The sequence below is a fragment of the Aotus nancymaae genome, unplaced genomic scaffold (assembly GCF_030222135.1).
Source record: "Aotus nancymaae isolate 86718 unplaced genomic scaffold, 86718_ANA_hifiasm-v0.15.2.pri h1tg000267l, whole genome shotgun sequence".
In the NCBI taxonomy this organism is placed as follows: Eukaryota; Metazoa; Chordata; class Mammalia; order Primates; family Aotidae; genus Aotus; species Aotus nancymaae.
Window position 1 is genome coordinate 303,102 of NW_026988682.1, and position 144,179 is coordinate 447,280.

Sequence of the window (144,179 nt, forward strand, 5' to 3'; positions counted from 1 at the left end):
CTTTACTATTCTCCTATAGTCGAACTTTAAGTATAAGAAGGTTCACTTCATTGTGTTTCTAAGGCTGTGTTTATTGCACTAGGCACATGTGCCTTTTTAACCTATGCAAAATTTTGTGTTTTTTTTAACTACAATGTTTCTAAGAAAGAGAAAACATGAATCATGCTTTATTTATTGTGTGTGTGCATATATATGTAAACATATATATAATCCTATGTACATACGCATGAGTAGACAAGAGCACTTAAAAAACACTTTGCTTTATTGCCATTAGCTGAAATGTAGAAACGAAGTCTTATACAGTTCCATTTACCAAGAGTTATATATTTGATAACAGGAAGGTGAGCTAATGAGGGCCCAGGGTGATGATGCTTCAGTAGCTGAGCCACAGACAGAACCTTAAAAGCTCCTGAATTGGAGACCAGAGTGCTCAATTTCTTCAGTGCTGACAAGAGAGTGACCTGGAATTTGGTTCATAAATGTCTTTGTCCTTGGGATTGTGTAAGGAGCACATGAAGCTTGGGTTAGCTGAACTCTGACAAGGGCAGAGAAAACATCTTTGTCCTCCCTCAAGTAGTTTGTTCCTTCCTTTCGGCACAATGTATATTCTGCTTATGCTTTGAAATGCACTGGTTACAAAACTCTGGGACTCTTCAGATGTTTTTGTGCAATGCAAATTCCTCTTAGTCTTTCTCCAGTTACCTTTATCTTGTTGGATGTGGGTGATCTGTGTGACACACATTCCCATTTCCTCTTATCTCCCTTCATTAACAAAATTCCTAAAACTATTTGCTTTTTGTACTTACTCCTTGCATGCCATATTGAATTTGTGAGATTTTTTAATTGCTTTTTTATATTCAACATTTTAGAATACATTTCTTTCCTTCAATCAGATTTTATGATTGTTTTATTTCCAATTTTTTTTTTTTTTTTTTTTTTTTTTTTTTTTTTTTTTTTTGAGATGGAGTTTCGCTCTTGTTACCCAGGCTGGAGTGCAATGGCGCGATCTCGGCTCACCGCAACCTCCGCCTCCTGGGTTCAGGCAATTCTCCTGCCTCAGCCTCCTGTGTAACTGGGATTACAGGCGTGAGCCACTGCGCCTGGCTTATTTCCAGATTTTTTAAGAGCAATTGAGGTAGTGTGAGAGGTGCAGCTGATTTCTCTTGAAATGAAAATAAAACCACATCTCCAGCTACTGAAGGAGTTCCCAGAGGTTATCTAACAACCAACATCAGGGATAGTCACATCCTAGACATTGCATCCAAAGTCTTCATAGAATTCAGCCTAGCCACCTGGCCTCCAACATCATCCCTCACTAACACCCCAATGATAATTTTAAAACCTCATTTCAACCTACATTCTCCAAGATGAGACACTGCATGACTACATTTGGTCCTACTTCTTTACTTTTACTTTTTTTCCAACACAAATACAAAATTCTCTCCAAAAAGAAATATTATGGGCCTCTGATGTCATTATGGACAGTGCATGTGTATCAGAGTGATGTGGATGGTGATGCATTTGCTTACAAAAGTTGGGAGGACAAGGGGTGTGTATGCCAGTTAGTCAACACAAGGTGAAAAAGCTGGTGGAAAAATCCAGCCACCTGATGACTAAAATTTCTTTAAATATAGTATCCATGACCCATGCTTCCCGGGAATTTAAAACAGTGGTTTCCATTGACCGCACAATTCAAATTTCAAAGAATCACATACTTAAGTATGTTTTCACAGACTTGATATGAGAAGAGGGACAGAGAGAAGGGACTAACACAGTTCAGAATGATATATAAATAGCCCAGGCACATGGGGTGTGTGTGTGTGTGTGTGTGTGTGTGTGTGTGTGTGTGTGCATGCGCATGCACACATGCATGCACTCTAAAACTTCTTGGCCTCAAGGAGAATATAAAATACTTAGGGCCTGCCAAGGTATATGGTTTCTTTTACACTACTTTATCATGTTCGGAAATCTCTCTGCCTCTTCCAGCATTCAAGACACAAAGGGTTCAAAACTCAAGTTTGCCAAGAAAAACTACCACTTCCAATCTCACTCCTGTGGGGCCAGATCAACACTACTTGTCCAAGTAGCTTCTCATACCCATTGCTCACCAAATATCCTTTGCTTCTGTAACATGTATAGATCACAGTTTTGGAAGCCAACATTTTCTAACTGTGGCTTTCTGTTGATGCTGGAGGGGAAAAGGGAAACACAAGCATAGATTTTCTGAATGATTCTGAAGTTTTAGTCTGTACTTGTTACAAAACCTTGGAACTCTTGAGCTGTTTCTGTGCAATGCAAATTCCTCTTAGTCTTTCTCCAGTTATCTTTATCTTGTTGGATGTGGGTGATCTGTATGATATATTTCCCATTTCCTCTTAGCTCCCTTCATTGATGAACATCTTAAAACGATTTGCTTTTGTGCTTACTCCTTATACGCCATATTGAATTCGTGAGATTTTTCTTATGACTGTTTTATATTCAACATTTTAGAATATATTTCTTTCTTTCAATCAGATTTTACAATTGTTTTATTTCCAGAGTTTTTAAGAGCAATTGAAGTGGTGTGGGAGGTGCAGTTTATCTCTCTGAAAAACAAAGTCAGACTGTCCTGGTCTATAAATTTCCATTTTCCAATCTTTTTTCTGTTTTGATCAATTCTTTTCAGGAAGTTGATCCTTGATATTTTTACCCTTACTTTAACCATAATTTAAATAAATATGTAAAGTTTATGGATTCATTCATTTATGGAGTCCAATTATGAGTTTAATTGTTATTTTCTCCTCCCCAACATTCTGCTTTGAAAAATTTTATCTCTGAAACCTACTACATCTAACAAATAAAAATTATTTATTATGCAGATAGTCCACATCACTTCAATTCGTTTATATGATTCTTTTCTAGCTACACAAACGTTACATTTTGCTTAGTCTTTATGACATGCTAGGAATGAATGCCTTATTTCACAGGGCATTTTAGAACAACAAACGTAGTTGGTAGCTCCTGTATAACTTTCGGTGATGTCCCAAGAGGTTCAGAGATAACCTATTATAACATTCATGTATTCAGTTATATCACAAAAAAAGTTTTGAATATCTGAAGCCAAATTAACTTTAATGAGTCTTTGAATCATTTTCACATTTAAATTTCTCACCCTGTTCTTTTTCATGAGTTCCATAACAACATATTCAACTGCTTATTAGACAGCTCTTAGATTCCCACCAGAATCTCTAACTTGGCATGTCTGAAACTGAGCTCATTTTATTTCCCTTCTAGTCCCCATCTCAATGAATTATCCAATCATCTATGAACCACTTAATCAGAATCCAGGAAGTTATTCTCAACATACCTTTGTTCCTTTGCCCTCACGTCCTGTCATTTCCAGAATCCTAGTAAGACTACGTCTTCAATCTTCCTCATATATGACATGCCCATTCCACTCTGCCTAAGTTAGGCCTTTTGTACCACTGATCTCAATTGCAATGACCTTTAACTCCTCTCTGTATTTACAATTCTGCCTCTTCTGCTCTACATAGTAACCAGCATATTTCTTCATCACTTACTTTACTCTAACATTTTACAGCTTCAAACTCTTCACTGAGAAATTCCTCATTGCTCTCAAGTGAATTTCAAGCAATTCTTTTTATAAGATTCAGGCCCATCTATCTTTGGCCTCATTGCCTCCCATAAGCACCCTCTGCTACAAACATAGTATAAACCTCTTTTAATGTTTCATACCAGGCCTACTCTCTCACTCAAAGGTATCCAACCCTTTATATACACTGCTTCTTTTGCCTTGGGCACTCTCCTGGTGCACAAAATTTGTTACATTTTTAATACCTACTGCCTCTATGCATTTATTAAATAATGATTAAGTCCTTTCTCCTCCATGTCAAGCACTGTGCTAGGAAGTTGGGATAAAGAATCAGACACCAGCTGCATTAGTCCATTCTCAAAGTGCTGTAAAGACACACCCAAGACTGGGTAGTTTATAAAGAAAGGAAGTTTATTGGCTCACAGTTCCACATGGCTGGGGAGACCTCAGGAAACTTACAATTAAGGTGTAAGGCAAGAGAGAAGAAAAGGCACATTTTACATGGTGGCAGGCATGAGGGAGTGAATGAGCAAAAGGGGAAGAACCCCTTGTTATACCATCAGATCTCATGAAAATGCACTCACTAGTACAAGAACAGCATGGGGGAACTGCCCCCATGATCCCATCACCTCCCACCAGTTCCCACCCTTGACATGTGGGGATTATGGGATTACAATTCCAGATGAGATTTACATGGGGATACAGAGCCAAACCTCATCACCATGCTTTGGCTTCAAGCATCAGAGTATAGAGAAGTGATGAGAGCAAAGTATAAATAACTATGACAGACACTAAGCAGGAACAAAGAACATAACATAAAGGAAAATTGTATGGTGGATAAAGAAATTTGGCTTTATAAATAAACAAAGCTAAGAGACACAGAGATAGGAACTGGGTGTCAAAGGTTTTACAAGTCTGGATAAATATTGCTCTTACCTGCCAAAGATTAGTGCATCCTTGCTTAGGTGACAACTGGGAAAGTTGGTTCATAATCACAGTATAAGCAGTTATAGCAAATTCTGTGAAGGGTTTCTTTCTTCTTTCTTTCTTTCTTTCTTTCTTCTTTTTCTTTCTTTCTGTCTCTCTCTCTCCCCCACCCCCATCCCTCCCTCTCTCCTTCCATCCCTCCCTCCCTCCCTTCCTTCCTTCCCTCCCTCCACAATTACAGTAATAGATAATCTTGGAATTAGACCAGAACTTGAGGTTATTCTATTTTTTAACAAGTGCTTTCATCTTAATGATATTCTCAACATGTGGTCTTCCAATCTCTGCCTGAATATCTCCTATGATAAGGATCTCTTTCAACTTTGAAGAAACAAAGAATGCTGAGTTTAGAATTAGATAATATGAGTTCAAATCCTGGTTTAGTCACGGATTGATATACAGAATGCAGCCACTTTAATTTCGCTTTCGAATTGCTCTTCATCTATATTTTAGAAATGAACCCTAGATTGCAGGTCTACTGTTGGAAAGTAGAGAGATAAAGTATGTAAAAATTCTCAGCACCATAACTGACCATAGTAGGTGCACAACAAACAGTAGTTCCTTGAACTTTATGATGCTCTCCTCTTTTGCAAAATACCTGCTATGATTTTACCCTTGCATGATATTTCTTCTTTCATACATAGCTAGTAGCTATAAAGTTTGCCACCTTGCTCATTAAATCTAATACATACACACCCCTAGAGATTCATGAATGCATGATTTTGGTGTATGAAATAAAATACAGCAAATGTTATTGTTATGATTATTCAGCTGCCAAAATGTTTTATAATGGTACTCAGATAATAAGTGACAGAGGAAGCTCTGAGGTAAATAAAATGAGATTTTGCAAATCTCAATTTATAACTTTGCAAATTATAAATATATATAATTATATTTTATATATTATTAATATATTATATATAATTTAATGTATATTATATTATCTTATTTATATATATGTATATATTCTAGCCCCTGGATACATCAGAGAGATAGGATAAAAAACTATTTGAGTAATTGTATTGTCTTTTACAAGTCTTTACTCTTACTTGAAACTTTTATAAAGATGAGAACTTTATGTGTATTCTTCAACGTGGCATCAGCAGCAACCTGAACAGTGCTCTGCCTAGAGTAGTTGCTTGAGAAATATTTACTAAAATAATTCTTGTAAAATAGGCTGATATTCAAAACATTCTTTTCTTTTATTGTACTTTAGGTACAAATCATGCAGGATTGTTGCATAGGTACATAGATGGCAAGGTGGTTTACTGCATCCATCCCCCCATCACCTATATCTGGTATTTCTCCCCACAATATCCCTCCCCACCCCTGCTGTCCCTCCCTTAGCCCCTCCAACTGACCCCAGGGTGTGATGCTCCCCTCCCTGTGTCCACGTGTTCTCATTGTTCAACACCCGCCTATGAGTGAGAACATGCGGTGTTTGATTTTCTGTTCTTCTGTCAGTTTGCTGAGAATGATGGTTTTCAAATTCATCCCTGTCCCTACAAAGGACACGAACTCATCATTTTTTATGGCTGTGTACTATGCCATGGTGTATATGTGCCACATTTTCCCTGTCCAGTCTATCATTGATGGGCATTTGGGTTGGTTCCAGGTCTTTGTTATTGTAAACAGTGCTGCAATGAACATTCATGTGCATGTGTCTTTATAATAGAACAATTTATAATCCTTTGGGTCTATACCCAGTAATGGGATTTCTGGGTCAAATGGTATTTCTAGGTCTAGATCCTTGAGGAATCACCACACTGTCTTCCACAACGGTTGAACTAATTTACACTCCCACCAACAATGTAAAAGCATTCCTATTTCTCCACATCTTCTCCAGCATCTGTTGTCTCCAGATTTTTTAATGACCACCATTCTAACTGGCATGAGATGGTATCTCAATGTAGTTTTGATTTGCATTTCTCTAATGACCAGTGATGATGAGCATTTTTTCGTATGTTTGTTGGCCTCATATATGTCAAAACATTCTTATAATGAAGTGTACCTTGTTAAAGTACGATGCCAAAAATTAATGCATCCTTGCTTAGGTGACGTACTTTAACAAGATAGCGTTCAGTCTAAGAATGTTTTGTATAGGGTTGTGGCTTGAAACAGGACAAGAAGGGTAGTGTTCAGACATACATGTATGTGGCTTGCACCACAGTATATTGTAATATATATATTCAAAATAAGACCACATGAAATAATGTGGAAAATACATTTTTGATTGAGGAAGGTGTTAATATAATGACATGTCACATTTTTTGTCTTGAGATAAAGGATTTTGTATAGTTTTATTTCCTTCCCTTTGATTTTCCTATGTTTATAAAGATCGTTGTTTTTAAAAAGTATTCTTTCTTACATGATGTCAATTAGAGAAGTCTTTCTCATCAGAAGAAAAATGTTCTGTCTTTTCAATTTGTCATAAGTGTATTTGCAAATGGCATTGCCCCACTTCAATTTTTCCCCAAAACATTTTATTGACATATACCTTTGCTAAAATAGTTAATTTGGCCCCAGCTATCCTAGTAACTTCTGAATATTTAGCTTTAAATAATCATTTTTATTGGGTGTGTGTAATATAGTTGTCCTTGGAAAACTTGATTTAAGCACATGTTAAGAAATGGTCTTGCATTGCCCTATATAAACAATAAAATTATCTAATTCTTTCTTGCACCCAAGCCACCCCCATTCTTTAGAGTAGTGTTGAAATAAAATCCACATTGCTTCTAGGAAGAAAAAGTGGGGGTGAGGGGGTAGAGTATCAAATATTTCTTATTAGAAAAAAACAACATACTACAAAAATATCTTAAATTGTGATTTCATTATCCAAAGATACAAAAACAATTCTGGTTGTAGTAATAAAATGTGATGTTTGTTGTTGATTATGTTAATTTAAAAAATCAATTCAACAAACATTGAATGCCAGTGTTTGTAGGCATATTGAGACAAATATATCATTATTCTCATTTTTTCCATAGTCTTCAAATAGCATACTAAAGACAGAGCTATAGACAAGCTTCATCTGGTACAAAATTGAGTATATTAAGACCAATAGCATAAATACACAAAAGGCTGAGGAAGGAGGCTTGCCATCAGCTAAGAGCAATTCCAGGATGGTTTAAAACAAAATGGTAGTTGCAGTGAATCTTGAAGGCTGAGTTTGTTTTAGAAATACAAAACTAGTGAGGGATATATATGAGCTGAAATAACATGAGTGAAGATATGAGTGCAGAAATGGTCTGGACTTGTTTGAGATTACGGGGGAGTTGTTTTCAGTGGGTATAAAGTTTTAGTTATCCTAGATAACTGAATTCTGGAGATTTTCTGTAAAATATCGTTCCTATAGTTAACAATACTGTGTTGTACATTTCAAAACTTATAAAGAGAGTAAATCTCACGTTGTGTTCTTACCACCAAAGCAACAACTACAAAGACAAAAACAAACAAAAACAAAGGGATACAAGGAAACTTTATAAGGTCTTGGATATCTCTATTGCTTCGATTTTGGTAATGGTATCATGGGTGTTTGCATAGGTCCAAATGTATCAAGCTACACATATTATATATGTGAAGTTCTTTGTATATCAATTATACTTCAATAAAGCTCTTAGAAACAGGACCTTGATAGAATCTAGCATGGCATGTGGAGGACAGAGGAATATAGTGTGGAATGAAGCTGAAGGCACAGGTTCAAATGGGACTCTGGAGTCTCTACGCTCTTGGTAAACTTTGGACTTAATCATGTAGACAATAATGCACTTTGAAAGAAGTACATGCCGGAGATTTCAGAAGAAAGAGAGTTTAGAGGTAGGACAGCCATCTAGCAGGCAATTTCAACAGTGCACACAGGATGACGAAAATTTGGACTGCAGCACATTCAATGAAGGAGGGAGGAGATAACAGAAAATGAGAACTGTGGAGTGGAGGAATCAGGGAAACATCAGCAGGACTCAACCACATATTACCTTGTGTTGTGGGTTGAATTGTTTCCCCAAAAAAGATATATTGAGATTTTAACTTTTGGTAAATCTAAAGGTTAAGTAGACTTTGAATTTTATTAATGTTTTAAATTTGTGTAAGGTTTATCTCTGAACTATATGAAGGACACGATAGGCTTTGTTTTATTATGTCTGGGAATAGCCTAATGTGGTCTTTTTAAGAGCCTTTGCAGACATAATCAAATTAAAATTAGATCATTAGAGTAACCTAAATCCAGTAACCAATATCCTTATAAGGGACAGATAAGGATATTGTCTTCCTTATCTGTCACAGATAAGACACAGAGACACACAAAGAGGAAGTCCACTTAAAGACGGATGCAGATACTGGAGTGATGCATCTACAAGCCAAGGAACACCAAGGAGTGCCAGCAGCTACCAGAAGCTAGGAGAGAAGCATGGAATAGATTATGTCTCAGAGCCTCCAGAGTGAAGCAACTCTGCTGACACTTTGATTTTGGACTTCTGGATTCTACTATAAGAGAGTAAATTGCTGTTGTCAAAGTCACCTGGTTCATCATACAGCAGCACTACCAAATTAGTACAAACTAATATACTTTGATATAAATTTTTTATCTTTATACTCTGTCATTTGGGTTCTTTAATTTTTTCCTCAGGGCCAGACTTCCATACTTCCCTCATACCACAAAAGGAATAAAGACACAGAGTATAGTATGTTGTTAGGTTATCTAGTACCTTATAATACTTGCAGTCAAAGCCCCATTTGCTCCCCGCACAGCACAAGTCTGATTCAAGCCTCTGAATGGTGTCTTCCTATTGCACAAGGATGCTCAGATCCCTTTCAGAACTAAAGGACTTTTTACCAAGCTGTTAAAAATGCTGCTGATTGACAGCCCGAACTGTCAGCTTCCTTCAAGAATTGCACTTAGATGAAGAGGGTTGCAAAGCAACCTTTCAAGGGAGTCCCCCTTCCTAGCCTGCATCCAGTTATTAGTCTATGTAAGAGCATAAATGCTCAAGCTTCAGCCACAGCTCAGGACAATTCTGAAGGGCCACCTCAGCTTCAGAGCTATCTGTGGGGTCAGCTGAGGCCTTGTCATGACAGCATAATTGCCCAACTTCTCTCTCTTCCCAACTCGGCTTTCTTCTCTTATCCTACTTGTACTGATCCCAAGAAACTCCCTAATAAATTTGCAGCACACTAGTCCTCATCTTAGTATCACCTTTCTGGAGACCACGTCTGCCATAGAACTTGTGTTATACATAAAGCTCAAAGGGTCAGTATGCAATGATGAAATGTTTTGAAAGTATGGACATTCTCAAGATATTTTAATTCAGCCACAGAGAATCAGCATATTCTCTCTGATGAATCTTCATAATCATGCTTTCAGTCAATGAATGTTAACTGAGTGATTTTTTTGTGGTTGATCACATGTAGGCCCCTGGGACTTTTGGTATAATTAAGAAGGGGTCTTTGCCATGCAGTAGACCTCTGTTCAGTTTTTGATCATCCTTTTCTTTGAGAACTGTCCACCTAGCCCACAGTGTTGAAAGTTCCAATGAGGGATGCTGTTTCCTGGCCATAGCTGATTGCTTCCCTGCTAGACACTTCACCTACATTGGACCAATCAGATTTTCCTTCGCCAGTATTTGGAATTTTGGATTAAATTGCATAGAGATTACAAGGTTTGATTGATATTCTAAACAGATTACTATTTTGCCAGGATCATTTTATTTGCCCAGAACCACAAAATGTCATTATAATCTTCAGGCTTCACTTTGATTTCCTTTGTACCCTTGGATATATCAAATGTCTTCTCCATACCAGTTTACAAAGGTACAAAGAACGTATTCAGAATATTCATAAAATGAACTAAAGTGTCCTAACTGGTAAGATCTTAGAAATGACTTAGTCCAAGAAATTTCCTTTCTTGTTTTTGTTTGGCTGTAAAGTTTCTCTTTCCACATCTCTATCAGACCCACTCCCTATCAACATGCACACACACACACACACATGTACAATTTTACACGGACCTTCATCTCTATAATAGATAATAATGAATAAGGGGTCAGGCCCAGGATTCTTCAGGAACCTCTCATCTCCTAATGGACACGTCTGTAAAAGCTCTTTGGAATATACTTTGAAAAGCGAGAATATCGTACATTCTTTCACTTTTGCAAATAAGGACAAAACTTTCCAGGAAGAAATGATGCCACAATACTTTAGTGCTGCAGGCCAGACTAGAACCTAGTCTCCTCATTCATCATACCAAAATTCATTTTCCTTTTATCCTTTATTAGGCTATTCCCAGACATAATAAAACAAAGCCTATTGTGTCCTTCATATAGGTCAGAGATAAACGTTACACAAATTTAAAACATTAATAAAATTCAAAGTCTATTTAACCTTTAATAAAGCTTGCAAATATGTCTGTGTTTCTTCCTTTTGTAGAATATTCAATAAATCTGCTAGAGTGAAACTCAGCCAGCAGAAGAGGAAAAGCAAACATATTTTAAACAAACAAACAAAAAAAAAATGGAAAATTGCCAACTGTTTCCTCTCCAAAAATAAAATAGAAACAATCCTATAACCTAGAGTAATCCCAAGTATATAGGAATATGTATGTATTGCATGGAAAGAAGATGATGCTGGTAACAATAATGAAAATGGTGGTGATGACAATGATAACAATGATTATAGTGGCATTTTTCAAAAGGGTGGCTGAAGTGAAAATCAAGCTTGTGTTGCCAAAGTGCTATTTGGGCTCTCAACTTATTAGCTTATGTTTCAATCACTAGCATCTGGTCTCTGGCACCTATAATGAGATTACCAGTGCAACCGGAAAGGCTTTAAAACATTAACTAAGTACCACCTCTGTTTAGTATGTAGCCCAGCCATATGAATGTGGCAACTATTTTTTGAGGCAGGTTGAAATGAGGTAGCTACATCAAAGTACCAGAATTTTATAAACAAGATGTGTTGGAGCGTAGGGGAGCTTGAGGAGCATCTTTTCCCAGGATGAAAAATATGTTAAAATCATTACTAGGATACAATAAAAAATTGTTGTGAAAGATACCATTTTTCAAGGAAAGGCTAAGAGTTGAGGAGTATGTGAGATAGGACATGAGGTTTGGAGAATTAACCAAAGTTCAATTTCTGCTTTTTTTTTTTTAACCTATGAAATCCTATGCAATTACTGAGGAGTGATTTACTTCCAATTATGTAGTCACTTTTGGAATAGGCGTGATATGGTACTGATAAGAATGTATGTTTTGTGTATTTGAAGTGGAGAGTTCTATAAATGTTTATTAAGTTTACTTGTTCCGGGTCTGAGTTCAAGTCCTGGATATCCTTGTTAATTTTCTGTCTCGTTGATCAGTCTAATATTGACAATGTGATGTTACAGTCTCCCACTATTATTGTGTGGGAGTCTAAGTCTCTTTATAAGTCATTAATAACTTGTCTTATGTATCTGGGTGCTCCTGTATTGGGTACGTATATATTCAGGATCATTAGCTCTTCTTGTTGCATTGATCCTTTTACCATTATGTAATGTCCTTCTTTGCCTCTTTTGATCTTTGTGGCTTTAAAGTCTATTTTATCAGAGGAGAGAATTGCAACTCCTGCTTTTTATTTATTTATTTTTGCTCTCTGTTTAGTTGGTAAATCTTCCTCCATCCCTTTGTTTTGAGTGTTTGTGTATCGTTACATGTGAGATGGGTCTGGATGCAGCATACCAATGGGTTTTGGCTTTTTATCCAGTTTGATTCATAGTAATATATGTGAGTTTAATACTGCCATTTGATGCTAGCTGACTGTTTTGCCCATTAGTTGATGTAAATTCTTCATTATGTTAATGCTCTTTACTTTTTGATATATTTTTGGAAAGGTTGATACTGGTTGTTCCTTTATATGTGTAGTGCTTATTTCAGAAGCTCTTGTAAAGCAGGCCTGGTGGTGGTGAAATCTCTAAGTACTTGCTGGTTCACAAAAAAATTTATTTTTCCTTTGCTTGTGAAGTTTAGTTTGGCTGGATATGAAATTCTGAGTTGAAAGTTCTTTTCTTTAAGGATGTTGAATATTGGCCCCCACTCTTTTCTGGCTTGTAGTGTTTCTGCTGAGAGATCTGCTGTAAGTCTAATAGGCTTCCCTTTGTGGGTAACCTGACCTTTCTCTCTGGCTGCCCTTAGTATTTTCTCCTTCATTTCATCCCTAATTAATCTTATGATTATGTGCCTTGGGGTTGGTCTTCTTGAGGAATATCTTTGTGGTGTTCTCTGTATTACCTGGAGTTGAATATTGTCGTGCCTTACTAGGTTGGGAAAGTTTTCCTGAATAATCTCCTGAAGAGTATTTTCCAACTTGGATTCATTCTCTTCATCACATTCAGGTACACCTATCAAACATAGATTAGGTCTTTTCACATAGTCCCATATTTCTTGGAGACTTTGCTCATTCCTTTTTATCCTTTTTTCTCTAATCTTGTCTTCCCATTTTATTTCATTGAGTTGGTCTTCGACCTCTGATATCCTTTCTTCTGCTTGATCAATTTGACTGTTAAAACCTGTGCATACTTCATGAAGTTCTTGTGTTGTGTTTTTCTGCTTAATAGCTGAATGACCACCCCTTTTCCTGCCTTCTTTTCTCCCTCTGTCTCTTCATTTGCAAATATGATATTTACTGCACAAGAGGGCCTTGAGAGTTAAGCTAAAAGAAGTGCCACTTTTAGGTTGATCAAACAGACGCTAGGAGGTCTCTTACAGATAGGGCAACCACCCATCCAAGCTTGCTGATACAGTTTCAGTTTGTCGTTATACTAATTTAATTATTAACAGTTCCTCTTCCACTATCAAAAGCACCCCAGTTTGGATGATAAGTTATATTTTCATCCTATTTATAGGGGACGTTGAAGAAAGGATTTATAGGTAATGAGACAAGTAATGTTATGAAACTAGAATTTCAGATGTGTTGGATAAAGGAAGCCAGGGAAGAATGGTCTTTGCAAGAAAAGCAGTTAAGGAACAAAGGAGATTGTATATCCTGGGATCTTTATAGCAGGACAACATGGGTCAAAATCATTGGGCAGAACAGAAAGAAGACATAGAAAGGACTGCTGCAGGATAATGATGTGGGTTAGCAGGAAAGAGTAAAGAGACATGTATTGGAAAAAAGCTAACTTCTCTGTGATATGGAGACAAAGATAGGTTGGGAATTTTTGTTGTTTGTTCTATGAAATAATTTCTCCTTTATAGGTTCATCAATCCAATTAAGAGAATGATCAACCCTCCTCTGTAAAGCTTTTGGAGACAGAATTTTCCTTTAGATGCAATGAAATTCTTAGACTTTCTCCTAAAGTTGTCCATTGTATTCAGATGACTTAGGCCTCAGAAAGAGAAATGGAACAGAGGGGTTTTTGTCAGTGCTGGGACTCACAGAAAAGGCCTAGTGATTTATAATCATGGAGAATGGAACTGTCTCTAGAATTCCATTTGGGATTTGGTGTTTCTCATATGTTCTAGCAGACAAAGCAAAGGCCAATCATGTATTTGAAGAGGTTCAAAACAAGACAGATTTTACCTAAACAGGAAAACCTTGAAGGGTAAAGGTTTAAAAGGCAGCTAACATTTTATGAACCTGCCATATGCAAGATACTATTTTAACAATCTTTATGTACATGCATAGGGAGTACATGTACTCCTCCCAATAGCCTTATGATATTAGGATCTAGATGCCATTACTAATTCTAAGTGAGGATAAGAAAACAGGCCAGAGAAGAGGAATAATTTGCCAAAGTTTACATGGTTAATAAAGTTAAATCAGTATTTGAATTCAGGGATTCTGGCTCAAAACACCAGCTTCTGTCTCTTTGTTATATTTCCTCTTGATAGAGTCTACAACAGGAATGACTGCAAGAATCAGGACTACCTAGACTGAATAAGAGAAGATTCAGGACAGACATAAGCCTTGTCTTTCAACCTCAGAAGAATTGCCATGGGAAGAAAGAACTACTCAGGACAAAGACAAATAGAAAGCCATAGAAGCATTGTTATTCAATATGGGAAGCTCTTCCAGCTATTGAAGCTGTGGGAAGAGTCATCCAGGGAGTCTCCACAGGCCGACACTGAATGCGAATCATTGCTTGTCAAGGGTGCAGAGACAAGTATTTTTCACTGAAAGAAAGAATGTTCATTTTCCACCCCCAAATTCACAACTTTTAAAAAATCCCGGAATGCTATGATTTCTATAGATCCCTATGATGTCTTCAGTAGAGAAAAAACAAAACAAAACAAAAAATGAAGAAACAAACTGGCATATAGTAAACAAAATATATAATCAACCAGTCAAATGCAGTATTGACACTGAATCTGATTGCACAAAATGGTTCATTTTGTGATTTCCCCTGATTTTGGTTTCTGTCACCTTCTGGCACAATGTATTCTAACCCTAGATTCTTGCAGGAACTAAAATTAAGTCATTTCAGGAAGAGAGCTCTATATGTTTAGTTAATAATCTCTTTGGAGAAAAAACTCACAAATTTCCACGGATTCCTTTGGCAGCACAATTTGGAATTATGTACCCTTTACAGTAACGTTGTTACTTAATGTATGGCTGGATTTAACCAAACTCACTCTGTGTCCTAGGATTGCATGTCTTCTACGTGCTGAAATTGGAAGTAGAGATATTAATGTGGGGAGTTTCCTTAAGGAGCTCACAGTTTCCTGAGGAAGAAGGGCAAGTTAACAGGCCCCCAAAACACATGTAATAAAGGTTGAAAAACAGTAAATACAAAGGCCTGTAAAATATCATCTCAGAGGCCTAACAAGAGCATGCTGCTATTACTATGGTGAGAAAAAAAAAATTGTGTTATAAAGATCAAGATACCGTAGTGAAGAATCTAAACCTGAGTCCAAGGACCACATCACAAAGAGGCAGGCAGTGACTCAAACTTGGCTAACAACATAGGGTCAAACAGGCTCTAGTCCTGTCCTGCTCCTTATTAGTGGGTGATTGGACAGAGTATTGGCTTGAAAGGACTTGCTGTTCTTTCAGTTTCGGAAAGAAATGGAGTGTCTTTCTGCCCAACACCTCAAAACAGATGCAAACAGCATCCACACCAAACAAATAACTATATGGAACGTTTCCAGAATATTTGTTTCCTTCCTTACTTACAGTGGTGATGTGGAATTCACACCACATTGTGATAACAGTAAAATAATAATAATAATAACAAACTCCTGGATTTGATCCCAGTTCTGTCTTTAGTGGGTGATTGACAGTAAGCATGACAATGAAACACCATAAGCCTTTGTTTCCACACCTAGAAAATGGGAATTGCTATCTGACCCACATTTCTCAGGGATGTTGGTAGGATTTAGTGAGCTGCTATCCATAAAACTACTTTCTAAACTTGGAAATATTATCCCAGCAGTGAGACGGTATAGTTGATACAAAACTAAACTGTTGGCTTTGTTCAAAGAAAAAGTCTAGTTTGAAATTGCAGTTAATTGCTGTTAATGAGGAGCATATTCATAACAAGTTTTAAAATTCTTTTAATTTTTTTTATTATTATACTTTAAGTTCTGGGGTACATGTGCAGATCTTGCAGGATTATTGCATAGGTATACACTTGCCATGATGGTTTGCTGCCTTCACGCCTCCATCATCTACATTAGGTATTTCTCCCAATGTTATCCCTCCCCAATCTCCCCACCCCCCAACTATTCCTCCCCTAGTGCCCCATCCCCCAACAGACCCCAGTGTGTAATATTCCTCTCCCTGTGTCCATGTGTTCTCATTGTTCAGCACCCACCTATGAGTGAGAACATGCGGTGTTTGGTTTTCTGTTTTTGTGTCAGTTTGCTGAGAATAATGGTTTCTAGATTCATCCATGTCCCTGCAAAGGACGTGAACTCATCATTTTTTGTGGCTGCATAGTATTGCATGGTGTAAATGTGCCACATTTTCTTTATCTAGTCTATCATTGATGGGCATTTGGGTTGGTTCCAAGTCTTTGCTATTGTAAACAGTGCCACAATGAACATACATATACATGTGTCTTTATAATAGAAAGATTTATAATCCTTTGGGTATATACCCATTAATGGGATTGCTGAATCAAATGGAATTTCTATTTCTAGATCTTCGAGGAATCGCCACACTGTCTTCCACAATGGTTGAACTAATTTACACTCCCACCAACAGCGTAAAACCGTTCCTATTTCTCCACATCCTCTTCAGCATCTGTTGTCTCCAGATTTTTTAATGATTGCCAGTCTAACTGGCATGAGATGGTATCTCAATGTAGTTTTGATTTGCATTTCTCTAATGACCAATGATGATGAGCATTTTTTCATGTTTTTTGGCCGCATAAATGTCTTCTTTTGAAAAGTGTCTGTTCATATCCTTTGCCCACTTTTTGATGGGGTTTTTTTTCTTGTAAATTTGTTTTAGTTCTTTGTAGATTCTGGATATTAACCCTTTGTCAGATGGGTAGCTTGCAAAAATTTTTTCTCATTCTGTTGGTTGCCGGTTCACTCTAATGATTGTTTCTTTTGCTGTGCAGAAGCTCTTAAGTTTGATTAGATCCCATTTGTCTATTTTGGTTTTTGTTGCCATTGCTTTTTAACAGAATCAAATTAGTCACCAATCTCAAGATGTCCCCCTTGGCACACCCTATCACATCAGTCCTTGATGTCTGTGGTCACACTTTTTACTACTTGAAGTTTCTTGTTTATTATTTTGCTGTTTGTTTGCCTGCATTAGAACATGACTGCCTCGTAAGTGCTGACCTTTTCATAGTCAGTGCTCCATTCCCAGTGCCTGCAATAGTCATGGTCATGGAGTCGGTACCTCATGTGTGATTACAGAGTAAATATGTAGGCGCATTCATAAACAGACTGCATAGGAAAGTCAGTTGGAATTAGTCACTTTCACATGTTAGGGTCTGATTTTCCTTTTTAGAAAATGAGATCATTGGACTCAATGCTTTTTAAGAACCCTTTAAATTAGGTTAATAACACACCTAAAAGTCAGATAAGAAAATAAAATCAGATTTTTTCTCTAGAAAGAGTATATCAAAAAGTCCAAAATAAGTTAAGCCCATATTTTAACTAAGAAACTAAAACAATACCAGAGGCCTCTTACATTACATTCTTTGTCCTCCCATTTACCTCTTCCACTTCTGCCTGGGTCTTCAAGATTTAGAGTAGAGGCTGCATCTGGAACAAGCCTCACTGGAACCAGGACCTGTAATAAGCTTCTTTTCTTCACAATAGCTCTTACGAGCCATCTCATTTCCTTCTCCATTCTTAGTTATCTGCTAAATTCCCAAGATGTGGAGAAGAAAGCACTATCACTGGCTTGAAAGATCTCAGGATCTAGGATGGAAGACAAGAATGGAAGAGATAAATACAACAGAAGACATACATGTGGCACCAAGGAGGAACAGAGAAGGGTCAGGAGGAATCCAACAAGGTTCTCCAATAGAGATGACCCCTGAAAATAGAAACTACATGAGCAAAGCACAAAAGCTTGAAGCGGCATGGTGGATTCCACAGCATGATGAATTCAAGCAGGTGCCTATGAAAAGAGGACCCAGTCAGAGGTGAGATGTGGTAAAACAGAAAAAGGGAATAATCACTTCTACCCCACCATTTGAGATGTTCTGACAACTTTCACTATCTGATCCAGTTCTAAGTATTTTGCTTTGTCAGTTCTACCCATTCTACTATCTTTATTTATGAACTTGCTATATGACCACAGATTCTCCTCATTCAATTTACAGTCCAGTTCCCTACACCATTAATGAAGAAACTAAGTAATTGTTGTCAGGATAGAAAACCAACTTGAATTAGCCTAGGCAAAAAGAGAAAGTTGCTTGTTTTTATCTTATGTAACTGAGAAGGATAGGAATTGAACTGGGATAACTGTAAAAATTGTTTTCCCATGAAGCCACTATCAGCTTTCAGTATTAAATCTTGCCTGATTTAACACCAAGGAAAGAAAAGAGAATTTCTTTTCCTCTTAGTTTCAGGTTTGTTTGTTGATTGTTTGTTTGCTTTTAAGGCACCGTCAAGAGTCCTGGTTGGTTCAGTTTAAGTTACATACTCACCCTCTAAACCAAATGCTTGCTGAGTGAGATTCTGGTTTTAGTCCAAATTGTTTTGGGTACCCAACTTTGGAGGATTCGCTGTGTTCCATAACATTTCCCCTAGAGGAAGGGAAGGGAAGGGAAGGGAGGGTGGGAGTTGAAGCAGAAGAGAAATGGTTGAATGGTTGCTCAAAGAAGAAAGGAGAACAGCAGACGTGGACACTGTTAGGTTGTCCTGAGCTAGGAAACCATCCTATCCTGTGTCACTACACTGTCCCTTCCAACTCTCATTAACAGTTATCGTCTCTCTTTACTTTTCTTATAGTGTGATCTGTGCCTCACAGACTTTAAACCCTGGACATCCTCAACATTTACAATTATGAACATTTACCTTGAAACTGAGTATAAATATAGCTGGAACTCTGGAAGAAAAAAGACTTTAGAATGTACAAAAGGAACATCAGAAGCCCATGCAAATGTTAATATTGTGGGTCCTCACAGAACCTATTGCTGAGACTCAGAAACTTTACTAAGTCTTAATTAGCATATATCACTGACTGTGCCCCACAATGAATGAAAACAACCATAACTGTGGATGGGGAAGCACAAAGGGACATTCCTTGGAGGCAGGCACAGACATTGAAAGAGAGGAAGAAACCACTTGCAAAAGTAGAAGCATCTGATCCCCTTAGTGGAAAAGTGAATAAATCTAGACCCCTTAGGAAGACTCTGAGAGTACCACTATGGGTCCAGGACACTGCTACTCTCACTGCAAGACTGAACACTCAGAGAGATTAAGCTCTTGGATCCAGAAGGAGCACCTGGAGCATCTCTTTTTCCAGATCGTAGCATCTCTGGTGGCCCTGATGATACTCCCCCATACATGGCAGAGAATGTATGTCAGGGAAGCCTTCTCTATAGGGCAACATAGGGTCAGACTGGCTTATACTTGAGTTCAGGTCAGGTTTTTGGAGTCAGGTGGGTGTGTGTAGATATTTTTAAGCTACAAGACTCAGTGTCACCAAAAGAGCCAAACAGCTAGCCTTTCTTCTAGCTTCCAGAAGACACGTCAGTGTACAGGTTTGAGTGAGGAGTATGTTCCCTTGGCCATGATCCCGGGCCCCTCTATGGCTCTGCCAGTGTTGGTATGCGTGGGAGGACACAGCTCATTGTGGCAAACCTCAGCTCCCGGCATGTCTGGCTCTGGCAACCACCAAAGGTTAAAATAATTTTAATAAAGTCTTAATGAACAGCTCAAAGCCTCAGAGTTATTCCTGGGTCAATGGAGTTTAAGGCAAAATTCTGGCATCATTCCATTTTGTTAGAACCATTTGCCATCATGGTTCATGCTATCCACTCATCTATGAAATATTTGCAGAGCACTAAAATGAGTATTTATAGTAAGTATACCAAGGCTCACCATGTGCTAAGAACTGTGCTAAGCACTTTGCTGACATTATTTCATTTAGTCCTCCAAATAAAGGTATGAGGGGGCTCTTATTATTACTTCTATTTTACAGATGAACAAACTGAGGCTTAGTAAAGTGAAGTAATTCTTCAACAGTTATCTGGAGAATAAACGCCAGTGAATAGATTCAAATCCAAATCTAAACAACTCCTTTTCAGGGAAAGGGCTTAGGAGATAAAAATAAAAATAAAAATAAAATAATAATAAGAAGAAAATCTGACCAACTCTAAGTCTGTGTACTGTTATTGCTTCGTATGTAATACAAAGTCCTCACATATGAGTCAGGCCCCATGTTAATTATGGGGACATAGAGATAAATAAAATAATATTTCTATCCTCAACCTTCTTATAGTCTAATAACATAAACAAATAAGTAAATAATTACAATACAATAGCATATGAATAATGCCCTATGCAAACCTTGGGAGGCTATGAAAATACTGAGGAAAGGCAATTAATCTGGTTTAGAAGATCAGAGAAGATTTCCTGCCAGGGGTTATTTAGAATGGGGTTTAGAAGAATGGGTAGGATTTAGTCATTTGGACAAAGCAAGAATGGAGTGATCAAGACATGAAGAATCAAGAATTTGGTATAGTTAGGAGACTTCTGAGTAGTGCAGTAATGCTCGGATTTACATTAAGCAACAGGAAACCAGCAAAGGCGTTTATTTGGGGAGATCCGATAGCTGCATATTCAAAAGCTCTCTCTAGAAGCACCTTGGGCCTTGGGTTGGCAGTGGAGATTCAAGGGCTGGAACCCCAGTGAAGAGCTAAGCAGGCATGTGGACTCTGTCTCTTTTGGCATTGATGGGCACATTGTCTGAGAACTGGCGCGCATGGCCATTTGCTTTCTATTTGTTCCTTTGGCACCTTAGAGGTCCTAACTAGTCCCTGTAGGTCCCTGCAAAGCTATTCAGGCATGGAAACTGAAAAAAATATCCTAAACCTTTTTTGTGGTTGCAGCTGATTAAAACCACATTTGACAAAGCGTAAGGAAGAAAATACCCTGTACTTGACGGCAGCAGTCAGAAGGGACATGAACGATTAGGTGCGGTCCTCTGCATGACAGTATCCAGTGCTGATCCAGAAACTGGCCTGCTGGAATTCCTTCTGATGCTGGACTATAAGGAAAGATCATCATGAGTCACAGAAAGCCTCTACCTCAACCCCTTCCCATTCTGTTGGGACAGTTAAGCAATCCATATGTTTTGGTGAGGCGATGTCTTTCTTCTCCCGTAACTGCTATGAGTGTGGCAAAGTTTCACATCCTGTTTTGCCTCCAATAGGGGAAGAAATATAGTAAATCACTCTGTAGATTTAAAAAGGGCTGTTGTGATTGATTTACAGGAAAAGAAAATTTAAGGAACAATGCAGTTCATGGTTGGTCAAAGTCTTAAAGAAAACAACAACAAAGTTTGCAGATTTAGGGAACAGACCTAGGGCGATATTGAGGAAAGTGGTACAGATGATCGGAGATAGTATTCACAGAGAAAATAATGAGAGAAACTGATAGGTACTGTCTGTCTATAGATGAGGATTGTATATATATTGATTTTCTTATTCCTCATAGTAGTATTGTGAGGGAAGTATCATTAAACTCCTTTATGGGGAAAAACACTAAGAGGCATTAAATTATTAGTCCAAAAAACATGCAGCTGTTAAATAATGCAAGTGGGACTTGAACTCAGGTCTGTTAGACTCCTGACCCCTTGTTTCTGAACTTACCACAGAAGTGAATGAAGTATATTTTTGTGATTGGTTAATCAGAAGTAGATCCTACAATTTGATTAGTCTGATTTCAATACTTTAGTACTGTGCTAATTGTGGAAGCAGAATTTTAGACCTTACTCTGTAACTCAACTACGTAAAAAAGAAATATCATTAGGAGATTGACTCAACAAGGAAGTCAAATCATACTTCCAAAGACACTTTACTCAAAAACCATAAAAAGCAGCCTAATAATGATCCATCTCATCTTTTGAAAAAGTGTGATAAAGATAAAAAATGTCATATAGTCCTGAGTTTAAATTTTATCTCTTTCATTTTCAAGCTGAGTGATCTTGATCATGTTACATTTTGTTTTCCCACTTAACTCAGTTATTTCATCTATAAAATTAAGATATTTTATACTTCACAAGTCAGTCATCAGAATTAAATGGGATAATTGTATTAGAAAGAAATGCCTAGCATAGGGTCTGGCATACAGTAGGTAGTCAATAAATTCCTTGTGACTTTAATGGTTGTTAACAGGATTAAATGATGATTATGTTACTGCAATTCTATTAACACTATTTCCACTGCTACTATACTTATTTCTGTGTCTAAAGTCATTTTCCTCAAATAAAGAAATTCTGTTAGTTACTTCTAATGAAAATTGAATATCTAACTCTTTCTTTGATTCTCCCCTCTCCCTACACTCCTTTGGCATTTTTCCATGGAAACAGAAGGAGACTGCTGAAAAAGAAACACACACACACACACACACACACACACACACACACACGCTTGACAGCCAAAATGGTGGAATGCATCTGCCAAAAATCCACAACTTTATGCCAGGGGCAAACATGTGACTTTATTTTTCCCCACCAGAATGGACTTGTGCTGTCACAGCAAAAATTGATCTTCTGTTTGTGGGAAATTATACACAGTTTGTTCTTGTCTGTGCTGGGGAAAATTCAAATCCAAATCCTTGCTTGAAAATTCTGGCAAATGCTTCCTTCTTTATATTTGTGGACTTTTTTGCCCACAAATGTTTATTGAACAACTACTGTATGTCAGGCATGGGTCTAGTCATCAGAAACATAACATTGAGCAGAAGCATACCTAACCCTCATCTTTGCAAAGCTTATGGCTCAGGGAGATTGGTGTGGGGATAAATATGAATCAAATACTCATTTGAATACATGATTAGAGCTAGAATGAGAAGCACAAGTAGGACTTAAATAGATGAAGAGAGAGGGAAGAATGTCTTCATCATAGTAACAAAAGCTAATCTATTCTCTTCCCTACTGGTAAGAAATGCTATAAATTATAGAGAATAAAAGGTTGACAAACTAAGGAGGACTAATACGAGTTAGAAAGGGAGTGGAGCTCTGATGTATGACCTGGGAGCCCATCCCAACATAGTCATTTATACCTTAATTCAATCTCTCTGAACTTCAGTTTTCTGATCTCTGAAATAAAAATCATCCCTTGAGTCCCCAAATCACTCATAGGCATGTATATAAATCTTCTCTTTCTATCTACACAGCTCTCCACATCTCTGCTGCTTTGTTAACTCCCATACAATGGTAAGGTTTTCTTCTAAATGACTCTTCCTCCAGAAAGTTTTCTTTGACCTTCCCAGACTAAGGTAGATCCTTCTGCTATATACCCTGACAGCACCATGAACTTTTCCTTCTGGTACTTACTACACCGAGAATAAAACATGGTGAAACCCCATCTCCACTAAAATTCAAAAATTAGCTGGGCATTCTGGCATATACCTGTAATCCCAGCTACTTGGGAGGCTGAGGCAGGAGAATCACTTAAACCTGGGAGGCAGAGGTTGCACTGAGCCGAGATCGTGCCACTGCACTCCAGCCTGATGACAGAGCAAGACTCAGACTTAAAAAAATTAATTAATTAATTAATTAAAATAAAATGCCATCTTTATGATGACTCCTAGATTTTACCTATAGCCTGGCAATATTGCACCTGAACATCAGACTTTTGTAACAATTGCCAACCCAACAGCTGCATAGAGATGTCTCATTTTGCATTTAAAAATAACTTTTGAGAACTGAACTAATAATATTTCCCCACTGCCCTTTCACTAAAACTGCCCTATCCATAATTTCCACATTGTAGCCAATGAAAACTCCATCCTTTTATTTCCTAAAGTCAAAAAAGTGCAATATGACAATATGAATAACATCACCTTCATTATCTCATGTAAAAAAAAAAGGAGTCTATATCAATTAATCAGTCTCACATGACCCCTTAGTATCTCAAGAGAAGGTGGTCATTTTCTCCAAGGCCAAGTCTCCTACTTGTGCTCTACTTTCCTGTCCTTACCATTTGTCCCAATACTGTCTTCCATCATCTAGTTTATCAGTCCACCCATCAACAGGATCTAATATAAACATGATCAAATCACTGCAATATTGACAGAGATTCTTATCTATGTTCCATAGGGCTAAAGCTATCTGTTTCCCTTCATGATAAAGCTCCCAATGTGAAAACAGAGGTTGATATGGTTTAGATCTGTGTCCTCACCCAACTCTCATGTCAAATTGTAACCACCAATATCAAAGGTGGAGGCCGGTGGGAGTTGATTGAATCATAGGGCGATTCCCCCTCAGTTCTGCTCTCCTAATAGTGAGTGAGTGCTTATCAGATCTGGTTGCTTAAAAGCATGTAGCACCTGGCCTCTCTCTCTCTTCCTCCTGCTCTGGCCATGTGAAGATGTGCCTGCTTTTACTTTATCTTCCACTATGATTGTAAGTTTCCTGAGGCCTTCCTAGGCGTTCTTGCTGTACAACCTGTGAAGCCATTAGCCAGTTAAACCACTTTTTCTTATAAATGATCCATTCTCGGGTATTTCTATATAACAGTGTGAAAATAGACTAATTCAGAAGTTTTAATTTTGCTATTGCCATTCATAGATTATCATTCCACTGCCATCTGTCTTCCAACGCACTAGCTCACTGAATTCACTAACTGGAGTCATCAAGCATTTCTTTCTTTTCTTTTCTTTTCTTTTTTTTTTTGAGACAGAGTTTCGCTCTTGTTACCCAGGCTGGAGTGCAATGGCGCGATCTCAGCTCACCGTAACCTCCACCTCCTGGGTTCCAGCAAGTCTCCTGCCTCAGCCTCTCGAGTAGCTGGGACCACAGGTGTGTACCACCATGCCCAGCTAATTTTTGTACTTTTAGTAGAGACGGGGTTTCACCACGTTGACCAGGATGGTCTTGATCTCTTGACCTCATGATCCACCCGCCTTGGCCTCCCAAAGTGCTGGGATTATAGGCGTGAGCCACCATGCCCGTACAACAATTTTTAAAAAAGGACCATATGACTGGGTGCGGTGGCTCACTCCTGTAATCCCAGAATTTTGGGACGCGAGGCAGGTGGATTACCTGAGATCAGGAGTTTGAGACCAGCCTGGCCAACATGGCAAAACCCCGTCTCTACTAAAAATACAGCCAGGCGTGGTGCTGTGCACCTGTAATCTCAGCTGCTTGGGAGGCTGAGGCAGTGGAATCACTGGGAGTGACTGCTGCAGAGGGTACCAGAGTGGGTCCACGAAGGCCGCTGGTATCAGGGCAGGGGCCGGAATGGGAGGCAGCAGAGGTCTGGACATCCTCACAAGGCAGACCTCGGGAAGAGCTCTGGGTGGGCTCAGTAAAAATGGTGGGGTTGCGGGGAGCCATTGCGTGCGTGGCGGTTGGTGGGGTATGGGCGACTCCACTGACCAGACTCGCCCGCTGACCGGTCGGCGGGCGCAGCCAAGGCAAACACATCCTTCCGCCTTCAGTCGCGCCTCCCGAGGCGCTCCAGCGGACCAAGCCCTCACGCGCGTCAAGTCGCCCCCGCGCAGGCGCGTTTAACTCCTGCGCGCCTCCCGCCCCTTAGCAACCCTCCGGCATCGTTAGGCCCGGCAATAGCCAATGAGACAGGAGCCGCGAGCACACGGGCCAATCGGCGGCGGCGACAGTGCGGAATGAGGTTGCCAGGAGACGGGACGCCGCGGCGAGCCAGCCTCGCCACTCTAGCGATGGCGCCGAAGAGTGTGTAGGTCGTGGTGGGCGCTTCTTCAAGGCAGGCATGGAGTCTTCCAGCGACGACAGGTCAGATAGGGCCGTGGCAGGTCTCCTCCTGAGTGAGGCAGAGGGGTGAAGCCAGAAGGCGGAGGGGCGAAGCCAGAAGGCTGAGGTCCTCTCCGGGAGTCCTGCGGGGAGAGGGCGGGACTCGGGACTTGGCGACCCAGGGAGGGACTGGGTTCAACTGACCCCTCGCCCCACTCGCATGTGGGGACCCCTTTCTTAAGTGGAGCCGCATCTCTACATCTCGCGCCGTGGGCAGAGATCTTGGTTCAGGTCCCTACTCAGGAAGTTCTGTAGTTTTCGTGTCGGGCTCCCTCGGCCCCTCTGGGCCTCGGGTTTCTCTCGGAGGAGACGCGCTGGCCCCACTCCACTTATACGCCCAATGGTGTCACAGCCGAGAGGGGTACCCAGCCCTTCCGGGGAGTCGGAGCGGGAGATTGCGGGTGACTTTTAGTAACTTGTTCTGACGCCGCTGCTTTGGACGGGTAACGCTGAATTTTATTTTTATTAGAGACCGTTTCACCATGTTGACCAGGATGGTTTCGATCTCTTGATCTCGTGATCCACCCGCTTCGGCCTCCCAAAGTGCTGGGATTATAGGCGTGAGCCACCGCGCCCGGCCCCCACCCCCTATTTCTAACAACAACAACAAAAAAATTGGCTATGCACGGTGCTGTAATCCCAGCACTTTGGTAGGCTGAGATGGGCTGATTGCCTGAGCTCAGGAGCTCGAGACCAGCCTGGGCAACACGGTGAAACCCCGTCTCTACTAAAGTACAAAAAAAATTAGCCGGGCGTGGTGGTGCGTGCCTGTTGTCCCAGCTACTCGGGAGGCTGAGGCAGGAGAATTGCTTGAAACCGGAAAAAGGAAGTTGCAGTGAGCCGGGATTGTGCCACTGCACTCCAGCCTGGCGACACAGAGCGAGACTCTATCTCAAAAAAAAAAAAAAAAAAATTCCTGTGATGTGTAGAAAATAAAGCTCTAACAAGAAAACAAGAAATATTTATTTATTTATTTTTATTTTTATAGAGACTGAGTTTCTTCATGTTGGTCAGGCCGGGCTCCAACTCCTGATTTCAGATGATCTGCCTGCCTCGGCCTCCCAAAGGGCTAGGAATTACAGGCGTGAACCGTAACACCTGGCCCGAAATATTTTTGAAATATGCTTCTGGAAAAATAAAGTTATTACTATTTAGCTTTGCAGGAAGAAACTTCAATAAATCTGCAAGGTAGGTATTATAATCTCATTTTACAGCGAGATATGAAACTCATATGAAAGGAGTTCACCTCCTTTCTCCCCAAATTCATTTAGAGCATCTGTGAGTTTCATATCTCGCTGTAAAATGAGATTATAGTGCCTACTTTGTAAAGATTATTGTGAGAATTAAATAATAGATATTTAATGTAATTTCTGGCATGCAGTATTAAGTATTCACTAAGTGGAACTGTACTTAAGTGCAACTAGCAGAGTGACAACATATTTTAACAGTGTTTCAGTAACAATACAACTTTTGACTTTCAAAGATTTTTTTTTTTTTTGAAACGGAGTCTTGCTCTGTTGCCAGGCTGGAGTGCAGTGGCACATTTTCAGCTCATGGCAACCTCCACTTCCCGGGTTCAAGCAATTCTCCCTGCCTCAGCCTCCCAAGTAGCCGGGATTACAGATGCCTGCCACTATGCCTGGCTAATTTTTGTATTTTTAGTAGAGATGGGTTTTCGCCATGTTAGCGAGAAAAGCAAGTTTGATTGGTGTACAGAAAAGCCCATTTGTTTATGGATTGTCTGTGGCAGCTTTTGTGCTGCTGAGTTGAGTTGTGACAGATCCGCATGGGCTGTTAAGCCTAAAATATGTGCCATCTGCCTCTTTACAGAAAAAACGTGTTGACCTCTGTTCTGAAGTGTTGGACAACTACACTGTTTACTCATTTGTTATTCTACTATTTGTTTTCTGGGGGTTTTCTGTTAAGTTTGTTTGTTTTGAGACAGGGTCTTCTCTGTCATCAGGCTGGAGTGCAGTGGTGTAATCTCAGCTCACTGCAGCCTCGACCTCCTGGGCTCTAGTGATCCTCCCACCTCAGCCTCCGGAGTACCTAGGACTACAGGTGCACACCACCACATCTGGCTGATTTTTGTGGGTTTTTTTCCTCTTTTCTTTTCTTTTTTTTTTTTTTTGTGGAGACAGAGTTTCCCCATGTTGCCCAGACTGGTTTCAAACACCTAGGCTCAAGCTCCTGCCTTGGCCTCCCAAAGTGCTGGGATTACAGGTGGGAGCCACCAGACCCATCCTATTCTGGTATTTGTATTACGTATCTTTAAAAGATTTTTTAAGACTTTAAGTCACAAGTGTTCTTTGCAGAAAAAGGAAAATACATGGAAAAGTATAAAAAAGAGGCCGGACACGGTGGCTCACGCCTGTAATCCCAGCACTTAGGGAGGCTGAGGCAGGTGGACCACTAGGTCAGGAGTTTGAGACCAGAGTGGTCAAGATGGTGAAACCCCATCTTTACTGAAAATACAAAAATTAGCTAGACATGGTGGCATATGCCTGTAATCCCAGCTACTTGGGAGGCTGAAGCAGAGAATTGCTTGAACCTGGTATGTGGAGGTTGCAGTGAGCCAAGATCATGCCACTCCACTCCAGCCTGGGCAACAGAGTGAGACTCCATCTCAAAAAAACAAATCAAAACAAAAAGAAAAAAAAGTATAAAAAGAAAATGGAAATTGCTCATAGCCTCACCAGCTAGAGACCACTGCTGATACCTTAGCATGTTTCCTTCAAGTCTTTTTTCTGTAAGATAGCATTTCTCATAGTCACAATTATATGCTACAGAGCATTCTGTATCCTGATTTTTTTACTTGACATTACAATAGGTATTTGATGATGCTGTGACAGACTCTTTGGCACAATCTTTTAAATGCATGAAATACTCCACTGCACAGATGCTCCCTTTAGGCTTAACTGTTCTTTTATTACACATGTGCTGGTTACAGCCGGGCACAATGGCTCATGCCTGTAATCCCAACACTTTGGGAGGCTGAGGCAGGAGGATCACTTGAGCCCAGGAGTTTGAGACCAGCCTGGGCAACATAGTGAGACCCCATCTCTACAAAAAACTTTTTAAAAGTTGGATGTAGTGGTGCACAGCTGTAGTCCCAGCTGCTAAGGAGGCTGAGTTGGGAGGATCACTTGAGCCCCAGGAGGCTGATGCTGCAGTGAGCTGAGATTACACCACTCCACTCTGACCTGGGCAATAGAGTGAGACCTGTCTGGGGGGAAAAAATGGTATATATAATCTCCAAGTTGCTTTTTCCAAAAAGATATCTTACTACATTTAAAAACTTGAATGTGGCTGGGTGCAGTGGCTCATGCCTGTAATCCCAGCACTTTGGGAGGCCAAGGCAGGTGTATCAAGAGGTCAAGAGTTCAAGACCCTCCTGGCCAATATGTTGAAACCCCATCTCTACTAAAAATAACAAAAATTAACGCCTGTAATCCCAGCTACTCAGGAGGCTGAGGCAGGAGAATCACTTGAACCCAGGAGGTGTAGGTTCCAGTGAGCCAAAATTGTGCCACTGCACTCTAGCCTGGGTGACAGAACAAGATGCCGTCTCAAAAAAAACTTGAATGTTGGTGATCTGGTCCAGAATGTGGTCAGTAGCTGCTCCAGGTGGCCAGGCATCTCAGTGAGATGTCTACAAACGACACTCATTCCTAAAATGCCCTTTTCATGCTCCCCTGCTGCCAGACTATCAGTCGTGCCTTCCTGAACAGGAGCTCGGTGGAACATGTGGTGGAGTTTGGCCTTGACTACCCCGAGGGCATGGCCATTGACTGGATGGCAAGAACCTCTATTCAGCCGACACTGGGACCAACAGGATCGAAATGGCTTGGCTGGACAGGCAGTTCCAGCAGGTCCTCATGTGGAGGGACCTGGACAACCTGCGGTCGCTGGCCCTGGATCCCACCGAGGGGTAAGAGTTTGCCTGTCTGGGGCGTCCTCGTGTCTGCCTCTCTGTGTGAGACGGTGTAGGAGTGCCAGCTGGGAAGGTGGCAGGCTGCCCATGTGGCCCTCGGTGATCACAGCTGTACCAATGTCATTCACCCTGATGGTGGCCAGGACTAGTAGGCCCCTCGGAAGTCATGGAGTTCCTTCATGGGGCAGGTGCTGAGGCTGTGTCAGGCACAGTGCTGGCTGCTTTCACCTGGGCCATCTCACCAAAGCATCCACGGGGCCTGCATCGGGCAGCATCTGTGTCGATTTTACAGATGCAGAAACAGGCTCAGAGAAACTGAGGGACATATCTAAGACACATACCCAGTTAGAGTGGAGCTGGGCCAGGAAGTGCTATCTCAGGCTCCCAACCAGGCCTCGTGGCTTTGCACCGTTTTGCCAAAACCAGGATCCAGAACTGGCTTTGAGGTCCCTGGACTTCAGGCCACTCTGAAATGGCCTCCTGGAGGCTGCTGAGCCACAGCTTAGGACCAACATTGAGAAGTAAGTGTGCTTTTAGCTGCCGGGCATCCTAGGGGCCCTGCCTTGGGCACTGGGGTCAGACAGGCCCCAGATGTGTGTGAGTGTGGGGTGTCTCTCTGGACTTGAGTTTTGTTTTCTGTGCAGTGGACCCAGTGCCCACCCCAGGAAGCATCTGTGTGTGTGTGGCAGCCCAATCCCTACCTGCTGCACATTCTATCAGGGAAGGAAAGAAGATGTCAGGATGGCAGGACATCAGAAAGAGGTCTGGTTTTAGAGCAAGGGCAGGTCAAACTTAGAATCTGGAATGAGGATCTGCATTTCCTCTTGTGGATCTGCTGAAGGAAGGGACAGAGGGGCTGCTGGGGAGGAGCCCAGAGCTGAGTTTATATCCTGATCCTGCAAGGCCTCCCCTGCTCTGATGTCTTGTTTTCTTCTATGCTTGTGTTCATCCTGGTTTCTGCCGTGTCCCCGGCATCCGGCAAAGCTTAGGGGGGTATTCTAGCACACACTTGGCCTGGCTGTGTGCCTGTTTTTGTGTCTGTAAATGGGTGTTTCCTCACCTTACGAGTGAGCCACTGTGGGAATTCAGGGAGGTGGTACAGTGACTGCCCTGGAGGGATGTTTGTGTGGCAGGGGGAAAGGGTCTCGCCCTTCCCTGCTTCCTGCACGTGGCTTTCTCCAGGATGGGAAGGGCCGAGCTGAGGTGACAGGGAAGGTGCAGCCCCTCCCCACTCTCTGTTCTGTGGTGAGAGTGGACTCACTGAGCCTGCCCTTCTCCCTCATGCCTTCCAGCTACATCTACTGGATCAAGTGAGGCGGCAAGCCAAGGATTGTGGGGGCTTTCATGGACGGGACCAACTGCTTGATGCTGGTGGACAAGGTGGGCCAGGCCAACGACCTCACCATTGACTACACTGACCAGCGCCTCTACTGGACTGACCTGGACACCAACATGATCGAGTCATCCAACATGCTGGGTGAGGGCCAGGCTGGGGCCTGCTGGGCATGGAGGGTGGGGCAGCTGGGCACTGGCAACCTCCCAGCCCCACCACATGTGCCTTGTCGCTTGCAAGTCCCCAACCTGGCAGGAGCTGTGGCCACTTCCACAACTTCCCAGCAGCCTCACCCTCTGCTGTGGAGGTTGCCTCTGCCCACACCTGGGTGCCATTGCTGCAGTGGTGTCAGGAGAGGCTCTGGTGATGGCTGTTTCCTGTGCACCTGCTGGACACCAAGTCCAGCTAATCCCTGTGCCAGGAGTCTCATTTGACCCTACCACATGCAGTGGAGGTTTCCATTGCTGGGGAACTTGAGGCCCAAGGAAGTCACATGATTTGCTAAGGTTACAGAGATGCTGAGTTCTGGATCCCCCCGGGGCACCAGCACTCAATCCCCACCCAACCCTGAGCCCCACCATGTGCTGGGATTGTGCTGAGAGTGTCCACAGGCTGGGGACCCTGGGACTGGTGCTCTCACCTCCTTTCTCTAGATCCTGAGAATGAGGCTTAGGGAAGTTTGAAAAAAACCTGTTCCAAGTCACGCAGCAGCAGGAGCAGGATTTGAATCCAGGATAGGGGACCGCACACTCTGTCCTGCTAGAGTAGTTATGTAGCCATCCTGGGTGATATGACAGGGGCCACTGTGCTCAGCAAAGGAGCCCCCCCTACCCCCTGCCAAGTTGGGAGAGTGGAAGGTTGCGGGCAGAAGCTCTGAGGGGCCAGGTGCAGTGACTCACACCTGTAATCCCAGCCCTTTGTGAGGCCAAGACAGGTAGATGGTTTGAGCCCAGGAGTTCAAGACCAGCCCAGGTACATAGTGAGACCCCATCTCGACAAAAAATTTTTAAAAAAGTAACCAGCCATGGTGGTGCATGCCTGTAGTCCTAGCTACTTGGGAGGCTTAGGTGGGAGGACTGCTTGAGCCTAGGAGGTTGAGGCTGTGATGTTGCGTGATCGTGCCACTGCACTCCAGCCTGGGCAATCAAATAATTAAAAGCAGCCAGAGATAGGGGAAAGCACATTATCTTAAACATTGACAACTGTTCTGACAGAATGACAGAAGCCAATAGACAAGAATGGACTCTTGACAAGGTGTCCCTGGAAGAGACAGCCCAACTCCCCAGTGCTCCACAGGGCTCCAGAGCAGCCCCCACAGCTGCATCTGACCAGCCTGACTCAGCTGCCATCACTGAGAAAGCCAAGAAGATAAAGAACCTAAAGAAAAAGCTCCGGCAGGTGGAAGAGCTGCAGCAGCGGATCCAGGCTGGGGAAGTCAGCCAGCCCAGCAAAGAGCAGCTGGAAAAGCTAGCAAGGAGGAGGGCACTAGAAGAGGAGTTAGAGGACTTGGAATTAGGTCTCTGAGGCTTTTAGGTAATAGGGAATGGACTGCAGAACAAACCATGGGGCCATCTGGGGTCCGGGGGAATATGGGCAACAGCAGTCAGGAGGGGGACCCCCATACTGCCTTACTTCCACTTCTTGTAGCCCAGCTCTGTCCTCCAGAGCCTAGCATCTCCCTCGATCCTTCCCTTGTCTTCCCAACTTCTACTTTTTGGACGTTCCCCCTCTTTTTCCCGGTGTTCAAAATCTCAGTGACTACCCAAAGTACCTTTGCTGCTGATTTGGGTGTCTTGTTTAAAAGAAAATCAGGTGGGTGAGAATCTCTTGGAGAACTGAGGCTGAGGGTAGAGGTAGTATGCTCAAGTCTTGGAGTCTTGGTTCCTGTTTGCATTGTTTATGGGTTATTTCCCTCTCCGTCCCTCATCTTTTTTTTAAAAAAAAAACAAAAAACAAAAATAAGAATAAACACAAGTAAACATGTCAAAAAAAAAAAGCAGCCAGCCGCTTACTTTTGACTTCAGGTGATCCGCCCACCTCAGCCTCCCGAAGTGCTGGAATTACAGGCATGAGCCACTGCGCCCAGCCTTTTCTTTTCTTTTAAAACCAGTCCTTTATTCATGGACATTCAGGTTGTTTCCAATGTTTTGCCACCACGAACAATGCTGTGATAATAACAGCCAGCATGTCCTGAATGCTTACCGTGTGCCAGGCCCTTGTTAAAATCCTTCCTATATATCATATTTAATTCTCACTATAACTGTGACAAAAGCACAGGGAGGTGAATGTCTCAAACCACATCTGTTTTTATCCACAGCTGGGAATGTGTCCGTAAGATAACTTTCCAGATAAAGATTGCTGCTACCAAAAGGTATGTCCATTTTATTTATTTATTTATTTTTATTTTTGAGATGGAGTCTTGCTGTGTTGCCCAGGCTGGAGTGCAGTGGCGCAATCTCGACTTACCACAACCTCTGCCTACCAGGTTCAAGTGATTCTCATGCCTCAGCTTCCCGAGTAGCTAGGACTACAGTCACCATGCCTGGCTAATTTTTGTATTTTTTTGGTAGATATGAGTTTTACCATGTTGGCCAGGCTGGTCACGAACTCCTGGCCTCAAGTGATCTATCTGCTTCCACTCCCCAAAGTGCTGGGATTACAGATGTGAGCCACCATGCCAGGCCAGGTATGTCCATTTTAAAGTTATATAAATACTGCCAAACTGGCCTCATCAAGGATGTGCCCATCTGCATCTCACTGGCAAGTAGATATATGAGGGCCCATTGCCTTCCTCTCTCATTGTTGAAAAATTTCTTGATATCTGCTAACCTGAAAGGTGAAAAATAGTATTTCATTGTGACTCTGATGTGCTTTCTTTTCCTTTAAGTGAATGAGGTTGAGCATGTTTTCAAATGTTTAGTCCATTTGTTTTATAATGGGGTTTTAAAAACTTAATAAATGCTTCCACTGTTGACCTAGAATAGTCAATGGACAAGGCAGTCTGGATTCCTTTACATTTTAATTTTACTTATAGATTTTTAAAATAGTTAATACAGTTACAAGATTCAAAATTTGAAAGGAGTACAAGAGTAGAGACAAACCCCCATCCGTGTGTCTCCCCAGTGCCCAATTCCTGTCCCCAAACACAATCAGGCCTCCATTTGCCTCAGTTTCTCCCTCCTGTGTCCATGGTCAAAACCTGGGCCACACCATTATCCTTAGCTGCTCCATCTCTGAAATATTAAATTCAAACATTCCACTCCGATCTCGCCACTGTCCTCTTAACCACCCAGCACCTGACCTTCAACCTCATCATGACTCCTCTCTTGACATCCCACCTGCCCTTTACCTTACCTTCCTTTCCCATCCAGCTGAGGTTCTCTGCTCTCCAGAGGCTCCATGTTGGGCCCCACTGGCCTCCAGCCACACCTGTCTGGAAAGCCTTACTTTCTGTTTCACAATACCTAGTTCAGAGTCAGCCTACTCAGGGGATTACTCTCATTTAAAAGTCTTGGCTGGGCATGGTAGCTCATGCCTGTAATCCCAGCACTTTGGGAGGCCAAGGCAGGTGGATCACGAGGTCAGGAGTTGGAGAGCAGCTTGACCAACATGGGGAAACCCCATCTCCACTAAAAGTAGAAAAATTAGCTGGGCATGGTAGGGTACACCTGTGATCCCAGCTACTCAGGAGGCTGAGGCAGGAGAATCACTTGAACCCAGGAGGGGGAGTTTGCAGTGAGCCGAGATCATGCCACTGCACTACAGCCTGGGTGACAGAGTGAGACTCCATCTCAAAAAAAAAAAAAAAAAAGAAATATTAAGCAGAGTAACCATATAATTTACTGTTCAAACTAGGACCCTTTTAAGAATGAAAGGAACACTATTAATTATGAAGCCAAGACAATATAGGGAGATGGCTACTGTCCAAGGCAGATCAGGATGCAAATTCAAGTTCAGTCTTAAGGAATATAGTAATAATTTAGGAAGTCAGTACGTAGCAGCCAATCAATTTTGACTCAAGCAGAACACATATGTTGAATAGAATCCTCAAGCTGTGGTGAAAGTCAGTAGGAGCCAGGGTTTCTAGCCTGGGGTGGTTGCAGGGGGGATGTGTTTTCTGGCTGTGAGAACCTCTTGAGAGGCCATGAGGAGAAAGAGGATTAGAAGCAGCTTTAGACATATGGTTGCACTTCCACTTTTCTAGGCTGTTAATAAGAACTGGAGCCAAGATTTAAGAGAAAAAAGGTCAGCCAAGCCCAACCGGAGTGTGTAGACCCTGGAATTTCAGTATTCTCATCTGGAGAGTCAAAGATTGTTGTAGGGTGGCCAATTGTCTCAATCTGCCCAGGACTGAGATGTGTCCCAGAATGAGGGAGGCAGGACTTTCAGTGCTTAAACCAGGTCAGTCCTAGGCAAACTGCATGGTTGTTCATGCCAAATTGCTATGAGTTGTTAAACGAGAGAGATACAGATATTAGATATTTTGCATGGTGTGTGGTGAGTGGTAGGCACTTAACATCTAGTTGGTTCATTTTATACACATTAACCCAATTTAAGAGCACAGCATCAAATCGTTTTCCTCTACAAGTGGGCATTTGTTTGGTTTGGCTGCCCTCATTGGTACTGAGAAGCTTATGAGATCCTTCTGATGGGAGGAGCGTGAAAAATATTCAAGCCTTCATCTACCTGCCAGATATTAAGCAACCCTGGGGTCACCAAAAGATCAGAGTTACCCCAAGGTGAGAAGTAAAGGAGAGAAAGGCTTTCTATTCAGACACTAGAACCTCACAAGGTTCTGAGGCCTCAGGACCAAAGACATGTTTCATGTTATCTGTATTTCTGATAAGGAAGGAGCAAGGGTTAGAAAAGAAAATAAGTTTCTCTCTAAAACATCTCCTGCACTAAGGAGTTCCTGAGGCAAGCTACATTTCAAACATAGGAGCAAAGATAATTGGCTTATTTTTTATTTTTTTGAGGCAAAGTCTTGCTCCGTCTCCCAGGCTGGAGTGCAGTGTCATGATCTTGGCTCACTGCAACCTATGTTTCTGGGTTCAAGTGATACTCCTGCCTCAGCCTCCCAAGTAGCTGGGATTATAGACACCCACCACCACACCCAGCTAATTTGTGTGTGGTGTGTGTGTGTGTGTGTGTGTGTGTGTGTGTGTATTGTTAGTAGAGACAGGGTTTCACCATGTTGGCCAGGCTGGTTTCAAACTCCTGACCTCAAGTGATCCACCTGCCTTGGCCTCCCAAAGTGCTAGTATTACAGGTGTGAGCTACTGTGCCTGGCTTTCAATTGGCTTTCTCGTATAGCGTTTGAAACTTTAAAATAGGCATGGCTTCCTCACCTTTATCTACTTAATTTGGATCTTGAAGAGAGTGGTGAAGAGGGGAGAAGTGAGAAAAGAGGAAAGGAGGAAGGATAATGCTCATTCTAGACCTTTTAAGCTCCCCCACAACCTCAGGGCTGGGGGAGGGAGACAAAATTACCCCCAAGGAAGCCTGTATTTATCCCTCTCTCTTCTTGCCCTTTAACACCTTAAAACCAAGATCTCTCCAAATTATCAACATATACTGCATTCCCTCCCTAGCCATGACGGCTGTTCTCCTAAAAAACAAAAACAAAACAGAATCAAAAAGCCCTATCAGGAGAGGATCTTGAGTTAGTGACCTTGAGACCTTAAGGGGAAATGGATTGAGAGCCTGAATTTGCAAGTGAGCCAATGAAAATCCCAATACAAAGTTTTTATAACCTTATTCCGTAACAGTTAATTAAAATAGACTCCAACCTCCTTGCCACATTCTAGAGGAGGCCTACACCTTTGCTTAAATGTCTGTGAATTTCCAGAGGCTTCTAGTCTCAGTGTTGCTCTGGTTCCAGGTCCCTGCCTGGTGGGACTCGGTCTCGCTGTGCTTCACCTTCAGTGTCTGTTCTTTGCTTTCACCTCCAGGACAGCCCAGGCATGGAATTCTGCCCTTCTGTGGTTTCCTCAAAATTGGTCATTTAAGGCATATATGTGAGCAGCAGGCTTTGTTGAAGGTTCAGAACCAGACTAGTCACCCATGAAACTCTGAGAGTAATACAAGGGCATATACCATTGTCCCTCCGTATCCACAGGGCATTGGTTCCAGGAGCCCCTGCTAATGGCAAAGTCCATACATATTCAAGTCTCCCAGTAGGCCCTGTGGAACTGTCCATATGAAAACTTGGCCCATATATGCAGGTTTTGCATCCCATAAATACTGTATTTTTTACCCCATTTGTTGAAAAACATCTGTGTATAAGTAGACCCATGCAGTTCAAAACCCATGTTGTTCAGGGGTCAACTGCATTCTTGTTGTTGTTACCGTTGCTGTTTTGCCAGAAACAGGGTCTCATTCTGTCACCCAGGCTTCAGTGCAGTAGGGTAATCATAGCTCATTGCACACAGGCTCGAACTCCTGGGCTCAAGCAATCCTCCCACTTCAACCTCCCAAGTAGCTTGGACTTCAGGCAAGCTACTTGGATAGCAAACCAAGGTGAAGGGGAGCAACTTTGCCCAGGTCTGTCTCTGCATGGGGGCCACCATGACACCCTGAGCCTGACAGCTGCCCCCAACATACCACTGCATCCAACTAATTATTTTTATTTTTTGTAGTGATGAAGTCTCACTTTGTTACCCAGGATGTTCTTTAACATGAAGTGGTTTAAGCTAAATGCTGTAGAAGGGAAGTACAAAGCAGGCTGGGGTAGACAGTGAGGGCTTTCTGGAGGAAGGAGAAGGTGCGCCAGACATATTGAGTCTGAACGGTGGGAAAAATCCAGATGGTGAGGGCTAGTGGGCCACCAAAGAAAAGGGATCTGGCAGAGTTTGGGGCTGCAAAGTTGGAGCCATGGAGGAAAGCATGGGGAGCAGAGAGTGCTCCATATATAGGGAGAGCAGAAGCTGGAGGGGAACCACACAGAGAAGTCACAGGAGCCAAGGGAGGGGCAGGGTAAGAGTGGTTGGCACTGCTCATATCCCTAATGCCTGGGACAGAGGGGCCTTGGGACTGAATTGAATTGTTCAGCATTGCCCAATGCTCCCAAAAGCCCAAGGGGAAGGAAGGCTGTGGTAAGAGGCAGCAGGAGGGACCTTCGGACAGTAAGACAGACTATGCCAATGTTTCCCTACCTTCTTTACATGATGCCACTCTGCCCCCAGGAGAAAAAATTTAATCTTATTTAAATCAATTTTATTAAATTAAAATTTAATCTCTTTCATTAGAAGTAAGGAATAAGGCCGGGCACGGTGGCTCACACCTATAATCCCAGCACTTTGGGAGGCCGAGGCGGGTGGATCACGAGGTCAAGAGATCGAGACCATCCTGGTCAGCAAGGTGAAACCCTGTCTCTACTAAAAAATACAAAAATTAGCTGGGCATGGTGGCACGCACCTGTAGTCCCAGCTACTTGGGAGGCTGAGGCAGGAGAATTGCTTGAACCCAGGAGGCGGAGGTTGCGATGAGCCGAGATCCTGCCATTGCACTCCAGCCTGGGTAACAAGGGCTAAACTCCGTCTCAAAAAAAAAAAAAAGAAAGAAATAAGGAATAAGGGCCAGGCACAGTGGCTCATACCTGCAATCCCAACACTTTGAGAGGCCAAGGCAGGCAGATTGCTTGAGCCCAGGAGTTCAAGACCAGCCTGGGCAACATAGAAGAACTTTGTCTCTACAAAAAATTTTTTAAAAAAATTAGCTAGGTGTGGTGGTGCACACCTGTAGTCTCAGCTACTGGAAAAGCTGAGGTGGGAGGATCACCTGAGTCAGGGAAAGTTTAGGCTGCAGTGAACCATAATTGTGCCGTTGCACTCCAACCTGGGCAGCAGAGTGAGACTCTGTCTCAAAAAATAAAGGAATAAGATTTGTTAGGTCTGGTGTAGCTGTAGAGTACCACAAACCATTGTAATATCTAAAATATTTTCATTCCCCCAAGAACCAATTATGCCCAAATTGAGAGTGCATGGACTCAACTTTGTCCAGGTCTGTCTCTGCATGGTGGTCACCATGACACCCTGAGCCTGACAGCTGCCCCAACCATGGCCTAGGCTCTTCCCTCACTCACCTCCCCTAACGAGCCTGGGTAGTGCTGTGCAGAGCCAGAAGGCACAGGTTTGGACACCCCCAGGTTTTCCCCACTCCATGTATCCTGCAGGGGTATCTGGAAGAAAGGCCAGTGGGTGAACTAGCAAATAAATCCCTGTAGGCCTCAGGGAGGACCGAATTCCCAGCCCTACAGCTGGGTTCGGTCCCTGTGTGGAAGTCATTGAATCTTTTCCTATGAGCCCATTCTTTGAATGCTTACTGTGCTGATCGTTCCACAGGCTTGCCCCCTGCAAGTTGCACAGTGACCCTGAGTGGGCAGAACTTTCATTATCCCTGTTTTATAGAGAGGAAACTGAGGTGAAGGGGAGCAAGTAGCTTGCCAGGGGTCAAAGCATGTGGGTGGCTGAATCTGGATTACAGTTCAGGCCTGTCTGACTCCCCACTTGTGGGCTAATGGACTTTGTCTTCCCTTCCTCATTTTCTCAGCCCTTTCTCTTTCAGTCTCTAACTGCCAGTGACTATTTTGACTTCTAGGGGAGGACATAGGTCTGGATGCAATTCTGTTAGGGTCGGAGATATATGGGGATAACTGCAGAGCCCAGGATGCCTATCCAAGATTGACGGGGAAGGAGGACATTTCAAATGACAAGGACCCACCCTGGGTTATTATGTCTTAACACCTCTGAGGGGCCAGGGCCCGAAGCCACTGCCTACCCTGAATGAGGGCCTCACCTGCCCAGGGTAGGCAAATAGACAGGAGGAAAGCTGGGCAGGGTCTTCTCAGAGGCCCAGAAGGGAGAGGCTGTCTTCTCCACACCCTGGACAGGGTCTACATCCAGAACCCCTACCAATGGTTGCTAGGACCAGACCCTCCACGAGGGCCTATCACACACACCTGTGGAGCCCTTGCCAAGAAAGCTTTATGGCCTCCAGAGACCTGACTGTCACCAAAGGCAAAACACATTGTCTCTGTCTCTATTCTCTTAGCATGTGGATCCACAAAGACCTCTGCACTACAGACCCTGTGATGGAACTGAGAAACTGTAGATGAGGATGTTTCTAGAAGGAGGCTTCTCCTAAAATATAAATGAGGAACCGGCACAAGTTCCTTGTGGCTGGACTATAGACCAAGAGGCTGGGAATGGCAGGGCTGATGATGATGTGGGTTCTATGCCAGCCATGTTGTAGTGTTTGGTGGTAGTGTCTAGCAGTTACCGTCTGCAAAGTGGTGGGTTTCCCTGCAAAGCAGACTTTCTGAAGATGGCATCTGAGGAGGTCCTGGAAGAAAGGCCATCAGGACCTTAGGATAACATGGCTGCAACCAGCAGTGAGAAGAAAGCAATGACTAGAAGTTAGGAAAGTGGCTGAACCCAATTCTAGGCAGATCCCAGAGAGGAGTAGCTTGAAGGCCAGTTTGGGGACAGGAAAATGTGGGAGGAGAGATTTCCTGACTTCTGCTCTACCCTCTTCTACTCTCTATAGCTAACCTCATCTGATTTCCAGATAACTGTCCAAGGTATGACCAGCAAGCCCCTAGTGAAGTCAGAAGAGGGGTCTGACCATTGGCCAAGAAGCCCACCATGGCCTGGACAGTTTTGCTGGGTCCTTCTCCAGGCAAACTGCAAGTTTAGAGGTGCTTGGGTCAGAGCCATTTGAGGCCTGTCACTCCCACAAAAAACCCAGAAACCAGTTTCCTCAGTTGACAGGCTAGTGGTTCCACTCAGGGAAGCCAGAGATCTCAGACATTTCGAGGAATCTAAGAATCAGCAAATCATAAAAGGTTCTGGGTCTCCTTGGAATAACAGGAGAAAATGATGGGGAGTAGGATACAGTCCCTCACACAGACACTCAAGCTCCGAGAGCATTATGGGTCCCGCAATACCCATGTCAAAGGGAATCAAGGAGGGAACCCTTTAATAAAAGTATTTAATTTGCTGCAGGGAGTGTTTACTTTATTGAGTTAGGAGAGTAACAGAGTGAAAATCTCAAATCCACAAGGAATTTTTCCAGTCGGTGCTTTGTCGGGAGTTATTAGTTTGGGGGATGTTTCAGGCCCTTGTGGGAGTCACTCCTGGAGGGATTTAAATGGCTTTTTGAGCTCTGCTGAGCCTTGCACCATGCACATAATGGGGACTGTGTGTGCGGCATCATTTCTAATGTGATCAATGCTGGTAGGTCAGGCTGTTAATAAGATAGATTTTTATTAACTCTGTCTCTGACATTCCCATGAGGGAAATGCAGCTGGCTGTTTGCTGATAATGACCTTGCCTGAAGGGAGGGCTAGATCAGGTTGGGTGGGGGCGACCATCTGACTGTGAGCAAACTATTTACCCAGAATTCCATCCTCTCTCATGCCCACCTCTGCCTGACTGCAAGTGGAGAGGTGGGAAGGAGAATGACCTGGCTTGGAACCTACCCAAGTATGGAGGGCTCCTTCTGGTTACTCAGAAATAACCAGAGCTTAGCGCCTCCCAAGAACTGTGAAAGCAAATTCCAAATCCAAGCTGCTTTGGGTCTCAGAGCAGACCACAAACACAAACTTGCCAGAAGATTCTTAAGAGATACATGCTTTGAGAACATTCTTGCAATGACCAGGAAGGGGCAGGAAGTGGGGCAGGAGAAGTGGGTCAGTTTGTTGGGTCAAACCAGATCAGTACATTTTTGAAAGCCCAGAATAGTTCTATGCACATAGGCAGGGATGCTTTCTCACTCCATACAGGATGGAGAAAGCTGAACTTTCTGTGTCAACCCTGAACTCACCCTCATTGAGATCCTGTATAGACCAGGTGCAGTGGCTCATGCTTGTAATCCCAGCATTTTGGGAGGCCAAGGTGGATGGATCATCGGAGGTCAGGAGTTCAAGACCAACCTGGCCAATATGGTGAAACCCTGTCTGTATTAAAAATACAAAAAAATTAGCTGGGCATGGTGGCAGGTGCCCGTAATCCCAGCTACTCAGGAGGCTGAGGCAGGAGAATTGCTTGAACCTGGGAGGCAGAGGTTGGAGTGAGCCAAGATAGCGCCATTGCACTCCAGCCTGAGCAACAAGAGTGAAACTCTGTCTTTAAAAAAAAGCCTATATAATGTCCTCTTAGCATCATTTCCCATCTTAATGTGTGGCAGTAGGCATCCCCAGCCCTTTGTCTCACACCCATCTGGAATCAACCTTTTGCTGGAGCCAGAGCTGCCTGCTTAATTTAAAGGGGAGTAGGAAGCTGAGAGCTCCCAGTGCAGAAATCAACAGTTTGTTCATTCATTCAATTAACATTTATTATCTGCAAGCCCTGAGCCTGCTAGAGATATAAAAATGGAACATGGCAAATGCTGCCCCTGCTCTCTTGGGCTCTCAGTCTCATTGGACACAGAGGCAAATAAGGGGGCATTTGGTAATGGGGGCACTGTGAAAGCAGAGCATAGGGGCATCTAATCCAGACAGGAGGGGTCCAGGAAGGCTTCCAGGAGGAAGAGATGTTCACATTGAGACCTGAAGCATGGGTCAGAGTTAGCCAGGAGAGGGTAGGGAAATGGAAAGAAGTCCCTGGAGCAGGGCAAACAGACACATAGAGGAAGAGGCATAAGTTCTCTGTGGCTGGACTATAGACCAAGAGGCTGGGAATGGCAGGGCTGGTGATGCAGGTTCTATGCCAGCCATGTTGTAGTGTTTGAACTTGGTGCTGAGAGCTTCAGAGGACCACTGAAGGGTTCTAGGTGGGAAAAGGACAGAATCATGTGTATGCTTGAGAGAGATCATCTGGGTTTGGTGTGGAGAATGGATAAAAGCGGGCAAGACATGGCCAGTTAGGAGGCTGGTCCAAGGGAGAGATGCTGGCATTGGCAATAAAGAGAAGGGTGGACTTGAGACAAAATGTAAAAGGTAGAATTGACAGGACTTGATAACAGATGACATGTGGGGGCAGATAGTCAGGGAGACTCCCAGATTTCCAGCCTGAGCTAGTGGATGCCTCATGGTAGCAGCTTAGGAAACACAAACGTAGTAGTAGTTTTGTTACATTGGGTATTTTTTGTTTTGTGTTGGGGGTAGTTGATAATGAATTCCACTTTGGATACGTTCTATTTGAGGAGAAACTCCAAGTGGAGATGTCCAGAGGCCATGATGCAGCCACCATGTCTGGAGTTCAGTAGAGAAGCATAAATTTGTGAGGCATCAGAATCTACATGGAAATCAAGCCCACAGAAAAGGATAAGGTTGCCTTTGGGTCTGTGAAGTGAGAAGAGAGCCCAGACAGAGTCCCCAGGAGCTTCAGTGTTTACAGGATGGGCAGAGGAAGAGGAACCCACAGAGGAGACTCAGAAGGGGCAACCAGGAGGTTAGGAGGGGAATGGAAGGAGGGCTTCATTCTGGAAACAAAGGGCAGAGAGATAGTCAAGATGGACCCGCTTCTGCAGGATGGGCATCACAGTCTGGGGAGGGGTAGGGCAGAAGCTAGAAGGCAGTAAGTTGAGAAGAGTCAAAAGTAAAAAACTGGGTTCACTTGGCAGTTGTTCCAAGATGCTTGTCTGTGAATGACAGGAGTGAAAGAAGCCTCTTAAGGGAAACATAGGCCAAGGGAGATCCTTTTGTTTTTGAAGGTCAGCAAAATCAGAACATACTGTAGGCTTACAAAAAGGGGCCGGGGAAAGAGAATGATTTAAAGGGAAAAGCAGCTCAAGGAGGCTGCTGGATGGAGCAAGGTGGCCCTGGGCGCAGGTGGAGAGGCTCCTAGTAGGGAGTTGAGAGAATTCCAGGCCGGTCTCTGGTTTGAGGAGACAGGTGGGGTGGAAAAGCAATTGTAGGAGCTGTGGATGGCTGGTATACATGAGCCAGCCAAGCAGCTCAGGCCTAGCAGCCATCACTCTCCTGTTTTATTGCAGTGGAGTCACACATGGAAATTTGTGGTCAGATGAAGGTTGTTAAGGTTGTTTGACTTCCACCTTCTGCTGATCTACCATTCTGAATAATGATACTCTTTGTCTTTATGAAGCTGCTTTTATGTACAGTATCTAACTTGGTCCTTCTCTCTCTCAACACTAGTCCAACACTGATACTTGAGGCTTATGTTGGCCAAGTAGGAAAAGGGATTTTTATATGAATCAGAACCTGGATCAAGCCCCAGATAAAAGGCTCCCTGAAGCCTCAGAGGCCCTGGGTTCCAACCAGTGCTCTCATGGCTGGCAGTGTAAACACAGAATGGGGGCTATGCTAGGGGTTTTCATCCCTCAGGGACTTAGGATAACTTACAGTTAGCACAGCCCAGGGTGGGGCTGCATGAGAGACCATCAAAGTCCTGCAGTTGGACTGGGGAAGCACAAGTTCACACTCATGGGGACAGCCAGGCAGTAATTAAAGGCCATCACATGGTTGACCCAGGATAGAACAATCAGATTAGTTGGCCAGTGAGTGTGATTGGAAGGCTAATTAAGTGGCGAGAGATGGCAGGGGCTTGAGCACTCAGGGAGCTCTTCCCAGATAGGGCAAAACTGGCTGGCAGCTCCTTAGAACCCTTGGAGGTGGTCTGCAGGAGCAAATACCTCCCCCACCCAAGTCATCCCTGGATAGCTCGCTCAGTTGCAGCTGTCAGGAGGGGAATAACTCCACCATTAACCACCTTCATGTCAAAACCCCTACTTGATTTACCTAGTCATATATATATATTTATATACACAAGTATATATTTAAACTTTTTATTATGAAAACTTTTAAACATCAAAAGTAGAGAGAATGGTCCCCATCACCGAGCTTCATGAAAGATTCATATTTATCTGTTTTCAACACTTTTTGTGTGTGCTTTTAGGGATTTTTTTGTCAGACTCCAGAGGTGCCAATGGAAGAGTCCTGCCTAAAAATCCTTTGGCAACAGTACTTTCTGTTTTGAGATAGGGTCCCACTCAGTTGCCCATCCTGGAGTGCAGTGGTGTGATCTCAGCTCACTGCAACCTCCATTTCCTGAGTTCAAGTGATTCTCCTGCCTCAGCCTCCTGAATTGCTGGGATTACAGGTACCTGCCACCACACTGGCTAATTTTTGTATTTTTGATAGAGACAGGGTCTCACCATGTTTGTCAGACTGGTCTCAAACTCCTGACCACAGGTGCTCCACCCACCTCAGCCTCCTAAAGTGCCAGGATTACAGGTGTGAGCCACTGCCTCCAGCCAGCAACAGTACTTTATGCTAGAGTCAAGAGCCCCCACCCAGCATGTCGACCTCTGGCTCCCATAACCTAATCTTAAGTGAGCTCTTGGGACCTGTGTGCAATGCCCAAGGGGAGAGAAATGCCAGTTACAGAAGCCCACTCAGGCTAACTCTTACAAATGGAGGGAGCATCACTGGGACACTGGAGTGACTTCATGGTCCCCAGGGGCATGATCTCTCAAGGGCTGGGCCTGGGAAGCTGGCTTGTCCTCTCTCTCTCTCTCTCTCTGCTTCTGGTCTCTGCTTCTCTTAGGGCATCTTCTTTACTCTTGTGCAACCAGCTTCTTCTGATTCTCCCTGCCTGTGGCCAATCCTAAGCTTCCATGTTTACATTCACCCTACTCGAGGGACCATCCCACAGCAGGTGGCTGTCTCCCAATCCCAATTCCAAATTCTTCATGGAGAATCTGATCTGTCCAACTTTGATTGTTCTATCACTGGGACCCAGATCAGAGGACTGAGGAGGTATGGGGAGGCCTTGCTACATCCTGGAGAGCACATCCCCATGGAATACAGGCAGAGCAGACACCCCAAATATGTCTTTCATACATTGATAGTAATGAACTTCCTTAATGTAAGCAATCCTTTGGCCATGGTTCTGCCTCTAATACCAACCAGAACTTTCAGAATTCTTCAAGTTGCCTATGAGAGTATATAGGTAGTGCGATTTTACAAACTCATCCTCCTCTTGGAGAAGAGAGAGACCACTCCCTATCTTTGTCCATGGAGATCTGCCGATGTCACTGCAGCACTACATCAATCCCTAGAGCAGTGGAAAGGTGGAAGTTCTAGCCTCTGAGTCTAGGAGAACTTTGGAAAGGTTGTTTTACCCACACCTCTCTTCTTTCATTTCAAAAACAGTTGAGAAAATGTTGTGTTAGGTCCTGCGGGAGAATTAAAATGAGTAAATTATGAATCTGTTTTCTTTTTTTTTTTTTTTGAGACGGAGTCTCACTCTGTTGCCCAGGCTGGAGTGCAATGTCACAATCTTAGCTCACTGCAACCTCCGCCTCCCAGGTTCAAGCAATTCTCTCCTTCAGCCTCCTGAGTAGCTGTGATTACAGGTGCCCACCACCACACCCAGCTAATTTTTTTTGTATTTTTAGTAGAGACAGGGTTTCACTGTCTTGGCCAGGCTTGTCTTGAACTCCTGACCTCGCGATCTACCTGCCTTGGCCTCCCAAAGTGCTGGGATTACAGGTGTGAGCCACCATGCTCGGCCTGAATCTGTTCTTAAAATGCTTATGATCTAGTACAGGTATCAGTAAATGTGTTCTGTTAAGGGCCAGACAGAAAATATTTTAGGCTTTTTGTGCACAAATGATCTCTTTCCCTGCCCTTTTATTTTCCCTCCTCTCTCCCACTCTTTTTCTCCTCTTCCTTTTTCTCCCTTTCTCTGCTCCTTTGTCTCCTCTGCCTTTTCTTTCTCCTTCTTTTTTTTTTGAGACGGAGTTTCGCTCTTGTTACCCAGGCTGGAGTGCAATGACACGATCTCGGCTCACCACAACCTCCACCTCCTGGGTTCAGGCAATTCTCCTGCCTCAGCCTCCTGAGTAGCTGGGCTTACAGGCATGCACCACCGTGTCCAGCTGATTTTTTGTATTTTTAGTAGAGACGAGGTTTCACCATTTTGACCAGGATGGTCTCGATCTCTTGACCTCGTGGATCCACCCACCTCAGCCTCCCAAAGTGCTGGGATTACAGGCATGAGCCATTGTGCCCAGCCTCTTTCTCCTTCTTTACAACTCTTTAAATATATAGAAACCATGTTTAGCTAGCTTGCCAACAAAAACAGGCTGTGGGGTGCTTGGAGCCTATGAGGCATGATATTTCAACCCCAATCTGGTATAAAGCAGGCATATGCTTATACACACAGGTAACTAAAACCTAGGTGGATGTACAGAGACAAAGTGGTGGGAACACAGGCTATATAGTCTAAAGACGTCCCTTCAAACCCTGTCTCTTATAAGCTACATGACCTTGGGCAGGCTCCTTATCCTGTAAGGATCTCAGTCTCATCACCTGTACAATGAGAATAGTCACAGATGTACCTCATGAGATAGATTTAAGGATTAAATGAGATAATACATGTTAAGTGCTTAGCATAGTGCCTGGCACATAGAGAGTACTCAGTAAGCTTTAGCTGTTGTAGTGATTAGGAAGTGTTCTGTGATAAATGATTAAAAAAACATGTAATGAGAGTCAGAGGAAGGAGAGGTCTCCTCAACTGGGCCCCTTGGGAAGACATTGTCATGGGAGAGGTGGGCTTTGAGCTTGGCCCAGAATAGCAGAGGTGAGGAGAGGGCCTAGGTGAGGAGAAGGCCTCTCCTGGGAGCCACTGAAAGGAGGTACCAGCAGACTCTGAGGGAGGCAGACAAGTCTGTAGATGACAGTCCCATAGGACAATTACAGGGACTTCTGCATACACAGTCAGGTGGCCCTCAGAGAGATTTTGGCTTCAGAAGCCTCTCTCTCTGAAGGAGCCTGTTCAGAATTTGCCAGTAACTTTGTCTGATAGCATTCACTTAGCTGTGAGCTCCCCTTCAACTCTGAATGTAAGGACATGATGTGCAGGAGGATGGACCCTTTACCAAATGCATGAGCTTGGGAGCAGAGGCCACCCCCATTCTGTTCACAAGAGCTCCCTGGAATGCCACACCTCTCTCCCATCACCACTAGCTGTGCCACTGCAGTTCAACACTGTCTGGGAAGGAGTGGTTCTCCTGTAATGCCCAAACTGCACTGCATCACCAAAGGTCCTCAGCAGAGGTTCCTAGGCCAGCAAAAGGAAAGACTTTCATTCAGAGGGAGTCAGTCAACCATGGGAGGAAGTGGGGTTCATTACAGAACAATCTAAGATAGAAGGCCTCATCTATCTGGTCCCAGTCCCAGGCATATCTCATCTGTAGATATGAAAGATTCCAGGCCTCTCATCCTGAGTCTAAAAACCCTGGAATAACTTAGCTAATGATTAACTCATTCTGATTCTATATTCAGCAATTTTTTGGTGATAATTTGGCTTATCCTGTATATGTGCCCATACGGAGAGAATGCAAAGGCTAGAGGATGAGTGTAACTAACATCTATAACTATTGTAAATCTCATTGTAAATTAAATAAATTGGCCTTCAGGTTTATGCATCAGCCTTCATGATCTGGGTTAGCATTAGACAGTGTCACTGAACCTAATCATCTTTGGGACACAAAAAGATATAATGTCTGAGCCTGGACTGGGGTGGGTGCCCCAAGAGGCCTGTGAGGCCTTTCTGGTACTCATCAGCCCCTTCTGGTACCTTCTGAACTTCTCCATATGTGGGCTGACCCTTGACCCATGCCTACCATAATCTTTCAAATTCACTGCCAAATTTGGTTTATAAACATATATACTGGATGCAAAGTCTTAATCAGTTGTAGAAAAAACTTGTACTATCTCACATACATATTTTCATGAATGTGATTTTATGTAGCATGAATTCAACAAATAAATTGTAAGAATGGGCCAAAATTTGCTTAGGTGTTCCCCCCATTTTTTTGAGGTGAATTCTTGCTCTGTTGCCCAGGCTATAGTGTAGTGGCACAATCTTGGCTCACTGCAACCTCCACCTCCTGGACTGAAGTGATTCTCCTTCCTCAGCCACCTGAGTAGCTGGGATTAAAGGCACATGCAACCACACCCAGCTAATCTTTGTATTTTTAGTAGAGAAGGGTTTTCACCATGTTGATCAGGCTGGTCTCAAAACTGACCTCAAGGGATCTGCCCACCTCAGCTTCCCAAAGTGTTCACAGGTGTGAGCCACCAGTTCCAGCCTCAGGTGTTCCCCTTTTGAAAAACCTTCCTCCCACAGATCATTTCTTGGTGACTCTGTCAAAGACAGATGCACGGGAGCATCTGATGATTCCTCAGACATCTCTAGGAAAATTCGTAATGGGCTTGTAAGTGAATTAATACTGGTCTTCAGTTTCTGTTGGAAAATTCAGTGTCCTGATATGACTCATATGAAGTTAAAAAGCTTTGCTGGATAATGAAGAAAAACTTAACATTTCTTACTTTTAAGAAATAAATTTGTTAGAGTCACAAAATGTATTACAGACAGGCCTTAGGCAGAAAGCACAAACATGTCTTGATGCTTTGTAACTAATACACAGAAGTCAAGCTTTTGGGTAATGGGGTGGCATGGGAGAGTTACAGAATAAAGTCAGTGAGGCCACATAGAATCACCACAGTGTGAATATATACTTTACAGATTTTAGCTGAGTAAACTTAACTTTATGTAAGAAATGAATTCACACAAATATAATTCTTAAAACAAATGTTTAGAGGCAAGGTAGCCTTAGCATTAAAGGTTGCATACAATGGAAGATTACACTTTTAAAAACATCTTTAAAATTAGAATGTCCTAAGGGGGATTTTGCAAACAAATGAACCAGGATACAATTTAATTATGACGATATTCAAAATAAGTATAGGTAGAAAGAAGCTTCTCTTCAATCACAATGTTTTTATATATATCCTCCAGATTTATTCTTATCTAAACACACAATAATGGGCAGCCTGTTGTTTTATCATCTCAAAGATCTGTGTCTTCCTTTTAAAAAATATTGACATCTTGTCTCAAGAGTTCTGATAAATTTAAAACAAAAAAATACCCACAAAAATATTGACGTCTGATTCTCAGTCCCCTGAGATTCTGATGTAATTAGTCTGAGATTCAGCCTGGGTTTTAGAATTTGTAAAACACTCCCAGATGATCCTAATGCAGCTGTTGGAAACTGCTGATACTTACCCTGCCCCAGCAAGATCAGTGGGAGTTAATTTACGTTTCCATCTGAGGAGAGAACTAGAATTCAGGTCTCTTGGTTTTCAGCCCTTTCTAGATCCTCCTTGAAGGAGAACCTCCTCTTCTCCCATCCTGTGGTTTGAGCATTGGAAGCCTTGGCTGCACCTGGTAGCTAGCCCCATCATGCTTTCTCCTGCTCTTGTTATTAATTGAACAGCAGTGTCTAATCATATCTCTGACCAAGTTACTAGGCACAGAAAAGGCCTCAGTTCTGGCACTGCTTTGTGTGACAGAGAGTTGCTTTCTGTGACATGTGACATTTTGAGGTTCCTTTTAGCTCCATTCCAGTCAGGAGGGGGGCACCTGGCACCTACCCTGGCATGCACAGAATTGGGAGTCTACACTCAGGCTTGTGCAAAATCCCTAAAAGTTAAAGCTTTGCTGGATAATGAAGGAGAACGTGGAGATTTTCTTTCCACTTGACCTGCTTCTCCAGCTCTAATTTCTACTTTTTGAAGCCAACCACAGTATAAAGTTAACTTTGCAATGAGTCATTTGGGATTACACATGAACCTTTTTATCAGGCTTCCACAAGTTTTTAAACCTGGCTTTGTCCAGAGGCTTTTTACAGAGGCCATTCCTTTTTTCATTCTGGAAAATGTTTGATTGTGGAAAATTCAAATTTATACAAAAGTAGTATGTAGTGTAATGAACCCTCACATGCCCATCACCCAGATTCAACAGTTACCAGCTAACTCATAGCAAATCTTGTTTCTCTGTCCCCCACCTACTACCCCAGACACACACATTAGATCATGTTGACACAAATCCCAGACACCACATCATTCTATCTGTAAAATATAAGGCCTCTTTCTTTCTTTTTAAAGATAGGGTCTTGCTCTGTCACTTAAGCTTCAATGCAGTGGTGCAATCACAGCTCACTGCAGCCTCAAACTCCCGGACTTAATCCTCCTACCTCAGCCTCCTGAGTAGCTGGGACTACAGGCATATGCCACCACACCTGGTTAATTATTTTATTTTTTGTATAATGGAGTCTTGCTTTGTTTCCCAGGCAGGTCTCCAGCAATCCTTCCACCTCAGCTCCCAAAGTGCTGGGATTACAGGTGTGAGCCACCATGCCCAGCTTCTGAATATTTAAAAATATATTTAAACAAAATGAGCTTCAAGCTTTTTTTCCCCAAGTCATTTCCTCATAGGGAGATCTCACCCAAAGTGATCAGCGAGGTCTTGCTACCCTCAAGCGGGAGGGAGCAAGCATTTAATGAGGTTGATCTGGGCAGGAGACCATAAAGGGGCAGCAGAGAGGAAGTAATGGCACCTGTCCTCAAGAAGCTTAATGTATATTTGGCATTTGTTATATACCAAACCAATCATAAAACAAGATTGACTATAATTATTAATTGAGGCACTGAGCCTGGATTAATTAATTATTTTAGGCTCTGAGCCTGAGAAGTTAGAAACTTTACCTAGAATAGTCTGGAGCACAGAGTTGCCTGGATCCCACTCATTTTTATTCTAATGTCAACTGGTCTAGGATATGACTGAGACATGAAGATTTTAAAGGCATCTAGGGTATTTCTGTATGCAACCGAGCTTAAGAATCACTGTCCTAGAACAGTGTTTCCTAAAGTGTGGTCCTAAAGGCATGTAATTCTAATGCATGCTTCAGTTTGAGAACCATCCTAGTGTGTTATAGGAGAAATAAGCAGAATAACTGGCAGAGGCTTTGTGGAGGAAGGGGCAGTGAAAAACAGAGAGGAAAATAAGACATTCTACAAGATGTCAGAGGTGATCTGCAGACCAGCAGCATGAGCACACCTAGGAGCTTATTAGAAATGTAGAATCTTTGACCTCATTCCAGACCTGCTGGATGAGGATCTGCATTTTGACAAGATCCCCATGCACATTAGAGTTTGAGACACACTGATGTAGTAGTATATACCATAAATGGACTTCCATTATAAAATCAGAGAAAATAAAGCATAGCCTGACTGTGCTAGAAAGGAGAGCCTTTCAGCTGGTGTTCTTGGAGCCATTCTAAGGGAAAGGGGCCATATTCCTTTGTATAATGAGAATCAGACCCATGTGAGCTATGTTTGCCTGCATTGAGACCCCATGTAAGTTGAACTATCCCAGCTGGGTGCGGTGGCTCATGCCTGTAATCCCAGCACTTTGGGAGGCCGAGGCAGGTGGATCAGGATGTCAGGAGTTCGAGACCAGCTTGGCCAATATGGTGAAACCTCATCTCTACCAAAAATATAAACATTAGCCAGGCAACTGCTTGAATCTGGGAGGCGGAGGTTGTAGTGAGCCAAGATCACACCACTGCACTCCAGCCTGGGTGACAGAGCAAGACTCCATCTCAAAAAAAAAAAAAAAAAAAAAAAGTTGAACTATCCCTTAGTCACACCTTCCTATGTGCCTACAGAGCAGAGGTTCAGGTGCAGTCAAATAACCTGGGAGTTTCCATGGCAGGGCCACCCTCCTGGTGGGGTAACCATCCAGGCATTGGTATTTTTATAAATCTCTCCAAGTTATTCTAATGGACAGCCAAGGTTGAAAACCACTGCTATGGATCTTTGGTCCTCCACGTTTCCTTGTTTCATTCAAGGTAAAAGTGAGCTAAATTTCTAGCTGTAGCCATTAAAAACACAAAATTAAGTTCCAGGTGGCAGGCTTAATGGTTCAACATCTGGATTCCCAAAATAGGTATAGAGGGGACTAGAGAGGTGTTCCCAGTTAAGTGGTTTTGTATTCTGGAATTTCTTAAATTCTCTGGATTCTGAGTGTAGTTCTGGCATTGGCTTAAACCTGGAGACAAGTTATTTAGTGTCTCTGCAGGCTGTTCTCATGTGGGTTAGTGCCCTTGTCTGTGTGTGTATGAGGTTAATGTTTGGTGTGTGCCTAACACAGTACAAATAGTTGAAGTCCTGAGAGGTGGAGAGGACTGCTTGTCTTTGCTACCTGCTATCTGGAGTTAGTAGAGGATGTTTCAAAGAGAAAGCATGCTCTTATCACTCCTTCAGGTGGAGTTACATTTGTATAGGCCGAAGACTGAAGAATGGGATGTCAGGGGAGAGAGCTGCCTGAGAATGTCCAGCCTAGGGTGTTTGTGAGACAGTGAAGAGAGAAACTCACCCAGGTGGCCCTGTGCATGGGCCACATCACACCTTTAGGTAGATGGGGTAAGGCCATGGAGTAGCAAAAGAGTCTTTGAGAGCAGGGTGACAATTCAGTTTATCTTGTGTATTATTTTTGAGCAAAAAAAAAAAAAAAAAAAAGGCAATCTGAATAGGAAGTCAGTCCTCATGGAGAAAGGTTGAGCATCCTCTCAACTAAAACATTTGGACTGGCTGGCACAGTGGCTCACGTCTGTAATCCCAGCACTTTGAGAGGCCGAGGTGGGTGGATCATCTGAGATCAGGAGTTCGAGACCAGCCTGACAAACACGGTGAAACCCCATCTTTACTAAAAATACACACACACACACACACACACACACAAATTAACTGGGTCTGGGGGCAGGTGCCTGCCTGTAATCCCAGCTACTCAGGAGGCTGAGACAGGAGAATCACTTGAACCCAGGAGGCAGAGGTTGCAGAGCGAAGATCACACCATTGCACTACAGCCTGGGCGATGAGAGTGAAACTCTGTCTCAAAAACAAACAAACAGACAAAAAATTTGGACTTATCCTTTGGTATATTCCTTGTAAACTCTTATGTTAATATACCCTTTAGACACATCTTACTCTCGACATCACATAGTCTTGGATCTGCCATAATTTAAATGATGTTTCCCAAACAGATTTTCCCATGGAAAGGTCAGCTATGACTTGTCTGCCTGGTCTCTGGCTCCAGCCCCAATGTTTTAGTTCTTTACCTCCCAGTCCTTCTCTAATTAAACCTCCCCATCCTGTGTCTGTCTGATCCCCCAGGGTCACACCAGGTGCCTGGTTAACTTGTCTCAAATAAATGTATGGAATGAAGATATTAACCATCGATAATGCAAAATATACAGTTATGTGAAGAGGAAATCTGACAAAGGAAAAGATGTTCAATCTCACTAGCAATCAGAAAAATGCAAATGTGAGATAATTTTTCAATCACCAAATGAACAAAGGTGAAAAAGAATGAAAATACCAGAGTCTGGGAGACTAGGGAAATGGAGTATCTCATTGGTAGCAGTGGTCAGTGACACCAACTTTCTGGAAAACAGTTTGGTAATGTTTGTTATAAATGTAAAAATGTGCAGACATAGCAATTCCACTTCTGAGAGTTTATCCTGGAAAAATTGTTGAGCAGGGACCAAGGATGTTCAGAACAGCCTTAATTGATAATAAAGAATAATTAGAAATAATCTAAATGTCCACCAATTGAGAAGTGTTCATATCAATTATGGTATGTTCAGACAGTGGAATACTAGAAAGACTTCAGAATGATGTTAGTACTAATAGACATGAAAAGATGTCCATTAGATATTATGCCCTTATGGTCCTTGTGGTGCCATTAATGTAAAGTTAATGCAAGCTTGGGCATGTGTGCATGTATGCACAGGGACATCTAGAATGGCAGTTACCAAAACATCAACCCCTCCTGCTTGGAGGAGCTTTGAATGACTTGACTTTCTTCTTTTTTATTGTTCCTAACATTGAAAATTTTATTTTTAACTTAATAGCTAACATTAGCAGAGTATATCTTATGTGCTGGTCACTGCTCTAATTCCTGTACACTATTATTATTACTGAAGAAATCAAAGGGGATGAGAGATTAAGTAACTTACATGAGATTCTCAGCTAGTAAATGATAGAGCTAGTATTCAAAACCTGATAGTGTTGCTTCATAGACTGCACTCTTAAAAAAAAAAAAAATTCAGTTAGAGTCTTACTCTGTCACCCAGGCTGGAGTGCAGTGGTGCAATATCGGCTTGCTGCAACCTCTGCCTTCCAGGCTCAAGTGATCCTCCCGCCTCAGCCTCCCAAGAAACTGGGACCATAGCTGTGTGTCACCATGCCCAGCTAATTTTTATGTATTTTTTGGTAGGGTCAGTGTTTCAACATGTTGCCCAGGCTGGTCTCGAGCTGCTGAACTCAGGCAATCCACCCACCTGGACCTCCCAAAGTGCTGGAATCACAGTCATGAGCCACCTCACCCAGCCTAACAGACTGCACTCTTGCTACACTAATTAGTTTCAGTAGAGTGAAAGTCTTAAATCCCGCCCAAACAACAATCCTACTCCTCTGCTCAAAGTAGTCATTGTTTACCATTTGACATGGATTCCTCCAAAACTTTTGCTTTCTCCAGACACTTGTGCACACACACACGTGTGTTTTTCTTTTTTATAAAATGGGATGGTAGTGTCCGCCCTGTCAGTATGTAAGTTCACCGTCATATTTTTTATTTATCTCTGGGGAATATTCCACAGCATGACCATACAGAATTGATGTAATCATACTTCTACTGAAAACCTGGTCATTTCCAGTTCTTCAGCCTAACAGACAAAGCTTCATCGAGCATTCTCATATACATATTACAGGGTGTGGCAGTGTAATTATATTCCTGTGATCATTTCCTAGAAATGGAACCACGGGTCAAAAGGCATGCACACTGAATGTTGAAAGAGGCTGCCCACACCAGGAAGGCTGTGTCATTACACCTGCAGGAGATGAGAGGCCATCTCCCACATTTTCACTGACACAGGAAGTTGTTGATCTTTTTAACTGATGCTAGTATAAGAAATGAAGAATATTATTTCATTTGTAGTAATTTAAAAGTTTGTGATTACTGGTAAAGTTGAGCATATTTTCACATGTGTATTGGCCATCTTCATTTCTTCTCAGAATTGTTTACTTTCTATAGGATAATTTGAGTTAATTGGATAATCTTATGAATTCAAAGGAGCATTGTTGTATTATAAATAGTAGTCTTTTGATGCTTTCTTGTGTTGCAGATATTTTTCTCAGTACATTACTTTTCTTTGAACTTGATTTATATGTTATTTACTATACAGAAGTTTTCATTTATTTTAGTTTTGGGTAATCAAATCTGTCCCTTTTTTTTTCTTTATGGTTTTATACCTTGTTTAGGAAGTCTTTCTCTACAATATTCTCCAAGAATATAAGAATACTCTCCTATAGTCTCTTCTAGTACATTTGCATTTTTGCTTATAGATTTATTTTTATGTTTAGACTTTAATCCATGAAGAACTTAGTATTGTGTTTGGTGAAAAGTAGAGATTTAACTTTCTATTTTTAGGTTGGTTGTCTTTAAGCAACTCCTTCATCAAAACCCAAATTCCGTGATGGGCATGGTGATACATGCCTGTAATCCTAGCACTTTGGGAGGCCAAGGTGGGCTGATGACTTAAGCCCAAGAGTTCAAGACCAGCCTGGGCAACATGAAGAAACCCCGTCTCTACAAAAAATACAAAAATTAGCCAGGCGTGAGGGCATGTGCATGTAGTCCCAGCTACTTGGGAGGCTGAGGTAGGTAGATTGCCTGAGCCCAGGTGGTCGAGGTTGCAGTGAGCTGAAATCATGCCACTGCACTCCAACTTGGGTGAGACTCTGTCTCAAAAAAAACCTGAATTCCCATAGATATGCAGGTCTGTTTCTGGACTGTTGTGCCATTGGTCCCTTGTCTATATCTGGCCTGTAATCACACTGCTTTAATTATTGAAGCTTCTCCACAAGTTTTTTCATGTGCTAAGCCATCCCCATTTCTCTTCATTTTTGAATGTACCTCAACCATTCTGATACTTTTCTTTTTTAAGAGGATCTTTAGAGTTAGATAGTCATGGTATAAAAGTCCTCCCTTGGGATTTCAGTTATAATAGATTGGAGCTACTCATGCATTTGTGGTTGGTTGACATCTTACAAAGGGGAACTCTCTGAGGTCTTTCTTCTTGCACACCTCCACTCCAGCCTATGATTCCAAGGCTTCTAGAAAGGACAGATCACTACACATCATTGATTTAATTTCTTTCCTTCCCCGGATGGCCTGTGGATTTTTACATGAACTTTCAGAGGGAAAAGAGTGAAAAGCATGGAAACCTCAGACCTTGCAGAGAAACTCAGAGAGAAATACTTTTCATCAGGGAATATTTTTTCTGCTCCTGGCAGACCACACTGAACACTCATGTGTGAACAGCCTGGGGTAATCAGGTTCCAGTTGAGGCTTTTTTTAAAAAACAGCTTTATTGTTCTAGAATAACTTAAAATTCTCTCATTGTTAAGTGTACTGGTAAATGATTTTTAGTAAATGTATGGAATTATGCAACCGTCACCATAATCCAATTTTAGAATATTTCCATCACTCCCAGAAGATCCCTTGTGCCCTTGTATAGTCATTCTCTGGATGCCACTCTGTCCTTAACATGACAGCATCAGAAGTGGGGGACAAATGAGGGCATCCCCAAGAGATCCTCTGCCTGTGAGTCTAGGACCAACACCATAACCACATACATAGCATGACCCCACATGATACCACTCTCTTGGGGAGACCCAGGTGGGGCTTCCTCCTGAGGGCCCTGGTCACACTGAGCCCCATCCTTACCCTTCTAGGTGGATAAAGTTTGAAGAAACGGTAGAGGAAGGCGGCGAATGCTGGAGCAAGCCCCATGTGTCCACGCTCTCCTTGCACAGCCTCTTTGAGCTCTGTACCTGCCTGCAGACGGGGACGGTGCTGCTGGATTTGGACAGTGGCTCCTTACCACAGATCATAGGTGAGGCAGGGGCCACTGTGTGCATCTCTCCTGTGGTTCCTTGCAAACCAGGGCAGCTCCCCTGACCTCGTGCCTGCCCTCGAGCCTGTGTGACTGGCCCATCTCTGACACCTGATTCTGCAGAGACCAGCTTTGACTCTGTTGCTCCCAGGGCAGAATCAAAGCTGCCCCAAGTTTCAGTTCCACAGAGACCTCCAGCAGAGAGGAAAAGACCATCCTCCAAAATGCTATCCAGAGAGACACCTCTTACCATGACAACCTGTTTCTTTTCAGGGTAAAATGGGTCATTATCTTCTTTAGGAAATTAGCTATCATTTAGTGGTGTGTCAAAGGGAGGAGGTAGCTTGCCTTAACACCTCTAAAAATTTTTGTCAGTTTTGTTCCAGCACATTGGGTTTTTCCAGAAGTATTTTACCCAAAATGCTTTTCTAAAAAGAATTCATTTTAGGACTAAAATCATTGAACACAATACCTTTATGCTTCCTAGGGCAATTTCATATGGACTGTTTATTTTACTTTTCATAAGAACATTGACAGAGCAGAGTCTTACATACATACACACACACACAGACACACACACACACACGCACACAGACATGCATGCGCCCTTGAACAGGAGGCCAAGAGTTGGTGATGCACCCAGTTTTCCACAGTTAGTGGCAAAGCCAGAAGTATTTCCACACTCCCGCTGACACCTCCAACTCACATTTAATTCCACTCATAACAGGTGAAACTGAACACCCCCACACCCTGGGGATGTTCTGTCCACAGGGACGAAGTATGTTTGTTTTCCATGCAGATGATGTCATTGAGAAGCAGATTGAGGATGGTCTCCTGTGGCCAGAGCTCTGGGAGAGGGTCAGTTACGTCCTCCTGAGGAGGCACCGTCACCAAACCAAGAAGCCCATCCACTGCTCCTTAGTCGACACTGGGAAGTCAGTCTCCACCACAAGTGAGTTGGGGTTTACGCTGCTGGGCATGGGACATGCAGGGCCAAGTATCAGGCCCTGTTATCCAGGTGAGCCCACTTTAGGGGCTGGGAGTTTCTGGAGAAATTCTGATGTTTGGGGATCCCTCAGCCTCCTTCTCTGGCAGGCCTGCAGGGATCCCAGCCACACTCCCATGTTGTTCCCACCACCAGAGCAGAACACTTTCTAGGAAGAGAGTTGGTTCTCAGCCAGGGCTGCACATTGTAAATCATTTTGGGGCTTGAGATGTGTCCTAATGCCTTGGCCCCATCCTGGAGAATTGGAGTCGGTTGGTCTGGGGTATGGCCTAGGAAAGGAGAGAGAGGTTAGAACATACCCCAGGAGATTCCCATGTCACACAGCATTGGGAAATGCTGGTAGAGATGGCTTGCTTATTCAAAAGACCCAAAAGTTTCACATCAAACCCCCTGGAGAGGTCAAGAGCCTCAGCAGAAAATGGAACACAACAGGGTGATAGAAGGGGCTGGGCTTATCTCAAGAGTGCCAGGGCTTGTAGACCGGGTGGCTGATGTCACTCTGATTAACAGGATCTGGGACCATTTAGAGAGGGTGGATTGTTCCATGCACACATCTGAAATATCCAACACTCCACTATCCTATTTGAGCCTAGATGCCCAGAGACATTAGCCCTGCTGAGCCTGTCAGACAAACACAGTAACCAGAGCTAAGTTGCTAAATTAAAAACACTGAGGAACCTCTTTAAATGAATTACTTAAAAATGGGAAGTGACCTGGGCATGGTGGCATACACCTGTAATCCCAGTACTTTGAGAGTCCAAGGTGGGTGGATGGCTTGAGCTCAGGAGTTTGTGACCAGCCTGGGCAACATGGCATACACACAATCTCTACAAGAAATACATAAACTCTATGGTTTAACCCCATCTTTACAAAACCCCATGGCATAAACTCCACCTCTACAAAAAATTAGCCAGGTGTGGTGCCACACACCTGTAGTCTCAGCTAATCAGGAGGCTGAGTGGGGAGGATCACTTGAACCCAGGAGACAGAGGTTGCAGTGTGCTGAGATCATGCCATAGCACTCCAGCCTGGGTGAGCGAGCAAGACCTCGTCTCAAAAAATCCCCCAATAAACAATGGGAAGTGTTTAACATACCATAATAACAATAGTTACATACTCAGCACTTACCACATTCTGGGCACTATTCTGAGTGCTCTTCCTGTTTTAACTCACTTCATCCTCACAAAAACACTGTGGTGTGTAGGTACAGTTCTTGTCCCCATTTTACAGATGAGACACCTGAGGCACAGAGAATTTAAGTAGCTTGCCTAAGGTCACACAGCCAGTAAGTGGTAGAATCAGGGATGAACCCAAGCAGTCTACTACACTTTGTACCCATTTAATCAATTGTGTAACTATCTCACTTTCAACAGTACAGATATTCTCTCTGTAATTTTTTTTGGTTTTTTTAAATGGAGTCTCACTCTGTCACCCAGGCTGGAGTGCAGTGGCACAATCTTGGCTCACTGCATTTTCTGCCTCCTGGATTCAAGCGATTCTCCTGCGTCAGCCACCCAAGTAGCTGGGACTACAGGTGCCCACCACCACACCTGGCTAATTTTTGTATTTTTAGTAGAAACAGGGTTTCACCATGTTGGTCAGGCTGATCTCGAACTCCTGACCTCAGGTGATCCACCTGCCTCGGCCTCCCAAAGTGCTGGAATTACAGACATGAGCTACTGCACCCAGCCTATAATCTTGTTCAGACTATTGATTTGCTTAAATGAAAAAAAAAAAAAATTCTTCCTGAAAGGGGAAGAGACATGTCTCGTAGCCCAGTTTTATTTAGTTGAGACTTTGCTATACCAGAAAGACTGTTGAAGCCAAGTCCATTCTGATTCTCCTCTCAGTCCTGGCCAGAGTCCTGGTGCTGGTCTGAGTCTACACCACTCCACGGAGGACCTGTGGATGCAGCAGAGTGTGTGCTCTGCCCCTCTGTGGCAGCTTTGTTTAGGCTGTGGCATCTGTGACATGGCCACATTGCCATAGGTGGGGGAGACAAAGCCCAGGATCTGCCAAGAATTCTCAGGGCATGTATCAGGAGAAGCCTAACTTTCACTCTAAACCCGGGCTGCTGTCAGGGCCTCATTTACTACCTTAGTATTCAAGTCATTCCTCTGAAAAATGAGGCTCTCAGTCACATCCTGATGTAATCAATACCCACTTCCATGTTCTAGGCATTTTTATCTCAGTTTTTATCTTCATCTTCACCAAACTGACTAATACCCTGTTTTTTTGGTGAAAAACTTTCCCGGAAACAGAATTAAAAAAAAAAAAAGCAAGGTCCTTTCCTTCAGTTCAGTCAGGCAGCATTCCCATCACTGGGTGGCAGTCTCATACCACCACATGAAGAAGAAATGTGGGCAGAGTCATGGCCCCTTTTTGCTGGGCATGGATGGTGTGGGGTGGTGGTTTGAGATGAGAGGTCACAGACAGGCTTTTTACACAGCTTTTCAGGGATACACAGACAGGCAAGCTGGAGGAAAGAAAGGAGACAACTTAGAAAATGAAGAGAAAAAGAAAAAGCAGTGAAGGACTATTTTCCTTCTGGTACTTTTGCTAAAATGTCAAGATGTTAACAAGTGCAGCCCAGTGCTGTGCCCCATCCATGCCCGAGGAGTGACTTGGGGGGCAGTGCAGCCCCTGCCCATGGCCTTGGCCATAGCAGGTGTTTTCTGCAGTCTTCTCTGTCTGTCCTGATGGCCCAAGTCCACTTAGTCTCCCCTGGCCTGGTTATTCCACATAGGGATGCCCAGTGAATGTTCAGTGGGTAGACAGTGGCTTCGGGAAGACCTTCTACTCAGTTGTCATTGTATATGAGGTTGCCTCCCTACCGACACTGCTCGGGGGTGGGGAACCACTGGGACAAGAGGCATGAGTGGATGGTTACAGCTTTGTGTGAACCAGGTCATATTCAAGGTGGTCACCTGCCCTGAGGTGGCCCAGCATGCAGAACACAGGGGACAGGAGAAGGATCAGAGAAGAGGAGATGCTGACTGAGTCTTGGAGCATAAACAGAAGTTTTCCAGGAGCAAGGAGGAGGAAGAGGGGGTTCTAAACAAAGGAAACAAATAGCAGGTTGGGGGAGGGAAGAGAAGGAGCTGGAGGTAAAGAACATCAGTTCAGTTTACAGGAAGTGCAGGAGTTAAGGGGAAGAGAAGGTCAGAGCAAAGAGGGCCTTGTACACTCAGCAAAAGAACCCAGATTCTAGTGGGGCATGGTGGCTCACTCCTGTAATCCCAGCACTTTGGGAGACCAAGGCGGGCAAATCACCTGAGGTCAAGAGTTCGAGATCAGCCTGACCAACATGGAGAAACCCCTTCTCTACTAAAAATACAAAAATTAGCTGGGCATGGTTGTGGGTGCCTGTAGTCCCAGCTACTGGGGAAGTTGAGGTAGGAGAATCACTTGAAACCAGGAGGTGGAGATTGCAGTGAGCTGAGATTATGCCACTGCACTCCACTCTGGGTGACAGAGCAAGATTCTGTCTCAAAATACATATGTATATGTATGTAAATGTAATTTCTATTCCTGCATGTAATTATTCTACTCTGGCTTCATGTAACAGGAAGACCCCTAGCCTGAGAGTTAAAAACTTCTAACTTCTTTACCAAGCACACCATCTGGCTGTCTTTACCCTGGTCTCTGCCACTGACTACCTGCATGGCCTCAGTCACATAATTTCTCTATCAGGGCCTCAGTGTTGTGGCTTGATTGCGTGGTGGTGGTGGTTAGGGTTAGTTTTGTCAATGCCAAAACTCTTCCAAATAGTTGAAGAGATTTATGAACTCTTTTTCCAGAGAAAAAGCACACTCAAATAAACATTTTTCAAATGATTTCCAAGTGTTTACAAACTTTCTAGATTCTGTCTATGGACTTCAGTTTAACATTCCTTGGACTGGCTCCCCATCCTTTTCTTTAAATAGCTCTCTCTGGCTCTAACTCTAATTCCTCTTAGAAATAAAAATAGAAAAGAAACAATTTTGCCAGGTGCGGTGGCAGGTGCCTATAGTCCCAGCTACTTGGGAGGCTGAGGTGGGAGGATCGCTTGAGTCCAGGAGTTCTGGGCTGCAGTGCGCTATGCCTATCGGGTGTCCGCACTAAGTGCGGCATCAATATGGTGACCTCCCAGGAGCAGGGGACCACCAGGTTGCCTAAGCGGGGGTGAACTGGCCCAGGTCAGAAATGGAGCAGGTCAAAACTCCCGTGCTGATCAGTAGTGGGATCATGACTGTGAACAGCCACTGCACTCCAGCCTGGGCAACATAGCGAGACCCCGTCTCTAAAAAGAAGAAAAGGAACAATTTTTATCTCTGCTAAGAACTCACTTCTGATAAAAATGGCGCTGACATGTCTCAGCCACATTCTGAAAATCAGGATTCTGGAGAGTCTTGTGCTCTAAGACAAGTGATCTAGGCAAGAAAACTCTATACATCTGTTTATTTGCCCCTTAGAAATCAAAGCTAATCACTTGTACAGTTTGGTGGCATTCTCCCGTCGGTAAGAGGTGTCCATCTTTCAATCTCCATAAAATGTAACTGATATATTTAGCAACTTGGAACTCTCACTTCTGGTACATTTAGTGGGGAATGTCGTGTTGAATTTAATAGATATGTTGTTCCTAAGATTTTTTTTTTTTTTTTGAGATAAAGTTTTGCTCTTGTCCCTCAGGCTGGAGTGCAGTGGTGCCATCTCGGCTAACTGCAACCTCTGCCTCCTGGGTTCAAGTGATTCTCTGCTCAGCCTCCTGAGTAGCTGGGATTACAGGTGCACACTGCCACACCTGGCTAATTTGTGTATTTTTAGTAGAGATGGGTTTCACCATGTTGTCCAGGCTAGTCTTAAACTCCTGACCTCAGGTGATACGCCCACCTCGGCCTCCCACTCCTTTCCTCCTCACATCTGGGAAGAGGAGAGGGGACTGAAGGTTAAGTTGATCACCAATAGCCAGTGACTTAATCAGTCATGCTCATGTGAAGCCTCCATAAAAACTCAAGAACCTGGTTCAGAGAGCTTCCAGGTAGTGGAACATATGGAGGTTCCAGGAGGAGGGTGCACGTGGGGAGGAGTGTGCATGTGGGAAGGAGGTTGCACGTGGGGGGGAGTGTGCATGTGGGGAGGAGTGTGCACGTGGGAAGGAGGGTGCATGTGGGGAGGAGGGTGCACCTGGGGAGGAGGATGCACCTGGGGAGGAGGATGCACCTGGGGAGGGCATGGAAGCTGTGTACTCCTTCTATACCTCATCCTCTGCATTTTTTGTTCTGTATTATTTGTGATATCCTTAAAATAAACTCCATCTCAAAAAAAAAAAAAAGATGCTTTTTCATTTTCTGTTTTGGGTTCCTTCTCTGATTCAGTATTCAGGAGTGTGTTGTTTAATTTCTACATATTTGTAAATTTCTGAATTTCCTCCTGTTACTGAATTCTAATTTAAATTTAATATTGTGAGTGGAAAGGATGTTTAATATTATTTCAGTCTTCTTAAATTTGTTAAGACTTGTTTTGTAGTCTAACATAGGATCTATCCTAGAAAATATTTTATGTCCATTTGAAAAGAGCATATATTCTGTTGCAGTTCATTGAAATGTTAGGTTTATATTTGATAGGTTCATTTGGTCTATAGTGTTGTTTAAGTCGACTGGGTCTTAGTTTTCTGTCTACTATTACTGTATTGCCATCTGTCTCCCTGCAGATCTGGTAATATTTGCCTTATGTACTTAGGTGCTTCAGTGTTGGCTGCATATACATTATAATAGTTATATCCTCTTGACGAATTGAAACCTTTGTAATTATGTAATGGCCTTCTTTATCTCTTGTGACAATTTTTGACTTAAAGTCTATGTTTTTGTGTTTTGTCTTTTTTAATTGTACTTTAGGTTCTGGGGTACATGTACAGATCATGCAGGATTGTTGTGTAGGTACACACATGGCAATATGATTTGCTGCCTCCATCTCCCTGTCACCCACATCTGGCGTTTCTCCCCATGTTATCCCTCCCCGACCTCTCCAACCCCCTGCTGACCTTCCTTGGCCCCCCACAACAGACCCCAGTGTGTGATGCTCCCCTCCCTGTGTCCACGTGTTCTCATTGTTTAATACCTGCCTATGAGAAATATGTGGTGTGTAATTTTCTGTTCTTGTGTCAGTTTGCTGAGAAGGATGGTTTCCAAATTCATCCATATTCCTACAAAGGAAACGAACTCATCATTTTTTATGGCCGCATAGTATTCCATGGTGTACATGTGCCACATTTTCCTTGTCCAGTCTATCGTCGATGGGCATTTGGGTTGGTTCCAGGTCTTTGCTGTTGTAAACAGTGCCACTATGAACATACATGTGCATGTGTCTTTATAATAGAATGCTTCATAATCCTTTGGGTATATACCCAGTAATGGGATTGCTGCGTCAAATGGAATTTCTATTTCTAGGTACTTCAGGAATCGCCACACTGTCTTCCACAATGGTTGAACTAGTTTATACTCTCACCAACAGTGTAAAAGTGTTCCTATTTCTCCGCATCCTCTCCAACATCTGTTGTCTCCAGATTTTTTAATGATCACCATTCTAACTGGCATGAGGTGGTATCTCAATATGGTTTTCATTTGCATTTCTCTAATAATCAGTGATAACGAGCATTTTTGATATGTTTGTTGGCCTCATATATGCCTTCTTTTGAAAAATGTCTGTTCATGTCTTCTACTTTTAGATGGGTTTGTTTGTTTCTTGTAAATCTGTTTTAGTTCTTTGTAGATTCTGGATATTAGCTCTTTGTCAGATGGGTAGATTGCAAAAATTTTTTCCCATTCTGTTGGTTGTGGGTTCACTCTAATGATTGTTTCTTTTGCTGTACAGAAGCTCTGGAGTTTAATTAGGTCCCATTTGTCTATTTTGGCTTTTATTGCCAATGCTTTTGGTGTTTCGGTCATGAAGTCCTTGCCTATTCCTATGTCCTGAATGGTTTTGCCTAGGTTTTCTTCTAGGGTTTTCATGGTGTTAGGTATTATGTTTAAGTCTTTAATCCATCTGGAGTTGATTTTAGTGTAAGGTGTCAGGAAGTGGCCTGGTTTCTGCTTTCTGCAAACTGCTAGCCAGTTTTTCCAAAACCATTTATTAAATAGGGAATCCTTTTCCCATTGCTTGTTTTTGTCAGATTGTTAAAGATCAGATGGTTGTAGATGTGTGGTGTTGCCTCCAAGGCCTCTGTTCTGTAATTTTGTTTGATATGTGTATAGACACCTATGCTCTTCTTTGGTTACCTTTTTAATGGAAAATCTTATTCTATACTTTCATATTTAGCCTATATGTTTCCTTATAGCTAATGCGAGTTTCTTGTAGGGAGCATAGAGTTAGATCTTTTTAAACATTTATTAAGATTGCAATGTTTTCTCTTTCTCCAAACACAGTAAGTTTGGACTCGATTATTTTTACTTCTCTGGAGGACCTTATTTGTCAGACTACAAGTTGGTTGGGAAAATACCAGATATTAACTTTACATTTAATATCTGACAAGTTAACAGTTTCTTACATTTATGTAGAATTTTTCAAGTTTACAAAGTTATTTCACATAGATGATTTTATTTTATCCTCAAATAGCAAAGGAAAGGAAACCAAAAGTAAAAAATACTAAGACATTGCATTTTTATTTCCCTGTTTTACTCAAAGTGTTACAGATTTGGATAAAATAAATAGAAAAAAGAATAAAAATAGCCACTCAATATTGTTTTATATCTGCTCATGAGTATTTATAGTAAAATGAATGCCTTCTAGATCAAAAGCAAAAGAACAAGGTCTGCTTAGGAGAGAACCAAGTCGCTGACCTGTCACTTTAGCATATCATTCTACTATGTAGAATTCAGCTTCTGACCTGTGAGAAATAGATCTCAAAGTTTTCAATGAAAGTTACTTTCAGTAGCATCCAGTTTAGGAGCTGTTGAGACAAGTCCAAACTAGCAGTTGGACGGAAAAAATACATATAAGAAGCCATCAATGAAAGGGTAAATAAAACACAGGGATGGAAGGGTTTCTAAACTGATTAGTCATGGAAAATTAAGGCTGACAGCTCATTTCAGATGTATAACAGATATAAAACAACATTTTAAGGCTAAACTTTGTATGCATTACTTTTCAGTCATTTAACATCACACACACACACACACACACACCCCCCTACTGAATGAATAATTGGAATACATGAATGAATATAAATGAATAATTGGAAACATATTTGAATAGGTAGAAAATAAAATATAGTGTGCAATAATTTGCTCCTGCAGAGAAAGTTGTAAAAATTTATGTAATGAGAAACCTGCATGAATCTGGAAGGCTATGTGTTATTTTGATGCCAGTTTCTGACTCTGCAGAAGTGGCCAGATTAGAAAGTGATGCTTCAATCACAGAACTCAAATGATCAGATCCATGAGCCAGTGGGTAGAAATCTAGAGCAGAAATCTCAAAATCACCTTAAGAATTGGAAGGGCTCTAAGAAGTCTCCTTGATTTATCAAATATCAGAAAAATTATGATGTGAAATTGTTTATTTCCTTCAAAACATACAAGTTAAATGGTTGCTAATTACTGGCTTTTGTTAATAACAAAGAAAAGCATGCTTCTTGATGGCAACCATGCAAAAAAAAGGTAACAATAATGAACTTCAGTGCGAAATTAACCATAAGGAAAGTGAAGGTTGAGGGCTGAAAAATTACTGATGAAGTTCTGATTCAGACCCAGTGAAAATTAGGAAAGAAGTCTCAAAGAATGAAGTGGGGTTACCACCTGATGGGAAACCTATAGCAGGTTGGAATAGGGGGCTAATAGGAGAGGACAAGTAGTGCCGAAGTAACAGATTCATAAATTATTAAATGCATTAGTAGAAGAAAAGTGGGAACGAGTGTGGGCCTAGCAAGTGGGTACAGATGAAAGAAGAAAAAATGAAAATCAAATTAATGGAAAGATTCAGAAAACCAAAACCAAATATAGTAGATATATGCAATGATTTGTCTTTTTACAGGAAACAAATATTTTACAGTGCCTGGTATATAAGAATTGCTCAACAGTTTCTGATATATAAATAAAAGGATTGTAATATAAAGTTTAGAAATTTTCTAGGGAAGCAAGATGAAAAGATTAAGTGAAAGAAATTAGGAAATAAGATGGGAAAACTTCAGGTCAAATCAAAGAGGATAATAACTCCTATTATTCAAACAATAGGAGTTTAAGAAAGAGACAATGGAAATTGAGAGGATATACATGAGATAATTAACTCAAGAAAATGTGCCAAGGCATAAGTTTCCAGTTTGAAACAGTTCACTTAGTACCTAGGTCAATGGTTGAAATTAGATCCACATCAAAGAAAATCATGAGGACATTTCCGAATACCAGAGACAAAGAGAGATCTTTTGAAGGATGCAAAATTAAAAAAATATCAAATTACTCACAAGGATTGGTAAGCATATCATGTCCCCAGACTTTTCACAGCAGTACTGGAAGTTAGATGTCATACCTTCAAACTTCGGGGAGAAAATGGAAATAAGTCTAAAATTCAGTGCCATGTCAAGCTGTTAATTAAATGTGTCTAAAATCAAGATATTTTCAGATAGCCTGGGTATAATAATAATTACTTCTTGGCTGTGTGAGGTTGTTCAGGCCTCTAATCCTAGCACATTGAGAGTCTGAGATGGGCAGATCATGAGGCTAGGAGACCGAGACCATCCTGGTTAGCACAGTGAAACCCCGTCACTAGTAAAAATGCAAAAACTAGCTGAGCGTGGTGACACACACCTGTAGTCCCAGCAACTCGTGAGGATGAGGCAGAAGAATCACTTGAACCCAGGAGGTGGAGGTTGCAGTGAGCCGAGATCACACCACATCCTTAGCTAACTTCTTAGCTTTTCTAGTGGGATATCAATAAACGTTGTTTAAAATTAAAATAAAAAGTATAGAAGTAGCAAAATGAACCTTATTTGGGTTTATGAAGTTGTTGACCTAAAAGGAAGAAGCTGAGGCACAATTAACATAATTAAGAGAGTTCATTTCGGCCAAGCTTGAGGATTGCAACCCAAGAGCATAGATTCAAGTTGTCCTGAATATACACTGATTACACTGATTAGAAGCAGTTGCAAGTGGATTTTCAAAGGCATTAAAAGGGGACAGGGTGTGGATTGATGCAAAGTTATTTGTCAGGAAGTCTCATTAGTTTACAAAAATAACATTGATTCATGATTGGCTATACAGGCAGTTTCAGGAAAGGACTACATAGCTCAAAGAAGGGTGTAGGGCATGATTGCTGTCTCATTTTAATGTCTCTCTGGGCCTGGTAATTAAAAGCACTTTATATTCTTCAGATAAGTGTTTTTTTCTTTATTTTCTCAGAGTTTATTTAAGAGAAGCTACAATTGTTGAGAGTGCATTTCTATAAGACTTGTGAAATGTAGTGGGAGGAGAGGACTACTGTTTTTTTGTAATATAATTTTATAAACTATTGGATCCTTTAAACTATGTGATGATAAGCAACCTCAACAAATATAAAGATAATGTAACTGAAATATAAGGAATATTTTAATATATATAAAGATAAAATTGTTGTTTTTGTTATTACAGATTCCTAATCTGAAAATCTGAAATCCATAGTGCTCCGAAATCTGAAACTTTTTGAGCACCAACATGAGACCACATGTAGGAACTTGCAGTGTGAGTACTTAACACAAACTTTGTTTCATGTGCAAGATTACTTAAAATAGTTTGTAAAATTAACCTCAGGCTATATGTATTAAGTATATATGAAACATAACTGAATTTTGTGTTTAGTTGGGGGTTCCATTCCTAAGATACCTCATGTATATGTAAATATTCCCAAATCTGAAAAAATTAGAAATCCAAAACACTTCTTGGCCCAAGCATTTTGGATAAGGATACTCAACCTGTCATTTGAAAATGAAATATTTTTCTTTGATAGTTCTACATGCCACAAGTTTTTCTGATTCCAAACAAGCTCATGTCAACTGTCACCTCCGAGATGTGTGATTTGAAGCTTAGCAGAAAACCTGCCTCCCACTTTTTCTGGATTGTTTTCTAGGTATAATGCAGATAAAAGGCAGAAATTCTAAACTCTTAAATCTTGCTTTGGGTCCTATCTAAACATGACTCAAGGGCAATCTTAGACAACCTTTATCAATCTTTAGCCTTCCTTTTCTCCTTTTTAATGGTCACCTACTTTAAAACTATTGAACTGTTTTAAAATCTACATTGAAAAAATTGGGAGGCCTAGTGGGTGGCAAATATTTTGAAAATGTTGGGAATGAAGGTAGAAATGTAAGTGGCTATGCTTATAGAAACCATTTTCCCATCAATGAATTATATTTTATATAAAGCAATGTATGAGGCCTCTTTTTCAAGTAGCTACCAGTGTACTTATTGAAGAAATAGGTAGGTTCCGATGAGCGTAACAATTTTGGGCTTTGGATTGAAAGCATAATACAAGTATCACTGGTGCCATTGACTGTAGAAAAGTATCATGGCTAGCACTAAATTGTGACTTGAATTTTTTTCTTTAGATTTTTCAAGATTTATATGATTTATTTTGTATCTCTGTCTTGCTGAATTTAAGATAAAGCTGACACACACTCCTTGTTTTAAAATGTGTTATTAAAACATGCATCTCATGCTGGTCTGAGTTACATTTTCAATATCTTCCAGTAAGTTATGGAAGGTACTATTGTTTAGTTATATTGAATTTTATGGAGGTATTTTAAAGACATTTCCGACTACATTTATCCTGAATTATTCAGCTTTTTTCTCGAAGTAAATTTCATGATGCCATGAAACATACATGATCTTTCTTGCCTAGATATTCTTTGTAATTGGCAGTTTGGGGTTGATATTGCATGTGCATATTTAACTTCACCTTGATCTCTTAACATCGCTGCAATGATAAATCTGTAATTAGAATCACTTTTCTGTTTGTTAATTTAACAGGCTAACATGACATCCTGTTTTTAATATTTACACTCCCATCTACTTGATGTAGTTTAGAAATCAGAACACCATGAAAGATAGAACACAGAACAGAATCTAACCAAAGAAAGCAGAAGAGATAAATAATATGCAACAGAAATGAGTTGATTGTAGTATGGGAAAAAGTGTGTTTCTAAAGTTTCTCAAATTGAAGGCTCCAAACGAAATAATTATTTGATCGTTTTTTTTCTGGCAACCCAGTGCCCACATACAAATCTACAGAGATGAAATTTTTCCCTAAGCAAAATTAGCTCTCTTTTAAAACAGGACATAAAGGTCATGCAGAAACCTAATGTGTAGAAATGACATTAAGTCAACCTATAACCGGTGTCTTGAATTGCTATTTTATAGGACTGAGGCAGAAATTCTATTTAATGAGATGATTTTTATGTGTCCTTTCTGTAAAAGGTGGAAGAAAGACTCATTCAATGAAAGCATTATTTGAGGAGTGGGAAGAAGAGGATTTAGTAAATATAGTACAAGCATGATTACTAAGAAAGAAATAATCAGGTTTCTAGTAATAATGAGTGACTAAATATGGAAGCAGGTTTGGGTATTGTTTTTCTGGGCCAGGCTACAAAATGTCAAAAAGATCAACAAAATAGACCACTAGCCAGATTAATAAAAAAGAAAAGAGAATAATCAAATAGATGCAATAAAAAACGATAAAAGGGATATGACCACAGATTCCATGTTTACTGTGTCATCAATTTTACCGTGTCACTTCCCTGCTCACAAGTTTTCAGTGGTTCCTTACCTATCTCTCAAATGTTGTCCCCAGCTATTCCTATATACAACCCCTGGACTTCAGGCAAGCCCGTCCATTTCTCCTTGCATTCTTGCAGTTATGCTTTAATCATACAACTGTGCTGCCTGAAATAATTTCTCCCTTCCCTTTGTAACTATTCAAGCTCTAGCAGCTGGCACTTAATACATACTAAACCTATTATTGTTGTTGTTTTTACATACAGACATCATCTCATAACTATAGATCTATAGTGTTGGTCCTCATTATACTCAGAGATTGCTTAAGAATATAACCTCCAGGAGTGCAGAAATCTTGCCTGCCTTGATCACTGACTTAGCTCCAGCACAGAGGAAATATGTATTATTTTGGGAATAAATTAATAGTGTGCTCCAGGAAATTCTCACTTTCTTTTTACATTTTATGTTGTGATATTTTCCACATATGCTCGTATGATTCTTTCCTCTCAACAAAAGGATGAAATATTTTCTAACATCCACAATTGTCAGGAAAGAGTATCAAACGGATTTACTGATTTTTTGAAGGTTTTTTTTTTTGTGTGTGTCTCTCTCTTTCAGTTCTGCTCTGATCTTAGTTATTTCTTGTCTTCTGGGTTTTGAGTTTTTTTAAATTTGCTCCTCTAGCTCTTTCAATTTTGACAATTTGTATATCCCTTTTTTAGGACCACTGTTCATTTGCTCCTGTTTTTAGGCTCATCATAAATTTTGACTCTTGGACCCATCCCACCGCAGAGAACTAGGCACATGAGAATTGCTACTTGAAGAATTCACTGATCCAAAATCAAGATATTTTCAGTACGGGTCCCACGCTTACTCTTACTCACTTCCCAGAAAAGTTGTTTCTGTCTGTTCTCCCAGCTCGCCTAGATTCTCTTTATATATCTTGATTTCAGACGTTAAAATGGTCAAAAGAAAGCTCAGTCTAATAGAGAAAAGTTAGGATTAAGTTTAACAACCATCCCAGTGCCTGAAAGTCCAGGCCACAAATATTGAAATCCTAGTGGCCTTGTTTGGTGGATTAAACAATATTACTCATGTGTGTCTGTTCTCCCCTGCCTTCCTTATTCTCTGTCATTATATTTGTATGCACATGCACGTACATGTGTGTGTGTGTGTGTGCATGAGCACATGCAGATAAGTGTACACACAAAAAAAACTTTCACACCTCATATTCTGACCTCGCCTGAGGTTTATGTCAAATCGGTGATTGGAGAGATACAGATTGGCCTCCAGAGAGAATAATTACAGTTTGGCTTCTTGGGCACAAGATGGGATGTGGGGATATCATACTCCCATCTACATGATTAATTGTATTATCAGATTACAAGCAGTCTTAGAAATTATAACTAATGAAACACCTAAAGCTTTAGATTTGTCAGCTGTACAATCTACACAAATAAGAAATGCAGTCTATCAAAAGAGATTAGCATTAGATTATCTGCTGGCCTCAGAAGGAAGAGTCTGTGGTAAATTTAACTGTTGTTTAGAAGCTAACAACAATGGACAGGTAGTTATGGAAGTCACTGCCAAGATGAGAAAGTTATGGCCACATTCCAGTCTGAACCTGGAAAAGGTTGAACTTCAGACTCTCTTTTTGGTTGATGGTTCTCATCCTTTGGACAAATTCAAGACTCTCATAGGGAGCATAGTACTTATGTTAGGTGCTGTCTCGTATTCCCTTGTTTATTGCCACTCCTTTTTAGGAGTATACAGTCAACGGTAGAGGCAGTGGTGACAAAACACACCACATATAATGGCACTAAGTAGATATCGGCCATTACCCACAGAAAAAAGCTTATCTCATGAAAAGGCAGAAGGCTATTAAATTGACAAAAATACTTTATAGGATATTTTCCTTTCCCATCTCTCTCCTTCCTCACCTTCTATGTGACTTACAAAACACAGATGTGTGAGGATGGAGTAAAGAGGCTAAGCCTTCAATATCACTTGTAAAATAACATGCTAGGGTGTAATACATAACTCCTACCGAGGCAAAAGCAAATGGTGCAGGAAAAAACTCTAGTTTTAACTCCGAACTGGCTTACTCATGCTTCTCTCCAAGAGAAAAGCCAAAAATGAGCCCCCGAGGTGGATGGCTGGTTAGCCAATGACGGGTAAGACTCTCTGAAAGATGAGAGCAACCTAAGACAGGCACAGCCGCGGGCGGGCCAGCAAAGACTAAAGTCACAGCAAAAGCCAGTCTGCTGCCTGTGTGCCCCCCAGGTGGATGGCTGGTTAGCCAATGACGGGTAAGACTCTCTGAAAGATGAGAGCAACCTAAGACAGGCACAGCCGCGGGGAGGCCAGCAAAGGCTAAAGTCACAGCAAAAGCTGGTCTGCTCCCATGAAGAATATGAGCAGCGTTAGGAGTAAATACACAGACAAGGTAATTCCCAGATAAGCAAATAGCCTGTGAGGAGACTTGGACTCTGCATTCTGTGCATAAAAAAGGATGTAAAAGCTTTCTGATAATAGTATCTAGATTTTAAAAGAAAGCTTTTAAAGGGCGAAAATGTGGAAGGAAACTAAAATGAAATAGAATAGAATCTGGTTTAAATAATAAGCATAGAAGTGGTAGTTAAATAAAAGTAAAAGCAAAGCAGACTGGGAACCCCCCTCTTTACATAGATAAGCGCACCAGAGCACATCTTTAGGTCTGCAACCAGCATATTCCTGCATTTCCTGTTCTTCTGATCTCCATGGATCACCCCCACACGTTTTTACCCCTTACCTCAATTGCAAGGTTATAGAGTCAAATGACCAGGAAGCTGAATTTTGCATGATTGACTGTCTTTGTCTGAAACCCACTTCCTGTCTCAATTTCCATTCTCAAACAACATATAAGCTGAACTTCCTTCTTTGTTAGGCTCCCCGACCATTTTAGGCATGAGCCTGCTGCCATCCTGCGTGCCCAGGCATCCGAAATAAAGTTCTCTTCTGTCTCAAAAAAAAAGAAAAAAGACTAGTAAACTTTTATATACCCAATACATCTAGATTCAACAGTTTTCATTTTGTCGTATTAGTTTTATCTATGTCTGTCTATCTTTTTGACTGAACCATTTAAAAATAACTTGCGGTTGCAATAAAATTTCATTTTTAAACACTTCAGGATGTATATTCTAAGAATGTCAACTTTGGTTTTGAAAGAAATCAAGAGCAAATGTGTTTCACTTAGTGATATAGGTAGGCTGTATTAGACCCTTAGGTTGCCTGATGATCAAATACACTTCTTTCCTCCTACCATATAATACCTTCCATATTCATATTTGATAATTATTGCTTGGAGTGTTCAGATGTATGAACTAGATTCATGCAAATAAAAACACTCTGAGTATAAAAGAGGCCTACTGGATAAGAAGAGAGCTAAGAAAGAGGATGAATGAAAACAGAACAGTGGAGCAGAGAGTGTATTTGCATAGGAGAAATTTAATGATTGGATCAAGTGGTCCTTAGTATGTCTGACCATAGCTGATCATATGGCCTCAAAAATTCAGAAGTAGGCCAAGATCATGTTCTGAGATGGATTTTATGGACCACTTCCTTTGTTTTCTTAGGACATACGCATCACTCACTGAAAAAAGCAGTATTTCAGGTTATATATATGCAACATGATTGTGATATTATTTTACTAATAACCTAGTAAACACAGACATATAATTATGAGTTCATGGTAGATATGGGATTTGGGTGAACATACAAGGTCTGTGTCAGTAGAAGGGATTTCAAAATCTCCCTGTGGGCTCTTACTGGGTTACAATTGTGTTGTTAAAGTGCTTTGCAACTTGAAAGAGCTATTGAGAGAATAAAGCTTGTTAATGAGAGATCATTGCAGCTAATGGTTGTTAATGTTGTGACAGTGGAGAACATGGCCTTTTGGGAATGGGTTTCCAGGGACCAATGTATGATGTATATGTTTGAAATAGGGGAAAAAATCCACGAAGTATTAATAGTTGCAGGACAAACTGTGTTAGTTTTAGTATTTTTAGTATATTCACGTTTGGAATTTGTTTTATGTTTTTTGTTAGAGATGGGTTCTCATTCTATTGCCGAGGCTGGAGTGCAGTGGTATAATCATAGCTCACTACATCCTTGAACTCCTGGGCTCAAGCAATCCTCTCACCTCAGCCTCTTGAGTAGCTGGGACTACATGCATGAGCCACTGCACCTGGCTAATTAAAAATTCATTATAGAGATAGGTCTCACTATATTACCCAGGCTGGTCTCAAAATCTTGTGCTCAAACAATTCTCCCACCTTGGCTTCCAGCATGACTGGGATGAGAGGCATGGGCCAGACACCTGGCTGTGTCTTTTATTCTGTGTTCATTCCATATAGTCTAGGTGTTTGGGGAATAAAAATCTGAATCACCTTAACCTTACAGTTCAGGACTTGGACTCCATGATGGATTGAATAGTGTCCCCCACCCACCCCAAAAAAACATTCCTATGTCCACACTAAGAATATCAGAATGTGATTTTATTTGGAAAGAGGGTCCTTATGGATATAACTAGTTAGGTTAAGATTGTCATACTAGATTAGAATGGGCTCTTACAGGAAGAGAAGAGGACACACAGATTCATGGAGGTATAGAGAGAATGCCATGTAAAGACATTGGCAGGGATTGCAGTGATGTGCTTATAAGCCAAGAAACACCAAGGATTAATGGCAAACACTGGATATATATAAAGAGAGGTATGGAACAGATTATCCCTCAAAACCTCCAGAGTAAACAAACCTGCTAGCACTTTGATTCTGGGACTTTTAGGCTCTAGAATTTTGGGAGAGTAAATTTTTATTGTTTTAAGTTACCTACTTTGTGATTATACATATTTTTATTTAACAAAATTTTTAAAAATTTGTACAAATTTATGAGGTACATGTGAAATTTTATTACATGTATATAATGTATAAGTCATTCAAGGATATTTAGGGTGTCCATCACCTGAGGACAGTACAGTTCTGTCAACTATAGTAGCCATATTCTGCTATCAAGCATTAAATTTATTCCTTCCATTTAACTATATGTCTGTACACCTTAACCCAATTCTCATCTTCCCCCTTTCTCTCATGTACCTGTCCCAATATCTATCTCTTTCCACTCTCTACCTCCCCTGACGTGACGAAATGTTTTAGCTCCGGCTTGTGAGAACCTGTGATACTTGTATGTTTTCTTGTTTTCTTGAGATGGAGTCTTGCTCTGTCACCAGACTGGAGCACAGTGGCTCAGTCTTGGCTCACTGCAACCTCTCCCTCCCGGGTTCAAGCAATTCTTCCACCTTAGCCACCTGAGTAGCTGGGACTAGAGATGCGTGCCAAACACCCAGCTAATTTTTATATTTTTAGTAGAGACGCGGCTTTTTACACTTGTCTTCAAGTCTGATGAGGTCACGTTTTAATTGTTTGAATAGCTTTCAAGATAGCACTTGATACCTTCTTTGCAGGCATGTATAAAGCAGACAGAAATGATTCCCTTTGTCAGGAGGGCCATGCGGGGGCCGTGGGCAGTGCTCGCTGCGCCGGGCGCCAATTGATGCGAGCAGCCCGGCCGGCCCTGCCGCGGCTCGCGGACACCGGCGGCACGGGCGCCCGGCGCGAACCAACAGTATTTTTTATTAAGAGTATAAAATGCTGAAGTTAATTTGGCTCTCTTTAAGTCTGTTCTTGGTGTATAGGAATGCTTGTGATTTTTGCACATTGATTTTGTATCCTGAGACTTTGCTGAAGTTGCTTATCAGTTTCAGGAGATTTTGGGCTGAGACGATGGGGTCTTCTAGATATTCAGTCATGTCGTCTGCAAGTAGAGACAGTTTGACTTCCTCCTTTCCTAATTGAGTACCCTTTATTTCTTTTTCTTGCCTGATTGCTCTGGCTAGAACTTCCAGTACTATATTGAATAGGAGTGGTGTGAGAGGGCATCCTTTTCTAGTGCCAGATTTCAAAGGGAATGCTTCCAGTTTTTGCCCATTCAGTATGATATTTAACAGGACAAAGTTTTAGAAATTACTTAAAAGATGGATGAACCCTATAATTCTAATTAAAAAGTGTCTTTGAATATAATTAATTTGAAATAGTTCAGTGAAGATTACCCAAATTGTGATACTAGATTTTGAACAAATTTTAAACATAAATCTAGAACAATGTTGAAATCTACCTCTAAACTTTAAAAACATTTAAAATCATATATTATGGGGTTCAAAAAGAGGAAGAACGCAGATACAACTCTGATCAATTAGGTATCTTGCCAGATCAGTCACCTTAACACATATTTTGATCTATTTGTTGCAAAGTCATGTGTACTTCTGAATTGAGCAGTGTTATATTTCTGTTATTTTCTGTAGTTCATCTAAGCTTTCTTTTTACCTTAGAATCACATCAAATGGATAATCAAGAGAATGTCCTCATCAGAATATTAAAAATAATATATTCTCCAAAAACATGTTACGGTATAGATTTTTGGACAGGACTAAACTCAAAAGGTCATTGAGACCCAGACCATCATTTGAGGGTTTGGAGCCAGCAACAAGAGATGTTAACCATGCTGATAGCAGAGATTATGGGCTAATTGTAAGGGTGATATTTAAAATATATAAATTATCTTGTTAAGGTTGGGTAAGTTGGTTATATAGCTTACCAAAAGGTCACCTAGCTACTAAGAGTCAGGATTCAAACCTAAGCAGTCTGAATCTCTGTGGATCTTTTTTTCTTCCTCTTACTCAGAGTCAATCTGCTGCTGCTGTTCTAGTGGCATTAGGCTCGCCACACAAAATGTTCAATGAGTACTTACCAGCAAAAATACAAAAGGGTGGAAACCAATTGTTTTTAATAATTAGTTTACATTTTTCTTAACGGTTTCATTTTCTCTTTTCTTTGAGATTCTAATTAATCTAGTATTTCCCCTATTATCTGCTTTCCTACAGTTGAGATTCACAGCTGTGCCTGGTAATTATTTCCCTCATTCTGTAAATATCACCAGGCTTGAGACTGAATTCATTCTTTTCTGACTAACTAAGATACATTATTGGGCCATATTTGTGAAGCTATCTCCCCTTTCTTGTCACTAACTGTCATGCTTCTCACTTACCTCACACAGTGGCTTTTCCTCCCAAAATGAAGAGGCTGTTTCAGACATGGCTTTTTTTATGGCCATGTCAAGCTCAGCAACAGGTCTTTTAACATGTGTCTCCTTAGATTCTATTACCTGATTTGAGGTTGCTTCAGTACTTTCAATATTTGCACTGGCTGTGGTCTGACAACAGTTAAATAGTGACAAAAGCTTTTTCAGTCTGCTAGTGCTTCGTGTTGACTTAGGAGAAGCTTTGTTTTCTTCTGGCTTCTTGACTTCTTTTACTTGATCTTTAAATACTTTGAAGCCTTCTTCTGCCACAGTCTCTCTTAAAACAACTTCATCTTCATCAGAATCGAGTTCTTCATTTATGTAATTTTTCAAATCCACTCGATCAATATCATGAGCCACTAATTGAACAATAAGATCTTTGCTTTGCACATCTTTTAAGAGCTCCACCCTTGTAATATCAGGCTTTCTTATATTCTGAAATGAATTACTGCCAACAGCCTGAAAATAAAGGTATAGCAAATATTAAAAACAAATGTCTAAATCACTTTTCCTGTAGTTTGATTATAATGTAGCTATTTTCTTGTGATTTCTAGTTTTGATTTAAGTAATATCTTCAATTATCAATTATATATTAGCAATATTTTTAAAAGAAATAAAGTCAAATAAAAAAAATTTGTTGGCATGCATCACTTTTTTACATTTATATACATTAATCTAATCTAACTTACTCCAAAAGTCAGAGCAAGATCTAACATAATTAAATGACGACTTCTTTGTCATTTATATTGAACGTTTTGTGACAGAAGGAGACAGGGTAACCTATGTTCCAAAAATCCTAGGTAAGGAATTATAGAAAAATCTAAATATACATACTTTCTTTTCTTTCTTTTTTTTTTTTTTAGATAGAGTCTCTCCCTGTTACCCAGGCTGGAGTGCAGTGATGCAGTCTCGGCTCACTGCAACCTCTGACTCCCACGCTCCAGTGATTCTCCTATCTTGGCCTCCCGAGTAGCTAGGACTACAGGAGTGCCACTATGTCTGGCTAATTTTTGTATTTTTTTGTAGAGACAGGGTTTCATCACATTGGCCAGGCTGGTCTTTCTTTCTCTTCTCTGCTGTGCCCTTTGTTGAAGATAGATAATATTGGTAGCCAGACTGGGGCAAATAACATGCCTTAACCGAGTTGCCCGTGTCTGCTGCTTTATTGTTTTGTTTTTAGGATGGCTTTTCCTTCCTTGAACAGGACAGTGGTATTTGTTTTAGTTTAAATATTCCTTTCTTGCACTCTGTGGTTATAAATGACTCAAGTAAAGAAAGCTTGTAACTAAGATTTGTGGCAGATAATTCTATAGATAATTAACTGAGTTTAGTTAATGTTATTTTAGTCTGTTCACTTAATTTTTTTCCCAGGCAATAATTTATATATGAATGAAGACTACCAAGTATATGCTAATATAACGATGAGAACCCAGATTAAAAATAAAATTTCAGAGTTGGAAGAGACCATCATTTCTTCCAAAAAAGCAAGAGTAAAGAAGATTAAAGAAGTTTTAGACCATGATAAGCTAAGAATTTTGGTGTGTGTTAGGTCACTCTTGCACTGCTATAATTACCTGAGACTGAGTAATTTATTAGAAAACACATTTAATTGTCTCTCAGTTCTGCAGGTTTTACAGAAAACATAGTGGCATCAGCTTCTAAGAAAGCCTCAGGAAGCTTCCAATCATGGCAGAAGGCAAAGGGGGAGCAGGCAGGTCACATGGTGATAGCAGGGGCAAGAGAGAGTTGGGGGCAGTTGCCACACAATTTTAAATGACCAAGTAGCATGAGAACTCACTCATTATCATGAAGATAGCATTAAACCATGAGAGATCCATCCCTCTGACCCAAACATCTCCCACCAGGAAGGAAATCACAGAAGAACCATGTCTCACTATCCACTCATTTTCCTGCCATTACTTTTGCACTTACCACTAAGGGTTTTACATCCAATCTTCGAGTCTTATCTAATGAGGCATGTCTTTCTCTCTTTCTATTTTCTAAATTAGGTGATTCTGAGGAGTAATTTCTCCCACTTACTGATGCTCTTCTCAGTTCTGCTATGCTTAGTCCAGTTCTTTTCAAACACTCCTGCTTAAGTTTCTTAGGAGGTTGAGTTTTTATAGAAGTAACTGCTAAGTGTTATAATTTTTGGATCTATTTTGGCTGGTTTTTTCCCAACATATGGAACTATTTTAATAGGATATTCCTCTTCAGATGAGATCTAACTGTTCTTCCCCCAATTCAGGAATCATATTAATAGCATGTTCTTGTGCCTTTTGAACAATTCTGTTATTGTCTAGCTCGCCAGAGAGATCAGCATTTGAAATTGTTGAGCCAATTGTGTCTAATGGAAAACTTGAAACTTCATCAATAATTAAACTAGCCACTTTTTTAGGAAAGACTGTGTTTGTATCTTCTATATCATAATAAAATTCTTTGTTGGTTCCTGATTGTTGTAGTATGTTATTATAAACAGAATTAACAACCTGATAAACACTTTCTGTATTTTCTGGATTTAAACAGTGTTTTTCAGGATCAGAAGCTATTAGACTAATGCTACTTCTGGAAATTTCAGCTGTTACAGATTTTGTCAGTTGAGATGCAATTTTATGTAACTCAGGCTTTGATAAGTTTTTTTTCATCTTTGCTTGAGGAACTTGGCAACCTTACTAGTTTAGCCAAGAACAAGGCCAACACCTCTTCTAAAAGTTTGGCATCTAATATCAAACCTTTTCTGGATGAAGACTTTTCTTGAGAGTTAAGTTCATCAATAATTTTGGTCACTTTTTCCATAATTTTGACAGCTTCCAGAACTAAATCTGAATTTGATACTTCTTCCTCTACTTGAGGTTGAAATTCAGAATTGGAAATACCATTCACCAATAAAAATCTTTATTGTATCTGAGAGGACGCTACTTTACCCAATAAATCTTTAAATATGAAGTAAAAGAACCAAAGTGCTTTAAAACACTGGTAAAAACAGAATTAACTATGTTTTCAATAGTTGTATTATCAGCTACAGGTACAGTAGGTGATTCCTTGGTGGGTGTTACAAGTTTAATCTTACTTTTGAAGATAAATTCTTGGACTGAATTTAATACTTTTGAAGTTATTTTTAGCGTTTCAGTTTCTAAGGATTTGGTTCTTTATGCACGTTTGGAAATACAGATAAAAGCTTTGATAAAAATTTCACAGCAATTTCTTCTATTATAAGACAGCTTATGAGCATGTGATGGTTTAGGTAAGGGCACATCAGTAGTTTGGAAAACATCTTTAAAGATATTTTCAACCATGTCTTCCACTTCCACACACTGATGTGGAGTCAGCCCTCCACAAAAATAGCTCTGTAACTGATTGCCAGCCACTTCTCGTAGAACCAAGTCAACTATGGTTTCTGAAAGGATTTTGCATCCACTGGTCACACAATTTTGTATGATCTCTTGTGATCCAAACTGTGGCAAGAGATTGTTATAAACAGACTGAACCACTAACTGAGTAATTTCATGATCATCAGATTGTAAGGATTCTACATACTGTATAATCATATGTTTATTTTGGGAGATCTCTGTTGCAACTGCACTTACGAACTTAATTTGAAAGAAATCCAGTTCTGTGAACAAATTGTCCTCAAGTTTTCTTGTTTTTGTGCTGGATATTGTTGAGAAAATTTTAGATAAAAGAGCAGAAATCACATTCTCTAAAAATTTATGAGGTAATATTATTGTATATGGTGATGAAGTTTGACATTCTTTGCTGGCTGTTTGGGCCAACTTTTGGACTTTTTAACAACATCCTTAGTTAGATTCCAGAGGCAAACATGCTGAAACTGAAACCTCATCACAAAATATCAAGTTAAGCTGATCTTGAAAAATTTCATTTATCACTGCACTAGTCTTCTTGCTAAATTTTCTCCATGACTGTTTATATTCTTAAAAATGGAGTCTTGAGAGCCATATTCATTTAAAATATTACAAACAGAAGAGTGAACAACTTTATTGACCAATGTTTTGTCAGTTGATGGTATCTTAACTGAAGAAGGTGTTTTAGTCATTTTATCGACAGGTGGCATTTTATCTGCAGATTTTATCTTAACGCTGGATGGTGCTTCATCTGTTGTTGGCTCTTTTCCCACAGGTGGGAAAAACTGATTCCCCGTGTCTGTTCTGGAAACCTTAATTTGAGCATCTGAAAACTCCTTTAACAGTGAAACGATCTGAGTTTCATAGCAGTGTCATAGAGTTTAGCTTGATTTTTCTCATCATGGACATTTTGACCTCTATCTTGTATTTGTGTTTCTGGTATGGAAGAAAAGATCAATTTTTTAACAATCTTGGTAATAATATCTTCTAAAAATTTAGCGGGAAAAATTCCAGGTTTATTTTTTGGTTGATACTGTGAATCTGTGGAGCTGCTTGCTTTCCCAAACAGCTTTTGTGAGATACTGCCTTCAGGGAAGGAGTTATTTTCTTTCATGATCTCTTCAAAATGACCAAAGTTAGATTTCCCTGGGCTGTGGTCTTGTTCTTTGGTTCTAGAACATGATGGCATTTCTGAATCGGGTCTTTTCGTGGGCTCTGAGATTTTAAATGTGTCTTCTACAGAGGGTCTGACAGAGGTGGGTAAATTTGATAAAACCCTGTACTTTTCTTTCATATCTTCATCTGAACAAAACAAAGTCAGTTATATTCACTTGTGAAGGATTAATCCCCAAACTACATTCCTTTAACTGAGGTGAATGTTTTCATATTAGTTGCTAATTCAAGCTGATTAACAATGTAGGCATTTTCAGCTCCATGGAATAAACTTTCCTTTGAAGGATTTTGTTTCAAAGGCTCATTGAAATGAATACACTGGTGTATTAGTGTGCCAATGATCTCACTTGCTACAGTGTTCTCTTTCAATATGCTAATTGAAGATGGTTCTATTTGGCTTATTTCGTTGTCTAGCTTGTTCTTAATTACAGCAAGCATGTCACTGATGATATTAACAGCATATGTCAGTAATTCTGAATGGAATGAATGAACGCGTAGAAGGATATCCTGTATGTTTTCCTTAAAAATAATAGTATTTGACTTCGATTCATCAGGGAACACTTCAAGTGGTTGTAATTTTGGCAACATTTTTTTGTTTAATAGTTTCTGTTGGGTAGAAAAAAGATTTTCTATAGGCATTGTCACAATTTCAGAAAACTCATATTTGGAGATAGGTTTAAACTGCAAGTCTACAAATGACTCTAACATGTTTAAAACCCTTTCTACAATCTCTTGAACAGTGTAGTTGCTAGAGCCCATAGAAATTTGGTCTTTTATCTTTGTGTTATAGATTTTGGTAAACTGCTGAGGCTATGCTTGTTTTGAAAACTATATTTACTTTTAGCAGTAATGTATTCCTTACTGTTTCCTAGAGTCTTTTTACTATCTGGAGTGGAAATTTGGGACAGAAAGCATAGCTGTAATTTTTCAAATAGCATTTGAACAATTTCTCTTCCAAACATTAATTTGTGCTTTGCTATCCTCAGCTCTAGTAGAAGCTCCTTGAAGATAAAGCCTGCTTTCACAATTCTCAAGAGGTGGCAAATTTAAAAGTGAAAGAGAATATGCAAATTCTTTTGCTTTTATTGAAATTTCAGTCAAAATATTTTCAGCTATCATCAGTAGCTTACATTTTTCATTAACCTTGTCATTTGATTCTGACACTTGTCAATTTTTTAAGTATACCTTCTCTAGGAAAAATGTGTTCTACCTGTGAAGAAACATTCTCCAAGTAAAAACATTCATTCTTGTTTAGCAATACTTTTAGAAATCCCAACGTTGTCAGTTAAGAAATGATTTTCTTTTTTCTTTTTTTTTTTTTAAAGAAAGAAAAAGAATAAAGAAGAGGAGGAAAAAGGAAGAGAAAGAGAGAGAATGGGAGTATTGCTTTCTTGCCCAGGCTAGAATGCAGTTTAGTAATGGGTATTGAAAACCTCTTTTATACCAATAATTATACTTGATGTAAACAGGAAGGAATAAGGGAAGAAAATAACAAACGAGCAGCCAACCAATATTTCATTTAAACCTATGAAATGCTATGCGATTACTGAGGAGTGATTTACTTCCAATTATGTAGTCACTTATGGAATAGGTGTGAGGTGGTAATGTATGTTTTATGTATTTGAAGTGGAGAGTTCTATAAATGTTTATTAAGTTTACTTGTTCCAGGTCTGAGTTCAAGTCCTGGATGTCCTTGTTAATTTTCTGTATCGTTGATCTATAAAATCGTGAGCTCTTCTTGTTACATTGATCCTTTTGCCATTATGTAATGTCCTTCTTTGCCTCTTTTGCTCTGTTACTTTAAAGTCTACTTTATCAGAGGCGAGAATTGCATCTCCTGCTTTTTATTTGTTTATTTTTACTCTCTGGTTGATAAATCTTCCTCCTTCTCTTTGTTTTGAGTCTTTGTGTATCGTTGCATGTGAGATGCATCTGGATGCAGCATAGCCATGGGTTTTTGCTTTTTATCCAATTAGAATATATATAACTTTAATACTAGCATTTGATGCTAGCTGGCTGTTTTGCCTGTTAGTGTAAATTTTTCGTTGTGTTAATGTTCTTTTCTTTTTGATATATTTTTGGAAAGGCTGATATTGGTTGTTCCTTTATATGTATAGTGCTTCTTTCAGAAGCTCTCGTAAAGCAGGCCTGGTGGTGGTGAACTCTCTAAGTACTTGTTTGTTCGCAAAGGATTTAATTTTTCCTTCGATTATAAAGCTTAGTTTGGCTGGATATGAAATTCTGGGTTGAAAGTTCTTTTCTTTAAGGATGTTAAATATTGGTCCCCACTCTTTTCTGGCTTGTAGGGTTTCTGCTGAGAGATCTGCTGTAAGTCTGATAGGTTTCCCTTTATGGGGAACCTGACCTTTCTCTCTGGCTGCCCTTAGTATTTTCTCCTTCATTTCAACCCTAATAAATCTGACAATTATGTGCCTTGGGGTTGGTCTTCTTGAAGAATATCTTTGTGGTGTTCTCTGTATTACCTGGAGTTGAATATTACCCTGCCTTGCCAGGTTGGGAAAATTTTCCTGAATGATATCCTGAAGAGTATTTTCCAACTTGGATTCATTCTCTTCATCACATTCAGGTACACCTATTAAACGTAAATTAGGTCTTTTCACATAGTCCCATATTTCCTGGAGACTTTGCTCATTCCTTTTCATCCTTTTTTCTCCAATCTTGTCTTCTCGTTTCATTTCACTATGCTGGTTCTCGACTTCTGATGTCCTTTCTTCTACTTGATCAATTCGACTGTTTAAACTTGTGCATGCTTTGTGAAGTTCTCGTGTTGTGTTTTTCAGCTCCATCAATTCACTTATATTCCTCTCTAAGTTGTCCATTTCGTTAACATTTCGTCAAACCTTTTTTCAAGGTTCTTAGTTTCTTTGCAATGGGTTAGAACAAGTTCTTTTAATTCACAGAAGGTTTTTATCACCCATGTTTTGAAGCCTGCTTCTGTTATTGGAACACACTCGTAATCTATTAAGCATTGTTCCGTTACTGATGAGGAATTGCGATCCCTTGTAGAGGGAGAGGCATTCTGATTTTGAGTATTCTCTGCCTTTTTACGCTGATTTCTTCCCTTCATTATATATTTATCCATCTGTTGTCTTTGAAATTACCGACTTTCTAACTAGGTCTCTGAGCAGACGTCCAACTTGTTGATTCCCAGCACCGAAATCTGAGCAGTCCACTGTGCCGGCCAAAACAGCGGTGTTAAGATTGATGGTGCTTTTCCGCCCAGGAATCTCCGGACTCTGCACCAAAAACTGGCGCGCTAAGACAGCAGCAAAACCGCCGCGCCGGCCACAAGAGTCGCCCTGGCGACACGTGGGGCTCCTCTGCTGGGAATCTCCTGGTCCGTGAGCAACAAATATTCGTCTGAAAGTGTGGCGTCCTCTTGTTCTCTGCGCTTTCACTGGGAGCTAGGAGCCCAAGCTGCTAGTGATCTGCCATCTTGGATCTCTCTCTCGATTTTCTTTTTCTTTATCTAATTCATGTTTAATTTCTTGTAAATTTTTTCTAGCCACTTGTTGTGCATAAGTATTTAATTTAGACAAAGACAGTTGGCACAAGTTGGTCTCTCCTGACTTAGTATGATCTACTGAGCAATAGGAAAATTGCTCATCAGAATATGGATCTTTGGCTGATAATGCTTTGCTCAGTGTACTCTGATCTTGTTGAATAGGTAAGGCCATTTGGGCTGTAAAGTTGACTTGGGAACAAAATACAGATTTTACTTTGGAAGTAGCAAACGTTTCCAAATTTGTTAATATTGCCTGTACAATATCTTCAGCTACATTTACCTTTGCCTCTTTGTCAGCAACACTGAATCTAGACTGAAAAGTGCATGGATTTTTATCCAAGACAGAGGACTTTCCTTCATAGCTGTGTTCATGAAAAGAAACATTAGCTTAAAAATTGATAGTTTCATACCTATTTTTCCATACATTTCTTTCTGTCATGGCAGCTGAATAAAGTTTGTGAAATACAGTGTTAACAATACTTTCTGTTACTATAGTTATATCTGCTTCAGAAATTAAAGGATCTATCATTTTATCCATACATTGTACAGATGTTTGGGCAATTGGCTCATCAACATTGTAAGGCATGCCATTAAAATCAGAGTGGGAGAGACAAAGCACATTTAATTGATTGATTAAAGTACTTGGAAAAATTTCATTCAAAATATTTCTTATGATGGGAGCAATTGGAGATATATTTGGTTCTTTGAGTTTTACTTCAGTTTTGTTTAAGGTTTTTTCTAGAGCCCATTGTTTAAGAGAATGTGTTTTCATTTCTTCTCTTTGTAGTGACCTATCATCAATAGTTTCCTTCTCTGTATATGCATCATCTTCTAGAAATGAATCTGATACAGCTCCTCCAGGAAGACTTCCATATATTGGCCTGTATCAATAAGTTTCAATGCTTCCCTCTTCAGATTCAGTTTCATTTAACATATCTGAAGATACTGCATCTAAAATTAGTTTGACTACATCTGTAAGAATCTTAGTCTCAGGTGGTGGGGTTTTTACACTTGTCTTCAAGTCTGATGAGGTCACATTTAATTCTGTTTGAATAGCCTTCAAGATAGCACTTGATACCTTCTTTGTAGGCATGTATAAAGCAGACAGAAATGATTCTTCATGTGTCTCTCTGGAAATATTGGTGCTTTCACATTCCCAGCCCATCTTATTGCTTTTCTTTTTTTCATCATTAATAGCATCGAAAATTTCTAAATATCCATTGGCAAACCCTTTCAGTTTAGCAAAAACCATATTAAGAATGTCTGAAGCTACAGTTCTCAGTTTATTTGGATGCATTTCTTTTGTGTTCTCTGCTTTGGAAGACACAGGTGCAACAGGTTTTGCTTTGCTTTGAGTCCCCTCTTTATTGCCCTCCTGAACTATTCTGGAGACTGTGCTGGAGATTATTTTGGTGGATTTGGCCATTTTCTCAATAATTGAAGTAAATGATGGGATGTCAATGTCAAGAGACTCTGAAATGGCTTTTAATCCACAACTTGCAAAACTGGTATCCATGTCAACCCCAGATAATTTTGTAAGGAGATAATCAAAAATTGCTTTGGAAATTAACTGAATATTAGACTGCAATGCAGCAGCCATTTTCTGATTCTTATTGGTACTGTCTCTTGGCTTCCTAGGAGCTTGCTTAACATTTCATGTAGTGTTTCCCCAATTCTGTCTAACACTTCCAATTTTGCATTATTTTGAATATCTTTTTCATCATTCGCACTGTGGAGAGCACAAGGGGTTGCCATGTATTTGTGAAAAGATTTTTTATCCTGCCTATTTGGCAAAATGCTTTTTTCATCAACACTGTCATTTACAGACTTTGGCATACATGAAGAAAGTGAAATGTTTCTTTGATCTGCATTTTTGCTGGATAACATATCATAAATACGTGTTAATAATGGACTTGCCAAAATGTCATCATCAATACTTGTGACAAGAGATTCTAATTCTTTATTAGTATTAGCTGTAAGGGATTTGGTATGGTCAATCTCCATAAGATTTATGTTTTTCTTATGGAGTTCCAGTTGATTCTGTATAGCACATACAACAATGTTCTCTATTTTAGCTGTGTACTTACTAAGTTGAGGTTGTAGTGAAGATTTGAAGCCCATATGCAATTTTGGACAAATAAAATACTTCCATCTTTTATGAATGATCTTATCATTAATGTCATCTACAGGTTTAAGTTCACTTTTTCCAGATTTTAACCAGGAAGACTTTTTAGAATCCATATCGAATGAAGATAAATATTGCATTTTCTTTTCACTGACAAACCATGTTTTTAATTAACATTTATTTGGTGCTTCTTTGACTCTGTATGCAGTGTCAGAACTATCTAAGGAAGTCTGATGAACTGTTGATGAAATGTAACTTTTAGTGGTATTGGAAATGTAGTTTGGTGCCTTATGAAGTATGTTTAACACAGAATCTCTTATTTCTTGAGCCACTGTATTGATTTCTGAAACAGAAAACAGCTGGTCTATCCATTCTTGATGTGACCGTCCTTGAGGCTTTTGTTAAACAAGAACTGAAGCTTCATTGCCAGTTTTGCTGTCTAAGTGACCAGGAGAAACAGAAGATATGTCCTTGAGCATTTCTTTTAAAACACTTGTGACTGTGTTTTCTGAAGCCTTGTGTATTTGATGCTTTTGGTCTTGGCTGAAGGTTGAAATAACTTTATTCAAACAAAGTTTTTTCTTTAAAGTATCTTTATGATTAAGAGATGGTGGCTCAGTCTTTAATTCCCAATCAGGAAATGTAACTTGGCTTCTAGAAACAGGCTTTGTAGGTGGTTTGATATTTCTTTTGTATTTAAAACCAGTGTTTCCCTTTGTAAATGAATCATTAGGAATCTGTTCTTGTGATTTTACTTTTTCATCTTTGAAAGTTGAATCAAGCACATTTTTTACAATATTGTCTATCTCCTCATCTTCAGAATAAAGAACCATGCCTGGAACATTTATAGTTAGAAATGGACTTCTAGATCTAGGACTATTAGATAATCTAGTGCCAGTGAGTCTGTACTTTTCTTTGGTGTCAGAAGAACTACTCATTCTAGGTTGTCTACTTTTTTGAAAATTTTCCTTTGCTGGTTCTTGATGGAGCTGAACAAGGATATCATCAAGTAGCTGAAGGAGTACTACTGTTTCTTCAGATGCAATAATTCTCTCATTATTTAGTTCAGTTTGTATATAACCTAGTATAGCACTAATTGCTTCCCCTGTATAACCAACCAAAGAGGATTGGGGAAAAATATTTGATAGTAAATTTTGTATTTCTTCACTGACAATTAAACTAGCTTTGTCAGATTCAAAACTAGATTTATTTTTGCCAGCTCTCTGAAGGAACATGCATACTGGGTCTGTCTTATGTTGCTGGCAGGAAAGCTTAGTTGAATCTTTAAGATGAAGTAATTCATTTTGCTTAGAAGTAAGAGGCCTCAACTTTTCTCAAATGGTGTGCACCATGTCCTCTGCAATATCATACATTGGGTCTAAAGTATGAGGCATTGAATCCGTCAAAGGTTTTTTATTTGATGATGGGGGATGTTCATCACTGGCTATTAAGCTTGGTTCAATGTTGACTGGTACATCTTCTTGTGAAAATATCTCAACACATTTTTTCTCCACAGCAGACTCTTCTCAAGCATATTTTCCACAATCTCAGAAGCAACTGAGCAAACATCAACATTGGAGGGCAAGTCTTCTTTTTCACATTCACATTGTTCAACAAAAACTTCAGCAGTAACAGAAGAGAGAGAGTGAATGGCCTGGGTTAAATCAGACATTATTTCGTGAAAAATGCTTTCTAAAATCACTTCAGTTTTCTCTTTCAAGTGACATTTAAAGTTAAGAAAAACGTTTTTTAAATTCTTCATTTCACCTATGACTTTTGCTTTTTTATCACAAATCGATAAACTCTCCCTAGGCTCTCTGTTTCAGTAGTAGCATCCTTACACTTTGTTGTGCTTGTTTCAAATGATGCTAAAAGATGACTGTCTGATTTACAACTTCTGAGCTTAGGATATTAACATAGCACTTTGGTTTTATTATATTTAAGTGTAGAGGTTATAGATTGTCCTTTTGAATGATACGTTTTCCCCACAACAATTCTTTCCTTATGTGCAGGAGAAGGTTGTATCGGTGTGGTCGGTCTCCTTACTGACAGGTCAACTGCAAATGCACAGGGTTCTGCCTGAAATGTTTTAGTTGTTGAAGATATATAGGTTAAATATGTAAAGTCTTCACTGCATGTGCTACAGAAACTTGAACTATCTGAAGAGAGGATGGAGTTATCAGATGCTGGGTATGTATTATTTGTCAATCTTTCTTCATACTTTGTGATTGATGGGTACAATATACTAGTCACTGTAGGCACAACCCAGGTCATTATATTCCGCGTTATAATATTCATTTCTTCAGAAGTTACTTTTTTTTTGCAAGCAATTTTGCGGTGAGTTCTGTTGCATATTTGTGTTAACAGGAGAAGAAAATACACCCGGGTCTGTAGCCTGAGCCTGAGGTCCTGATTTGTAGAGATAGCTTGATCTCTTGGTTGGTTTTCCATTACAATTAGCATTTGTCCCCTCTTCTTTTGAAGGATCCAAAAATGCCGGTGAAAGTCTGCATAAATTTCTTGTGGGTGACACCTGAGCTGAAATAATTGAACCTTGGCCTGAAATGTTACTCCTCTATCATCGACAATACTTGAGTGTTTAGATATCCCGTCTCTCTTTTGATTTATACCATTATCCTGTTCATTTGCCTGAACAGCAGAAGTTGAGGTTTTTTCCATAAAATTCTCTGGACTATTTTGATTCTGATGAGCAGCAGCTGCTGTATTTCCAGATATTTCTTCATATGTATTCTGGTCTCCAGCAGGATAAACTAATATGATACCTTCAGAAGTCTTCCTTTTATTCTTTAGAGAAGATTCACCATGTGTTCCATCTTGACCTTTGTACTTCAATGTATTTCCCCCCGTATCTTTTCTGTTAACGCCATTATCTTGCATTTGTGGTAAATGATGGGCCATTTTTTTCGCTAGAAGGTGTTGTTTCTACCTGTCACTCTCTTCTCTGTTTCTGACGAGATCGGGCGCGTTCAGGGTGGTATGGCCGTAGACTCTTCTCTGTTTCTGTGCCGTTCTTGTCTGGCAGGAGACCCTCGGGCCCCCCTCTCACCCCACCCAGGTCCCAGCCACATAGAGAGTACTCTCGGCTTCTCCACTTAAAAGGCCCCTCTTCCTTTTCTGCCCAGTAACAGGCCTGACCCGTCAGCTCTCCAGCAGCTTCCCGCCCAACTAACCCCTGCCCAGTAAACTTCCCGTGCGACATCCCACCTACCCAATCGCCACCCGACACGCCAGCTTTCCCACTCCCCCAGTCACTCTACCTCTATAAAAGCCGCAGAACAAAGAAAGCCGGTGCGAGACTGCTGACTCTTCCCCCGGCACGAGTCCAGTCCGCCCGGAGATTCTCCAATAAAGCCTGAACTCCTCTTTCATCTGGTCGAACTCGGTCGCCCCTTGGGGTCCAAGTTATGAGGGTCCGGGCGGGTCAGACAGTTCTTCTATCCTCTCTTCCCTTTTAACATCTTCTACCATCTTTGTCAGAAGTACCATCTCTTTTGTCTTCCATTCCTCTTCAGTTTTTCTACGAAGAGTAAGTTTTCTTTTTGTGTATTCCCGTTGTTGTCTTTCTTCTCTATTCATCATGTATAGGCGTTGTTCTGCTGTGCGTTCAAATTGTTCTAGTTTTCTACCTATCATACCCAAATGACTTTCCTGGTCCTTGATAGATTCAGTGCCCTCCTTTAACAACCAGTTCTGGACTTGGGCAACATCAGAATATTGAGGGATTTGATTGTTTTCTGGTATGTTATGTAGTTGTTTTGCAAGTATTTTCTATTTAAGAAATGTGTATATTACCTATATATAATGTTTTTTACAATTACCAGAAATAAAATCATATAAATTCCTATATTTTATAAATGCTTAATTCTGTTTAATTGCATTTACGTCTATTTTGAATCCATTAAAGACACAGACAAGTAAAACAAAATTTGGATCGCTCCATTGTAGAGACCCCAAATGTCTCCACCATAAAGGAGTTTGGGCCCAGACACAGTTCTCCCCTCCTGGATGCAGTTGAGCTAAGGGAAAGAAGGAAGTGCAAGAAGTTTGATTTTGCAGAAGTTTATGTCTGGTTCACTGATCTAACAGTTTGGCTGGGTAAAGGCTGTGTGGTTTCACCACCCATTGTATTTCTTGAAGTTTCTGTTCTGGGCTAGTTTTTATGACTCTTACCAGGTACTCACTGAAGCTTGTAACTATTCATATGACATTTGAAATTGTTACCTTTAAGATTTATACCTTGGTTTGACCGTTGTAAAATGTGATCTTGTTTCTGTGTTTTTGATTATCGGATAAGTAGAAAAGGTCACCTGTTTGTTTTATGACTTCTTGATCAACCTTTATGACAGTTGATTGTATGCTTCTCCTTTTTCTAGTTTTGTCTTAAACCTCAGGCTTGCGATGTTGTAACTTTCCCTTCTCCTTTGTTGTAGTAACCTCACTAAGATACTTGACGTCAGCCACTGCAGGCTAAAGGGTATATAATGAGACCCTGTGCACAAAATTAATTGCTGACTTGGGCAGTCCTCGTCAGTCCTCCAGACCCCATTCTATTCTATCTCTCTTTTCCACGCAGTCTCTCTTCCAGGTATTGGGACCGTCTTGCTGGTCAAGAGACCCCTGGTAGACATGCCGATTTCACGGACCACAACATCTTGCGACCACGATGTGTGGCCTGGACACGGGATATCAAAGTGATGCTCAATTCAATTATGTGGTGCCGGTGTTCAATAAGCGAGTTTTTGGTTAATTTTTAATCTTGTATATGTAAGTTTTGGTTTTTAATTCAAGTCTTCAATCTGGAGTAAAAACATGGGGAATATTGAGTCAAAGGAGCATAACATATTTATTCAGTTGTTACAGTCTATGATTAAGTCTCATGGTCATAATGTTAAACAGAAAACTGGAGGAATTTGTGCACATTATTCATGAAATTTGTCCCTGGGTACCTGAGGGTCGATTTCTAGATGAAGCCGCTTGGCTTGTCATTGATGAAAAGATTGATCAGTTTTGTTTCTATACTAAGTCTTTACCTCAGTCTGAAATTTTACTTTCTGTTTGGAGTAAACTCCAGGGTTGCGTTTGTCCTTCTCAGACTTCTCTCCCTTCTGTGCAACCTTATACTTCTACCACATCCATTTCACATCCTGCTCCTACCTTATCTCCTACTGTGTTACATTCGTATGCCGGGAGCCTCATCCAGCGCAGCAAGATGACGCTTCTGACCAACGCTCTCTCAGCTCCCACAGTGAGTGCCAACATACAGATGATTTGTCTCCCTTAACAGAAGTCATTGTTCAACAGCCTGTAACCAAGACTGCCACTCAGTGGGTCCCTGGTCTGTTTACATTTACTTCGCCTCCTGATCTTGCTCATCAGTTTCAGGATTTACTTTCACTGTGCTCCCGCGCTATCTCTAATCATCAGTGCTTTCCTGTAGTACAAGGAAATGAAATGGGTGCGGGAAGCTATTCTACTGGGAGTGTGCCTATAACTTAACAAGCCACAGATGCTGTTTCAATGACTCCCCTAACTCATGCTTTATTGTTTAATAAGAAAGAATTTGCTAATGTAAATAGTATATTCCCTTCACTTTTCCCTATTATAGAAGTTCAAAATGCTCAGGGACAAATAGTCTGTAAATATCTGCCTATCCTACCTGAAACTTTGAAAGAATTAAGAGAGACTGTTGCTCAATATGGCCCTACTGCCCCTTGTACTATTTCTTTATTAGAAGATTTGGCTAAAAAAGCCTTACCCCCGCATGATTGGGGCCACCTTACAAAAGCTTGTCTCTCAGGTGGAGATTATCTCCTTTGGAGAGCTAATTATGATAATCGTGCTTTAATCAGGCACAAAGAAATCATACTCATCAAATGCCAGTTTCTTTTAATATGCTTACTGGCAAGGGTCAGTTTGAAGATCTTCATTTACAAGCACAACTCCTTGAAATAGCCTATGGGCAGATTAACACGTTAGCCTTGCAGGCTTGGAGGCAGCTCCCGGCAACCAAGGTTAAAACGGAGTAGTTGGCAAAAATTAAGCAGGAACCTGATGAGCCATATCAAGATTTTGTGTCCCACCTTATACAGGCAGTAGGCAGGCTGGTTCAGGATGGAAAGGCTGGCACTTTGTTAGTTAAACAATTGGCATTTGAAAATGTTAATCCAGCCTGTCAAGCAGCCATTTGGCCATGGAAGAAAAAAGGCATTCTTGCTGATTACATTCATTTGTGTGCCGATATAGGGTCTGCCTATCAGCAGGGGCTGGCTATGTCCACAGCTCAAGCCGGTATGTCTGTAACTGCTTATGTTAAAGATCAAATGAGCAATGCTCACTATCAGCGCAGCAACCAAAAATGTCTTCAATGTGGTAATACCTCAAAAATGGAAATTTGTTGTTATTGATTTAAAACACTGCTTTTTTACCATACCTCTTGCCCCACAAGATTGTAAAAGGTCTGCTTTTAGTATTCCATCTACTAATTATGAACAACCTTGGGATAGATATGTATGGGTAGTGTTGCCTCAGGGCATGGCTAACTGCCCCACCCTTTGTCAGACTTTTGTTGCAAAGGCTATTCTTCCAGTCTGACAACAATATCCTGACATTCTTCTTATTCACTATATGGATGATATTTTAATTGCTACTTCGACTGATGTTCTTCTGCCGTCCCCTTTTGTGCAATTGCAGAAATGTTTGACTAATGTTGGCCTTGTGGTTGCTCCAGAGAAAATCCAATCTTCTGTTCTTTATCACTATTTAGGATGAGTAACTGAGTCACAAAAAATATCTTATGAAATTCCAAAATTAAATACCTCTCAATTAAAAACTCTCAATGATTTTCAAAAATTTTTAGGTGATTTACATTGGATCAGACCTAGTCTCAAACTTACCACCGGAGACTTAAAACCCTTATTTGATATTTTAAGGGGACCTTCCAACCCTGCTTCCCCATGCCAGCGTACTCCTGAAGCCATACAAACACTCCAGATTGTTCAAAAAGCCTTGGCAGAACAAAAATTAAATTGAATTCAAGACAAGACACACTGGAACTTTTGTGTGCTACGTACACAGTACACACCCACAGGTGTTTTCAGCAGCAGGGGATATTAAAATGGCTACACCTCCCTGCTAGTCATGGAAAGGTAGTAACTCCTTATTATGATTTAGTTGCAGCTTTGGTTGCTAAATGCAGGACTCGTTCCCTTACTCTGTTTGGATACGAGCCTCCAAAAATTGTTCCTTATTCAGGCCCTCAACAAACTTGGCTTTGGCAATTCTCAAAAACTTGGCAAATTACTTTTACTGGATTTCCCAGAAACATTAGTTGTCATCTTCCCAGTGATAAAAGTTTGCAATTTTATACTCTTAATTTGCTCATTTTTCCTCAGGTCTTTGTCAAGACACCTTTAACACAAGCACCCCTGCTTTCACGGATGAATCTTCATCTGACATTGCTGCTGGCTCAGTTAATAACCTTTTTCTTTTCAGACTCAGGAAACCTCAGCCCAATGAGTTTAACTCCTTGCAGTGCAATTTATCTCATTGGAATGTTCCTCTTAACATTTACTCTTATAGCCAATACATTGTTCAACTTGTTCAGCACTTAGAGTCTGCTCCCTTGTGCTCAACTGATTCCTCCTCTATCATTCACCTTTTAATCCCTCTGCAGGAATCTCTTCAACAGCACTCTCATCCCTTTTTTATAGGTCACATTCGAGCTCATTCTAATCTGCCAGGACCTCTTAGTGAAGGAAATCAACAGGCTGATCTTCTTGCTCATTCTATTTTTTCCAGTGTTAACTCCTCTTCAACAGGCACAGGCATCTCATGCTTTGCATCATCAAAATGCTCACAGTCTTCATTTACAATTTAAAATTACTCGATAACAGGCTTGACAAATTGTTAAACAATGCTCTGCATGTCTTCCTCACTTGCCAGTTCCTTTTCATTATGGAGTTAATCCTTGAAGACTACCGAGTGGCCATGTATATCAAATGGATGTCACTCATTTTACACTTTTTGGTAAATTTCAATATATTCATGTAACTATTGATACTTTTTCTCATTTTTTAGTGGCTTCTGCTCATAAAGGTGAAGCTGTTAAAGGTGTTATAGCCCATTGCTTATTGGTCTTTTCTATTTCAGACCCTCCTAAAATCCTTAAAACAAATAATGCTCCTGCTTACACCAGCAAACGATTTAATCATTTTTGCTTTCAGTTTCATATTCAACATCATACAGGTATACCCTACAATCCACAAAAACAAGAAATTGTAGAACGTGCTCTTGCAACTTTAAAATTAACTTTTCAAGAAATAAAACAGGGTGAGTCAGGAGCTGATTTACATAAGACTCCTCATACTTGGCTTAGACATGCTCTATATATTTTAAATTTTTTGACTTTTGATCCAGAAAGACATTCTGCTGCTGAGTGTTTTTGGCATTCTAGTCCCAGAGCACAAGCTGAGGTGCTGTGGAAGGATGTCTTAACTAACAAGTGGAATGGACCTGATCCCGTCCTAATATGGGGACGAGGACATGTTTGTGTTTTCCCTAGATCTGCTGAAAGCCCGTTGTGGGTACCGGAGCGGTTGGTGAAACATGAACCTCCTGTCAATGGGAAAAACCAGAACCTTGATCCCGAGCTTCAGACGGCTGCGTCTAACACCACCACCTCCAGCTCGACGCCACCAAAGAAAGTGTCACAGAACACCCAATGTCTTCCCTTGCCTACCTGGGGCCAGATGAAGAGTTTTTGCATTGAAGCATCCCAACTTGTGAACTCAAAGGAAATTTCAAAAACTCCGACTATAATGTTCATAGCCATGTTGGCTATTTTGACCTACAAATCATTTATAAACAGGCTTGTGTAGCCTCTCCTTATGCTATTCTATTTGGGAATACATCTATAGTTGAGAAAAGTGGACATTATTTTATAACTTGTCCCAACTATGTTCTTACTAACTGTATTGATTCAACTGTATTTCCTACTTCTGTTATTATGATTGTACATCAAGCTCCTTATGTTATGCTTCCCATTAACATCTCTGGTTATTGGTATGATGAACACAGCATGCACATCCTCCATCAAATTTGGGACCTCATTGTCCATCCCAAACGTTTTATTGGTCTTCTCATTGCTAGTATTTTGGCTATTTCTATTGTAGCTACTGCTGCTACAGCTGCAGTTAGTCTAGCTCACAGTGTTCAAACTGCTACCTATGTTAACCATTTGGCTCAAACTATTTCTGTTTCCATAGGTACTCAAATTGATATTGTTAAAAAATTAGAAGTCAAACTTAATGCTTTGAAGCAAACTGTTACCGTTTTGGGAGATAAAGTGTACAATATGCAATCTCGCCTGCTACTACACTGCCATGTTGATTTTAAATATATCTGTGTTACCAATACACCTTATAATGACACTGAATGGTGTTGGCCTTTAGTCAAGGCCCACTTACAAGCTATTTGGAGTCATAATAACTTGTCCCTTGATGTTCTCAAGCTTCAACAACAAATTCATGCTATTGATTTTTCATGCCAGGATCTTCTGTGGGATGACACTATCGCCTGTGATATTGTTAATACTTTGTTTTCCTGGACCCGTGGTTTCCACCTGCCATCTTTTTCCACCATTCTGGCCATTTCTTGCTGTGTCCTTCTGCTTGTCATCCTTCTGCCCTTTCTCTTTCGCCCTGTGTTCTCCTCCCTCCAGCGTATGCAGCTCAAAATATTTGAGCTTCATTTAAAAAATAAATCGGGTAGATGTGGGGATCGCTCGAGCGTAGAGACCCCTAAGTGTCTCTGCCATAATGGAGTTTGAGCCCAGACACATTTCTCCCCTCCTGGACGCAGTCGAGCTAAGGGAAAGAAGGAAGTGCAAGAAGTTTGATATTGCAGAAGTTTATTTTTGGTTCACTGATCTAACAGTTTGGCTGGGTGAAGGCTGTGTGGTTTCACCGCGCATTGTATTTCTTGAAGTTTCTGTTCTGGGCTAGTTTTTATGACTCTTACCAGGTACTCACTGAAGCTTGTGACTATTCATATGACATTTGAAATTGTTACCTTTAAGATTTATACCTTGGTTTGACCGTTGTAAAATGTGATCTTGTTTCTGTGTATTTGATTATTGGATAAGTAGAAAAGGTCACCTGTTTGTTTTATGACTTCTTGATCAATCTTTATGACAGTTGATTGTATGCTTCTCCTTTTACTAGTTTTTACTTGAACCCCAGGCTTGCGATGTTGTAACTTTCTTTTCTCCTTTGTTGTAGTAACCTCACTAAGTAACCTGACATCAGCCACTGCAGACTAAATGGTATATAATGAGACCCTGTGAACAAAATAAATTGCTGACTTGGGCAATCCTCGTCAGTCCTCCAGACCCCATACTGTTCTATCTCTCTTTTCTTCCATGCACTCTCTCTTCCAGGTATTGGGACCCTCTTGCTGGTCAAGAGAACCCCGGCAGACGTGCCGATCTCACGGACCACAACAAGTTTGGTGTTTTTCTTCTGCTGGATGGCAGAAGGTTTTCTTCTTGTTCTTCAGGCTCTGGAGCGGCTGGGTCTCACTGTTCCTCATCTGAACTGCCACTGCTGGTGCTGGGGCTCTCATCATCAGACCTTTGCCTATCACTGGACATCTTGGTGAAGTTATCTCTTGGAAAATTTCTGCAAAGCTCCCAATGCCACCAAGGTTCCTCGCTCAATTTTTACATCACGGGCCGACATTTTGTCCAAAATAACGAAAAAAATTAAAAACCCAAGGGAAAAACAAAGCCCCAAGAAGTGCAACAAATTCCCACGCCTGTGAACGCAAGCCACAGCCGGCGGCAGCAGCCACACAGCTCTGCGGCTCTTTGTCGGGAGGGCCGTGCGGGGGCCGTGGCAAGCACTCATTGCGCCGGGTGCCAAGTGATGCGAAGAGCCCGGCCGGCCCAACCGCAGCTCGCAGACACCGTCAGTGAGGACGCCCGGCGCGAACCATCAGTATTTTTTATTTAGAGTATAAAATGCTGAAGTTAATTTGGCTCTCTTTAAGTCTGTTATTGGTGTATAGGAATGCTTGTGATTTTTGCACATTGATTTTGTATCCTGAGACTTTGCTGAAGTTGCTTATCAGTTTCAGGAGATTTTGGGCTGAGACGATGGGGTCTTCTAGATATATAGTCATGTCGTCTGCAAATAGAGACAGTTTGACTTCCTCCTTTCCTAATTGAAGATGCTTTATTTCTTTTTCTTGCCTGATTGCTCTGGCTAGAACTTCCAGTACTATGTTGAATAGGAGTGGTGTGAGAGGGCATCCTTGTCTAGTGCCACATTTCAAAGGGAATGCTTCCAATTTTTGCCCATTCAGTATGATATTGGCTGTTGGTTTGTCATAAATAGCTTTTATTATTTTGAGATACGGTTCCATCAATACCTAGTTTATTCAGGGTTTTTAGCATAAAGGGCTGTTGAATTTTGTCGAAGGCCTTCTCTGCGTCAATTAAGATAATCATGTGGTTTTGGTCTTTGGTTCTGTTTGTGTGGTGAATTACATTTATAAACTTGCATATGTTGAACCAGCCTTGCATCCCCGGGATGAATCCTACTTGATCATGGTGGATAAGCATTTTGATGTGCTGCTGCAATCGGCTTGTCAGTATTTTATTGAAGATTTTTGCATCTACGTTCATCATGGATATTGGCCTGTAGTTTTCTGTTCTTGTTGAGTCTCTGCTGAGTTTTGGTATCAGGATGATGTTCGTCTCATAAAATGATTTGGGAAGGATTCCCTCTTTTTGGATTATTTGGAATAGTTTTAGAAGGAATGATACTAGTTCCTCTTTGTATGTCTGGTAGAATTCGGCTGTGAAGCCATCTGGACGTGGGCTTTTTTGGGTGGTAGGCTCTTAATTGCTGCCTCAACTTCAGACCTTGTTATTGGTCTATTCAGGCTTTCGACTTCTTCCTGGTTTGGGCTTGGGAGGAGGCAACTGTCCAGGAATTTATCCATTTCTTCCAGGTTTTCTAGTTTATGTGCATAGAATTGTTTGTAATAATCTCTGATGATGTTTTGAATTTCTGTGGGATCTGTGGTGATACCCACTTTATCATTTTTTATTGCATCTATTTGGTTATTCTCTCTTTTCTTTTTTATTAATCTGGCTAATGGTCTATTTTGTTGATATTTTCAAAAAACCAGCTCCCGGATTTATTGATTTTTTGATGGGTTTTTCGTGTCTCTATCTCCTTCAGTTCTGCTCTGATCTTAGTTATTTCTTGTCTTCTGCTAGGTTTTGAGATTTTTTTGATCTTTCTCCTCTAGCCCTTTCAATTTTGACAATAGGGTGTCAATTTTAGATCTCTCCTTGCTTCTCATGTGGGCACTTATTGCTGTCTATTTTCCTCTAGAGACTGCTTTAAATGTGTCCCAGAGATTCTGGTATGTGGTGTCTTCATTCTCATTGGTTTTGAAGAACATCTTTATTTCGGCCTTCATTTCATTGTTTATCCAGTCAACATTCAAGAGAAAGTTGTTCAGTTTCCATGAGGCTGTGCGTTCTGGGTTGGTTTCTGAATTCTGAGTTCTAACTTGATTGCACTGTGGTCTGAGAGACTGTTTGTTATGGTTTTCGTTCTTTTGCATTTGCTGAGGAGTGATTTACTTCCAATTATGTGGTCAATTTTAGAGTAGGTGTGATGTGGTGCTGAGAAGAATGTATATTCTGTGGATTTGGGGTGGAGAGTTCTGTAAATGTCTATTAGGTTTGCTTGTTCCAGGTCTGAGTTCAAGTCCTGGATATCCTTGTTAATTTTCTGTCTCATTGATCTGTCTAATATTGACAATGGTGTGTTGAAGTCTCCCACTATTATTGTGTGGGAGTCTAAGTCTCTTTGCAAGTCATTAAGAACTTGGCTTATATATGTGGGTGCGCCTGTATTAGGTGCATATATATTTAGGATCATTAGCTCTTCTTGTTGCATTGATCCTTTTACCATTATGTAATGTCCTTCTTTGTCTCTTGATCTTTGTTGCTTTAAAGTCTATTATATCAGAGATGAGAATTGCAACTACTGCTTTTTTTTTTGCTCTCCATTTGCTTGGTAAATCTTCCTCCATCCCTTTATTTTGAGCCTTTGTGTATCCTCGCATGTGAGATGGGTTTCCTGGATACAGCACACTGATGGGTTTTGGCTTTTTATCCAATTTGCCAGTCTGTGTCTTTTGATTGGGGCATTCAGTCCATTTACGTTTAGGGTTAATATTGTTATGTGTGAATTTGATCCTGCCATTTTGATGCTAGCCTGCTGTTTTACCCATTGGTTGATCCAGATTCTTCACTGTGTTGATGCTCTTTACCATTTTGTGTGTTTTTGGAGTGGCTGGTACTGGTTGTTCTTTTCTATGTGTAGTGCCTCTTTCAGGAGCTCTTGTAAAGCCGGCCTGGTGGTGATGAAATCTCTGAGTACTTGCTTATTCACAAAGGATTTTATTTTTCCTTCACTTATTAAGCTTAGTTTGGCTGGATTTGAAATTCTGGACTGAAAGTTCTTTTCTTTAAGGATGTTGAATATCGGCCCCCACTCTCTTCTGGCTTGTAGGGTTTCTGCTGAGAGATCTGCTGTGAGTCTGATGTGATTCCCTTTGTAGGTAACCCGACCTTTCTCCCTGCCTGCCCTTAGCATTTTCTCCTTCATTTCAGCCCTGGTGAATCTGTCGATTATGTGCCTTGGGGTTGCTCTTCTTGAGGAACATCTTTGTGGTGTTCTCTGTATTTCCTGGACTTGAATATTGGCCTGCCTTGCTAGGTTGGGGAAGTTTTCCTGGATAACATCCTGAAGAGTATTTTCCAGCTTGGATTCATTCTCTTTGTCACATTCAGGTACACCTATCAAATGTAGATTAGGTCTTTTCACATAGTCCCATATTTCTTGTTGACTTTGTTCATTCCTTTTTACCCTGTTTCCTCTAATCTTACCTTCTCGTCTAATTTCATTGAGTTGATCTTCGACCTCTGATATCCTTTCTTCTGCTTGGTCAATTTGGCTGTTGAAACTTGTGCATGTTTCGTGAAGTTCTTGTGTTGTGTTTTTCAGCTCCATCAATTCACTTATATTCCTCTCTAAGTTGTCCATTCTCGTTAGCATTTCATCAAATCTTTTTTCAAGGTTCTTAGTTTCTTTGCATTGGGTTAGAACATGTTCTTTTAGCTCACAGAAGTATCTTATTACCCACTTTCTGAAGGCTGATTCTGTCATTTCATCACACTCATTCTCCATCCAGTCTTCTTCCCTTGCTGGTGAGGAGTTGTGATCCCTTGTAGGAGAAGAGGTGTTCTGGTTTCGAGTGTTTTCATCCTTTTTGTGCTGGTTTCTTCCCATCTTTGTGGATTTATCCACCTGTCGGCTTTGTAGGTGTTGACTTTCTGCTTGGGTCTCTGAGTGGACGTTCTGTTTGTTGTTGATGAAGTTATTTCTGTTTCTTAGTTTTCCTTTTAACTGTCTGGCCTCTCTGCTGTAGGACTGCTGAGGTCCACTCCAGGCCCTGCTTGCCTGGGGATCACTTGCAGCAGCTGCTGAACAGTAGAGGTTGCTACCAGTTTCTTCTTCTGCTTTGTCCCGGAAGGATACCTGCCAAATGTCAGTCTGAGCTCTCCTTTATGAGGTGACTCTTTGGATATACAGGGGTCAGGGAGCTGCTTGAGGAAACAGTCTGTCCTTTATAATAGCTCAGGTGCTGAAGTGTGAGCCCCATTGTTCATTCAGAGTTGCTCGGCAGGTAAGTTTAAGTCTGCAGCAGCAGAACTCATAAACCCCTTTTTTTTCCCCAGGTGTTCTGTCCCAGGGAGTTAGGGCTTTATGAGTTTCCACTGTGATGCTGCCTTTTTTTTTTTCTTCAGGGCTGTCCTGCCCACAAGGAGGCAGCCTCGTCACTCTCAGCCTGCAGAGGCTTCGCTGAGCTGCATGGGCTCCCCTCGTCTGCCATGTGAACTTCCCTGCAGTCCTGTTTATATGAGTGTGATTAGAACTGCCTTGGCAATGGTGGCCTGCCTCTGTAATGAGCGACTCTCTCTGTAAAGGTGGGCTGCCTTGGCAATGGCAGGCTGCCTCATGAATGGTGGACTGCCTCCATAGTGGTGGAGTGCCTCGGTAATGGCAGACGCCCCTCCCCCATGGAGCTGGACCATCCCGGGTTCAGCTGTGCTTGCTGTGAAACTCTCAACCCAGAGCATTTCCAATTGCTGTTTCTTTGTTTTCGTTTTTTTTTGTGTGTGTGGGAGTGGGATCAGCAGGGCCTGATCACCTGGCTCCCTGCCTCAGAACCTTTTGTTTTTTAGTTGAACAGTCTGCTCTCTACCAGGTGTCCTGGTTGCCTGTTGAATAGTCACCGGGATATGTGTCATTTCCCATGCGGTGACGCACTGCGCTGGCTGAAACCATGTCTCTGAGATTCGTGGCACTTTTTTGCCCAGAAATCTCCTTGCCTGGCTCCCTGTTTCAGCTCCCCTTGCTGCCTAAGTGGGGACACAGTCCCGTTTACTCTGCACTTGGAACCACTGCATCAGGATGCAGGCAAAACAGCCACACTGGCCAAAACAGCCACCCTGGTGACCCATGGGGCTCCTCTGCCTGGGAATCTCCTGGTCTGTGGACAATAAAAATCCATCTGGAAATGCGGCGTCCACTCACCCTCTAAGCTTTTACTCAGAGCTGGAATCCTGAGCTGCTCCTAACCAGCCATCTTGGATCTTCTCCTGGAATGTTTTATATATGTCTGTTTGGTTCTTGTAGTGTATAGTGTTATTCAAATTAACTGTTTCTTTACTGATTTTTTTTGATCGGATGAAATCTCCCTTATTGAAAATGGTTTATTGCAGACCCCTACTATTATTATAGTGCTGTCTATTTCTTCCTTCAGTTCCCTTAGTATTTGTTTCACACATTCAGGTGCCTGCCCAGAGATTCTGGACAGACTGTCTGGAAACATCTGTAGGCAGACTTGCTGCTGAAGTTTTTGAGCAAGTCTGGACTGGTGCCTGAGTACACAAGGATGGATTTGTACCCTGAATCTGCTGAAGCCTGGGAACATGGGAAGCAGCCTGGAGCCCGGGGCTGTCTGGCAATGGGATGGGCTTGGAACCTGGGTCTATGAGAACTAGAAGAAAGCCAGAGTCACTGGTACTGGTCTAGTGCAAGTGTCAGCCTAGTTAGTGCTAGTGCAGAGCTGGAAGTTGGGTCTGTAGGTTCTAACCTGGAGTCTGGGGCTGTAGATGTCAGCATGGTGGCGAAGTAGGCTGAAAGTCTGTGTTGACTGGAGCCTGTCTCTAACCTGAGGCCTCGGGACAGCTTGGCAGTTATGTAGACCTGGAATCTGGGGCATCAGGCCTAAGCTTTGTCATTATTTATTCTTACCATTTGAAATAAAATAAAGATTTTTAACTACACATCAGTATTATTTATAGGTAAGTACTTTATAATTCTCATTTTCCTAATACAAATCCAATATTAAATGGCTTTTTATTCATTAAATGGGTAACAAAGAAAACATGAATTTATCAATCCCCAAATAAATCGACTGTCTACCATAATGGATTCAATATTCTGACCATAAATTTGCCATTTTATTAAATAGTTAATTCTAAAAAAAATTAGAAATGTACACTTTTCCCTGGTGATACAGTTTTATCACTTACATTTCTATAGGTTTGTTAGTAAAGCTTTACAATTTTTACCACTATTGAAAGAACCTCTCAATTTGTTTAATAATCATACATGTTGACTGTGGTCTTACTGATCTTTGCATGATAGATCACTATTAAATCACACATCTCTACTTGATCATTATTATCACATAGATTAATTTTAACCTCTGCATTTATATCTTATAATTTCTTTAAAAAACAATGAGCAAAATGGTTTGCTCTTTCATATTTGTCTATTTTGTATAATTATTCCTTCATCAATGAGCCAGAGGTTTACAAATAAGCAGAAAATAAACATATTTCATACATATTCTATTATCATGTAGACTCAAAAGATTCCTTCTGCTTCATTTTCCTCTAAAAATTCCTCAGGGATATGTAGGAGCATTGTGGAGAGAACTAGCTAGCTTTACCCTCTTGACATTTAATTGGATGGTTATATTCTTTGCCAGCATAAGTGTCAGCATCACTCAGCTCCAAGGTTGAAGACTTCCCAGATCACAGGCATCTGCCAGGTAATATCATTTATTCCCAAAGGATGTCTGGAAGAAGTTTCAGGAGCAGACTGCAAGGAAATACTCCAATTCTCTGACTGCTCAAAGCTCTCCATTCGCATTGTTTTCTTTATTCATAGATGGAGCAACTGAGATTTGGCAAAAAGAATCGTTGTATTTTTCAAAAGAAAGTTCCTCTAGCTGTTAGACTATGACTCCATAAATAAATTAAGCTAATTCTAGTCCCTAAAAATATTCAAGCTACCAAGTTGAAGTAAAATAACGCTTTGCTGGAAGGTTGCTAATTCTTAAAAAATGACTGGCTATATTGTAATCTTGATTTTTCTCTTTACAATTATTTATCCTTTGAATTTTCATGATCTTTCATGGGTACCAGTATTATTAACTACTAAGCAGCTGCAATCATTAATTAATTCAGAAAAAGCAATATTAAAATATTAATGGCAATTGTGGGATTTTTCATCTTGTTTTGAAATTTAATCTGAATATTAGGGGAGATGATTCTGCAGTCTGACATTAATATTCTTGGTTTCTATATATGTATTTATTAACATGGTAAGGGCATATTCATATAATCCTCTGTAATACGGACTTTTACAATTAAGAATAGATTCTCAAATTTGTCAGATTCTTTTTGACACCAATTGCAATTTTTTTCTCACTTAAAGTGTTTATATAACTCATACAATTTATAATTTCAAATTATATTTGAAAATATATCTATCATATATATAAATATAAATATAATTCAAATTATATATATATATTATATGTAGGTATATATATAAGTATACCTATATTTAAATACCTAACATATATGCCTGTAATATATATAATATATCTATATATACCTATATTTATACCTATAAATATACCTATATTTATATATACCTATATATAAATATACCTGTATATAGGTATATAAATATGTGTATTTATAATATTTATATATGATAGATAGTTCTAAGATAGTTTAATATCTTCACATATGTAGCTTCAGAAATGTGCTTTTATAACATTAATTTTTGAGCTATCTTTTAAAAGTTTTGTTTCAGATCATTTTAATTATATAAAATATGTTTTAAAATATTTATATTTTCTATGCCCATAAATGTTATAAGTGATACTGTAATTATCTGCTTATGAAGTTTTGAACATATTTGCTTGCAATCCCATCTGCCACTGAATCTTTTTTCATATTACTTGTGTAGATCTTGGTAAACTTTCTTAATTTCTTCAAATGTAATTTTATTTTTGTTCATGATTTTATATCCACCATGTCTTCCAGGCAAACTATTGATAAAATTAATTTTTTAGTCTCATTCTAATATTTCATCATATTAATTTTGCAAATTTTCCCCAAACATCTTTTACATTGATCTCTACCTCGGATATTTTTCTCAATTATAATTGAAGCTATGTGTATTTGTGTTTTATCCTTCGTTATTTTTATGCTTCAATAACTTAGCTAAGAACTAATTGTTTTATTACTTTTGTTTCCTCTGCCACACCTCTCTCAAAAAATGTTCTAGAATTTATTTAACAATGATCATGTTTGTATTTTAAAATTTTATTTCCTATTTTGGCAACTCTTTTGATTAAGATATTTCCTCATTCCTGTCTTAAGGGTTTTTGTTTCAGTTGTAGAGAATTGGTGTTATTTCTTCCTTAAATGTTTGGTAGAATTCACCAGAGAAACCACCTGGGCTTGATGCTTTCTTTAGAAATTTGATAACGACTGATTCAATTCCTAACAGATATAGGCCTATTCAGATAATTTATCTTTTCTTTAGTAACCTTTGGTAGATTTTTTTTCCAAAGAATTGTCCTGTTTTATCCAGAGTATCAAATTTGTGAACAAAGAGTTCTTCATAATATTTACTATCTTTTTAATGTCCATGGGATCAGTAGAAATAAAATCTTTTTGTGTGTCTGTATGGTGTGAATAATTTTTGTCTTCACTATTCCTTTCTACATTAGCTTGGCTAGAGCTTTATCACTTTCGCTGATTTTTTTTTAATGGGCCACTTTTGATTTTATCAACTTTCTCTATTGATTTCCTGATTTAATTTTATTGATTTCTCCTTTAATTTTTTATTACTTACTTTACTCTGTTGTTTTTAGCTTTAAGTTTAGGTGCTTTTCTTCTACTAGTTTCTTATGGTAGAAGCATAGATTAATGATTTTTAGATCCTTCCACTTTTCTAATATATGCCTTTGATGCTATAAATTTCCTTCTAAGCACTACTTTTGCTGCATTCTAGAAATTTTGATGGTGTATTTTCGTTTTCATTAGTTCAGAATATTTAATTTCCCTTTATATGTATTCTTTGACCCATATGTTTTCTAGTATTGTGCTGTTTAATCTATAAATTCTTTGAGATTTCTCAGCTATTTTTCTGTCATTCATTTCTATTTTAATTCCATTGTGGCCGAAGGGCATATTTTATAAAATTTGTATTTTTTAATTTTGTTAAGTTGTATTTTATGATACAGAATACGATCTATTTTTTCAGAATGCCCCATGTAAGCTTGAAAAGAATGTACATTTTAGTGATGGATTAATTTTCTTCAAATGTCCAGGAGAACTAGTGCTTTGATGGTGTCTTTCAATTCAGCTGTATGCAAACTGACTTACTCCATGCCAGATCTGTGAATCATGGATAGCAGGTATTAAAGTCTTCAGCTATTGTTATGGGCTTTTCATTTTATTCCCAGTTCTATCAGTTTTTGTATCATGTACTTTAACTTTCTGATTTTTAGGTCGATAACATTAAGAATTTTTATATCCTCTTGGAAAATTGACATCTTTATTATCATGTAATGTATGTCTTTATCCCTGATAATTTCCCATGTTCTCAAGTCTGTTTTGTATGAAATTAATATAGCTCTTCAGCTTTCTTTTGATTAGTGTTAATATATGTTTCCCAACCATTCTCCTTAATCTATGTCTTTATATTAAAACTGTATTTCTTGGCCAGGTGCCATGGCTTTTGCATGTAATTGCAGCACTTTGGGAGGCTCAGACTGGCAGATCACTTGAGGTCAGGAGTTTGAGACTAGCCTGGCCAACATGGTGAAACCCTGTCTCTACTAAAAATACAAAAATTAGCTGGGCATGGTGATGCACACCTGTAATCACAGCTACTTGGGAGGCTGAGGTAGTAGAATCACTTGAACCCAGTAGGTGGAGGTTGAAGTGAACCAAGATAGTGCCACTGTACTCCAGCCTGGGCAACAGAGTGAAACTCCATCTTAAAAAAGAAAAAAAAAAGAAAGCAAACAACTATATTCTATATTTCTTGTAGACTCTGACAAACTGTTTTTAGACACCAATTGAAGTGTTCATTGAAACATTTAAAGTACTTATAATTAACATCTCATGCTTTTTAACTGCTTTCTGTTCATTGCACTTTTTTGTGTGTCTTTTTCATCTTTGTCATTTTGTCTGCCTTCTCGTTTTAATTGTGTGTTTTAGCTATAACGTCTGCTATTATACTGGTTTTCTTAATGTGATGGTATATGTCAGAGAAGGGGAAGCATTATATACTCCTTTGAAATTAAGTATTAGCTTTGGGCCTCTAATTTGAGTTTTGACTTTGACTGATGGATGATGTTGAATCCATCTTTGTAGCTAATCTTGTCTCTCTTAATTTTATCTTCTTTATTATTTCCTGAATCTGATAGTTTTAATCAAATGATATAATATACATCTGCCCTACTCAAGGAGGAGAAGGAAAAAGACAAGGAAGAAATAAATTTTCATGTCTTCAAATATGAAATATTAGAAATGGGCAACCATAATTTTTGAAAATATTTTCTTCTTCCTTGACCTAAATTAGGAAAAGACAAAATCAGTTAAAAAATTTAATAATATTTTCTATTAGCTTCATTTAGATTCTTTGATGGTTAATATTAAGTGTCACCTTGATTGTATTGAAGGATGCAAACTATTGTTTCTGGGTGTTTCTTGGTATTGCTGGAAGAGATTAATATTTGAATCAGTGGACTGAGAGAGAAAGACCCACCCTCAGAAATGCTCACCCACATTCCTTAGGAAGACCCACCCACAATGTGGGTGGGCACCATACAATCTACTGCTAGTGTGGCTAGAAAAAGCAAGCAGAGGAAGGTGAAAAAAGCTAACTTGTTGAGTCTTTCAGCCTTCATCTTTCTCCTGTGCTGGATACTTCCTGCCCTTGAACATGAGACTGCAAGGTCTTTGGCCTTTGGACTCTTGGACTTATACCAGTGGTTTCCCAGGGGCTCTCAGGCCATTGGTCACAGACTGAAGGCTGCAGTGTTGGCTTCCCTACTTTGGAGGTTTGGGGACTTGCACTGAGCCACTACTGGCTTCCTTGCTCCTCAGCTAGCAGATGGCCTATGGTGGGACTTCACCTTGTGATTATGTGAGTCAGTTCTCCTTACTAAATTCCCTTTCATACATACATATATACTATTAGTTATGTTCCTGTAGAGAACCATGACTAATACAGATTTCATTTCATTTACAGCTTGTTCATGATTTTCTCTTGGCTCATTAAATAACCCAGGATAATGAATTATTCTCTTGACAGAAAAGTTACTGTTTATAAAGTAATGGTTCATGATCATTCAAAAATATGTTCAAAATTTCTTTATCAAGTTTTAATTTTCTTTTATCATTTAAGGTCTTCGTCTTATGTCTATGTTACTCCTTTTAAAAGAAAAAATAGGATCTATTATTTGACAAATTTTAAGGAGTTGGGAAGAGTTGTATAGGTATAGAGTCGGTATATTTGAAGTATATGGAAAGTTAGAAACAATTACCTTTACTCAGACTAAAAAGCATTCCTTTACCACATTGGTATGAAACTCCCTCTCTTAGGCATTAAATAAGCATCTCATCTACTTCCAAGATGAGATCAGTAGTTGACCAGAACAGAAAATGAAGACTGTTAAAAAGTCATGAGAAAAATCTACGGTACCACTAACAGTGTAGAAAGACAGGTTTCACAATAGGTGTGTTGTCATGTAACTGTTACTAGAGAGCAGTATTTCTCTCTTCATGCACAAGAATGGACCAAAGAATGTTTGCTTTGATGAAAAGAAAGAAAGCATTTTAAACATAATAAATGAAATTGGCAGGGACTCTCTCTTTTTATCCAGCAGAATTTTGGACTTTGGTGACTTAGCAGCCTTTGGACTTTCTGTGTGCTTTCAAAGTGTTGCTGATCCTTGCCTATCAAGGCAGATTGGAGAGGACATAGTATTTAAAGGCAGAAGCAGGTTCAGATATAGAGTGTACTCCTGATGCTGCATCTCTTGAGTATGTATGGATGATGGCTAACTAGAACCCCTGGAAAGTAGGGTAAAAAACAATTTTATTTCAATGACTAACTTGATTTTTCTGGGTTATCATTCATAAATATTACCAATTATTCTATTTTTAAATTTGTTGTTGTTACTGTTTTGGAGATGGAATCTCACTCTGTCACTTAGGCTGGAGTGCAATAGCATGAACTAAACTTAATGCAACCTCCATTTCCCAGGTTCAAGCAATTCTCCTGCCTCAGCCTCCAAGTAGCTGGAACTACAGGTGCATGCCATCACATCCAGCTAATTTTTGTATTTTTAGTGGAGACAGGGTTTCACCATGCTGGCCAGGCTGGTCTCAAACTCTGGACCTCAAGTGATCAGCCCACCACAGCCTCCCAAAGTGCTGGGATTATAGGCATGAGCCACCACACCTGACCTATTTTTAAATGTGATATTTTCTTATAAGAAATATTTAAAGTGAAAACTTACATACAATCCATAGAATAAAACATTAACTATAATGCACAGATCTTATTCTTAGTAAAGTTTTTTGTTTTTTGTTTTAAATGTTCTAGGAACCCATATGCTGTAATTTCATGTTTTAACAGAAAGTGTTGTCTTCAGGAATGCTGCCCAGTTGACAGTCTGGTTATATTTGAAAATCACATTAATTTTTTCTATAATGCTAAACTCAAGAGAATTAAAATCTTATAAAAGTAAATTTTCTAAATGCTTTAAGAAAAGAAAACTAGACATATATATTTCAGAAATACAATCATTAAAAATGGAAGAAATATTTAGTTTAAAAAAACAAATTTATTCATGGTACATATAAAATTTATCTTCAATCACTAATACTAATATTTACATACAATTATACACTAAAAATATTTGAAAATATATAAGGAATTCCAGTTCTCTATGAAAATCTCTCAGTTTAAAAAATCATCTTCTTTTTATATGGCTCTTATTTCCATTTTGTTTTGAATATATATGCAATCACATTTTTCTAATACATTCACATGTAATATTTAGGATTCTCAAAGATCCAGAGACATACTCAAAAACAATTTCAGGAGGGTTTAATAAAGTCTATCCACAAAGATGTAATCAACCAAAAACCATATTGTATAGTATTGTACCCAAAAGGTAGTGATGGTAGGATTTCATTAAGACACTGGGTCTTCAAGAGATGAGACTAAGGATATTATTGATTTGGCAAGTCAAGACACATTATTATATTGTAAAAAACAAAAATGGCTGTAAGGAGAGGGTCATCTGAATGCTGAAATCTGTCTTTGAAGGGATGCTGCCAGACTGAAGCAGACCTATACGGAGGGGCGGAGTGGAGACTGAGATAATCAGTGACTTGAATTAGCTCCTCTTCCTCCCCCCTATCTCATGCCAAGACTTCTTTTGGCCCAAAGCATCATGAAACCAATGGACAAGTAAACCCCGATGCAGTATGTAAATTTCAGCCTCTCAGGGCACAGAGCAGGGAGTAGTAACATGAAAAGTGGATCTATAGAGGCAAACAGGAGAAAGTCAGCATATATAGATCTCTTTGTGTCATTTTATGTATTTCTATCTGGAATCTTCCAACTTTTTAACCAAAAAGACTAAATATTCTACACCTATGGAAAAGGAGAAGAGGAAAGTGTTATGGTTTTTACTTATGAATTACGGGTCAAGCACTGTGTTAAGCACTTTACAAATAAAATCAGTAAACATAATTTACACTTCAGATATGGAAATAAGGCAGAGAAAATACATATCTTGCTTGGGGCTATAAAGCTAGTTAGGGTATAAACTCAATTCCAATCTTTACTTAATTCTGAAGGACTTGCATTTAAAACTTTCATGTTAAACCTCTAGTCCCTGCAGCATCCCTGCTCCTTCCTTTTGTTTCAGCCAAATTTGATCACTGTTTTCTAGACCACTCCTGACAGTTCCAGTCTTTGCGTGTGTGCATATTTTTCACATATATTGTACATATACATATTTTTTGCATGGAATGCTGTTCTTCTTTATATCTAAATATTTAAAAATTCTACCATTTATTTTAAATTTATCCACCAGAATTTCCCAAGACAAAGACAATCAATCTCTTCCTGGCCCAACAATATCTTTACTTTTATATATATTTCATGGCACAAAGCTTGGTCATGTTATAAAAGTAAATGTTTATACCTTATTCTTATTCCCAGTGCAAAGTGTGCTTCTGGAGTGTAAGCCCCAGACATGACCTTATGAGCAGGAATGATTCTGATGTGCTGGGTATCTGCTTTTGTAGGATTGCAAGGGGTAGATAAAGTTAGCTTGCTTTTCATGATAAATAACTATTATTTCAGGCAGTGGTAAAGAATGAATGCTATTGTTGTCCTAAATTTATAAATGAATAAATTGAGACTCAGAGTGTTTAACCTTCCCAAGTTCATGTTGTTGGCACGTAATAGGGCAGCATTGCAACCCAGCTAACTGGTTTAGATATCATGCTTAACCACCATGCTATATACCACATCTTAGAACGGAATACAAAGCGAAAATACAGAGAGTAACAGTGTTGGAGTAAAGCCAAGCTACCTAATATCTATAGGAAGTTGTGCTGTCTGATGTGGCGGCTTCCAAAACACTTTCCTATCATAAAAACTCAAGGGTCCATTCATGAGTGTGTGCTATGACAGATCTTTCAATGTCAAGGATGTGCTTGATCCACTGCAACCAACTTTTTCTGTGATCACTGGCAACAAAAGGCAACAAGTGAGTAAGCCCTAAAGTAACCTAATTTGCATAGACAGTATTTCAACTTGGACAGAAGTAATTGATGGTAAGGAAAAATTATGTTCTGCCTTAAAAAATAAATATTTGCTCTTTCTAGCAGTTTGTTTCAGGGCATAGTATTCATTAAAATGTCCCTCAGGAAACAGTAACACTGTTACTCTCTGTTTGTTTGGTTTGTATTCCGTTCTAAGATGTGGTATAGCATGGTCATTAAGCATGGAATCTAAACCAGTTAGCTGGGTTGTAAGTTGCCCTGTCATGTGCCATAATATTAATTAAAATGCTCTGTTGAGGTAGAGGAGGGAAAGTTCTTCAATGGTTATGAAATTAATTAATTAAGACACACCACAGGGGCCTATGTAGCCTTTTATATATACCTTTGTTCAACAATATTTATCAGTTGCTGTATGCCCTGTACTGCCCTGGATGATAACAAGTCAAACATTTTAGGAACTCAATTTTCTATGGGTGGAGTATAAGGTGTATGTGTGTCATAAAAGGAGATGAATTTGAACAGATAGGAAAAGGAAAGGTGATAATGAATTTTGAAAATCCCACCAGAGTGAAAAGACCTATTCTGTAGACAAGGGTCAGGGGATCTTTAAGTTATAAGCTAATGTGAACATATTTACATTTAGAAATGTCACTCTGGCTTGGCTGAATCAAAGGGGTCAATAGTTGCAAACAGAATAATTTGAAAATGTATGAAATGATACAAATAGGAGATAACAATAATGTGTGACTGGTGCTGGCCAAAAGAGATGTGTGTGTGATTGAAATGTTGGAGTGAGCTGGGTGAAATAACATAAAATGAAACTGTACTGCTTAGAAAAATGACCATTCAGGTAGTATTTATTCAGTTACTCTGCTAATTAGAATATTGTATTTTGCTTCTTGTGTTATCAAAAATATCATCTCTGACTGCTTAATGATATAAAGACACTGGGCTATTTATTCTTTCATCAATAGGATGAAAAAATAGGAAGTCTAATATTTTATTCAACATAATTTTGTGTACTCTGTTGAAATATAATCTCTGAACCTAAGGATCATCCAAGCCCCAGTGAAAAACAGTTTAATCTCTCTGTGTTCTGTGCTCCCGAAACACCTTGTGAATGTACTCTTACTATAGTTACCATACTGTACAATTACTTACTTTTCTATTTTACCCTGCAGAAGACTGACTCTTCTAGGATTTAGTTTTCTAACCTTTGACTAAGATTCAGTGGGGGCACAGCCTTATCTTAATCTGGATTTAACAATCACAAAATGCTTATTGGAATATTTGTTCTCTGATTAACTTTCCCTTGTCTCAGTTCACTTCTTAATGAAGATAACACTGCCTCCCACTCTATTATGGATGAAGTAAACTAATGTATGTAAACACTAAGCAAACTGTCTAATTAGCTAATTAAGTCATGTAATTAATTAATAGGATAGGATAATTACTATTAGAGCAGATCTATTAAGAACATGTTAATAGGTGACTAATATTAGCTAAAATATTAGTACTTACTATATGCTAGATACAAATCTAGGCACTTTACATGCACTGACTTATTCAATCCTTATAGAAAAGCCTAGATGTCACTATTATTTTTTTCCAAGTCTGTATGTGTGTGTGTGTGTCACTACAATTCAAGGAGGCTGAAATTACTCCTAATTTTATACCAGTTTTACAGTGAGAAAAGTGAGACCAAGAGAGTTTGTAATTTGCCAAAGGTTTATATTACCCATTAATTGGCAGAGCAAGATTTAGAATATTGTTATTTATTGCTTCTGCAGATGGATGCATGGAATGAATGAATCTCTTTTCCTTTTTTTCATAGCTCTTAAAAATAAAAATATTTCAAAAAATGAAACCAAAACGTTATTGATATAATTCATGAACAAAGGCAGTCAAGAAAGGGTCTATTTTCCTCAATAAAGTGTTCATTTACCAAGCACTCTGCCTGATACATGGTAAGAGTAAGGCTAATGAACTATTGAATCAATTAGTGCCTGTTTATATCTGACATATACAATGAATTCCCTTTTAATAGTTTCAAATGATTATTATAAATAATAACAGTAACAAAAAAGGCAAACCATCTATCAAAAGGATGGGATTAAGTTTCATGAATTGAGACTAGCATGGAGGATAGGAAGGTGGTGAAAATGCAGTAACAGCAAGGTGGAAATAAAAACATCTCCCTTGCCCCTTTGATTACTTACCTTATTTCAGATCTGCCACTTTGATCCAAGTGCAGTAAAATGTTCATATTCTTGAATTTTCAGGGCAAGCACTCAACATCACTAGCCTCCTTTGGAGGAAAAAAGTAGTGAAAATGTTAAGACTTTACACAGCTGTGACTTTTTAGCAATAGTAAGCAGATGAATTACTGCTTAACACAAAAATCTCAATTTTTTCTTATACTTGTATTTTCCAATAGTGGGATCCAATTTGAGAAATTTTAAATTATTTTTGAGCCAGGAAAGTAAGAGTGTTGAATTTTACCTATTCTTCTTTGCTTTGTATGAATTTCATTAAGATTATTAACAGAATAGATGCCTGAGCACACATTCAGACTGTGAGCATTTGGTAGCATTGTCAGGTCTACATTTCTAACTTGTTAGAAATTGGTATTCTAGACAGCAACATTCTAAACTTCTGTAAGAGACATAAATGGAAAATGTTTAGTTTATGCCACTAGACATAAAGGAGACCACATCAAGCACTGATTATACTGCTGTTTCCAGAATCCAGACAGGCTTTTTTTTTTTTTCCTGATGTTTTCATTCAGAAAGGTTAAAACAGTATTAATACTTTTTACTTCAGAGTGGAGAACCAATATTTATCTTGGATCTGGGCAAACAGCTCAATTTTTATTGTCAATAAATATTCATTGTCCAATTTCCTCCAAGCAAAATTGGAAGAAGTACTTGTTTCCATTTATTTTTGACAGTTTTCCTGCTTTTGAACACAGTGGAAAAAGATATGTTTCACTTATCCTTTGCTCCTGTCATTCACTACAGCAGACATACAAATACTAGGGTTCTAATTCATAATCAATCTCACCTGAATAGTTATTTAGTCTGAAAGATGTTCTGTGGTCAGAATTGTAAACACATCTGATTTCTGACTTGAAATAAAACTGACTAAACTCCAAGTGATCAACCATTTTCAGATTTGTAAATAGGAGAACTTGGCCTACTTTCAAAGCTGTTTTTATCTTGGCTTATTATCAGAAAGATAAATATCAGATATATAAAAGACATAGGAGAGTGGACATAGCTACTGACTGACTCTATTTCTCATGGAGGTAGACCACAAATCTGATGATTGTTTTAGCCCTTGCAAAGTTAGTATCTATACATATTAAAGAGACTTAGAAATGTAAGTTTGCTGCCTTTTGCAGCCTTAGGCTATGAGAGATCCTGTATCAGTCATCAAGTCTAATCAATGCTCTAAAGTCTGTATCTTGTAGCATCAAAGGAATATGTATGTATTCTATTTCTTTCTGAACAATTACACCTAGAGCAAACTTTTACCAGTGATCTACAGCTTACTCATTTAATATACTGTCTACTATATTCACCAACTTTAGGTAAGACATTCTGCAATCAGGACACTCAGTGAATTTTTTTTTAAAAAAATTTTAAAATGTAGGTGTGATTTCACAATGAGATATGTAGGAAAGTACAAGGGATGTGAATCAGAAGGCAGCTTGGCTGCTTGCTAATTGTGTACTTTGGGCAAGCTGATGAGACTGTCAAAGCATTGGGTTTTTCGACAACAGAAATAACTATAAAGCCCACTTCCATATTCTTCAGCACAGTGTTTTCAAGGTTTATCTGCATAATAGCATGTACCTATACTACATTTCATTTTATGAGTGACTAATGTCCCATTGTATATAACATATTTTATTTACCCACTGCATCAGTTTGGAGACTTAATATGGTTTTAATGCTTTCTCCCTCCAAATCGCATGTTGAAATGTAATTCCCAGCTGGACACAGTGGCTCATGCCTGATGCCTTATGCCTCTAATCCAAGCACTTTGAGAGGCCGAGGTGGGGGGATCACTTGAGGTAAGGAGTTAAAGGCCAGCCTGGCCAACATGATAAGACACTGTCTCTACTGAAAATAAAAAAATTAGCCAGGCATGGTAGCAGACACCTCTAATCCCAGCTACTTGGGAGGCTGAGGCAGGAGAACTGTTGAACCCAGGAGGTGTAGGCTGCAGTAAGCTGAGATCATGCCACTATACTCCAGCCCAGGCAACAGAGTGAGACTCTGTCTCAAAAAAAGAAAAAGAAATGTAATCATTAATGTTGAGGGTGAGGTCCAGTGGGAAATGTTTGAGTCATGGAGGTGGTGCCCTCCTCATAGTACTGAGTGAGTTATTGCTCTGAGTTCACCAGAGAGCTGACTTTTTTAAAGGAGCCTGGCTACTGTGCGTATCTCTCTTGCTCCTTCTCTATATAATGTTGCTATTCACTCGGGGTGGTTGGCAAAATATTACAGAAAATACTTAGGGAAAGTTTTAGATTATAGTCTCAAACCTTTTGGAAGGCCCAAAGGTTTTATTGAGGCAGGTTGAAGGCAGCCACCTCATTAACATTAGCATAGGAAAAAGATAGACACTGATCAAAGACCTTACCCCATACCTATTTGTCTTCACTTTGTTTACTCATGTTAATTTTGTGCTGGCTGACCCTCTCCCTGAAAGAGCAAAGGGGAATTACCTGTTAATAGCATTTACTCTGGGCCCCTAACCTAAAGCTTTTACCAGTTGTAAAACCATTCTCTTAACGATGTTAATTATCCAGAATTGTGTTAACTTAAAACCTATCTTGTAAAATCTTAAGGGAATAAATGTGTAATGGACAAAGGGTCTTGGTCAATTGGTTGCATTTCACTCTCTAAAAGCAGCCAAGGCCATCCCCCCATCCATATCCCACTTAAAACACTGCAGTGGTGTAATAGTGCATTCATTCACCCATCCTTAAGTCAGGGTCTACAGGTCAGATTTCCGCAGGTGGTAACCAGCTTCTCAATGTAATATGCCTAGTCCCGCTTCCTCGTCTGCCATGAGTCAAAGCTCCTTGAGGCCTCACTAGAAGCCTAGCAGATAACAGTGTTATGCTTGTACTGCCTGCAGAACCATGAGCCAGTCAAAAGTCTTTTATTTATAAATTACCCAGCCTCAAGTGTTTTCTTACAGTGATAAAACAAAGGACTAATATAGTGACAATTGGTTATTTTTACTATAAACTATTATGAATAATTCTAATATGAACATTGATATACAAGTTTTTGTGTGGATATGTGGTTTTTTGTCATTGATAATCTCCTTGGGGTTGGGGAGTTAAATTTTATTCATTTTATTTTTTATTAATATTATTTTAAATTGACAATTTATAGCTGTATACATTTATGGGGAACAGTGTGATGGTCTGATATTCACATATACAATGTGGATATGGGTTTTTATTTATTTCTCTTGGGTATTCATCTAGAAGTTGAATTGCTCTATTTTTAGGCTTTTGAGAAAGTCCAGACTATTTTTCAAAATATCTTCACTATTTCACACCCATGCCAGCAGTATATGTAGGAAGTGTTCAGTTTCTCCACATCTTTACAAACTCTTGAAATCATCTTTCTCTTTTATTATAGTCATCATAGTGGGTATACAGTGATGTCTCATTCTTATTTTTATTTGCTAGATAATGATGTTGAGCATATTTTGATGTTCTTATTGATCACTTGTAATCCTTCCTAGGAAAAGGATCTATTAATATCCTTTGCCTATGCTTTAGTTGTAGATTTGTCTTTTTATTATTGAGTTGTAAAAATTCTTCATGTATTCTAGATATGAGTTCTTATCAGGCAGATAATTTATAAATATTTTATCTCAAGCTGTGAAATGGTTTTATATATCTTGATGGTATCCTTTAAAACATAAATATGTTTAATTTTTTATTACTTTCAATCTACCTCTTTTTCTTTTGTCATTTCCTTTTTTTTTTTTTTTGAAAGAAAGAAAAAAAGAGAAAGAGAAAGGGGGAGAGAGAATAGGAGTCTTGCTCTATTGCCCAAGCTGGAATGCAATCTAAAAATAGGTATTAAAAACCTCTTTTATGCCGATACTTGTGCTTAACAGTGGAGACAGGAAGGAATAAGGGAAGAAAATAACAAACAGCCAACCAATATTTCATTTAAGTCTGTGAAATGCTATGCAAATGCTGAAGAGTGATTTACTTCCAATTATGTGGTCACCTTCAAAATAGGTGTAATGTGATACTAAGAAAAATGTATGTTCTGTGGACCTGGGGTGAAGAATTCTATAAATATTCACTGAGTTTACTTGTTCCAGGTCTGAGTTCTAATCATAGATGTCCCTCTTAATTTTCTACGTCGTTGATCCATCGAATGTTAACAATGTGGTGTCAAAGTCTCCTGCTATTATTGTGCGGGAGTCCAAGTCTCTTTATAAGTCATTAAGAACTTGTCTTATGTATCTGGGTGCTTCTATATTGGGTGCATATATATTTATGATCATTAACTCCTGCTGTTGCATTGATCCTTTCACCATTATGTAATGTCCTTCTTTGTTTCTTTTAGTCTTTGTTACTATTAAAGTCTATTTTGTCAGAGACAAAAGTTACAACTCCTGTTTTGTTTTGTTTTTTTCTCTCCATTTGATTGGTGAGTCTTCCTCCAATCCTTTGTTTTGAGCCTTTGTGTGTCCTTGCTTATGAGATGGATCTGGATACAGCGTACCGATAGGTTTTGACTCTTTATTCAATTTGACTGTCTGTGTCTTTGATTGGGGCATTTAATCCATTTAAATTTAGGATTAATATTGATATTTGTGAGTTTAATATTGTCATTTGATGCTATCTGGCTATTTTGCCCATTAGTTAATATAGATTCTTCATTATGGAGATACTCTTTACCTTTTGGTAAGTTTTTGGTATGAATGATACTGGTTGTTCCTTTCTGTGTGTAATGCTTCTTTCAGAAGCTCTTGTAAAGCAGGCCTCGTGGTGAAGAAATCTCTGAGTGCTTGCTTGTTCATGAAAAATTTTATTTTTCCTTCATTTATGAAGCTTAGTTTGGCTGGATATGAGATTCTGGGTTGAAAATTCTTTTCTTTGAGGATATTGAATATTGACCACACTCTCTTCTAGTTTGTAGGGTTTCTGCTGAGAGATCTGCTGTGAGTCTGATAGGCTTCCCTTTATGGGTAACCTGACCTTTCTCTCTAGCTGCCCTTAGAATTTTCTCCTTTATTTCAACCCTGGTGAATCTAAATATTATGTGTCTTGGGGTTGCTCTACTTGAGGAATATCTTTTTGGTGTTCTCTGTATTACCTGGAGTTGAGTATTGTCCTGCGTTGCTAAGTTACGAAAGTTTTTCTGAATAATATCATGAAGAATATTTTCCAGTTTGGATTCATTTTCTTCATAACATTCAGGTACACCTATCAAACATAGATTAGGTCTTTTCACATAGTCCTATATTTCTTGGATGTCATTTCAAAATTTGTTGTCATAGCTGGGAAAGCTTTGCTTAACTGAGAATCACAAAGATTTACTCTATTTTCCTCTGAGAGCATTAAATTTTTATCTCTTTTGTTCTGTTAAATTGAAAGATAAAATTGTATTACTTTACTAGATTGTATACTACATATTGTTTTGAGGTACATATACATTGTGGAGTGACTAAATCTTGCTAATTCATTATGCATTATCTCACACAGCTCTATTTCTTTGTGGTGAGAAAACTTAACATCCACTCTCCTAGCATTTCTTTCTTTTTTTTTTATTGGCTTTGCAGAATGTCAAGGCCATTATTTATTTTTTATATGTATTTTATTGCATTTTAGATTTTGGGGTACATGTGAAGAACATGCAAGATTGTTGCATAGGTACATACATGACAATGTGGCTTGCTGCCTCCATCCCCATCACCTATATCTGGCATTTCTCTCCATGTTATCCCTCCACTAGATCCCCACTACAGACCCCAGTGTGTGATGCTCTCCTCCCTGTGTCCATGTGTTCTCATTGTTCAACACCTACCTATGAGTGAGAACATGCAGTCTTTGATTTTCTGTTCTTGTGTCAGTTTGCTGAGAATCATGGTTTCCAGGTTCATCCATGTCCCTACAAAGGACATGAACTCATCATTTTTTATGGCTGAATAGTATTCCATGGTGTATATGTGCCACATTTTCCCTGTCCAGTCTATCATCAATGGGCATTTGGGTTGGTTCCAAGTCTTTGGTATTGTAAACAGTGCTGCAATGAACATTTGTGTGCATATGTCCTTATAATAGAACGATTTATAATCCTTTGGGTATAAACCCAGTAATGGGATTGCTGGGTCAAATGGAATTTCTTTTTCTGGATCCTCGAGGAACCACCACACTGTTTTGCACAACAGTTGAACTAATTTATACTCCCACCAACAGTGTAAAAGTGTTCCTATTTCTCCACATCCTCTCCAGCATCTGTCTCCAGATGTTTTAATGATCACCATTCTAACTGGCATGAGATAGTATCTCAGTGTAGTTTTGATTTGCATTTCTCTAATGACAAGTGATGATGGGCATTTTTCATGTTTGTTGGCCTCATATATTTCTTCTTTTGTAAAGTGTCTGTCTGTCCATATCCTTTGCCCACTTTTGAATGGGCTTGTTTTTTTCTTGAAATCTGTTTTAGTTCTTTGTAGATTCTGGATATTAGCCCTTTGTCAGATGGGTAGATTGCAAAAATTTTTTCCCATTCTCTTGGCTGCTGATTCACTCTAATGATTGTTTCTTTTGCTGTGCTGAAGCTGTGGAGTTTGATTAGGTCCCATTTGTCTATTTTGACTTTCGTTGCTAATGCTTTTTGTGTTTTAGTCATGAAGTCCTTGCCTATACCTATGTCCTGATGGTTTTGCCTAGGTTTTCTTCTAGGGTTTTTATGGTGTTAGGTCTTATGTTTAAGTCTTAATCCATCTGGAGTTAATTTTAGTGTAAGGTGTCAAGAAGTGGTCCAGTTTCTGCATTCTTCACATGGCTAGCCAGTTTTCCCAACACCATTTATTAAACAGGGACTCCTTTCCCCATTGCTTGTTTTTGTCAGGTTTGTCAAAGATCAGATGGTTGTAGATGTGTTGTGTTGCCTCCGAGGCCTCTGTTCTGTTCCTAGAATTTATATTGGTAACTATAGTTTACATGTGTCATTTTAAGTTCATTTTTGTGTGTAATGCAGAGGAGTCCAAATTTATTTTGTATACAGATATACAGTTGTTCCACCACTATTTGTTTAAAAGATTATTTTTTCATTTGAATCAACCAATTTCTTTATTATATTTTAAGTTCTATGGTACATGTGCAGGTTTGTTAAATAGTTATACATGTGCCATGGTGGTTTTTTGCTTCCATCCCCTCCGTCATCTATAATAGGTATTTCTCCTAATGTTATCCATCCCCCATCCTCCTATCCCTCCCCTAACCCCCTACCCTCCAACAGGCCCTGGTGTGAGATGTTCTCACCATGTGTCCATGTGTTCTCATTGTTCAACACTCACTTATGAGTGAGAACATGTCATGTTTGGTTTTCTGTTCTTGTGTCAGTTTGCTGAGAATGATGGTTTCCAGCTTCATTCATGTCCCTGCAAAGGACATAAACTCATCATTTTTTGTGGTTGCATAGTATTGCATGGTATATGTGTGCTATATTTATCTAGTCTATCATTGATGGGCATTTGGGTTGGTTGTAAGTCTTTGCTATTGTGAACAGTGCCTCAATAAACATGTTAAAAAGAAAGTTAAAAAGAAAAAAAAAACTTTATCCAGTCTAACACTGATAAGCATTTAGGTTGATTCTATGTCTCTGCTATTATGCATAGTGCTGTAATGAACATACATGTGTATGTGTCTTTACAATAGAATAATTTATAATCCTTTGGGTATACACCCAGTAATGGGATTGTTGGGTCAAATGGTATGTCTATTTGTACATCCTTGAGGAATTTCCACGCTGTCTTCCACAATGGTTGAATTACTTTACATTCCCATCAACAGTGTAAAAGCGTTCCTATGTCTCCACATCCTTTCCAGTATCTTTTGTCTCCTGATTTTTTAATGATCACCATTCTAACTGGAGTGAGATGGTATCTAAGTGTGGTTTTGATTTGCATTTCTCTAATGACCAGTGATGATGAGCATTTTTTCATGTTTGTTGGCAATATGAACAGACACTTCAAAAGAACATGCGGTTTCATGTTCTTTTGAAGTGTCTGTTCATATCCTTTGCCCACTTTTTGATGGGGTTGTTTTTTTCTTGTAAATTTGTTTAAGTTCTCTATGGATTCTGGATATTAGCCCTTTGACAGATGGGTATATTGCAAACACTGTTTCCTACTCTATTGGTTGCCAGTTCACTGTAACGATAATTTCTTTTGCTGTGCAGACGCTCTTAAGTTTAATTAGATACCATTGTCTATTTTGGTTTTTGTTGCCATTGCTTTTGGTGTTTTAGTCATTAAGTCCTTGCCCATTCCTATGTCCTGAATGTTATTGCCTAGGTTTTCTTCTAGAGTTTTTATGGTGTTAGGCCTCATGTTTAAATCTTTAATCCATCTAGAGTTACTTTTTGTATAAGGTGTAAGGAAGGATCCCAGTTTCAGCTTTCTGCATATGGCTAGCCAGTTTTCCCAACACCATTGATTAAATAGGGAATCCTTTCTCCATTGCTCATTTTTGGTTTGGCAAAGATCAGATTGTTGTAGATGTGTGGCATTCTTTCTGAGGCCTCTGTTCTGTTCTATTGGTCTATATCTCTGTTTTGGAACCAGTACCATGCTGTTTTGCATACAGTAGCCTTATAATATAGTTTGAGGTCAGGTAGTGTGATGCCTCCAACTTTGTTTTTTTGCTTAGGATTGTCTTGGCTATGCAATATCCATGATGAACATTGATGCAAAAATTTTCAATAAAATACTGGTAAACCAAATCTAACAGCACATTAAAAAGCTTATGGCCTTTGACAAAATCCGACAGCCTTTTATGCTAAATCTCTCAATAAACTGGGTATCGATGGATTGTATTTCAAAATAATAAGAGCTATTTATGACAAACCCACAGCCAATATCATATTGAATGGACAAAAAGTGGAAGCATTCCCTTTGAAAACTGGCACAAGACAAGTATGCCCTCTCTCAAGAGAAAGGAATAAAGCGTATCCAAATAGGAAGAGAGGATGTCAAATTGTCCCTGTTTGCAGATGATATGATTGTATATTTAGAAAACTTCATTGTCTCAGCCCAAAAGCTCCTAAAGGTGATAAGCACCTTCAGCAAATCTTAGGATACAGAATCAATGTGCAGAAATTTCAAGCATTCCTACACATCAATAATAGACAAATCTTGAGTGAACTTCTATTCACAATTGCTACAAAGAAAATACCTAGGAATACAACTAACAAGGGATGTGAGGGACCTTTTCAAGGAGAACTACAAACCATTGCTCAAGGAAATAAGAGAGGACACAAACAGATGGAAAATCATTCAATGTTCATGGTTAGGAAGAATCAATATCGAGAAAATGGCCATACTGCCCAAAGTAATTTATAGATTCAGTGCTATCTCCTTCAAGCTACCAATGACGTTCTTCATAGAATTTGAAAAAAACACCTTAAACTTCATATGGAACCAAAAAAAGATTCTCTCCTTTGTCTTGACTTTAGATAATCTAACGACTGTGTGCCCAGGTGATGATCTTTTTTCAAAGAATTTCCCAGGTGTTGTTTGAACTTTATGTATGTGTATGTCTAGATTTCTAGCAAGGCCAGGGAAGTTTTCCTTGATTATCCCTCAGATATGGTTTTCAAATGTTTATATTTCTTTTCTTTTTTGGGAACTACAATTATTCTTAGGTTTGGATATTTAACATAGTCCCAAACTTCTTAGAAGCTTTGTTCATTTAAAAAAGATATATATTTTGTCTTTGATATATTGGGTTAATTAAAAAGTCTTGTCTTTGAGCTCTGAAGTTCTTCTTGTTTGATTCCATTGCTGAGACTTTCCAGTGAGTTTTGCATTTCTCTAAGTGTGTCCTTGATATCTGGAAGTTGTGATTGTTTCTTATTTAGGCTATTTCACTGAGGTATTTTCCTTTCATATTCTGTATGATGTTTTTGATTTCTTTAAGTTGGACTTTATCCTTCTCTGGTGCCTACCTGATTAGCTTAATAATAGACCATCTGAATTATTTTTCTGGCAATTCAGAAATTTCATCTGGGTTTGCCTCCTCTGCTGGTTAGCTGGTATAATCTTTTGGGGTTGTTAAAAACCTTATTTAGTCATATTACCCGAATTGTTTTTCTGGTTCCTTCTCATTGAGGTAGACAATGACAGAGGGAAGATCTGGGATTCAAGAGATGCTTTTCACCTTTTGTCTCACAGCATGCTCCCTTGATACGTGGTGTTCCCCCCTTCCCCTATGATTTGGGCTTTCTGAGAGCCAAACTGTAGCGATTGGTTTTTCTCTACTGGGTGTAGCCATCCAGCAGAGCTACCAGGCTTCAGGGTGGTACTGGGGAGTGTCTCCGCAGAGTCCTGTGATGTGATCCATCTACAAGTCTTGCAGACATGGATACCAGCCCCTAATTCAGTTGAGGTAGCAAGGGAGTCAAGTGGACTCTGTGAGGGTCCTTGGTTGCATTTTTGTTTAATGAGCTGGTTTTGTGTTGGTTGGCCTCTATCCAAGAGGTGGCACTTTCAAAAATGCATCAGCTGTGGTCTTATATGGAGGATGCACACTTGCCTTATGGACACTTGGTTAAGTTTTCAAGTTTCTCAGGCAGTGGGAAGGGCAATAGAGCTCCCAAGAGATTATCACCTTTGTCTTGGCTTCCAGGACTAATGCAGACCACCTTGTGGGAGCAGGGATAGGTATGTCTGAGCTCAGCTTCTCCTTGGGTGAGGCTTGCTGTGGCTGCTGTGAAAATGGGGATGTGGTTTCCAGTCCAATGGAGTTTTATTCCCCTGGGGATTAAGCTTGCCTCTACTGAGTCATACAAGTTGCCAGCAAAGTAGGGGAAAGGTGGCAGTCACATGCCTCACCCCACTCCCACCCCACCAGCAGTTCTAAAGTCTGGTCTCAACCTTACCTTTCCCCATCCCAACAGCACCAAGTGTATTTCCAGTCAGCAGTGACCAAGACTGAGAACTTGCTGCAGACCACAAGCCTCCTTGTTGAGAAAGCAAGCAGACTCACAGATTTTTGGTGCCTCAGGAAGCCTGCTAGCGTGATCAAGTTCCTTCAAAGAGGCTGTGGATTCTCTCAGCTTTCCTAGTATGTTCCTGTGGTAGTTCTTGAGGCAAAATTTCATGATCTGCATCTCCACACACTGCTGTGTCTGTTCAAGCAGGAGCTGCAATGTAGTCCTGGCTCCTATCTGCCATCTTAAAAATGTTGATAGTTTCTTTTGCTGTGTTGAAGCTCTTTAGTTCAGTTAGATTCTATCTGTCATGTTCTGCTTTTGTTTCAACTGTTTTTGGCATCTTTTTCCTGAAATCTTTGCCAGTACTTATGTCCTGAATAATATTGCCTAGGTTTTCTTCTAGGGTTTTTATAATTTAGTGTTTCACATTTAAGTCTGCAATCCATCTTGAGTTGATTTTTGCATATGGTGTAAGGAAGGGTTCCAGTTGCAATTTTCTGCATATGGTTTGCCAGTTACCTCAGCACCATTTATTAAATAGAGAAACATTTACCACGTGCTTGTTTTTGTCAGAGTTGTCAAAGATCAGACAGTCATAGGTGTGCAGTCTTATTTCTCTATGCTGTTCCATTTGTCTTTGCCTGTTCTTGATAACTGTAGTCCTGTAGCATACTTTGAAGTTGGGTAGCATGATGCCTCCTGCTCTATTCTTTTTGCTTAGAATCGTCTTGGTTATTTGAGTTCTTTTTCAGTTTTATATAAATTTTAAAATAGTTTTTTCTAGTTCGTGAAAAATGTCAATGGTTGTTTAATGGGAACAGCATTGAATCTATAAATTGCTTTGGACAGTATGGCCATTTTAATAATATTGATTCTTCCTAACCATGTGCATGGAAAGTTTTTCCATTTGTTTACCTCATCCCCAATTTTTTTGAGCAGTAGTTTATAGTTCTCTTTGTAGTGGTCCTTCCTTTGTTAGCTGTATTCTTAGGTATTTTCTTCTTTTTGTGACAATTGTGAATGGGAGTTCATTTGTGATTTGGCTCTCAGCTTGACTGTCATTGGTGTACAGGAATGCTAGCAACTTTTGCACTTTGATTTTGTATGCCAAGACTTTGCTAAAGTTGCTTAAGTAGATTTTTGGCTGAGACGATGGGGTTTTCCCGATACAGGATCATGGCATCTGTGAATAGGTACAATTTGACTTTCTCTCTATTCCTTTAAATGTCCTTTATTTCTTTCTCTTTCTTAATTGCTCTGGCCAGACTTCTAATGCTATGTTGAATAGAAGGGGTGAGAGAGAGCATTCTTGTCTTGTGCCAGTTATCAAAGTGAATGCTTCCATCTTTTGCCCATTTAGTATAATGTTGTCTGTGGGTTTGTCATAGATAACTCATATTATTTTGAGGTATGTTCTTTAAATACCTAGTTCAGTGACAGCCTGAATTGCCATGTTACCTGACTTAAAACTATAGTACAGGAATACATTAACCAAAGTAGCATGGTACTGGTTCAAAAAAAACGACACACACAATGAAACAGAGTTGATAACCCAGAAATAAGACAACACATCTACATCTATCTAATTATTTGATCTTTGACAAACCTGACAAAAACAAGCAGTGGAAAAAGGATTTCCTATTCATTAATAGTGTTGGGATAGTTGGCTAGCCATATGATGAAGACTAAAACTGTCGGGTCTTTTAGGCTGACTGACTGCGCCATGGATGGTATGGTAACCTCTGTGACCTGCACATACATTCCAGATGAGTTCCTGAAACTATAAAATCTGAAGTAACTGGAAAACCACAAAAAGGGGAAGAATTACCAACCCCTATGGTGCCTAATTAACTTTGAGACATTCTTCTCTTGTTCCTTATTCCCTCTGCAACTGGACTTTGTAACTGACCTTAGTCAACCTCCTGACTCCAGACCCTACAACCCCCTCCAAGCTTGCAAAAACCAGCCAGAATTGTAACTTTCCACTGCCTATCCCAAACATATAAAAACAACTCCAATCCCACTGCCCTGTGCTGACTCTCTTTTTAGACTCAGCCCACCCACACACAGGTGAATAAACAGCCATGTTGCTCACACAAAGCCTGTTTGGGGCAGTGGGGGAGACTCTTCATTGTACACATTTCACGAAAACAGGATTCATTTCTTACACATACACAAAAATTAACTCAGGATGAATTAAAGACTTAAATATAAAAGCCAAAACTGTAAAATCATGGAAGACAACATAGACAATACCATTCTGGACATAGGCATGGACAAATATTTAACAATGAAGATGCGAGAAGCAACTGCAACAAAAAGAATTGACAAATGAGATCTAATTAAAGTTCTACACAGCAAAAGAAACTATCAACAGAGTAAAGGGACAATCTACAGAATAGGAGAAAAATTTTGCAAACTAGGAATTTTACAAAGGTCTTATATCCCTTTTTCTCCACATCCTTTTCACCACTTATGATTTGTCTTTTTGGTAGTAGCCATTCTAACAGGAGTGAGGTGATTTTATTGAGGTTTTAATTTAAATTTTCCCAGTGATTAGTGATGCTGAAAGTTAGAACTGCAAAAAATATTTGCAAATCAGATATATGATAAGGGGTTAATATCCAAAAATGTTTAAGGATATCAAACAATAGCAAATTACCACATTATGAAATGGGCAAATATCTTGAAGACATGTCTCATTTTTAGAGACAGGGTCTCACTCTCACACAGATCAGAGTGCAATAGAGCAATGATAGCTGAGTGCAGTCTCAAGTTCCCAGACTCAAACCATCCTGCAGCTTCAGCCTCCCAAGTAGCTAGGATTAGAGTGCCTGCTACCATGTCCAGATAAATTGTTTACTTTTTGTAGAACCAAGGTCTCTCATTATTTTTGCCCAGGCTGGTCTCAGACTCTTGGGCTCAAGTAATCCTCCCATCTCCTCCTCCCAAGGATTAAAGGTGTGAGCCACTGTGCAAAGCCCATGTATTTTGTTTTTCAAAGTTACTGTTTTGATACAACCTAATAACTTTATTCTCAGTACCCATAGCATATATATAAACATTAGAATTTTCACATTGTGGCTCTTATATTTAATTTGAAAAAGAGGCTTCTCAAAAGAGACATTTATGCAGCCAACAAACATGAATAAAAGCTCATCCATCATCACTGGTCATTAGAGAAATGCAAATCAAAACCACATTGAAATACCATCTCATGCCAGTCAGAATGGCGATCATTAACAAATCAGGACACAACAGATGCTGAAGAGGATGTGGAGAAATAGGAATGCTTTTACATTGTTGGTGGGAGTGTAAATTAGTTCAACCATTGTGGAAGACAGTGTGATGATTCCTCAAGGACCTAGAAATATCATTTGACCCAGCAATCCCATTACTGTGTATATACCCAAAGGATTAGAAATCATTCTGTTATAAAGACACATGCACACATATGTTCATTGCAGCACTGTTCACAATAGCAAAGACTTGGAACCAACCCAAATGCCCATCACTGATAGACTGGATAAAGAAAATACAGCACACATGCACTATGAAATACTATGCAGTCATAAAAAAGAATGAGTTCATGTCCTTTGCAGGGACATGGATGAATCTGGAAACCAGCATTCTCAGCAAACTGACACAAGAACAGAAAACCAAAGACCACATGTTCTCATAAGTGAATGTTGAACAATGAGAACACATGGACACAGTGAGGGGAACATCATAAACTGGGGCCTGTTAGGGAGTAGGGGGTAGGGGAGAGAGAGCATTAGGAGAAAGACCTAATGTAGATGACAGGGTGATGGATGCAGCAAACCACCATGGCATGTGTATGCTTGTGTAACAAACCTGCACTATCTGCACATGTACCCCAGAATGTATACTAAAAAAATTAAAGAATATCCAAATATCTTTTTAAAATTATGAATGGTTTTTAAAAATTCATTTAATTGATCAGTAAATATTGTGTATATTTATGGTATATAACAAAGTTTTCATATATGAATACACTGAGGAATGGCTAAATCACACTAAACATTTCCTTGCATACCTATTTTTTGTATGTGAATGCTTAAAAATTGCTAATAGATTTTAAGTAGAGATTATATTGTTATCAACTGCAATCACCATGATGTACAAATATTCATACCCATTGACCAAGTTATGCATCCCCTAATAATTTAACATAAGAAACTTATTTATGGTAAATTATTAGGGGAAGCATAACTGATTTAATAGGCATAAATACATGCTTTATAATATTTCCATATGGTTTCTCAAAAAACTTTTTAGAACTACAATGCCACCAGTAGTTTATAATTATGTTTATTCCAAAATTTCACATTTGCTGCTAAATTTCTGAATATTTAATAACAAACATTAGCTTTTAATTTTATTAAAAATTTTACTAAAAAATTTTGAAATTCATTATATTTAAATAATTGAATCATTTGATTGCTATTTCTTATTTTCATATTTTTGTACAATGTACATGTATTATGTTTATAATACAAAAATAAAATTCTATAAACACTTTTCTGTTTTCTAATAACATTTTATCAACTTTCTCTGTTTGCTATTTATTAAACTAATGACTATTGATTTTATTAGACTGCATGTTTCCATTAAACAAAAAATTTAGTATTTTTTTAAACCATGGGAAAGAGAATATCTTGAAAAAATGCTTCTAACAATATAAATTTCAGTTAATTTCCAGAGAATAATTCTTTTCTTCACATATCTGGGGCAGACACTACCTTCAGTTTTATTTTTGTAGAAAATGCCATTTGTCAGCAGATGTGCTTGTTTATGGCAAAGCTTATAATGCAAAGCAGCTTATCCTCCTGTAGAAATAAGCATATTTAGTTTACCACACCTTACAGAACAATGGAACTTTCTACTGTTCATCCCTAGAAGTACAAGCTGGAATGGATAATCTTTTAAATTCAGTAAAGATGAGAAAACATCATAGTAAGCATTTTTTTATGCAACATACATGGCTTGCTTAAAAGTTTTAAATGTATGATTCAAAATCTATAACGTTTTTCATATGTGATTTAGGTCTGTTTTTCATGTTAGTGAAAACAGACATAATTACCCATATTTTCAGCATATCTAAATTTTTCAGTACTACTACAAGAAATACTTCAGATGGAATCTGGCCTCAGAATCTCTAATTTGATGACTTCTGAAAATTTGCTTTATATGCAATTTATATGTAAAGGTGATCACTAAAATAACAATCACTATACTATACTGCACTTAGCTTGCACGGTCTACTCAACCATGAGATCTCTGAAGGCAAGAATCACAGCTTAATTATCTATTCCCACCAATTAACAGAGTACTTTTCACAGCATGTGTCCCATAAATGATTATTGAATCACTGAAAGAATTATGACCAGAGGGTAAATTCCACTGTGCAATGTCTTTCACTGGAATTTATCTTTTGGGAGATCAGAAGGCTTGCTTTTCTTAAAGTTGTATATGAGTCTGTACTTTTTCATGATGTATTCAGTCTTCAGACTCCATTATGTCATCTGCTGCTAAAGCTTTTTATCAAATATTAAAAAGCCAACACATTTTCTGTATGATGGAAGTTTTCTTAATGATCTTAATTATAATTCTGTCAGTTTAAAAATCAAAATAGCTCCTATATAAGAGAGAAGTGTGCTATACTACTCAACCATGAACAAGGCCAAAAAAAAAAGGCATTTTTTTCCCCGAGATAACAAAAGACAGCACAAGATTTTTGAAGGGTGGTTTTTGTTATTACTTCCTTGTAACTTCCTTGTACCTTCCTCAAGTCCCAAACGCTGGCACTCATAATTGGTTCTGGGAATTTGTTGTTCTGTTCCTGAACATGCATAAAAGACACAATATCAAAAGTGAAAAATGTACATCTAAGAAATACAAATTTAAACAATAATAAGATATTCATATCTATTAGGATGGGCAAAATTTGGAAGACAGATAATGTCTAATGCTGGCAGGGATAAGGAACCACAAAAATTCTCATCCCTTGCTGGTAAGAATATAAAATGGAACAGCCACTTTGAAAGTTAGTTTAGCAGTTTCTTACAAAACTAAACACACAGCAATTATGACCTCAATATTTTCCCAGAGTTGTTGAAAACTCATGTCCACATGAAAATGTGCACAGGGATGTTTATAGCAGCTTTATGCATAACTGCCAAAACTTGGAAATAGCCAAGGTTTCCTTCAGTAGGCAAATGGGTAAATAAATTACAGTATATCCACACAAAAGAATGTTATCCATTGTTAAAGAGAAGTGTGCTACCAAGCCATGAAAAGACAAGAAGAAAACTTAAATGTATATTACTAAGTGATAGATGTCAATCTGAGAATGTTAGATACTGTATAATTCTAACTATATGACATTCTGGGAAAGTCAAAACTGGAAATAGTAAAAATATCAGTGGTTGCTAAGAGATAGATAAGGGAGGAATGAACAGGCAAAGCATATGGGATTTTTAGGGCTGTGAAACTACTCTATCGGAATCTATTAATAAAATGGTGGATATATGTCATACATTTGTGCAAGACTGTGAAATGTACAGCGCAAACAGTGAACCCTAATGTAAACTAAGGACTTTGAGTAATAATGATATGTCAGTGTAGATTCATCAACAGCAACATATCTACCATTTTGGAGAAGGATGTTGGTAACACGAAAGGCCATGTGTGTATGGGAACAGGGAATATGTGGGAAATCTCTGTAACTTCTTGTCAATTTTTCTGTGAACTTAAAAGTGGTATTAAGTCTCATTTTTAAAATACAACTGAGATATATTTGAGGAATATCTATAATTACATCTTATGAGAGATAAAATCTTATGAATGTATCAAAGAAAATATCAGCAATGTACCAAATTTACTAAGTCATAAAAGAACTCAGAAAACATGACAGGACCCTACTCTAGTGTGACTGAACATCACCCATCTGCTCCATGTATATGAGATGTAGGCTGAGGAGGGATGCTTACCAACTAGGTACATAGTGCCTGACACCAATGAAGATTTCCTGGTATAGCTTTACTAATATACATAAATTGCTTTTTCTAAACATTGGCTAATAAATGTTTAAAGTATAAATCTTTAATCCATCTGGAATTAATTTTTGTATAAGGGGTAAGGAGTGGATCCCGTTTCAGCTTTCTGCATATGTCTAACACCATAAAAACCGTAGAAGAAAACCTAGGCAATAACATTCAGAACATAGGCATGGGCAAGAACTTCATGACTAAAATACCAAAAGCAATGGCAACAAAAGCCAAAATAGACAAATGGGATCTAATTAAACTTAAGAGCTTCTGCAAAGCAAAAGAAACTATCATTAGAGTGAACCAGCAACCAACAGAATGGGAAAAACTTTTTACAATCTACTCATCTCACAAAGGGCTAATATCCAGAATCTACAAAGAACTTAAACAAATTTACAAGAAAAAACAACCCCATCAAAAAGTGGGCAAAGGATATGAACAGATACTTCTCAAAAGAAGATATTTATGCAGCCAACAAACATGAAAAGCTCATCATCACTGGGCATTAGAGAAATGCAAATAAAAACCACATTGAGATACTATCTCATGCCAGTTAGAATGGCGATCACCAAAAATACAGGAATCTGTTTAAGTACATGCTGGAGAGGATGTGGAAAAATGGGAACACTTTTACACTGTTGGTGGGAGTGTAAATTAGTCCAAACATTGTGGAAGATAGTGTGGCATTCCTCAAGGATCCAGAACTAGAAATACCATTTGACTCGACAATCCCATTACTGGGTATATACACAAAGGATCATAAATCATTCTATTATAAAGGCACATGCACATGTGTGTTTATTGTGGCACTGCTCACAATAGCAAAGACTTGGAACCAACCCAAATGCCCATCAAAGATAGACTGGATAAAGAAAATGTGGCATATATATACCATGAAATACTATGCAGCTGTAAAAACGGATGAGTTCATGTCCTTTACAGGGATATGGATGAATCTGGAAACCATCATTCTCAGCAAACCGATACAAAAACAGAAAACCAAAAACAGCATTTTCTCCCTCATAAGTGGGTCTTGAACAATGAGATCACATGGACACAGGGGAGGGGAACATCATACACTGGAGCCTGTTGTTGGATCGGGGCCTAGGGGAGCAACAGCAGAGGGTGGGTGATAGGGGAGGGATAGTATTAGAAGAACACCTAATGTAGATGATTGAGTGACTGATGCAACAGTCCAACATGGCACATGTATACCTATGTAACCTGCACATTCTGCACATATACCCCAGAACTTAAAGTATAATAAAAATAAATAAATATTTAAAGTATAATGTGGGAAATGTTCATGTCCTGAAGAAATCTGATTAAGATGAGCTGTTCTTTTAATATCCTATATCATCTTAATGTAAATATGGATTATCTGGTTTTTTTCTTTTTATATTTTTTTCAGGAACCATTTTACTCTCCCCAACTTGTTGTAATTAGTGTAATTAGAAAGAAGCTAGATTGTATTGACTTACTTTTCACCAGAAGAGTTTTCAGCCAATCATCTGTAAATAAAATTGAAATAAGTGTCTGCAATGGATAGAACACTATAAATTTTATTTTACTTCTACTTTCTGTGGTTGTTTTATTTTTAAAGTTTTGTATGATCATAGGGATTAATGTGAGGTCTCAGTTTGTTATAGAAATATCTACTTTGAAGCAAAGAAAATAGCCAATGTGTAGGCAAAAGTTACTCAAAGTTTCATAGGTCATAGGGAAATGACTGCTAATTAGAAAATAAAAGATATAACAAAATTTCAGTTTATGCCATATTATTCTAGACAGTATTATATAAGATAGTGTCTCATGTACATAAAAACATGTAAAGCATTCAAGGCCATAGTTTGAGTGTATTTTTAAGTTTGAGTCTCTTTTTTAGATGAAATAAGCATGTATTCGAAGTACTATATCTATCAAGAGACAGTGGTTAGGCCAAACACAGTGACTCACACCTGTAATCCCAGCACTTTTGGAGGCTGAGGCAGGTGGACTGAATGAGGTCAGGAGTTTGAGACCAGTCAAGTCAACATGGTGAAACCCTGTCTCTACTTAAAATACAAAAATTAGACCAGTAAGATGGCGGGCACCTGTAATCCCAGTTAGAAGGCTGAAGTATAAGAATCTCTTGAACTAGAAAGGTAGAGTTTGCAGTGAGCCAAGATTATGCCACTGCATTCTAGCCTGGGCAACAGAGTGGGAATCTGTCTCAAATAAAGAAAAATAGACCAGGCACAGTGGTTCATGCCTGTAATCCTAGCACTTTGGGAGGCCAAGGCAGGCAGATGACCTGAAGCCAGGAGTTCAAGACCAGCCTGGCCAACATGGTGAAACTCCATCTTTAGTAAAAACATAAAATATTAGCCAGGTGTGGTGGTGGTTGCCTGTAATCCTAGTGACTTAAGAAGCTGAGGCAGGAGAATCACTTGAACCCAGGAGGCGGGGGTTGCAGTGAGCCTAGATCACGCCACTGGACTTCAGCCTGGGCAACAGAGGGAAACTCTGAATCAAATAAATAAATAATGATTAAAAAGACGGGTTAAATTCTGAATTTGGATTAAATTTTAGTTTCTTTTGAATTTTAAAATGATTAGTGCTTCATACTATTTAATTTCCTACAACATGATCAAAATCTGAAAGTATTTTACTATCTATCTCTTTTCCAATGTTGTTTGGGGATGGTCTTGACTCTATCACATGCATTTTGTCTCTTTATTTAGGCTCAGTACATATAATAAAGTATACCCACAGTACAAGCTTTAATAATATTGGTTGAATAAGTGACTAAATTACATTTCTTTAGGGATAGACTATTTAAAATTAATGCTATTCAGAAGAGATGATTTCAAGATATGTTTCATAGGATATATTTCACTGTATGGTATGCTGTTTTCTTCTTCTTTTGATGGAGTCCCACTCTGTCTCCAGGCTGGAGTGAAATGGTGTGACTTTGGCTAACTGCAACCTTCACCTTTGGGGTTCCAGTGATTCTCCCACTTCAGCCTCCTGAGTAGCTGGGATTACAGGCATGTGCTACCAGGCCTGGCTAATTTTTTGTATTTTTTTTTTAGTAGAGACAGGGTTTCACCATGTTGGCCAGGCTGGTCTCAAACTCCTGACCTCAAGTGATCTGCCTGCCTCGGCCTCCCAAAGTGCTGGGATTACAGGCATCAGCCACCATACCCAGCCTGGTATGCTTTTATCATAGGTAATAATTCTAATTTATGTAGTTTGCTAATGATTTTAAAAGAAACTTTTATGAAGGTAATTTTAAGAATTAAAAAATACAGGCTAATAAACAGGCAGATGAATAGCAAACTTTAATTACATTTTTTCATCTGTTCCTCAACTACCTTAAAAAAATCTTTGAGACAAGGAGTTCCATCATGGCCGGTTAGATCCAGCTCAAGATTGCAGCTCCGATTGAAAGTGCAGAGGGTGAGTGGACGCCACATTCCCAGATGGATTTTTATTGCCCACAGACCAGGAGATTCACAGATGGAGGAGCCCCACAGGTCACCAGCGTGGCTGTTTTGGCCAGTGCAGCTGTTTTGCCTGCACCCCAGTGCAGTGGCTCCCAGTGCAGAGTAAACAAGACTGTGTCCCCTCTTAGCCAGCAAGGGGAGCCAGGCCAGGAGATTCCCGGGCAAAAAAGCGCCACGAATCTCAGAGCCGCAGTTTCAGCTGGTGCAGTGGGTCACTGCATGGGAAATCACACATATCCCGGCACCGATTCAACAGGCGACCAGGTCACCTGGTAGAGAGCTGACCTTCTACAAAAAAATAAAAGGCTCTGAGGCAGGGAGCCAGGAGATCAGGCCTGGCTGGTCCCATCCCCACAAAAACAAAAACAAAAACAAAAACACAAAAACAGCAATTGGAAATGCTCTCGGTTGAGAGTTTCACAACAAGCACAGCTGAACCCAGGATGGTCTGGCTCTGTGGGGGAGGGGCGTCCGCCATTACTGAGGCAGCCTGCTGTTGCTGCAGCAACCTGCCATTACAGAGAAAGTCCATGATTACAGAGGCAGGCCAACATTGTGGAAGCAGCTCTAACTACACCCATACAAACAGGACTGCAGGGAAGTTCACACAGCAGCTGGGGGGAGCCCACAGCTGCTCAGCAAAGCCTCTGCAGGCTGAGAGTGACTAGGCTGCCTCCTTGTGGGCAGGGCAGCCCTGAAGAAAAAAAAAGGCAGCAATACAGCAGAAACTCATAAAGCCCTAACTCCCTGGGACAGAACACCTGGGGAAAAAAAGGGGGTGGTTTAAGAGTTCTGCTGCTGCAGACTTAAATTTACCAGCCCAGCAGCTCTGAATGAACAACGGGGTTCACAGCTCATCACCTGAGCTAATATAAAAGACTGTTTCCTCAAGCAGCTCCCGACCCCCATATATCCAAAGAGTTACCTCATAAAGGAGAGCTCGGACTGACATTTGGCAGGTATCCTTCTGGGACAAAGCAGAAGAAGAAATTGGTAGCAACCTTTACTGTTTGGCAGCTGCTGCAAGTGATCCCCAGGCAAACGGCCTGGAGTGTACCTCAGCAGTACTACAGCAGAGAGGCCAGACAGTTAAAAGGAAAACTAAGAAACAGAAATAACTTCATCAACAACAAACAGAACGTCCACTCAGAGACCCAAGCAGAAAGTCAACAACTACAAAGCTGACAGGTGGATAAATCCACAAAGATGGGAAGAAACCAGCACAAAAAGGATGAAAACACTCGAAACCAGAACACCTCTTCTCCTACAAGGGATCACAACTCCTCACCAGCAAGGGAACAAGACTGGATGGAGAATGAGTGTGATGAAATGACAGAATCAGCCTTCAGAAAGTGGGTAATAAGATACTTCTGTGAGCTAAAAGAACATGTTCTAACCCAATGCAAAGAAACTAAGAACCTTGAAAAAAGATTTGATGAAATGCTAACGAGAATGGACAACTTAGAGAGGAATATAAGTGAATTGATGTAGCTGAAAAACACAACACGAGAACTTCACGAAACATGCACAAGTTTCAACAGCCAAATTGGCCAAGCAGAAGAAAGGATATCAGAGGTCGAAGATCAACTCAATGAAATAAAAGGAGAAGGCAAGATTAGAGGAAACAGGGTAAAACGGAATGAACAAAGTCAACAAGAAATATGGGACTATGTGAAAAGACCTAATCTACATTTGATAGGTGTACCTGAATGTGACAAAGAGAATGAATCCAAGCTGGAAAATACTCTTCAGGATATTATCCAGGAAAACTTCCCCAACCTAGCAAGGCAGGCCAATATTCAAGTCCAGGAAATACACAGAACACCACAAAGATGTTCCTCAAGAAGAGCAACCCCAAGGCACATAATCGACAGATTCACCAGGGTTGAAATGAAGGAGAAAATGCTAAGGGCAGCCAGAGAGAAAGGTCGGGTTACCCACAAAGGGAAGCCCATCAGACTTACAGCAGATCTCTCAGCAGAAACCCTACAAGCCAGAAGAGAGTGGGGGCTGATATTGAACATCCTTAAAAAAAGAACTTTTAACCCAGAATTTCATATCCAGCCAAACTAAGCTTAATAAGTGAAGGAAAAATAAAATCCTTTGTGAACAAGCAAGTACTCAGAGATTTCATCACCACCAGACCTGCTTTACAGGAGCTCCGGAAAGAGGCACTACACAGAAAAGAACAACCAGTACCAGCCACTCCAAAAACATACCAAATGGTAAAGAGCATCAACACAATGAAGAATCTGCATCAACCAATGGACAAAACAGCTGGCTAGCATCAAAATGGCAGGATCAAATTCACACATAACAATATTAACCCTAAACGTAAATGGACTAAATGCCCCAATCAAAAGACACAGACTGGCAAATTGGATAAAAAGCCAAAACCCTTCAGTGTGCTGTATCCAGGAAACCCATCTCACATGCAAGGATACACAAAGGCTCAAAATAAAGGGATGGAGGAAGATTTACCAAGCAAATGGAGAGCAAAAAAAAGCTGGAGTTGCAATTCTCATCTCTGATATAATAGACTTTAAAGCAACAAAGATCAAAAGAGACAAACAAGGACATTACATAATGGTAAAAGGATCAATGCAACAAGAAAAGCTAATGATCCTAAATATATATGCACCTAATACAGGAGCACCCAGATACATAAGGCAAGTTCTTAATGACTTGCAAAGAGACTTAGACTCCCGCACAATAATAGTGGGAGACTTCAACACACCATTGTCAATATTAGACAGATCAATGAGACAGAAAATTAACAAGGATATCCGGGACTTGAACTCAGACCTGGACCAAGCAAACCTAATAGACATTTACAGAACTCTCCACCCCAAATCCACAGAATATACATTCTTCTCAGCACCACATCACACCTACTCTAAAATTGACCACATAATTGGAAGTAAATCACTCCTCAGCAAATGCAAAAGAACGAAAACCATAACAAACAGTCTCTCAGACCACAATGCAATCAAGTTAGAACTCAGAATTCAGAAACCAACCCAGAATGCACAGCCTCATGGAAACTGAACAACTTTCTCTTGAATGTTGACTGGACAAACAATGAAATGAAGGCAGAAATAAAGATGTTCTTCGAAACCAATGAGAATGAAGACACCACATACCAGAATCTCTGGGACACATTTAAAGCAGTCTCTAGAGGAAAATTGATAGCAATAAGTGCCCACATGAGAAGCAAGGAGAGATCTAAAATTGACACCCTATCATCAAAATTGAACGAGCTAGAGGAGAAAGATCAAAAAAAACTCAAAACCTAGCAGAAGACAAGAAATAACTAATATCAAGGCAGAATTGAAGGAGATAGAGACATGAAAAACCCTACAAAAAATCAATAAATCCAGGAGCTGGTTTATCACTAGCCAGATTAATAAAAAAGAAAAGAGAGAATAACCAAATAGATGCAATAAAAAATGATAAAGAGGATATCACCACAGATTCCACAGAAATTCAAACCATCATCAGAGATTATTACAAACATCTCTATGCATATAAACTAGAAAACCTGGAAGAAATGGATAAATTCCTGGACAGTTGCCTCCTCCCAATCCTAAACCAGGAAGAAGTCAAAATCCTGAATAGACCAATAACAAGGTCTGAAGTCGAGGCAGCAATTAAGAGCCTACCACCCAATAAAGCCCAGGTCCAGATGGGTTCACAGCCAAATTCTACCAGACATACAAACAGGAGCTGGTACCATTCCTTCTGAAACTATTCCAAATAATCCAAAAAGAGGGAATCCTTCCCAAATCATTTTATGAGACCATCATCATCTTGATGCCAAAACCCAGCAGAGACTCAACAAGAAAAGAAAACTACAGGCCAATATCCATGATGAACATACATGCAAAAATCTTCAATAAAATACCGGCAAGCTGAATACAACAGCACATCAAAAAGCTTATCCACCATGATCAAGTAGGATTCACCCCGGGGATGCAAGGCTGGTTCAATATACGCAAGTCTATAAATGTAATTCACCACATAAACAGAACCAAAGACAAAAACTACATGATTATCTCAATTGATGAAGAGAAGGCCTTCCACAAAATTCAACAGCCGTTTATGCTGAAAACCCTCAATAAACTAGGTAGCGACAGAACGTATCTCAAAACAATAAAAGCTCTTTACGACAAACCAACAGCCATTATCATACTGAATGGGCAAAAACTGGAAGCATTCCCTTTGAAATCTGGCACTAGACAAGGATGCCCTCTCTCACCACTCCTATTCAATATAGTACTGGAAGTTCTAGTCAGAGCAATCTAGCAAGAAAAAGAAATAAAGGGTATTCAATTAGGAAAGGAGGAAGTCAAACTGTATTTGCAGATGACATGACTGTATATCTAGAAGACCCCATCATCTCAGCCCAAAATCTCCTGAAACTGATAAGCAACTTCAGCAAAGTCTCAGGATACAAAATCAATGTGCAAAAATCACAAGCATTCCTATACACCAAGAACAGACTTAAAGAGAGCCCAATCAAGAATGAACTGTCATTCACAATTGCTACAAAGAGAATAAAATACCTAGGAATACAACTAACAAGGAACGTAAAGGACCTCTTCAAGGAGAACTACAAACCACTGCTCAATGAAATAAGGGAGGACACAAACAGATGGAGAAACATTCCATGTTCATAGTTAGGAAGAATCAATATCGTGAAAATGACCATACTGCCCAAAGTAACCTACAGATTCAATGCTATCCCCATCAAGCTACCAATGACCTTCTTCACAGAACTGGAAAAAACCACCTTAAACTTCATATGGAACCAAAAGAGATCCCACATAGCCAAGTCAATTCTAAGTAAAAAGAACAAAGCAGGAGGCATCACACTGCCAGACATCAAACTATACTACAAGGCTACAGTAATCAAAAACAGCATGGTACTGGTATCAAAACAGAGATATAGACCAATGGAACAGAACAGAGGTGTCAGAGGTGACACAACATATCTACAACCAACCGATCTTTGACAAACCTGATAAAAGCAAGCAATGGGGAAAGGATTCCCTGTTTAATAAGTGGTGTTGGGAAAACTGGCTAGCCATATGCAGAAAGCAGAAACTGGACCACTTCCTGACAACTTACACTAAAATAAACTCCAGATGGATTAAAGACTTAAACATAAGACCTAACACCATAAAAATCCTAGAAGAAAACCTAGGCAAAACCATTCAGGACATAGGCATAGGCAAGGACTTCATGACCAAACCACCAAAAGCATTGGCAACAAAAGCCAAAATAGACAAATGGGACCTAATCAAACTCCACAGCTTCTGCACAGCAAAACAAACGTCAATAGAGTGAATCGGCAACCAACAGAATGGGAAAAAATTTTTGCAGCCTACCCATCTGACAACAGGCTGATATCCAGGATTTACAATGAACTAAAACAGATTTACAAGAAAAAAACAAACAAGCCCATTCAAAAATGGGCAAAGAATATGAACAGATAATTTACAAAAGAAGACATACATGAGGCCAACAAGCATATGAAAAAATGCTCATCATCACTGGTCATTAGAAAAATGCAAATCAAAACTACATTGAGATACCATCTCACACCAGTTAGAATGGCGATCATTAAAAAATCTGGAGACAACAGATGCTGGAGAGGATGTGGAGAAATAGGAACACTTTTACAATGTTGGTGGGAGTGTAAATTAGTTCAACCATTGTGGAAGACAGTGTGGTAATTCCTCAAGGACCTAGAAATAGAAATTCCATTTGACCCAGCAATCCCAATACTGGGTATATATCCAAAGGATTATAAATCGTTCTACTATAAGAACACATGCACACGAATGTTCATTGCAGCACAGTTTACAATAACAAAGACCTGGAACCAACCCAAATGCCCATCGATGATAGACTGGACAGGAAAAATGTGGCACATATACACCATGGAATATTATGCAGCCATCAAAAATGATGAGTTCCCGTCCTTTGTAGGGACATGGATGAACCTAGAAACCATCATTCTCAGCAAAC

At 39.8% G+C, this 144,179-nt stretch overlaps 1 long non-coding RNA gene and 1 pseudogene across 1 annotated transcript; one reads left to right on the top strand and one right to left on the bottom strand.

Moving 5' to 3' along the window:
- The first annotated feature begins 25,847 nt into the window (after positions 1-25,847).
- On the top strand, positions 25,848-57,884 carry LOC135273115 (uncharacterized). The gene is made up of 6 exons (XR_010340974.1): positions 25,848-25,936; positions 29,660-29,885; positions 31,181-31,365; positions 32,436-32,754; positions 33,539-33,592; positions 57,833-57,884. It is a non-coding gene; the product is annotated as an uncharacterized LOC135273115 (long non-coding RNA).
- A 20,944-nt stretch (positions 57,885-78,828) lies between these two features.
- On the bottom strand, positions 78,829-93,743 carry LOC135268152 (fibrous sheath-interacting protein 2-like; annotated as a pseudogene).
- Positions 93,744-144,179: the final 50,436 nt, after the last annotated feature.